Source organism: Coenobita brevimanus, chromosome 108 (genome assembly GCF_032717465.1).
Source record: "Coenobita brevimanus isolate Jiangsu-jjx chromosome 108, ASM3271746v2, whole genome shotgun sequence".
In the NCBI taxonomy this organism is placed as follows: domain Eukaryota; kingdom Metazoa; phylum Arthropoda; class Malacostraca; order Decapoda; family Coenobitidae; genus Coenobita; species Coenobita brevimanus.
Genome location: NC_137061.1, coordinates 13,083,722 through 13,227,900, shown reverse-complemented (window position 1 = coordinate 13,227,900; position 144,179 = coordinate 13,083,722). Strand labels below are relative to the sequence as shown.

General features: G+C 45.6%; 1 protein-coding gene across 1 annotated transcript; it reads right to left on the bottom strand.

Moving 5' to 3' along the window:
• Positions 1-72,937: 72,937 nt before the first annotated feature.
• Positions 72,938-134,738, bottom strand: Sf3a1 (splicing factor 3a subunit 1). The gene is made up of 6 exons (XM_080285827.1): positions 134,560-134,738; positions 116,091-116,258; positions 115,671-115,849; positions 93,553-93,780; positions 82,323-82,563; positions 72,938-75,147 (listed from the first exon to the last, which is right to left on the bottom strand). The coding sequence occupies exons 1-6, from the start codon at positions 134,636-134,638 to the stop codon at positions 73,598-73,600; spliced, it is 2,445 nt and encodes an 814-aa protein (XP_080141953.1). The 5' UTR covers positions 134,639-134,738; the 3' UTR covers positions 72,938-73,597.
• Between the last annotated feature and the right edge of the window lie 9,441 nt (positions 134,739-144,179).

Sequence of the window (144,179 nt, the reverse complement as noted above, 5' to 3'; positions counted from 1 at the left end):
TGTATATGGATGGAGTTATAAAAGAGATACAAAGTAGGGCAGTGGGTGTTGGAGCGACCCTAATAAAACAGGGTAGTGTGTGGAAACTCCCTGTACTGTTGTTTGCAGATGATACTGTGTTGTTAAGTGAAGACGAAGGGGAACTACAAGGCTTGGTGAATGAGTCTGGGAATGTGTGTAAGAAACGGAATCTAAAGATGAATGTAGGGATGAGTAAAGTTATGGTCTTCGAGAGAAGTGAAGCCACTGAATGTACTGTAGAGTGAGGTTGGATAAGTAAGAAATGGAAAATGTGAGTGCGTTTAAGTACCCGCGTAGTGTGATAAGTAAGGACGGAAGTTTGGAGGACGAAGTGTTCTAAAGGGTACAACAAGGAAGAAAGGTTGCTGGTTCTTTGAGAGGAGTGATAAGAAATAGGGAAGTGAGCATGGAAGTAAAAAATTCGCTGCATGAAGCAGTGAAAATTAGCTATTTGAAAGGAGCAAGCGGAGTCACACGGTGAGACAGACTGACAAATGAGGAAGAGAAGGAGCATTGTGGTGTGGATGTGGATGTGATAGAAAACGCTAAAAGTACACTGAGGTGGTTTGGCCATATAGAGAGGATGGAGAGTGAGAGACTGATTAGGAGAGTGTATGTGAATGAAGTGGAGGGGGGGAGAGGGAGGGGAAGGTCAAGGATGAAATGGAGGGATGGAGTGGAGAGGTATACGAGAGAAGGGGGTGTGAGCTGGGAGCAGGGCAGTGAAATGGTTGGTGACGGCGTCATGGAGGCTATTTGTTTGTGGCCACCCCTTACGAAATTAAGGCGTCTGGCTATATCTGGAGAGAGAGGGAGAAACTGTAGCACTATACCCCATTTCGCTAAGTCTGGCACCTTAACACCTATAACATTGATAAAGGTCCTCAGTACTGGATAGACCTTTTTGTATTGCCTTTTGCATTGGTTATCAAGGTACTAAATAGAGGTTCACTTGTTGCAGAGGATTTACATCAACACCACAGGCGCTGACGACTTAACTGATGTTGCCAAACTTAACGAAATGGAGTATAGTCGAGCAGGGCGGTACTCCCAAGGTGGATTGAAAGCTGATGACAGGGAGAGCTGGAGCTCCCGTTTCATCAGCCCTCGGGACTAGCTCTTGGCCATCCTCCCTTTGCTGAACTTTTTCAGAGTTTCAGTAACACAGTTAGTAGGCTAGCATGCTATCTGATACAAGTTCCTCCAACTGTCAACACCAGCCTATATGCCCATCATACACTACTCTTCCTATTCCAGAATTCAAACAAAAAAACATGACATCTCAATACATTGCTTCGGAGTCCCCAGAGAGGGATGGGGGACCATCAAAGCCCCCATCATCCGCCCCTCTCCCGGTGACAACCCAACTAGATGCCTGGAACCACTGTCTGACTAACTTTTTTTTCATTCCTGCAACATTCGCGTCTTTCCTCTAACTTTCTCTCTGTTGAGCACCACATCTCCTGTAAACCTCATCTTCTCCTCCGAATTGAGACTCAGCTGTCTGGGGCAACTGATAGCAAACCCTCCTCTGTATCCTTCTACTTTCTCTATACTCATTTCAAAGCCAGAGTTGGCTTTTGTGTATAAGTGCGCAATGACATTTCTTGCTCTCGTGTTCCTGAACTTGAGTCTTCTAAATTCTCTGTTCTCTGGCTTTGACTTACCTGTCATTCTCTGACTAAATATATCTGCGCTGCTTACTTATCCCCTAATTCCATGAAAAATTCTTTGACTATCTTGCTACTAAGATGGAACACATCCTATCCATTTCCATTTTCTCTGAAATCTCTAGTACAGGATATTTCAATGTTCTCCACCATCTTTAGCTCTCCTCTTCTTTCACTGATCCACCTGGTGAACAAGTCTATGTCTTTTCTATCCTTATTGACCTAGAGTAGCTTGTACAGCACCCTACCCGTATCCCTGACCGCCTTGGAGAGAGTTCCAACGTACTTGACCTCTTCCTTACAACTAATTCTTCTGCTTATACTATTAACCTTTCCTCTATGTTGGGCTCCTCCAATCGCAGTCTTATCACCTTAACCTGTCCCAATACTCCAGTAAGGCCTGTGGACCCTCCAAAAAAGTATTGGTTGTGGCACTTTGGAGCTGCTGACAGGGAGGTCTTTGGACAGTACTTCTTTGATATTCCCTGGAAAGCTTATTGCTTCCATGGCCGAGAGCCATCGGTGTGTGTCATGCACATTACGGAGGCTATTATCTCGGGCATGGAAGCATTCATTCCTTTCTCATATCCTTCGAATACAAGAATGCCTTGGTTTAATCACGCTTCTTCTAATGCCGTCCACAACAAGGAGAGGGTCTACAAAAGGTAACGAAGCAAACCCACTCCTGAATCTCATCTCTTATATGTTTCTGCCCAGAATCGTGCTAAGTCTGTTCTTCGCTCTGCTAAAAATAAAATCATTCATACTAAATGCTCTCAACTCTCTAACTCGAATTCTTCCAGTTCCTTCTGGCACCTTGCCAAAAACCTTTCTAACACCTTTACCTCATCATCCCTCCTTCCCTTTTTCCAGTCTAATGGCTCTGTAGCTATTTCTTCTATAGATAAAGCAGAACTCTTTGCTCATACTTTCTCCTCCAATTCCACCTTAGACGATTCCAGTGCTGTTCCTCCATCACTTCCCAATTCTGACTTCCTCATGCCTGACATTAAAATTTCTTCAGTTGAATTTTCTGCCATATTTGGCCTCAGTACTAACAAGGCATATGGGCCTGATAGGGTCCCTCCTTTTGTCCTCAAGAACAGTGCTTGTGTGTTTACACCCTGTCTAGGCACACTCTTTCGCCACTATCTGTCAACTTGTACCTTACCTTCTTGTTAGAATTTTACCCTCACTCACCCTGTCCCAAAGAAGGGTGACCATTCGCAACCCTCTATGTCCCAGTTCCTTTAACCTCCTGTGTTTCAGAAGTTTTCGAGTTTATTACTGACAAAAAAAGTAAAACATCTTTCCTATCACAACCTTCTTTCTGATCGTCGGTATGGGTTCCGCCAGGGACGGTCCACTGGCAATCTTCTCACCTACCTTTCAGACTCCTGGTCATCCTCTTTTTGGGACTTTGGCGAAAGTTTTGCCATTGCACTTGACATCTCAAAGTGTTTCGATCGAGTCTGGCATAAATCTTTAATTTCCAAACTGCCCTTTTACGGTTTCTATCCTTCTAATGTATTTGTGCCGTCATCTATAGCGTCCTTTCTGGTAGTTCTGTAGTTGCTGTTGTAGACGGCCACTGTTCTCCTAAATATATATATCAATAGCGATGTTCCTCAGGGCTCTGTCTTATCGCCAACTCTCTTTCTTTTATTCATCAGCGACCTTCTAAGCTGTACATAATAATCCAATCCACTAATGATGACTCCACCCTTCACCTTTCCATTTGCTTCCTGCAGTGTCCATCTCACCAGTTACTTCAGCAAACAAGGGATGGGGCTATGGCACATCATTCTAATGTCTGACTTGCTTCATATCGCTGGTTGAAGTAAAAATAATTATGTTTTTAATGCATTAAAGACTCAGTTCTTACATCTATCGACCCGAGAAAATCTTCCACAGGAGTACCCTCTAATTTTTAACAATGTTCGGGTCAATCCTGCATCATCTTTAACTATACTGTACTTTGGGTTTCATTCTCTTGGGACCTATCTTGTAAAGAACATATTACCCCACTTGTAAAATCCACTTGCAAGAGATTGGGTGTGCTAAGCAGACTCCGTGCCTTCCTTCACCCTGCACAGTTGTTGGTTTGAAACACGGGTTTTATTCGCCCCTGTGTAGCATACAACTCTCACGTGTGGGGAGGCTCCACACATGCAGCTCTTCTCAACAAAGTGGAGTCAAAGGCTTTTCGTCTCATTAACTCTCCTCCGCCTCCTACTGGCTCCTTTCAACTGCTGTCTCTTTGCTGGACTGTTGCATCTTTATCTCTTTTCTATCGCCACTTCAATGGTCACTGTTCCTCTAAACTGATAGCTTGCATCCCTCCACCACTACGTCGGGCGCATAACACTCGTCTACCTACAAACTCTCATCCTTTTTCTGTCCAAATATTTAATGCAAGAGTTAACTGTTACTCTCAGTCCTTCATGTATGTAACAGGTCAACTCTATAACTATCTCCCTCTTTCCGTATTTCCTAGTGCCTATTATCTCCAGTCTTTCAAACTTAGTGTGTCCAGGCATTTTGAAATGAACGGATCTTGAATTTAGCTCTCTGTTATCTTGTCTCTATTTTTTTTTCTTTCCTTGAAGGGAACAGTTTGCGGGCTCCTGACCTTTGGTTCCTAATGGACTTCAGTCTACCGGCATTTGCTTTTATCGGACTCGAGGAGCCGACCGGAATATATTCTTATATATATCGGGATAATTAAGTCCGATAAAGCCAGAAGCCGTCCGGTCTGCCTCTTCGAATGAACAAACGGAGGAGGAGGTACCATAACATCAGTCCCTCCTCTCTCTCTCTCTCTCTCTCTCTCTCTCTCTCTCTCTCTCTCTCTCTCTCTCTCTCTCTCTCTCTCTCTCTCCTCTCTCTCTCTCTCTCTCTCTCTCTCTCTCTCTCTCTCTCTCTCTCTTCCTCCTTTCCTTCCCTTCCTTCTCCCCCCTCTCTCTCTCTCTCCTCCTCCATTCCTTCCCTCCCTCCCCCTCTCTTTCCAGGGAGAGAGAGAGAGAGAGAGAGGTGGAGGTGAAATTGAAGGTGAAGGTGAAACTGAAACTGAAAGTAACAATGAAAGCGAGTGTAAGGGTGTAGGTGAAGGTGAAAGTGAGCGTGGAAGTGACATAAAAGTGAATATGAATGTCAAAATGAATGGAGAGAGAGAGAGTATACAGGAATGACAAGTGGTGTCCCCTTAGCATAAACAACCGAGGAAGATAGGCATAACCTCGGTCCCTCCTCTCTCTTTCTCCTTTTATATTCCCTCCCCCCCCTACCTCCTCTCTCTCAGAGAGAAAGAGGGGGGGTGAAAGCGAAGGTTAAAGTGAATATGAAAATGAAGGTGAGTGAAGGTGAAAGTGAAGATGAAGAGGAATGTGAAAGTAAAAGAAAGGATGGTGAAAGTGAAGATGAAGGTGAAAGTGAAGGTGAAGCTGAAAGTGAAGATGAAGGTGAAGGTGAAAGCAAAGGTGAAAGTGAAGGTGAGAGTGAAGGGGAAGGTGAAAGTGAAGATTAAGGGGAATGTGAAAGTAAAAGAAGGGAAGGCAAAAGTGAAGATGAGAAAGTAATAGTAAAGGTAAAAGTGAAAGTGAGAAAGTAAAGATGCAAGTGAAGGTGAAGATGAAATTGAAATTCAAAATTAAAGTAACAGTGAAAGTGAGTGTAAAGGCGATGGTGAATGTGAAAGTGAAAGTGAGCATGGCAGTGAATATGAAAGTGAATGTGAATGTCAAAGTGAGCTGAAAGCAGAGGTAAAAATGAAGGGGAGAGTGAAGGTGAAGATCATGACGAAGACAGAAATATGTGAAGTAAAATGGAAAAGCCCAGTGCAGAGAGAGAGAGAGAGAGAGAGAGAATAAATACATGAATGACATGCGTGCCTCTGTGCCTCTTCGAATAAACAAATGGAGGAGGAAGTCCAGGGGGAAGTCCAGATGTCGCTTGCATCAGACTTTCTCTTTCTCGGACTGGCTTAGGCCCCAATAAGTCCATTATAGTGAGGTTTTACTTACAGACATATATATATATATATATATATTGTAATGCTAGGTGTTTTAGGTCCGGCTTCCCGTCCCGTAAATGCCTAGTGTGTAGCGGGGCTCTGTAGACCGGAGCTTAGAGAAATAGGAGAGAGGTAGGACACAAAAACTCAAGGCAGCAACCTTACACGTGTATTACTAAGTTGGACAGGGGAAAGAGTAGATGTCACTGATACAGATACACTGGACAATTACAACTCTTACGTCTAGATATGGGTTATCACTATCACGCAGGATACTGCTCGGATCACAGTGAATAGCACTTGAGGCACAGTATTTTTAATTATGGGAAGTTCAGGTTTTCTATATTTATGGAGTCACTAATATTATTCCTTGCTGGTAAGTGTTTCTTTGGCACTGGGGTCTGGATATGGTCTTAGTATCAGGAGGTATTTTCTGGTGGTAGTGTGTTCACTCTGATAGACCCGAATCTCACTTGGTGGCCGTATTTGTGGTTACACTGTACCGTTACTCACTCAACCACTTTGGTATTATCACTGACTTCCATTAGAGGATTAGTTCACTGTTCTGCCTATATGGTACTAGGTCACAGACACTGTACTATCACTGTCACTCCTTTCTGGTTCGGGTGTTGTGGCGGTCAGGTACAAGAGCAGTGGAGGTGTCGCAGCTCCGCTACTGACGGGGCTGAGTTCCACCGGGGGCCTCTATATCCAGAGGTCATGGGATCACGAGCAGGGGCGTCCTCTCTCGTCCAGGGCTGTGGGTGGCGAAGGGCCCTGCACTCTCGGGGCTGAGGGCGAGAGTACAGCCCTCAGGGCTGGGGCCGAATAACTGCCTGAACCTTTCATTCAGGCTCCTGATGGAGGACAAAGATCTCCGGTGTCGGAGTGTGGGGAGTTCCCGCCCGAGAGTCCTGGGGGCAGTCTGGTGTTCCCAACGGCTGCGGTCCCCAGGGCTTGGCGGCGCCATTAGGAAGGGGCTGCAGCACTGGTCTGCGTCAGGGTCCGTCAGGTGGGTCTCCTCCAGATCCGGTTGTAGGGAGCAGAGGCTGGGGGAGACCAAGGGGCCTCTCCAGTACTCCTCTAGGCCTGAGACTTCCTCTGGGTCGTGGGTCGGGGAACAGGCATCAGCTTCAGAGAGAGGAGTGGCTACAGGCCGTCTCCTGCTGTAGGGCACGGTTACTGGCCATGGCCTTCTGGGGGCATGGCTACCAGCCGTCGCCAAGGCCCGGCTACTGGCCGTGGCCTGAGGGAGTGAGCAGCTACCAGCAGACCCAAAGGCACCTTCGGAGCAGCTACAGGCCGTCTCCTGACGAAGACGAGAATGGCTGCAAGCCATCTCCTGATTCCCCTCAGAGCGGCTACAGGCCGTCTCCTTCAGGAGGGTTGAGTGGCTACAGGCCGTCTCCTTCAGGAGGGTTGAGTGGCTACAGGCCGTCTCGAGAAGGACACCTACAGAGCAGCTACAGGCCATCTCCTTATTACCCTCAGAGCAGCTACAGGCTGTCTCCTTATCGAGGGGTGAGCAGCTATAGGCCGTCTCAAGAAAGACACCTTCAGAGCGGCTACAGGCCGTCTCCTGATGAAGGTGGGAGCAGCTACAGGCCGTCTCCTTATTGCCCTCAGAGCGGCTACAGGCTGCCTCCTTCAGGAGGGTTGAGTGGCTACAGGCCGTCTCGAGAAGGACACCTTCAGAGCGACTACAGGCCATCTCCTGACGAAGGCAGGAGCAGCTACAGGCCGTCTCCTTATTACCCTCAGAGCGGCTACGGGCTGTCTCCTTATTGAGGGGTGAGAGGCTACAGGCTGTCTCAAGCAAGACACCTTCAGAGCAGCTACAGGCCGTCTCCTGACAAAGGCGGGAGCGGCTACAGGCCGTCTCTTTATTGCCCTCAGAGTGGCTACAGGCTGTCTCCTTAATGAGGGGTGAGCGGTTACAGGCCATCTCAGGGGTGCTGGCAGGAGCTGGAGAAACAGCTCCACCCTGAAGCTGGTTGGGAAAGGCTCGCCCGGAAGGTAGTCTAGTATTCCTGCTATGGTGGCGGCGGGCGAGTTCTGGGTCGCAGGGGCGCACAGCCCGGGCGGACTTATGCCATTGTCACTCCGAGTCCCGCCGCACTGTCGTTGCTCCTCTGTGGGCTCCTTGTGGGGGTGTCTGGGTGCCTCCGGGGGCACTATACTGCATTTTATATATATTATACAAATAAAATATATACACAGTAACCCCTCATTTATCTAGACATAATAGAACCAAAGGCATGTCTGGCAATGGCAACATCCAGATAATGAACACTCCCCCTTCCATACCCAGACCCTACCTATACCCAACCTCTAACCTATACCTAACCTACTTTACAGTACCTATGCTTGATTTGGCAGTGTTTTTCGGTCATTCAGGCATATTTAGACATCAAAACACACATAGGAATATAGGAATATCCCAAGTAGACCTAATGCTAAACACCAAGAAATCATTAAAAAAAAAAACATTGAAAACCCAAAACACCCTACCTGTTCACTACTGCATGTACAGTACAGTACCCCTCCTAATTCTGGCACTCTTTTCCAGTCACATAGGATTATCCACATGAATGCTAAACATCAAGAAAACAATTCACAAACAACAAAAACCCACAAAAAAGCTGAAGACGGTTTGAAAATCAGTTATCTGTGATGAGAGATTGCTCCTGGGGCTCAAAAAAAAAAAAAAAAATCCATGGCCAAAATTTGTGCCAATTGAAATTGGTTATATTGGTATAAATGTATATCATCATCTTCACTGGTCTTGATATTATAAGATAAGCTAATAAAAACACAAAAAAGTGATAAAAGTACGGAAATGCAGTGAGAATAGACCGTTCAGAGTAAAACTTACCTTCACATAAGGTCCCACCATCCTAGTGCAAAATTTTGCCAGAATCTTTCAGGAGTTAAGCATATGTCTAGATGCAGAATTTGATGAGCTTTCTCGTGGATTTTGCGGAATTTCGATACAACAAATAGTGGTAGAAAAAATACCAAAAAAAATAAAAATTCATGAGTCAGCATTATCACCATGGAGGAGGGTAGGGATTGAGGGGGTGAAGGGGTGCTGGGAGGGTATGGAAGAGGGGCAGGAGGGGAGGAGAAGTGAGGCTGTGAGTATGATTCTCCCCCTCCTGCCATGATGCAAACGGGTGCTTTTACTGTACATTTACTCATGGCTTGTGGTCTGTTAGATGCTGAGTGGCCATGCAGAACCACAACTCACGGTGACTGGGGGACTTTCGACATTCAGTTGAGAGGTGGATGGCCGCTGTCACTGAACATGTGCTCATGGCTTGCTGTCTGTGTTACAATCTCAGGGGCAGTTAGGAAAGACTTAGCCCAGTGGCCATGCAATTTTAGATATTGGGTGGGGATGCGCATGGATGTTTTGACACCGCTTGTGGCTTACAGTCAGGTGCTGGAGGTTCATTGGGAGTGATCAGATGAGCATGCAATTTTAACCATTCAGTACAGGGGCGGACAGATATTTCAGCTCTGGTTGTGGGTTACAACCTCCTTCCCAATCAAGGCTCAAGCCCAGCGGCCATAAAAATGAATGTTTGAACATATTGGCTGGCTGGCCAAAGTTCTTGGGGACTTTTACGTCCAGATAGTAGCACGTAAATTCGGATAATAGTTTAATAGAGCCAAGGCCCAGCATCCAGATAATGAACACGTCTGGATACTGCACGTCTGGATAAGTGAGGGACTACTGCATATATATATATATATATATATAGTGCTACCCAATAGTTCGAGTAATTTGAATATTGTAGGAAAATAATTAAAGTTACCTTATCTCCTAGTTCTCACTGTCACCTTCAAAGTAGTCCCCTTGGGCATGTATACAGTGGTCCCAGCGCATTTTCCACGAGTCCATGCATCCCTGGAAGGCTTCAGGTGTGATGGTCTTGAGCATCTCCTGCAATTCTGTCTGGATCTCCTCATTCGAGTCAAATAGACGCCCTTTCAGTCATTATTTCAGCTTGGGAAACAGGAAAAAGTCACAGGGGGCAAGGTCAGGCAAATAGGGTGGGTGGGGAATGCCTACTGTGTCAGTGAAAGCCAGGAACTGCCGGACAACAATTGATGTGTGGGCAGGGGCGTTGTCATGATGCAGGACCCAGTCCTTGTTATTCCACTGTTCTGGACGTTTGCGGCGGATGTTCACCCTCAGACGCTGCAAAACTTCACAGTAAAACTTTCCACTGATAGATTGACTGGGTGGGACAAATTCCTTGTGAACAATCCCTTGGATATTGAAGAAAACGATCAACATCGACTTGACATTGCTGCAAACTTGACGCACTTTTTTCATCCGAGGTGAATTGGGAGACTTCCATTGCAATGACTGCTGCTTTGTCTCCGGGTGATAACCATAAACCCCATGATTCATCACCAGTTATGATCTTGGAGATGAATGTGGAATCATCTCTGACCTGATTCTTGAGTTCCCTGCAAACTGCAATGCAATGTGAAGTCTGCTCATCACTCAGCAGTCTTGGCACAAATTTTGCAGAGATACATCTCATGCCCAATATGTCCGACAAAATGCATTGCATGCTCCCATACGACAGCCCAACGATATCACATATATCATGGATAGTTTGTCTATGATCTGCAAGGATAGCTTGATGAACATTTCTGATGTATTCTGGTGTTGTTGCCATTGATGGTCGTCCAGAACTGTCATCGTCTTCGACAGACATTCATTCTTCCTTGAACTGCTTGTACCAGAAAAATGTTCTGCTTTGAGACATGACATTGTCACCAAAGGCTTCCTGAAGCGACCGGTGAGTTTCTGCAGCCGTCTCGTTGATCCTGAAGCAGAACTTGATGCAGGTTCTATGTTCCGTGAGGTCTGCCATTGTAAAACCACCAAAGCACCTACACACCACGTTACAATAGTAAACGTACCTCAACAACACGTCCGCTCACAGACACGACCGAGGCCACACTGATGCACGAGGGGTGCTGCTGACTCCTCCTAGTGGCAAAAGGCAAAACTGCAAACGGTTGGCTACCTCTGTTCAAAACTGGAACTTTTGGGTAGCACCTCGTATATATATATATATATATATATATATATATATATATATATATATATATATATTGTTGCATAGCCTATGATTTCATCATCCTTTGTGTAAATCTAACGTACAGTATGCTGCATGTTTGATCACAAGTGTGTTCTACCTCTCTCCCCCCTTCTACCCTTATAGTAGAGTAAGTGGTTCTTTCTGTTCTTCAGAGCAAGATTGTCAACTCTTTGTCCCCTATGGCTTCATTTGCGCGTCCTTCTTACAAGTTGTATCAAGCTCTGCCGGCCCCTATATAATGAGCTCAGTCTCTGCATTAATTGCGACTTATATCTACTCCTCATTTTGTTCACATCTCTGTCCTCCCCTGTACAGTTGTTATTATTGTGAGTGCTCAGGAAGTCTCCAACCATCTAGCAGCTGTGTAATTTGAGTTTAAGTGTTACTGCATTTTTTCTTGTGCTGTATAGCATGGGGTGTTAATTCGTAGGCCTAGTGAGGTTTTTTGTGATCCATGTGTTTTTATGTCAGTCATTTTTAATAATATTTTGTATCAATAATAATATATCTTCCATTCACCGAGTATTATCCGGTTTTCGCATTTTATCAGGGCTGACTTAGATAAATTTACACTTGCTATTTCGTGTTAATAGAGGCAATTGCAGTTATCCATATATTTAACCTATTTTTTGCCATTACATTATCTTTATGAGTCCTGAATGTTTAGTTGTTAGTTTGAGCATTAAACTTTAACTTGTAATTTTACCTAACTCTTTTGTTTTCAACCTGGAACTTTACGGGACAGTAGTGATTTTTAGTATTCTCACTTAAAGTGTACATTATCTTTCTCTGTTCCGTAACATAAATTTGACGACCTCTTATCAGGATATTCAGGATATTATCATAAGGATATTGCTTGATATTTTGTGCCTGTGATTTATTCATGATGTCTACTATTACTACACTTGATGAAGCCAAAGATTTTTGGTCAAATGTGCAAACAGTGTGTGATGTAGAAAACAGAACAAAGAATGAACTTAAGCTTGTTGCTCAACAAATGGGAATTGCTGTTCCCTCTCATCATTCTAAAGATCAAATTGTTGACATGATTAATGAAAGCTTGTTTAAAGTAACTCCTCCAAATGAGCAAACGCAGATTGAAATAGCTAAGTCACAGCTAGCTCTGCAGGAGGCTCGTGTTAAGGAGGCTGAGTTTCAGGCACGTGCTAAGGAGGCTGAGTCTCAGGCACGTATTCAGGAGGCACAAATTGAACTTGCTAGGATTCAGGCAGACCATGAGTATCGCATGAAACAAGGTGGAACTGGATCATCTAGCTCTGATGATTTTCATGTGGCTAAAAATGTTAAACTTGTCCCTCCTTTTAATGAATCTGATTTAACAAAGTATTTTCAGTTGTTTGAGAGGGTAGCTACAGGTTTTAATTGGCCAAAAAAGTATTGGCCAGTACTCCTTCAAACTGTTCTCACCGGTAAAGCTCAAGTAACTTATGCATCTTTGCCTCAGGATCAATGTGATAATTAAGATGTAGTTAAGAGCTTGATTCTTAAGGCCTATGAACTTGTTCCTGAAGCCTATAGAGTAAAATTTAGGACAACTTATAAGCAAGATAAGCAATCCCATGTTGAGTATGCAAAAATCAAAGAAGATCTGTTAGAGCAGTGGTTAATTTCTAAGAATGTGGATTCTCATTTTGACAAATTTAAGCAGATGATTTTGCTGGAGGACTTCAAAAGGTGTATTAATAATGATGTAAGCCTATATCTTGATGAGAAAAGAATAGATAATTTGTCTGATGCTGCAGTTTTAGCTGATGAATATGTTCTCACTCACAAGAGATATTCTAGAGAAAAAAGGAAAGCTGAGAGTAAGTACGTTGCCTCTACTCAGAGTACAGGTGACAGGAAAGAGAATAAAGATGATGTTTCTCAGGAAGTAAATACCAGCTTCACCCCTAGGTTTCAGAAAAGTAAATGTAGTTATTGTAGTAAGCTTGGTCATACTACGGAGAAATGTTTCAGGAGACAGCGTGATGTGAACAAAAAGGAGTCTTTAAATATTCAGTCAATTGGTCTCGTGTCCACCCTTGAGAGTTCCCAGAATTCCTTAACTGAGTTAACTGAACCTGCTTTGAGGGGTAACTTAAATTCTCATGATGAAGCTCCTCTTTTGAGCAGTAACGTGGACGATACTCTCAAGAGTTCATGTGCTAATTTCCTGTCTGATGGTTTTGTCAGTCCTCTGGACAGTAATAACAGGAAATCAGTTAAAATATATTGTGATACAGGTGCTTGCCAATCCCTTATGCTGACCAGTGTTCTAGGCTCTAATGTTAATTCCTCTGATGAAACTGTAATCTTACAAGGTGTAGGGAATAAATACTTCTCTGTCCCTCTGTGCAGAGTGAATTTAGAGTCTGGTTTTGTTAATGGTTCCGTTATGGTTGGGTTGGTTGAGACACTCCCAATGTCAGGTGTAACTTTCTTACTTGGAAATGATATTGGTGGAAGTCAAGCGTGTCCAGCTCCTCAGTTGTCTAGTGAGCCAGTGGCTGCGACCCAGGATTGTGATGTCCCTGATGTGTTCTCTGCATGTGCTGTCACTAGGGCTAAGTCTAAAGTTACTGGTGACTTAGAGGATAATGATGATGATGTTATCCTAGCTGACACTTTTCTTGCTAATTTGGACCACTCACCAGATGAGGCAGTACCCTGTAGTGTTGATAATTTGTCTCGTCAAGAGTTGGTTGAGTTGCAGGTTGCTGACCCTGAGTTGAAAGGTCTAGCTAACTCTGCTTGCAGTGAGGAAGAGTCAACTGGTGCTTCTACTTGTTATTATATAAAGTCAGGAGTACTTATGAGAAAGTGGAGACCCCCAACAGCATCAGCCGACTGTGAATGGGAGGTTGTACATCAAGTTGTCATCCCTCGTGTTTGTAGGCAGGATATCATTAGAGTGGCTCATGATTCCAGTTTGGCAGGACCCCTTGGAGTGAGGAAGACTGTGGCACGCATTTTAAAACACTTCTACAGGCCAGGTATCTTCAGGGATGTTTCCTGGTATTGTAAGTCTTGTCACACCTGTCAAGTTGTGGGGAAGTGTAATCAGACCGAAAAGGTTGCACCTCTAGTTCCCATTCCTCCTTTTGAGGCGCCATTCACCCATGTGTTGGCGGATATTGTGGGCCCCTCTTCCTAAGACTTCTTCAGGATTTTCTTATGTGTTGACCCTGATTGATATGGCTACTCGTTATCCTGAAGCCATTCCACTTAGAAATATCTCAGCAAAGAACGTGGTTAAGGAAATGCTAGGGTTCTTCACAAAGTTTGGTCTGCCCAAGGAGGTACAGTCAGACCGGGGAAGTAATTTCATGTCAAATGTTTTCAAGCAGTCTCTGAAAGAGTTGGGCATCACCCAGATCACGTCTTAAGCTTACCATCCCCAGACCCAAGGAGCGTTGGAGAGATATCATCAAACACTCAAATCGATGCTCAAGAAATACTGTTTGGAACATCAGAAAGACTGGGATAAAGGTCTTCCATTCGTTGTATTTGCCGCAAGAGAATCTCCAAATGAATCACTGGGCTTCTCACCCTTTGAACTACTGTTTGGCCATGAAGTAAGAGGACCCCTTAAGCTACTCAAGGAATGCTGGCTGTCGGAGGAAGATGACATCAACCTGCTGAAGTATGTGATGAAGTTCAAAGAACGGCTGTCCACTGCTTTACAGCTGGCGTGAGAGAATTTAGGAGCTGCTCAGGAGAAGATGAAGACTTGGTATGATAAGAAGTCCAGGTTACGCCACTTTCAGCCAGGAGATCAGGTTTTGAGTCTGCTACCGGTGCATGGGCAACTTCTTCAAGCCAAGTTTAGTGGTCCTTATTTCGTGGAGAAGAAACTCAGTGATGTCAACTATGTCATCGCCACACCAGATCGTAGAAAGAACAAGCAACTTTGTCAAATCAACATGCTAACGTTATATCACAGGCGGGACGAAAATAACCCAGTCTGCACTGTAACTGTTTCACCCGAGTCTGCAAGTGAAGTTCTCCCATGCAGCATGAGCCTGAGTGATAGTTTGGGGAAGAATCCTGATATCATGAATGATCTCCAAACTAAGCTTTATCATCTAGCTCCCAAGGAAAGGCAGGAGTTTTCGGCATTACTGCAGGAGTACCCGCAAGTGTTCCGTGCCACTCCAGGAAGAACCACTGTGTTGATGCATGATGTCGATGTTGGAGACGCAAAGCCAATTAAACTGCCTCCTTACCGTGTGAACCCAGTGAAAGTTCCTCTCATCCAGAAGGAGCTTGGCTACCTGTTGGACCACAAGATGATTGAGCCCTGTCAGAGCGAGTGGAGTTCTCCTGTCACTCTGGTCCCTAAGCCAGGTGGGTCACAGCGGCTTTGCATCGACTACAGACGTGTTAATCAGATAACCAAAACAGACACTTACCCTTTCCCTCGTGTGGAAGATTGCATAGACAAGCTCGGAAAGGCTAGGTACATAAGTAAGTTTGATCTGTTAAAGGGATACTGGCAAGTACCTATGACTGAACGTGCTAGGGAGATCTCATGTTTTGTAACACTAGGAAAGACTTTTGCATGTTCTGTAATGCCATATGGTATGAAGAATGCACCAGCCACATTTCAGAAGCTCATGAATGTTGTAACAGAGGGTTTGGCAGGGTGTGTTGTTTATATTGATGATGTATTAATCTTCAGTGACAACTGGAAAGATCACCTATGCCATGTCAGTAAATTTCTTGAGCGTTTGGTTCAGGCTAATCTTGTAGCTAATTTATCAAAGTGTGAGTTTGGTCAAGCTAAAGTTCAGTACCTTGGGTATGTAATTGGTGATGGACATGTTGCACCACCAGGAGCTAAGGTTCAGGTTATAAGTGATCTTCCCAGACCTAAAAGTAGGAAAGAGCTACAAAGATTTTTGGGAATGGTAGGTTATTACAGGAGATTTGTTCTTAACTTTTCAATTCTTGTATCACCACTTACAGACCTGCTGAAAAAGGAAGTTAAATTTGTCTGGACCGATAACTGTGAATCCTCTTTCAGTAAACTTAAAGCTATCCTATTAAGTCAGCTAGTGCTCGCTACTCCAAATTTTGCTAAGCCTTTTAAGATGGCTGTTGACGCAAGTGATACAGGAGCTGGGGCTGCTTTGCTGCAAGAGGATGATCAGGGTATTGAACACCCTGTATCTTATTACAGTAAGAAGTTCACTCCACCTCAAAAGAACTACTCAACTATTGAGAAAGAGCTTTTGGCCTTGATTCTGGGTTTACAGCATTTTTCATTTTATTTGTGTTCTGGTTTTGACCCCATAGTCATTTATACCGATCATAACCCACTGAAATTCCTTAGTAAGTTTAAAGATAAAAATCAGAGATTGACAAGATGGAGTCTACTTCTTCAGGAGTATTCATTAGACATACAACATGTCAAGGGGAAAGAAAATGTTATTGCAGATTGCTTATCTAGACTTTAGACAGATTGTTTTAGAGTAATAAGAAATTTCCTTTGTAAATTTCTTTTTTCTTTGTTGGGAGGTGTTACATAGCCTATGATTTCATCATCCCTTGTGTAATTCTAACGTACAGTATGCTGCATGTTTGATCACGAGCGTGTTCTACCTCACTCCCCCCTTCTACCCTTATAGTAGAGTAAGTGGTTCTTTCTGTTCTTCAGAGCAGGATTGTCAACTCTTTGTCCCCTATGGCTTCATTTGCGCGTCCTTCTTACAAGTTGTATCAAGCTCTGCCGGCCCCTATATAATGAGCTCAGTCTCTGCATTAATTGCGACTTATATCTACTCCTCATTTTGTTCACATCTCTGTCCTCCCCTGTACAGTTGTTATTATTGTGAGTGCTCAGGAAGTCTCCAACCATCTAGCAGCTGTGTAATTTGAGTTTAAGTGTTACTGCATTTTTTCTTGTGCTGTATAGCATGGGGTGTTAATTCGTAGTCCTAGTGAAGTTTTTTGTGATCCATGTGTTTTTATGTCAGTCATTTTTTATAATATTTTGTATCAATAATAATATATCTTGCATTCACTGAGTATTATCCGGTTTTCGCATTTTATCAGGGCTGACTTAGATAAATTTACACTTGCTAATTTCGTGTTAATAGAGGCTATTGCAGTTAACCATATATTTAACCTATTTTTTGCCATTACATTATCCTTATGAGTCCTGAATGTTTAGTTGTTAGTTTGAGCATTAAACTTTAACTTGTAATTTTACCTAACTCTTTCGTTTTCAACCTGGAACTTTGCGGGACAGTAGTGATTTTTAGTATTCTCACTTAAAGTGTACATTATCTTTCTCTGTTCCGTAACTATATTTATATATATATATATATATATATATATATATATATATATATATATATATATATATATATATATATATATATATACAGGTATACCCCAGTTTAACGGTGTAATGGTTTAGTAAAACCCCATTGTTAGGTGGGGTATCGTATATTGGGATACTTTTAACATGTAAAGTAATGGGCAGCATTTATCAGCCCTAAGTTTCCCCCCCAGCCAAGTCTAAAACCCACCCAGATGAGTCCCAGAACAAGTTTAAAGCTAATCTAAATGGCCTAACGGCTGTAAAGGAAGCTAACCTAACCCTAACACCTGTAAGTATCTCACTAAAACCAACGTATATAATCTGGAAATCATAAAAAATAGGTTAGAAAATATCAAACACCTCTCATCACTTACTTCTTGCAAGTCCATGTCCGGTTCTAGCCATCATCTTGGCTATCCCCCCCCCCCAATGCTAGGGGACATGTGGTGCTCCCTAGCACTCATCCTCCTCAAATCCCTCAAACCCCATCTCTGTGGGATGGTCGGGGAGGGGGGGAAGGATGCACTGGCTCTGCTGGTGGCCATGGAGTGCAATGCAATGACTCAGGCAATGGTGATGAGGTGCGATGCAATGGCTCAGGTAGTGGTGATGAGGTGCAATGCGATTGCTCTGGGGGTGGCAATAGAGTGTGATGTGATGACAGAGGAGCTGATGAGGGAGACAGTTGTGATGACTGGTGAGGGGGCAAGGGAGACTGCTGCAATGAATGATGAGGTAGCAATGGAGTCAGATGTGGTGTCTCGTGTTGTGGCGAGGGAGACAGAGACAGCGGCCGAGATGATGAGGGAGATGGAGGCTGAGGCAAGGAAGGCAATGATCGCGTGGCACGGGAGACTGGGATCGGCTGGAGGTTAGGTCCAGCACTAGGGGCCGAGCACATCCTCGACAGGAGGAGACCCTGGGTGTTTCTCTGCTGGTCGATGGCAAGGAAGATGCTCTACTGGTTGAAGGTTGGGAAGATGCTCTGCTCGTCGAGGGCTTGGGAGATCCTTTGTGGCTTGCTGATGTGGTGGGGGCCTGTTTGAAGCAGGCAGTGATTGTAGTCTGCCTGGCCTCCTACTTCTTTTCTTCCAGCATCGTCCTATACATCTGCATCCCCTCCTCCAGCCGACTAGCTATGTTCCTGCTTCGTCCTGGGAGAGGGTCGTGTGTGTGCATCATCGCATGGCCATCGTCTAACAGGGTATGGTGTTATTTGTACCCCCATGGCTAAACCAAGGTATCGCATCTAGGGGTATCATATACTGGGATATATATATATATATATATATATATATATATATATATATATATATATATATATATATATATATATATATATATATATATATATATATCATCTCATCTCATCAGCCGTTTGTGTGTCCACTGCAGGACCGGCCTATCCCGACCGAAGTAGGGACGATACAGCCAATGTATCTCTACCAAGTGGCTTAGGCTGTCTGGTAGAGATTGTATATAGGATGAGAAGTGCTTGTAAGTTTACTTGTTGTGTTGGAATGTCTTTGGATGTGTGTGTAGTCTGTGAACCAAGTGTAATCGGCCCGTGCAAGCCGACTGGGTGCAAGCATACTTTATAGTATGCGACACTGGTTCAACCACAGCACCCCTTGTGTCCGCCAATGCAGTATGTGGCCTGAAGAACACTCCCAATGTTTATTACCCTGGCGAGGCGTGAACCCTCGCTCTTCAGTGTACGAAAACGCACACTTTATCACTGTACCACAGAGGCTCCTATATATCCCCAGATGCCCGCCATAGCTGCCAGACCCCCGGTGAAGGCAGCCACAGCACATCCATGATGGCCGCCCCTGTTGGACCAGGCCACGGAACCGTACAGGCGCCGCCCGACCTGCAGCTGACCCTCAGCCTAGGCCTATTTCTGTCTGCCCCCAGGATCCTGACCACTACGAAGGGCCAGCGGCGTGCCTCCTGGCCCTATTCAGCCCCAGTCCCAAGAGCCATATCTCACCCAGGGCCCCTCCAGGTAGAGGGCCTCCTACCACACCACTCACTAGTTCTTGTAGGACCCACGGTGAACCAGATGATGACCTACACCCCAAGGATAACCTGACGGCCTGCCCTCAATGCCCGGCCGCTGCCTGCTGCTACCAGTGTAAGTGCCTCGTCCCCGGCGCGCTCCAGTGCCCCCTCTCCGAGGCCGTGAGTAGAAAGACCCTGAGGTTGTTACTTTGTCCCCCTAGTAATGTAAAGACATGTCCCTAAGTGAAACGATCCCTCCCCAGCGTCCTAGTGTTGTCCTTCCCCCACCCCTCCCCTTGGTGAGCCGGTGAACTTACTACTCATAGTGACGCGAGACGAGAGGCCCCGGGCCGTCCTCCAGTGTGAACTCTCCCAGTGTGGTACACGCCAAACTCTCCCCCTAAATATCAATGCTGTGTCCCCTGTCCCCGTGGTCGCCACATGTCCCCTCTCCCCTCCTTCCCCCCCATTAGTCTGATATGGTATACGCGAGTGCATAAACTTAGAATATACTCACAGTGGCTGACTCAAGCAGGAATACTGAGTAACAATAATTCTCCCGTCTCTGTCACACGAGTAGATAACAAGTGATATATTTTCCTGTTCCCTGTCACTCAAGAGTAACATAAGGTAGCCTGAATATCGTCTATGTCACGCGAATGAGTATTGGAATGAGAATATACTGTCGTCCATGTCATGCGGATATATACAACTAGCATAAGGCACCGTCCATGTCACGCGAATGTGTATGGGAATGAGAATATACGGCCGTCCATGTCATGAGCCGTGCCTACTGTAATAGAGTGTATTGGGAGTATTATTAGTACAAGAACAGAACACATCTGATATATTGTATGAGATATAAATGTACTTCCGTGTGGGAATTATTCTGTATAAGTGAAGACATTGCTGTGTGTATGGTCAAACTTTATTTGAACTAGGTGGAGATATTTAGTGTAAGGCATATTCTTCTGTGCTATATGAATATTCTGTATTATCCAGGTTTCGTCACAGATTGTAGCATGTAATTGGTTATTGTTCATAGATACGTGTGCCTTTGACCAGTCATTTTGGACTTTCCTTCCTTGTCTGTTTACTCTGACCTGGTTGAGAACAAAGAACCCAAGGCTGCACCGGGCCTGGACCCGAGAAGTCGGGGCCCAGACTATGCTGCATAACAATATAAAAACAGTGAACCCTCAATATAATGAACTAACTGGGGGGAGGGGTGGGTCGCTATATACGAAATATCGCTATATAAGAGGAGTTCAGTATTTCCGAGGGATTACTGAACTCAGTTCGCAATATAAGGAGAGTTGTTTGGTTCTACATGCTCAGATATAACTTAAACTAATTCAATGAAGTTTTACATGTACAATTCAATGGTTTATGAAGTTGTACATGTAAATACGATATTGAATGAAGTTGTTTGTATAAATACAATTCCTATAATAAAAATACACTATAATGTAGTACTGTTACAGTACACTTACTGTGCCAGGAAGGAATGCTGTGGTCACCATGGGCAGATTCGCAAACTTCCCCCGCATTTAGTAACCTTTGTTTGCAAAACCCAGGGGAAGTTCGGTCACGAATTGGCTGTTTGCTATGTCCAAAATTCGCAATACCGGGGTTTGTTTTATCGAGGGTATATATATATATATATATATATATATATATAGAGAGAGAGAGAGAGAGAGAGAGAGAGAGAGAGAGAGAGAGAGAGAGATACAGATATATATATATATATATATATATGTATATATATAAGTATATATATAAGTATATATATACATATATATGTATGTATGTATATATATATATATATATATATATATATATATATATATATATATATATATATATATGTATGTATATATATATATATATATATATATATATATATATATATATATATATATATATATATATATACCGACTCTGGCAACCGAGCACCACCGGGACATGATGACACCCCCCCAGGAGCCCCAGGAGGAGACCACAGAGGGGATCTGAGGGAGCATGCATTGCCAAGGCAGTATGGACCTATGTCCCCGACTACGTTGCGCCCTTATTCCCCAGAATGAACTCAGCGGGAATGTCGCAGTCCGAGTACATTACCCTTCAACCAGACCAGCCCTCAACCACACACACCACAAAGCCAGCCAAGAGACAGGACGTGTGTGCTATTCAATCCCCAGGTCCTGTCCTACCCCCTTACTGATTTTTAACCAGCCCATACCCCACTGACCGGGCTAATGTATGGCCCAGCCTGCACTATAGGTGCAGGGAATCTTTAAACGAACGAACGAACGAGCCCTCAACAGGTTCGGGGTGGGGCTGAATACTCAGTCCCTAGCAGCACCCCTGTGACAGCCTCTAGCCACACATATAACGTGATGGCCTGTAGCTGCACGAAACAAGTGACGACCTTTAGCCGCACAGACAATGTGACAGCCTGTAGCTGCACAAGCCAAGTGACGGCCTCTAGCTGCACAAGAATGGAGATGGCCTCTAGCCGCTCAATTGCTGCCAACCCTCCCCCCTTTCCTGCAGAAACCAGTGATGGCCTTTAGCTGCACTCGGGGAGAAAAAGTAATGCCCCTTCTCCTTCTGCAGCTGCCTCCGGGAGTAGGACACCGGTGATGGCCTCCAGCCGCACCCGCAGGCAGGTGACAGCCTCCGCCCACACCTCAACTGCACGTCACTCCCCATGCAGGACACCGGCGATGGCCTCTAGCTGCACCTGTGGTAAGGTTATGGCCTTCAGCCGCACCTCGCTCACAGTCCTGCCAGGAAGTCGGGCCCCAGTGACAGCCTCCAGCCGCACCAACAGGAAAGGAACAGCCTCCAGCCGCCCTCCTCCTGTTGCCCATGGGACCTCAGTGACGGCTTTTAGCCACCCCAGGGAGAGATATGCCAACCAAAGTCTCTCATCCCATGAGACTTCTGCGAAGGACAACCTTTGCTTGACTCATCCCTCCTGTAACCAAGCGGGACGCTCCTCCATTTCTCCCCACAGAAGCAGCCCCCAGGAGGAGCCTTCCTGCCTGGAAGAAGTGTGGCGAGGCCCTGTGCTGTCCCCAAGAGTGTGTGCAGACCAGCCAGCACCCGTGAGAGAGGACCAGCTGACGGACTCCCGCCGGAAGTGATGCCTCAGCCCAACCCTGACGGCAGCCCAACGGGAGGGAGACCACAGACGCCGGACTCCCAGGGCGTGACCTCCCCAGCCCTAGACGACGGCGACCTCCTTCCCTGGGTGGGCTCAGACAAGCACGCCTACTCACACTGTTTGGGCCGAGCCCAGAGAACCAGACTACCCTGCAAGGCTCCATGAGTGGAGGGTTTCTCATCACACCCAGCCGCAGCCCACAGAAGACGACGTCACCCGTGAGGGTCGTCCCGTGGCCTTTACGAGAAGAGACACAAGATGGGACCCCTCCAACACCTGGCCGACACCTGGGGGCCACCCAACTCCTGCAGTCCAGCCTGAGCCCTCCGGCCTGCTCAGTGGAACAGTGACTGACTAGTGCATATGGTTATACTAGTACTCACGTTATATACAGAGCCTAGCTACAGTAGTGCTCTGGTGACTGATTAGTATGCTGTGTGTTTGGACATGTGGAGAGAATGGAGAATGAAAGACTGACTAAGAGGGTGTATGTGGGTGAGGTGGGAGGAGGGAGAGGGAGAGGTAGACCAATGATGAGGTGGAGGGATGGAGTTGAGAGGTATATGAGGGAGGGGGGGGTGAGTTGGGGGGAGGGTAGTCAAATGGTGGGTGACAGAGCGACTTGGAGGCGTTTTGTCAGCGGCCACCCTTTGCGGGATTAGGGCGTCGGGCTATAGATAGATAGTGTTTTCTATATTCATATTGTGTACTGTGTCCAACTAGTGCCTATACCATTGCATAGTACATGACATGATACTTACATTCATATTGTGTATTCGAGCCCAAATAACATACTGTGTGTGACGTACCACCACCTGGTGTAGTGTCCGTCTAGTGCCCTTAAGACTGGATAGTATCCTGTGTGATACTGATACCACACCATCCAGTCAGAGCCCTCTAGTCTGCCTAGTGCATAGGATACTGAATAGTGCATTGTGTGTAACTTATACATTCATTTTGTATACTGGGAGTTGTAATTAAGCTAATACACATGTTAGGTTGTTGTCCAGAGTTTTTATGCCCTGCTCTTCTCGTTGAGTGTTCCAGCTCCGGTCTTGAAAGAGGACCCCAGCTCTATAGCTAGTGTTTCTAGGACGAGGAGTCTGCCTAAAAACACCTAGCTTAACACTGGTGGCCATTGGTGGTTCTTGACCCAGGCAGAATACAGGGAGGAGCAAATCAAGGACAACAGCAAAATGGCAACAAAACCTCACGTGCAATTACCTGAATTCGCCCATGAACAATATGACATGCACACATACCTATCCATAATCAAACTGCGTCTAGACATAGGGTTCGAGGATGACAAACAGAAAATAGCAGTCACCCTACCTCTCCTGGGCAAAACAGTGGCCAGTATCACACCCAAGATCGTCCTGGAGCTGACATGGGCAAATTTTACCCAAATAGTGATCCAGGCCATCAAGCCATCACTGGGGAGAGTTGTGACACTATCACAACTCGACAACTAAACCTATGACAGAAACCTGGATGACACACTCATCCAGGGCAGGCAACTCATCACCACTGCATGCCCGGAAACTGATGTAGCAACCCGGGAACAACACACATTCAACACACTTCTAAGGGTACTCCCCAGTGTTATCAAAGAACATTTTACAATATACGACCCTATGTGAGACCAAAATAAAGATATCCAGCTCTTACGATGCCTCCTAACCTCCCACTCCACCCCGCAGCAGATTAACGTCGTTGGCAAAATACCCACCCAAAGACCAGCACCACACTGCAAACCACGGCTGCCCTCAGCCCACACCAGTCCCACTCCAACACCCAACCTACCCAGAGTGCACCCCACCAACAAGCGCCCCAACCCCAAGGAGAACCAGAATTTGATTTCCATTAACCCGTGGGAATTCTCCACCTGCAATCACAGATGTCCACTCCACGACATCAGAGAACAACTTAAGGCTGCCCAGCGTAGACCACTCACCCAGGGGTGACGGAAAGTGACCTCCATAGATAACAAGGACCCCAAGGATGACGCCATACCAACTGGGGACACCGACCCCGGGGGAAACGGAGCCGGAGGAAGATCCTGCAACACCTGGATTTTTAGGCCTGCCCCCGCAGCTTCTCACAGTGGCGCGGGCCACCTCTCAGAAATACCGCCCCCCAGTCTGACAGGATGAGACTGAATGGGGTAAAAGTGAGGTTACTGGTCGACACAGAAGCGGACGGATCCTGCCTCTACAGCCATTTTTACTCCTGTCATAAGTCGGCTTTTGGCCCGCTTTTCCCAACATCAGCTCATCTCGTGGATGCGGGGATGGCCCCCTGCCCATCCATGGGGAAACCCTGGCCCTACGCACCGACACCCACCAACAAGTCCCTACTCAGCACAAGTTCATTGTATTTGACTCAACTTGTTGTGCGTATGATAATTACCTGGGACTGGACCTCCTGCAGAAGTCATGCACGAACATCAGTTGTCACAAGCAAAGGATCCAGTTCCAGAAGCTCCCTGACCCCCCCACCCCCCGGCCCCTGTGCACATGCAGACCCCTCCTCCCCCCCTTTTCCCCCCCAGCTCTTCCTCCAACCCACCCCCCACACCCCACCTTCCCAGCAACTATTGCCTCTGCCCTAACGATCCCCCCCAGCATGAGGCTTGGCTACATCTGAACAGGCCTACTGACGCCTCCGTCCTGTTCTCCCCCGACCTACCACCCAGGACCCTCTCGGCCTGTCTGCTGTCCCCCACTTTCCTCCCCCTTCCACATCGTAGCATTCAAAATAGCCAACATCTCCACCACCACCCTCATGCTACCTAAGGGATTAGTGGTAGGAGAGATGAAGGAGGCCAAGCCCTGTGCCATCCCCATTTCCCCCTTGCCACCCTACCCCCCCATACCTGAACATCTCTCACCTCACCAGGTGTACAGTCTCTGCCACCTTCTGAACTTCCAAGACCTCTTCGTGTCAGGCCTTACCAACATCGGCTACACCACCTACCTGACACATGAAATACACACCACAGGCCCATCCATTTGCCAACCGTCCTGGCAAAAAAAAAAAAAACAGCGGGCTGAGGAAGACCGGCAGGTCCAGGAAATGCTCGATGCCGGTGTTGTATCACCCTCCACCAGCCCTTGGTCCTACCCCGTCGTCCTCATCAAGAAGAAAGACAGCACCATAAATTTTTGCGTGGACTACCGCTGATTGAACGACGTGACCACCAAGGACACCACACCCCTTCCCATGATAGATGACTCCCTCAACTCCCTATATGGAGCCTCTTGGTTCTCCACCTTAGACCTCCAATCAGGATACTGGCAAGTCCCCATACACCCCAAAGACAGGGGAAAAACTGCGTTTTCCACTAGCAAAGGGAAACACTACGAGTTCAACGTCCTACCATTTGGACTCTGCAATGCCCAGGCCACCTTTTCCAGATTAATGGAGTCTGTTCTGAACGGCCTCACGTGGGAAATCTGTGTGGCATACCTCGACAATGTAATCATTTTCAACCAAACATGGGCCGACCACCTCCAACACCTCAGGAAAATCTTTTTACACATCCGCCAGGCCAGCCTCAAGCTCAGGCCCTTCAAATGTGTCCTGGCCTCACGAACCGTCGCCTTCCTGGGGCACATCATCTCTAAGGACAAGATATCACCTGACCCCGACAAGCTGCATGCCATCGCCAACCTCCCCCTGCCCTGAGACGTTCACAAAGTCTGCGCCTTCCTGGGCCTTATGTCGTACTATCAGTGCTTTGTGAAAGGGTTTGCAAACATCCCCAAGCCCCTCCATGTTTTAACCAAAAAGGGTGAGCCTTGTACCTGGACCGACGAATGGAGAGCCGCTTTCCATGAACTAAAGAGCAAACTCATCACCACCCCAGACATCGCCTTCCCCAGCTGCACCCTGCCTTTCCGTCAATATACCAACATATCGTTAATAGCAATCAGCGCTGTCCTCGCCCAGGTACAGGAAGGGCGAGACCACATCATTGCCTGTGCCAGCTGCACCGTCAACCAAGCCAAAAGGAACTATGCCGCCACCAGACAAGAGTGCCTGGCCATCATTTGGGTGGTAGAACACTTCCAGGCCTACCTGTTGGGTACGAACATCACCGTCATCACTGACCACCAATCACTCCAATGGCTATGGCAATCTAATACATACAACGTCCAACTTAATAGTTGGAGGGAAACTCTTGAGGAGTTCAACTACGAGATTTCCTACTGCCCCCGCAAGCTACACACCAATGCCGACGTTCTATCTCGACTGCCAAACAACTCAATCCACAGCGTATCGGAACTCCTACAACAGTGGCGCAACAAAGATCACCCCCACTGGATGCTGCCACACCTGTTCTCTAAACTCCACCAGCAGGGCAACCACCTATTCACCCACTCGGGACATATAGTGCTCGACCCCAAAACCGCCCTAGACACCATGATGCACCTCCCCTCTGACAACGGAATTCACCTGGGCATCAAGAAACTGTTGCAAGTGTTCAACGATGCCTATTGGACCCCTAACCCCTCCAACCTGGCCAAACAAGTTACCCAGTCTTGCCAGGCCTGTGAGCTAGGCAAGGATACCACCCACACACCAGGCCCGTCGGGAATTACTATCCGTGGATGTAGTGGGCCCCCTACCACACAAATCCGACTACAGATATATCATCACCTTCGTAGACACCTATTCTAAATTTCTCATCACCTGCCCGGCCAAGGAACACCACGCAATCTCCGTGGCTGACGCCATCATCCGCCACGTCTTCCCTTATTTTGGGATCCCCCAAGCCCTGCACACAGACTATGTCCCCAAGTTCACCAGCACCATATGGCAAGAACTCGGTAACATCTTTGGCTACCACATCTCACAGTTCTCCCCATACTGGCCCCAAAGGAAAGGGATATATGAAAGAAGCAAGTGCACCCTCATGAACCAGGTGCAGGCCCAAATAGAGGAAACCAAAAATGAAGACTGGCCGGCCCATGTCAAAATTGTTCAGTGGGGAATAAACTCCGGCCCCCGAGACGAAGGTATATCTCCCCACGAAAGGGTATTCGGGGAGGCCCCCCACCTCCTACCTCTACGACAGCACCTGCAGCCCCCCACCACGTCCCCCACGTCCGACTCTCTACACCACCTCAAGAGGCGATTGCACCACCTACAGAAAAATCTAGACCCACAGCCGGACACCACTTCCTCCAGCCCCTACAAGCCAGGCCACTTGGTAGTGATAGCAAAGCTACCCACAGCCAACAAAGTCTCCCCACGCTTTATGGGTCCATACACCATCACTCATGTTCCAAGCCCCTACCAGGTCACCACAGACTAGCACAACACAACATGCACATCAGAATCGCCATGTGCACCCGTTCCCGACCACCACCGTCCCATGTCATGACCCTACTCCCCCTATCACCCCGCACCATCTCACAACCACCCGCCACTCCAGACCCCCCATCAGACTCATACAGTTGCTATATCACACCCTCCTCCTCCCAACCCTCCTCCTCCACTCCTTCCCCTCCAGTTCACTCCCCCGCTGCACCTCACACCTCCTCACCCGCCACCTCACCACCACTGCAAATCCAACCACCTGACCCAGGGACCCCAAGTCCACGCCCCCCCTGTAGCACACCCACAGCCTTGCACGCCACCTGCTGCTGCCTCCACCCCCACACCATCTCCCTCACCCCCTACACCTCGCTCTCCACCCACAACCCACCCCACATCTCAAACACAGTCCGCCACCACTACCCACACCACCCTGCCACCAAACACCCAGATATCATGCTCAACCCCAACACCACGAGGCCACACACCCCCCTCATCACCCACACCAACCCTCAAGACCACCATCACCCACTCCAGCCGTCTGTCATGCGCACCAGCCAGATACTCCACCACACCATCCCTTACTTCCCCACCTCGCCTACACCACCAGGTCAAACCACCCCTACCTCCCACACCCCCAACACAACCCGCATGACACTCATGCTACACCAAGACCAGTGGAAACATCCACACCAGGGAAAACAGCTGCACCTATCCTCACGACTGCATAAAACCTCCACCACCTCACCTGTCACCAGCATTCAGCTGAAATACTCTGAACGCCGACCACCATCAGCCAAGAAGGTACGGCATGTCACCTGGGCCCCAACCTATGGAAGGAAGCAACACATCCATGGGCCCCACCACCTCCCTCGACTCCTCAGACAACACATCAAGTCTCCACCCTCTACATCACATACGTCCCTCACCAGGACCCGAATCTAACCACCTCACACTGGACCACCCTCCTCCAACATCTGACACTGGCCCACAGCACCACCACCACAGAGACCTACTACCTCCAGCCACAGGGACGTGACTTTTCCTCCCAAGACAGAGGTGAAATACTGACTGTGGCAACCGAGCACCACTGGGAAATGACGACACCCCCCCAGGAGGAGACCAAGGAGGGGCTCTGAGGGTGCGGCATTGCCAAGGCAATATGGACCTATGTCCCTGACTACCTTGTGCCCTTATTCCCTGGAACGAACCCAGCGGGAATGTCACAGTCCGAGTACATTACCCTTCAACCGGACGAGCCCTTGACAGGTTTGGGGTGGGGCTGAATACTCAGTCCCTAGCAGCACCCCTGTGACAGCCTGTAGCCACACATATAACTTGATGGCCTGGAGCCACACGAAACAAGTGACGGCCTCTAGCTGCACATATAACGTGACGGCCTGTAGCTGCATGAGGCAAGTGATGGCCTCTAGCCGCACAAGAATAGAGACGGCCTCTAGCTGCTCAATTGCTGCCAACCCCCTCCTCTCCTGCAGAAACCAGTGACGGTCTCCAGCTGCTCTTGGGGAGAGAAGGTAACGTCCCCTCTCCTTCTGCAGCTGCCTCCAGGAGTAGGACATTGGTGACGGCCTCCAGCTGCAACCGCAGGCAGGTGACGGCCTCCACCCGCATCTCGACTGCACATCACTCCCCGTGCAAGACACCAGTTATGGCCTCTAGTAGCACCCATGGTCAGGTGACAGCCTCCAGCCGCACCTCGCTCACAGTCCTGCCAGGAAGTCGGGCCCCAATGACAGCCTCCAACCTCACTGACAAGAAAGGGACGGCCTCCAGCCGCCCTCCTCCTGGTACCCATGGGACCTCAGCGACGGCCTCTATCTGCACCAGGGAGAGACACATCAACCAAAGTCTCTCATCCCCTGAATCTTCCCCTACAGAGGACGACCCTTGCTTGGCTCACCCATCCTGTAGCTAAGCAGGATGTTCCTCCATTTCTCCCCACAGAGGCAGCCCCAGGAGGAGCCTCCCTGCCTGGAAGAAGTGTGGCGAGGCCACGTGCTGTCTCCAGGAGTGTGCAGACCAGCCGGCGCCCATGGAAGATGACCAGCTGATGCACTCACGCCGGAGGCGACGCCGCAGCCCAACCCTGACAGTGGCCCGACTGGAAGGAGACCTCAGATGCTGGACTCCCCGAGGCGCCCCTGTAACCATGGGGCGTGACCTCCCCACCCCTAGACGACGGCAACCTCCTCCCCAGGGTGGGCACAGACAAGCATGCCTACTCATGCTGTTTGGCCTGAGCCCCAAGGACTAGACTACTCAGCAAGGCCCCTCGAGCGGTGGGCCTCTCATCACGCCCAGCCGCAACCCACAGAAGACGACATCACCCTTGAGGGTCGTCCCGTGGCCTTTACGAGAAGGGACACCGGATGGAACCACTCCAACACCTGGCCGACACCTGGGGACCACCCGACTCCTGCAGTCCAGCCAGAGCCCTCCAGCCTGCCCAGTGGAACAGTGACCGACTAGTGCATATGGTGATATTAATACTCATGTTACATACGGTGCCTAATTACAGTTGTGGCTGAATAGTATACAGTACTGTGTGTTTTCTATATTCATAATGTGTACTATGTCCAACTAGTGCCCCTACCACCGCACAGTACCAGACATGAAACTTCTATCTGTATTGTGTATTCGAGCCCAAATAATATACTGTGTGAGACGTACCCCCACCTGGTGTAGTGTCCGTCTAGTGCCCTTACGACTGGATAGTATCCTGTGTGATACTGATACCACATCATCCAGCCAAAGTCCTCTAGTCTGCCTAGTGCACTGGACACTGAACAGTGCATTGTGTGTAACTTATACATTCATTTTGTATACTGGGAGTTGTAATTAAGCTAATACACATGTAAGGTTGTTGTCCAGAGTTTTTATACCCTGCTCTTCTCGTTGAGTGTTCCAGCTCCGGTCTTGAAAGAGGACCCCAGCTCTATAGTTAGTGTTTCTAGGACGAGGAGCTGGCCTAAAAACACCTAGCATAACATATATATATATATATATATATATATATATATATATATATATATATATATATATATGTGTGTGTGTGTGTGTGTGTGTGTGTGTTCTTACCTAATTGTTCTTACCTAATTGTATCTTTACAGGAATGAGTCAAGCTCGTACTGTCCCGTGTCTTAAACCATATTTATCGTACATATCCTTAAATTTGTGAATTGTTTTGGCACACACTATTTCATTCGGTAGTGCATTCCATTGATCAATTGCTCTGTTTGGGAAACTGAATTTCCTTACGTCTTTATCACCTCTCTTCTTATGCAGTTTTTTGCAGTGTCTTCTTGCTGATGCTTCTCCATATGTTAAGTAATCATTTATGTCTATTTTCTCCTTCCCTGATATATATATAGCATTATCATGTCACCTCTTTTCCTTCCCTCCTGTAGTGTTGGTAGATTCAGTTTATTTAGTCTTTCTTCGTAGCTTAGGTCCCTGCTTGGTATCCATCTTGTAGCGGCCCTTTGAACTTTTTCAATCTTGTCTATGTGCTTTTTGAGATGAGGACTCCAGACTACTGATGCATATTCCAGGGTTGGTCTAGTGAATGATGTTATTAGCCTTCTTAGCATGTCTTCATTTATGTATGTATTTATGTATGTATGTATTTATGTATTCTCATATTTGCAAGCAGTGTATACATGTTCCGTACCTTCTCGCTGATGTGGTCAGCCGGAGATAGCCTGTTATTGATGATCACACCTAGGTCTTTCTCTCTTTCTGATGTGTATAGTGTTTTATTCCTAACTTATAATCCCAGTCAGGTCTTTTTCCACTTTTACCAAACTTGATTACATGACACTTGTCCACATTGAATTCCATTTGCCATGTACTACTCCATTCATGAAGTTTATTTAATTCTTCTTGTAGCTCTTTACAAGAGTCTGTGTTAGTAATTCTCCTGTGTATTTTTGCATCATCTGCAAACATATTCAGATAGCTCTCATTTCCAGTGTTACTGTTTATATCATTTATATACACTAAAAACATGATTGGTGCCAGCACTGAACCCTGTGGTACTCCACTAGTCACTTCTTTCCATGATGAGTAGTTTCCTCTTAGTACTGTTCTCATTTCTCTTTTTATGAGAAAGTCTTGCATCCAACAAAACAGTTTGCCTCGAATTCCTCCTTGATGGTACAGTTTCCATAAAGGTCTTTGGTGTGGTTCTGTGTCAAAAGCTTTCTTGAAATCTAAATAGATACTGTCCACCCATCCTTCCCTTTCCTGTATTGTGTTTGTTACTCTGTCATAGTAGCTCAACAGATTAGTAACACATGATTTTCCTTTTCTGAAGCCAAACTGTCTTTCTGTTATCATACTGTGTTCTTCTAGATGATTTACCCAAGCTTTTCTTATAAGCTTTTCTAATACCTTGCTTACAACACTGGTCAGTGATACTGGTCGGTAGTTGAGTGGATTTTGTCTATTTCCTTTCTTGAATAAGGGGACAATATTTGCTTTTTTCCAAATATCAGGTAGTTTACCTTGACTCAAGGATTTCTTGAAAATTAAAAATAATGGTTTACTTAACTCCTTTGCACATTCTCGTAGTACCCAACATGAAATTTCATCAGGACCACATGCTTTTCCTCTGTCTAATCTACTTAACTTCTCCTGTATTACTTTTTCTGCTATTTGTATATCTGGTAGTATGTGTGGACATGAATGTTCCACATAGTCCCTCTCAAAATTTTCTTCTTCTGTAAAAACTAATTGGAAATTCATATTTAGTGCTTCACAAATATCTTTCTCTTGTGTATAAGTGATTCCCTCGTCTGTAATTGATTGTATTATATCTTTTACTTTGGTTTTGCTTCTGATATAGCTGAAAAACAGGTTTGGTTGATCACTACTTTTATTTATTATATCCTCCTCAAACTGTTTTTGGGCTTCCCTCCTTATTCTTGTATAATCGTTTCTTGCCTGTTTGTAATTATTATACGCCCTTTTACTATTATGTCTTCTGTATCTATTCCACAACAAATCTCTTCTTTCTTTTGATTTTTTACATTCTGTATTGAACCATTTCTGTATTTTCTTATCTGCTTCTTTGTGCTGTGGGATGTACTTCTGGACTCCTATTTCATAAAATTCACAGAATTTTTTTATATACAGCATTTAAATCTTGTCCTCTAAGCTCATTTTCCCAATCAACTTCTAAGAAATACTTCTTTAGGTCTTGGTAATTTCCCTCTTTATAGTTAAGGCTCTTTTTGTAACTGTCATTGCTGTTTACTATGTCAAATGCGATCTTGAAGTTATAATTTAGTACTGCATGATCGCTTTTGCCGAGTGGAGGGTGATATATTAAACTGTCAATATCATTCTCTTGCCTAGTAAATATTAGATCTAGCACTGAAGGTACATCAAGTCCTCTTTTTCTGGTGGTTTCCCTCACATATTGCGTTAGGAAGAACTCTTGTACGAGATCCAGGAGCTTTTGGTCCCAACAGCTTTCTTGGCTAATTATATCTAGAGTATTCCAATTTATATTTGTATTGAAATCCCCAGTTAGTATAATTCTTTCTTATTTCTCTTCCATTTTATGTAGTAATGATCTTAAACTCTGAATTGTACTCTCTGCCAGGTCCTCATATTCATCTCTTTCCCATGTGTTTGATCTGGGTGGCATGTACAAATTGGCTACAATTACTTTACCTTCAGATGTGTTGATCTCTACTGCAATCAGTTCTACTTGTGATGGTATATCTAGTTTTATTTCATTGACTTTTAGATTTTTCCTAGTTAATATTATAATTCCTCCTCCTTTTTTTAAATTTCTGTCTCTTCTCCATATATTGTATTCCTCTAAGTTTAGTATGTCATTGGATATCCTTGGTGTTAATTTTGTTTCAGTTAGGCATATTATTTGTGGTTCATTTTCTCTGACATAATCATTCATCTCTAGTAATTTAGATACCATTCCATCCACATTTGAGTACATCAACTTTATCATCTTGTTTATATACTTGTCATGACATGGTTCTACTACCTTCCTCCTTTTTATTCCATCCTGTTTGTGTACCACTTTCGTACCTGCAATCCTATTACTTTGTAAAAAAAATTTCTTCTTCTCCTCTTCTGATCTTCCATCATTTTTTGTTTTTGCTTCTTCCCTTTTCTCTTTCAGTAATTCCAGTTCCTCTTGTGTTAGGCATCTTTTTATCCATACATTTTTGAACTCCTCTTTTTCCATAAGATTCTTTGCATTTTTTAGTATCTCTTCCACAGTGTTTATACTCTGGAAAGTCACCTTTAGAGGTCTTGTCTTGCTTTTCTCATATTTCCCTAACTTTTTGTGTTCCTCTATGTCTTTACTTCAGATTTCCTCTGATACTTCTTTCAGTAAGCTCATTACATTTGCCATCTCCTTTTTGTCTCTTGTGATCTTGTTTTTTACTTCTTCCTCTTCTATACCAGTGATTACTATAGATTTGTTTATATCTACTGAATCTCTGACTAACTTTGGATTGTTTTGGATTATTCTTTTCACTTCCTTTTTAATGCTTTTTTCCTCCACCCTTGTTTCTAAGTCTTTCTTTACTTTCACCATTTCAGCACACGTGGTTTCCACATCATTTTTGTAGCTTTGCACAGCTTCATTCACTTGTGTTATCTTCTCCTCAATATCACTGCTCTGGTCTATAAGACTACTTACTTGCCTAATTGTCTCTGTGTCATTTTTGAACTCTTCCATAACACTCTCATGATTGACTACTGTACTTGCCATTTCACTCATTTTCTTCCTAAGTGTACTCAATTCCACTGTTAGTTCACTGATGGTTGTGTCTTTCTTATTGGCCTCCCTTCCTAGTTTTTCTATTTCTTCCCTTTGCAAGTGCATCTACTTCTTTATTTCATCAATTTCATTTTTGAAAGCCATTTCTAGTTTGTTTACACGTTCAACCAGTCTATTGTGAGTCTCCACTTCAACCAGTTCTAGGTAGAAATCATCATTTTGCTTTTTACCTTTATCCCATTTCTTTTCCAAATTTGCTTTACTAAAGTATGTATCCATTTTGCAATACTAAAAGTGCAGAGTATGTGCTTACAATCCCCGTGTTGTTGTAGTCTAAACAAACCTCAGATGACTCAGCGTATTTTTCGTCTTGGTTCTCTTTCCTGCTTGAACAAGTCTTGTTTAAACTTGTTATTTTTTCCTTTTAATAATGAAAAATCATTTAGTTTAACCTGGTACAGAGCTTGACTCATACAAAGATACTAATTTAGGTAATGCCACTGGCCGTGTTGGTTCGGTGCGGAGCGCCGATGTCGCACGTCCGCCTCGGTTGAATCCCTCTGTGTGTGTGTGTGTGTGTCTGTAATTCACCGGGTCGGTCAGGATCACCTGATGGTCGTGATCGTCAGCTTTTACCCTCCCAGAAGGGAGCTGAGAGCTCATATAGTCCGATCTAAGGGCAAGGCTGTGACCTTCACACACGCACACACCCGTCCCCTTGCTCAAGGGGGAGAGTAACCACCCACTTTGTCAGTGAAACTTTTTCGAAACCTGAGCGAGGCGCAAACTCCCGTCTACCAGATGGCAAGTGAGAACGTTACCACTGCACCAGCGAGCGGTGTGTGTGTGTGTGTGTGTGTGTGCGTGTGTGTGTGGTGTGGTGTGGCAAGAGTAACAACTAAGAAGATAGGTACGGCATGGTGGGATGAGGAGGTTAAGAGAGCAATGGAGGAAAAGTGGAAGAAGTGGCTAAAGTGGTTACGGGATAGGGGTTCAGTTGAAATAAGAACTGAATATACTGAGAGCAGGAAGCACGCAAAGAAATTAGTGAGGAGGAAAAAGATGGAGGTAAATGATGATCTGGAAAGAAAAATGAATGCGAACTACTCAGAAAATAGAAAGTTATTCTGGAAACAGGTGCAGAAATGTACAAGTGAAAGCGGAAAGAAATGTGATGCTGTGAAGGATGTAGGTGGTAGACTACTAACTCATGGAGATGAAGTAAGGACAAGATGGAAAGAATATTTTGAAAGTCTGGTGAGTAGGAATAGAGAAAGCAGACCAGCTGTAAACATGATTGGTTTGGGGTGTGTGCAGAGAAGGAATGCAGTACCAGGAGACGTAACACTCGCACAGGTGAAGAATGCTGTGAAGTGGCTGAAAAAATGGAAAGCAGCTGGGGTTCATGAGGTGTATGCAGAGATGTTTAAGTGTAGTGGAAAGAGTGGAATGAAATGCTTGTTGGAGAAATGTAAGAAGGCATGGATGAGTGAAACTGTGCCTGCAGAGTGGAAAAAGGTTGTGATTGTACTCCTGTACAAAAATAAGGGTGAGCGAAGTGAGTGCAACAATTATCGTGACATAAGTTTACTGAGTGCGGTAGGGAAGGAATATGGAAGAATTATTATAGAGAAAGTAAGAGAGATATCATCAGTCCTAGTGAGCGATGAACAGGGTGGTTTTAGGAGTGGCAGAAGATGTGTGGATCAAATATCCACAGTGAGACAGATAACAGAGAAGACTTGTGAGAAGGACCCTAAGGTGTTTATGGCATTCATGGATCTGGAAAAAGCATATGACAAGTGGACAGAGAAGGATTGTGGAAAGTCTTGCTCAAGAATGGTGTAGATGGTAAGCTGCTACGTGCCGTCAGGAGTTTCCATGATGGTAGTGAAGCATATGTAAGGGTTAATGGGCATCGAAGTGAACGGTTCAGGATAGGTTTGGGCATGCGACAAGGTTGTGTGATGTCCCTATGGTTGTTCAATAAATATATATATGGATGGGGTGATGAGAGAAGTAAAAACACAAGTAATGGAGAGAGGGATGGCGTTGTAGCGAATGGTGATAGATGGAATATCTCAAATTTGTTATATGCTGATGATGCAGTATTGTTTGCAAGTACCGGACAAGAACTTGGCAGGCTAGTGCAGAGTTTTGCTGATGCCTGTGAACGTCGTGCCTTGAAAGTAAATGGAGAAAAGAGTAAAGTGATTGTTATTGAGAGAGAAAATGACTCCCAGTGCGATGTTGCAGTGAATGGAGAGAGACTGGAATTGGTGAGAGAGTTCAAATACCTGGGTACTGTGACATAAAAGAGAGGAAAAAATGCAAAAGAGGTCAAAAGTAGAGTGACACAAGGAAGAAAAGTAGCTGGTGCAATGAAGGCCTTGATAAGAAACAGAGGTTTGAGTGTTGCAGCTGGACGAGGTTTACATGAAGGAGTGTTAGTGCCAACCTTGACATATGGATGTAAGACTATGGTGTGGAATGAAAATGAAAAGTCAAGAGTAAGAGCAGTGGAGATGGGACTGCTGAGGAATGTACATGTAGAGTACAGAGGGTGCATAGGATACGAAATAATGTGATTCGTGAAAGATGTGGAGTGAGGAAGTCGGTGGACACCAGAACCAAGGAGAGTGTAGTTAGCTGGTATGGTCATGTGCAGAGAATGGATAACAATAGAGTGGTGAAAAAGGCATATCTGAGCGAATGTGAAGGAGGGAGGAGGCGAGGTAGGCCAAGAAGAAGGTGGAGAGATATGGTGGATGAGTGTGTGAGGAAGAGAGATTTGGAAGTCGGTGAGGCTAGGGAACGGACAAGAGATCGAGCTGGCTGGATGAATGTTGTGAGGAGAAGTGTATGAGCAGGGATTTGGCACCCCTTTTTAACGTGGCAGAGTCAGGACTGACTCAATCGGATACGTTTATGTGAAGCTACAGAACGTTGTGAATGTTTTTTGGCTTATCCGATAGAGCCAGGATTCAAGAGGCTTGAATGATAAGTGAATGGAAGCGTGGCCCATTGAATTAAGCAAATTTGGGCTGTCTGGACATTGCTACTCCTCACTCTGCCCTAAGGTTGGAAAGGAGATCTGGATGATGATGATGATGAAGATATATATATATATATATATATATATATATATATATATATAGGAATGTTATGCTAGGTGTTTTTAGGTCGACCTCTCATCCCAGAAACACTAGCTGTGAGCAGGGGTTCTCTTTCGAGACCGGAGCTAGAGTATACTACGAGAGGAACAGGGCATAAAATCTCTGGGCAACAATCTTATACGTGTATTATCTTAATTTACACCACTTTATACAATACAAAAACAACACAGTACGCTATTTAGTCACAAAGGCACTAGGTAGACTAGAGGGCTCTGACTGGGCTGCTGAGGTCTTAAGTTCTACAGGTGTTGGCCAGGTGTAGGAGAGATCCCGTCACGTGTTCCTTCTCTTAAGGGACACAGGACACTCTCAGGGGCAACGTCGTCTTCTGTGGGCTGCTGGGCGGCGTGGTGAGTGGCCCTTCTCTCGTGGGGCCTCGATGAGGGGTCTGGTCCTTGGGACTAGGGCCAAACAAGGAGAGTAGGTGCGCTTGCCTGTGCCCACCCTGGGGAGGAGGGCGTCGTCATCTGGGACTGGGGAGGTCTTACCCCGGGGTCACTGGGGCACCTCTGGGAGTCCAGCAGCTGCGGGCTCCCTCCTGTTGGGCTGCTGTCAGGGGTAGTCTGCGGCGTTGCCTCTGGCGGGAGTCCATCAGCTGGTTGTCTCACCCAGGCACCAGCTGGACTGAACACACTCCCGGGGTTACTAAGGGGCCTCGCCAAACCTCCTTCAGACATGGAAGTTCCTCCTGGGGGCTATGTCTGTGGGGAGAAACAGAGGGGCTTCCCACTTGGCCACAGGAGGGTTGGGCTAAGCAATGGACGTCCTCCATAGGGGAAGTCACAGGGGTTGAGAGAGGATTGGAGTGTCACTCCCTGGTGTGGTTGATGGCCATCGACAAGGTCCCGTGGGCAGCAGGAGGAGGGTGGCTGATGGCCGTCCCTTTCCTGTAGGTGCAGCTGATATCCATCACTGGGGCCCAACTTCCAGACAGGACCATGGGCGAGTTGCAGCTGATGGCCATCACCTATCCACAGGTGCAGCTGATGGCCATCACCTATCCACAGGTGCAGCTGATGGTCATCACAGGTGTCCTGTGAGGGGAGTGGATGGCAGTTGAGGTGCAGCTGATGGCCGTCACCGGAGTCCAGCTCACGTAGGCAGCTGCAGGAGAGGGGGCAGTACCATCTCTCCCTGAGTGTGGCTGATGGCCATCACCGGTTTCTGCAGAGGAGGAGGGGGTTGCAGCTGTTGAGTTGCCGATGGTCGTCTCGGGATTTGTGCGGTTGATGGCCATCACGAGTTTTCTGTGGCTGATGGCCATCACTGGTTTTGTGAGGCTGATGGCCATAACTTGGGTGCTGCTTGGGACTGAAGAATCAGCCCCATCCCGAACCTGGTGAGGACTGGTCCGACTGGAGGGTAATGCACCCGGACTGTATAGTCCTCACTGGGTCTGTTCCGGGGAATAAGGGCGCAAGGTAGTAGGGGACATAGGCCCGTACTGCCTGGGTAACGCATGCACCCTCAGAGCCCCTCTATGGTCTCCTCCTGGGGGGGTGTCACCATGCCCCGGTGGTGCTCTGCTGCTACAGTGGGTATTTCACCACCGTCTTGGGGGGAAATGTCATGCTCCTGTGGCTGGAGGTAGTAGGTCTCTGTGGTGGTGGTGCTGTGGGTTGGTGTTAGGTGATGGAGGAGGGTGGTCCAGTTTGGGGTGGCAAGGTCTGGGTCCTGGTGACGGGCATAGGTGACGTATAGGATTGAGGCCTGAGGTGTTTCCTGGAGGAGTCGCAGGAGGTGATGTGTCCCACAGATGTGTCATTTTCTTCCTTAGGCTGGGGCCCAGTTGACATGCCGTACCTTCATGGCTGTGGTGGTTGGTGTTTGGTGTCTCCTAGCTGAATGCTGGCGACCAATGAGGTGGTGTGGGTTTTATGCGGCTGCCGAGGATAGGTACAGCTCTTTTCCTTGGGGATGGAGGCTGGTGGAAGTTTCCACTGGGGCTGGTGTTTTGTTAATATTATGGGGGACGTGTTGGGTGTGTGGGAGGTAGGGGAGGTTTGTTCTGGTGGTGTAGGTGGCGTGGGGGGGCTGGGTGATGGTGTGGTGGAGTATCTTGCCGGTGGATGTGAAAGACTGCCGAAGCGGGTGGTGGTGGTTTTGAGGGAGGATGTGGGTGGTGAAGGGGGGGGAGTGCGGCCCCATGGTGTCGTGGTTGGGCGTGTTGTCCGGGTGTTGGTTGTGGGATGGCATGGGTGGTGGTAGGGGGCTGTGCTCATGGTGTGGGGTGGGTGATGGGTATGGAACAAGGTGGAAGGGATGGGGGGGATGGTGTGTGTGTGGAGGTGGCGGTGGGTGGTGTGCAGTGCTGGAAATGTGGTGGAGTGGTCGGGAGCAGGCTTGGGGCCCCTGGTTCAGATGGTTGGACTTGCGGTGGTGGTGAGGTGGTGGGGAATGAGGTGTGAGGTGTGGTGGGGGAGCAGGTTGCAGGGGAAGGAGTGGGGGAGGATGGTAGGGAGGAGGATGGTGTGATATAGCAAGAGTATGAGTCTGATAGGAGGTCCGGAGTGGCGGATGGTGGTGAGGTGGTGTGGGTGACAGAGGGAGAGAGGTCGTGGCGACTGGTGGTGTTGGCCAGGAATAGGAGTACATGGTGATTCCAATAGGTGTGTGGGGTGTTGTGGTAATGTATGGTAACCTGGTAAGGGTTTGTGACGTGAGTGATGATATAGGATTCCATAAACCATGGGGAGACTTTGTTGGGTGTGGGTAGTTTTGCCACTACTATCGAGTCGCCTTGTTTGTAGGGGTTAGAGGGAGCGAAGTCTGGCTGTAGGTCTAGATTTTTCTGCAGGTGGTGCAATCGCCTCTTGAGGTGGCGTAGGGGGTCGGACGTGGAGGATGTGGAGGGGGATTGGAGGTGTTGGCACAAAGGTAGGAGGAGGGGGGCCTCCCCGAATACCCTTTCATGGGGGGAAAACACCATCGTCTCGCGGGCAGCCCTGCTGTACGATCTTGACGTGGGCTGGCCAGTCCTCATTCTTGGTCTCTTCTATTCGGGCCCGCACCTGGTTTAGGAGGGTGCGATGGCTTCTCTTGCATATTCCGTTCCCTTGGGGCCAGTAGGGGGAGGAGTGCAAGATGTGGTGGACGAAGATTGTAGTGAGTTCTTGCCATATGGCTCTGGTGAACTCTGGAGTGTGGTCTGAGTGCAGGGCTTGGGAAGCCCCGAAGTACAGGAAGACATGGCAGATGAGGGTGTCAGCCACTGTGATGGCGTGGTGTTCCTTGGCTGGGCAGGCGACGAGGAATTTTGAGTACAGCCGATGAGGAATTTTGAGTACTTGTTTACAAAGGTGATAATATACTTATAGCCAGCTTTGGGTGGTATGAGGCCTACTACGTCCACGGACAACAAATGCCAAGACTTGTGGGTGGTGATGCTCCTTGACAGGCCAGGTGTGCTGGTGGTGTCCTTACCTAGCACGCAGGCCTGGCAGGATTGGGTGACTTGTTTGGCCAGGTTGGAGGGGTTAGGGATCCAATAGGCTTCGTTGGACACTTGTAAAAGTTTCTTAATGCCTAAGTTAATCCTGTTGTCAGAATGGAGGTGAGTCATGGTGTCTAGGGTGGTTTTGGGGTCGAGCACTATATGCCCCAACTGGGTGAATAGGTGGCCGCCCTGCTGGTGGAGCTTGGAGAATAAGTGTGGCGGTATCCAGTGGGGGTGATCCTTGTTACGCTATTGTTGTAAGAGGTTTGGCTCAATGTGGACTGAGCTAATTGGTAGTCTGGATAGTGCATTGGCATTGGTGTGTAGCTTGCCAGGGCAATAGGAAATTTCTTAGTTGAATTCCTCGAGAGTTTCCCTCCACCTAATGAGTAGGGTGTTGTGCGTGTTGGATTGCCGTAACCATTGGAGTGACTGATGGTCGGTGACGATGGTGACTTTCGTACCTGACAGGTAGGCTCAGAAGTGTTCCAGTGCCCATACAATGCCTAGGCACTCTCCCTTGGTGGTGACATAGTTCCTCTCGGCTTGGTTGAGGGTAAGGCTGCAGCAGGTGATTATGTGCTCTTGCCCTTCCTGTACCTGGGCGAGGACAATGTCAATTGCTACCAGGGACACGTCGGTATATAGATGGAACGGCAGAGTGTAGTCGGGGAATGCGACGGTCGAGGTGGTGACAAGTTTGTCCTTCAGGTCGCAGAATGCTGCTCTTCATTCGTCGGTCCAGATAAAAGGCTCACCCTTTATGGTCATGTCATGGAGGGGCTTGGCGAAGTCGGCAAACCCCTTCATGAAGCGCCGATAGTAAGAAGTAAGTCCTAGGAAGCCACAGACTTCGTGGACATCTCAGGGTAGGAGGAGATCTGCAGTGGCACACAGCTTGTCAGGGTCAGATGATATTCCTTCCTTGGAGATAATGTGCCCCAGGAATGCAACGGTTCCTGCAGCCAGAATGCATTTTGAGGGTCTGAGCTTGAGGCCTGCTTGGCGAATGCGCAGGACGACCTTCCTGAGGAGTTAGAAGTGGTAGGCCCATGTCTGGCTGAAAATAATTACATTTTCCATGTATGCCACGCAGATTTCCCAGGTAAGGCCGCTCAGGACAGACTCCATTAACCTGGAAAGGGTGGTTGGGGCGTTACAGACTTCGAATGGTAGGACGTTGAACTCATAGAGTTTTCCATTACTGGTGGAAAAAGCTGTCTTCCCTTTGTCCTCGGGGTGTACAGGGACTTGCCAGTATCCCGATTGAAGGTCCACGGTGGAGAAGCAGGAGGCTCCATATAGGGAATCGAGGGAGTTGTCTATCCTGGGAAGGGGGGGTGGCATCCTTGGCAGCTACGTCATTTAGTCAACGGTAATCCACGCAAAAGCACATGGTGCCTCTTTCTTTTTGACCAGGATGACGAGGGAGGACCACGGGCTGGTGAAGGGTGATACAACACCGGCATCGGGCATTTCCTGGACCTGCCGGTCCTCCTCAGCTCGTTATTTGGGGTTCTTCCGCCATGATGGTTGGCAAATGGGTGGTCCTGTGGTGTGTATGTCATGCATCAGGTACGTGGTGTGGCCGATGTCGGTAGGGCCTGACGCAAAGAGATCTTGGAAGTTCAGGAGAAGTCAGTGGAGGCTGTCCGCTTGGTGAGGTGAGAGGTGTTCAGGTAGTGGAGGTAGGGCAGCAGGGGTGGAATGGGGAAGTGCACAGGGCTCTGCCACTTCCATCTTTCCCACCATTAATCCTTTATGTAGCGTGAGGGGATGGTGGAGACGTTTGCTACTCGGACTGCTGCAATGTGGGGGTGGAGGAAGATGGGGGACAGAAGACAGGCCGAGAGGGTTCCAGGTGGTAGGCTGGGGGAGAATAGGATGGAGGCTCCAGTAGGCCTGTTCAGATGTAGCCAGGCCTCGTGCTGGGGGGGAATTGTTAGGGCTGAGGATATGGTTGCTGGAAAGGTGGGGTGTGGAGGTGGGGTGGGGGAATGAGGGGGGGGAGCTGAGGAGAGGGTGGGACTGCATGTGCAGAGTGGCTGAGGGAAGAGGTCCGGGGGCTTCTGGAACTGGAGGCATCACCTGTGACAATTGATGTTCATATGTAGCTTCTGCAGGAGGTCAAGTCCCAGGTAACCATTATATGGACAGCAGGTTGAGTCAAACATGATGAATTTGTGTTAGGCAGAGACTTGTTGGTGGGTGTCGGCACGCAGGGCCTGGGTTTCCCCACGTATGGGCAGGGGGCCATCCCCTGCATCCACAAGATGAGCTGACGTAGGGGAAAGTGGGCCAAAGGCCGACTTGTGGCGGGAGTAAAAATGGCTGTAGAGGCAGGATCTGGCCTCTCCCATGTCGACCAGTAGCCTCGCTTTCACCCCATTCAGTCTTATCTTGTTGAAGAGTGGGGGCGGTATTTCTGAGAGGTAGCCCCCACCACCATGGGGAGGTGCGGGGGCAGGCCTAAAAATCCAACTGCTGTGGGATCATGTTTTCCTCCGGCTCCGTTTCCCAGGGGTTGGTGCCCTCGGCTGGTAAGGCATCGTCCTCAGTTCCCTCATTATCTAGGAAGGACACTTTCCATCGTCCCTGGGTGACTAGTCTGCCCCAGGCAGCTTTTAGTTGTTCTCGGATGTCGTGGAGTGGACATCTGTGGCTGTGGGCAAAGAATTCCCACAGGTTGATGGAAATCAAGTTCGTGTTTTCTTAGGGGGTTGGGCGTTTGTTGATAGGGTGTATCCTGGGTAGCTTGGGTGTTGATGGGGGGTTGGTGTGGGCAGAGTGCGTCCATGGTTTTTAATGTGGTGCTGGTCTTTGAGTGAGGAATTTGCTTACAACGTTGATCTGCTGCAGGGTGGAGCAGGAGGCTAGGAGACGCCGTATCAGTTGAATGTCTATATCTAGGTCTCCTGTTGGGTCGTGTATCGTAAAATGTTCCATGATAACACTGGGGAGGACCCTAAAAAGTGTGCTGAATGTATGTTGTTCCCGGGTTGCTGCATTGGTCTCCGAGTATGCGGCAGTGATGAGTCGCCTGCCCTGGATGAGTGTATCATCTAGGCTTCCATTGTAGGTAAAATTGTCGAGCTGTGACAGTGCCACAATTCTTCCCAATGATGGCATGATGGCCTGAATCACTATTTGGGTAAAATTTGTCCATGTTCTCCAGGACGATTTTGGGTGCGATACTGTCTACTGCTTTGCCCAGGGGAGGCAGGTTGACTGCTATTTTCTGTTTGTCATCTTCAAAACCTATGTCAAGGAGTGGTTTGATCATGGATAGGTATGTGTGCATACCATATTGTTCTGGGTCGAATATAGGTAATTGCATGTGGGGTTTGGCTGCCATTTTGCTGATGTCCCTGTTTGCTCCTCCCTGTATTGTGCCCGGGTCAAGAACCACCGCTGGCCACCAGTGATATGCCAGGTGTTTTAAGGTCAACTTCTCATCCTAGAAACACTAGCTATGAGCCAGGGTTCTCTTTCGAGACTGGAGCTAGAGTACACTACGAGAGGAACAGGGAATAAAAACTCTGGGCAACAACCTTACACATGTATTATCTTAATTTACACCACTGTATACAATACAAAAACAACACAGTACACTATTCAGTCACAAAGGGACTAGGTAGACTAGAGGGCTCTGACTGGGCTGCTGAGATCTTAAGCTCTACAGGTGTCAGCCAGGTGTAGGAGGGGTCCTGTCAGGTGTTCCTTCACTCAAGGGACACGGGACACCTTCAGGGGCGACGTCATCTTCTGTGGGCTGCTGGGCGGCGTGGTGAGAGGCCCTCCTCTTGTGGAGCCTCAATGAGGGGTCTGGTCCTTGGAACTAGGGCCAAACAAGCAGAGTAGACGTGCTTGCCTGCGCCCACCCTGAGGAGGAGGTCGTCGTCATCTGGCACTGGGGAGGTCGTGCCTCAGGGTCACATTGGCGCCTCTGGGAATCTGGTAGCTGCCGTCCCCCTCCCGTCAGGCAACCGTCAGGGGTAGTCTGCGGCGTCGCCTCCAGGGGGAGTCCGTCAGCTGATCGTCTCGCCCTGGCACCAGCTGGACTGCACACACTCCCGGGGTTACTACGGGGCCTCGCCAAACCTCCTTCAGACAGGGGGCTGTCTCTATGGGGAGGAACAGTGGGGTATCCCGCTCAGCCACAGGAGGGTTGAACTAAGCAAGGGACGTCCTCCAAAGGGGAAGTCACAGGGGATGAGAGAGGATTGGTGGAGTGTCTCTCCCTGGCGCAGCTGATGGCCATCCCCAAGGTCCCGTGGGCAACAGAAGGAGGGTGGCTGATGGCCGTCCCTTTCCTGTAGGTGCAGCTGATGGCCATCACTGGGGCCCGACTTCCAGACAGGACCGTGGGTGAGTTGCAGCTGATGGCCGTCACCTATCCACAGGTGCAGCTGATGGCCGTCACCTATCCACAGGTGCTGCTGATGGCCGTCATCTATCCACAGGTGCTGCTGATGGCCATCACCTATCTACAGGTGCTGCTGATGGCCGTCACCTATCCACAGGTGCAGCTGATGGCCGTCATCTATCCACAGGTGCAGCTGATGGCCGTCACCTATCCACAGGTGCTGCTGATGGCCGTCACCTATCCACAGGTGCTGCTGATGGCCGTCACCTATCCACAGGTGCTGCTGATGGCCGTCACCTATCCACAGGTGCTGCTGATGGCCGTCACCTATCCACAGGTGCTGCTGATGGCCGACACCTGTGTCCTGTGAGGGGAGTGGATGGCAGTTCAGGTGCGGCTGATGGCCATCACCTATGGGCTGGTGCGGCTGATGGTCATAACCGGAGTCCAGTTCCCGGAGGCAGCTGCAGAAGAAGGGGGCGGTACTGTCTCTCCCCAAATGCGACTGATGGCCATCACCAGTTTCTGCAGAGGAGGAGGGAGTTGCAGCAGTTGAGCAGCTGATGGCTGTCTCTGGGTTTGTGCAGCTGATGGCCATCATGGGTTTTGTGTGGCTGATGGCTGTCATGGGTTTTGTGCAGCTGATGGTCATCACTTGGGTGCTGCTTGGGACTGAAGAATCAGCCCCACCCCGAACCAGGCGAGGCCAGGGGCTGGTCCAGCTGCATGGTAATGCACCCAGACTGCATAGTCCTCACTAGGTCTGTTCCGGGGAATAAGGGCGCAAGGTAGTAGGGGACATAGGCCTGCACTGCCTGGGTAACGTGCACACCCTCAGAGCCCGTCCATGGTGTCCTCCTGGGAGGGGGTGTTGCCATGCCCTGATGGTGCTCTGCTGCTATGGTGGGTATTTCAATATATAGATAGATAGATAGATAGATATAGATATATATGTATAGATAGACAGACAGATAGATATATATATATATATATATATATATATATATATATATATATATATATATATATATATATATATATATATATATATATATATAATCCCTTGATTATCCGACTGAATAGAGCCAAAGGCATGTCTGGATAGTGGATCCATCTCCATAATGGACTTCTCCCCTGGCCCCCTCTCGCACATACAATTACTATGAAAACAATTGTAAAAGGCCACTACAATAAATCATACAACACTTATTCCTGGTGTTTTACACTTCTTTATCTGGTCAAGCAGACCTACAAATCACAGCCAAGCACTTACCATGGTCAAGCAGACCCATCAACCACAGACAAGCAGTCACCATTGCTGGGCCATTCCCTTCAGTGACATGAACAAAACATTAATAAAACGACCCTCCCGGGCATTGCCCAGTCATAATTTCCATCCTGACACATCCGTTTTGTCCCGGTAAAATGGAAAAATGTATGAATAATGGTTTCAAACAGCCAGATCACAGCATCTGGATAATGGATTGTTCAGATAATGGATGTCGAAATAACCGACGGACTACTATATACAGTATATATATATATATATATATATATATATATATATATATATATATATAAAACCTCATCAGCCATTTGAGTGTCCACTGCAGGACCGGCCTATCCCGACCGAAGTGGAGACGATACAGCCAATGTATCTCTACCAAGTGGCTTAGGCTGTCTGGTAGAGTTCGTATGTAGGGTGAGAAGAGCTTGTAAGTGTAATTGTAGTGTTGAAGTGGCTTTGGATGTGTGTGTAGTCTGTGAACCAAGTGTAATCGGCCCGCACAGGCTGACTGGGTGCAAGCATACTTTATAGTGTGTGACACTGGTTATACCACAGCACTCCTTATGTCCGCCAATGCAGTATATGGCCAGAAGAACGCTCCCAAAGTTTATTACCCTGGCGGGGCGCGAACCCTCGTTCTTCTGTGTATGAAAACCGCACAGTTTACCACTGTACCACAGAGGTTTTATATATATATATATATATATATATATATATATATATATATATATATATATATCCATCCATCAGCCAATCTTACGTTGCCCCATGAGGAGCGTAGAAGCCCGGGGCTAGGCAGTTGGTCCTGACATTTAAGATGAGAGTGGCCAGCCTCACTCATCCCTGAGTGGCATTACATGAGCAATAAACCCCAATCACCCCTTGGATATAAACCTTCACCAGTTCAATCCGATTGGAGTGCAATAATTACCCACTAAATCACCAGGCGCCAAAATTTGGTTATATGGTTACCACCCAGCGTAGTAAATTGTTTCCTGGTGTACAGGAAACTATTTGGCTTGTCACTCAGTGTAAAGTCACCCGCAGGCAGAAGGAAGAGGAAAGAATGAAGGAAAAAAAGACAGAAGAAGATGGAAGGAAACAAGGATGGAGGAGAGGACAGGGCAGACACCCGAGAGCAGCACTACATTGAGTGTGTGGATGGTGGGCGCCCCCACCTACCACATTATATATATATATATATATATATATATATATATATATATATATATATATATATATATAGGTGAGGATGAAAGTAGGTATACAAGCATGGGCGATTGTATGTGTGTATGCTCCAACAGAGGATCGAGTGGCAAGAGTGAAAGATGAGTTTTGGGCGAGAGTAGAAGCATGTATGGACAAGTTTGAGAGGAGTGAGAGAGTGCTGTTGATTGGAGACATGAATGGCAAAGTCGGGAATGTACGAGTGGATGGAGTGGTTGGTCAGTGGGGTGTGCCAGCAGAAGTAGATGGGAATGGTAGTGCTTTGGTGGACATCTGTGCTGGTAAGGGGTTGGCAATAGCCAACACCTACTTTCGTCATAAGATGATCCACCGGTATACATGGAGAGTAATGAGGAGGATGGATGGTGAACTTGTTGAACGAAAGGCAATGATAGACTACGTGTGTGTGGATGAGCGAATGAGAAGACAAGTGTTGGATGCAAGGGTGTGGAGAGGGTGGGGGAATGGAGTCTCGGACCATCACTTAGTGATGGCCAAGGTAGAGCTGCAAAGAAAGTGGTTGAGGAGGCGAAGGGAAGACAGGAGGAAACAGCTCCTGTGAGAAGAGTGGAGAAATTGCAAGATAGTGAGAAGAGGACAGAGTATAAGAGCATAGTGGAAGAAAGATTGGGAAGGTATGAGCTAGAGCAGATGGAAGGGGTGGAAGACGTATGTAAGATATTCACGGAAGAGATAAGCGCAGCGTGTGAGGTGGTTTGTGGAGTGAGGAGGAGATGCAAGGGTGTGCAAGGGACAGCATGGTGGAATGATGAGGTGAAACGAGCTGTGGAACAAAAGAATAAGGCATATGGTGAATGGTTGGCGAGTAGAGGTAGGGAGAAGATGAGAGAGAGAAGAGAGAGGTATATGTGAGCAGGAGAAGGGAGGTTAAGAGACTGGTGAAGGAGAGTAAGAAGAAAGTGGATGAAGAGTTTGGGAGGAATCTGAGTGTGAAATGGAGGGAGAGTAAGAAATTGTTTTGGAAGGAGGTAAAGAAAGTAAGGATGTGTGAAAGGGGGAAATAGTAGGGGAGTGAAAGATACGAATAATAGATTGTTGGTAGAGAAGAGAGAAATTGAGGAGATGGAAGGAGCACTTTGAGGATTTGTTGAATGTAGAGAGTGAGAGCAGTGTGAGTATAAGTGGTTGGGGAATGGCTGGGAGAAGAAGAGATGAGAGGAGGGAGGAAGAGATCAGTAGGTCGGAAGTAGTGGAAGCGATGAAGAAGATTAAGCTGGGAAAGGCCCAGGAATTGATGGAGTATGTGGTGAAATGCTTAGGTATGGGGGTGAGATTGTTGTGGAGTGGATATGGAAGTTGTGTAGATTGGCTTGGGAAGAGGGAAGGGTTCCAGAGGACTGGAAATCAGGTATAATTGTTCCTCTGTACAAAGGAAAAGGGAGAGAGAAGTATGTGGTAACCATAGGGGTATTTGCCTTCTTAGTGTGACTGGTAAAATATATGGTAGAATACTCATTGATAGGGTTAGGCATATGACAGAGGAGCTAGTTGGAGAAGAACAAGGGGGATTTAGGAAGGGAAAAGGGTGTGTAGATCAGATATTTGTTCTAAGATGTTTAGTGGAGAAGTATCTAGAGAAGGGAAGGAAAGTGTACGCTGCCTTCATGGACTTGGAGAAAGCTTATGACAGAATAGATAGGAAAGGTATGTGGAAGGTATTAAGAATATATGGAGTGGAGGGGAAATTGTTGAGTGCTGTGAAGAGTATGTACGAGGGAGCTAGGGCTACGGTGCGAGTGGATGGTGAGCTGAGTGAGTTCTTTGATCTCAATGTGGTACTGAAACGGGTGTGTAATGTCTCCATGGCTGTTTAATATATATATGGATGGGGTCGTAAAGGAGGTACAAGGTAGGGCAGTGGATGTGGGGTGGCCCTAACGAATGAGGGTGAGATTTGGAAGCTTCCGGTGTTGCTGTTTGCTGATGATACAGTATTGTTGAGTGAAGATGAATGGGAGTTGCAAGGTTTGGTGAATGAATTTGGGACAGTGTGTAGGAGGAGGAAGCTGAAAGTTAATGTAAACAAAAGTAAAGTTATGGTGTTTGAGAGGAATGAAGTCACAGAGTGTGCAGTGAGGTTGGATGGTGAGGATATGGAGAATGTGAGTGCATTCAAGTACTTGGGTAGTGTGATGAGTAAGGATGGAACTTTGGGGGATGAAGTGCGTGAAAGGGTACAGCAGGGAAGGAAGGTTGTAGGCATGCTGAAAGCAGTGATGAGAAATAGGGAAGTGAGTATGGAAGTTAAGAAGTCTCTGCATGATGGTATTGTGATCCCTACCCTGACGTATGGAAGCGAGGCGTGGACCTTGCAAGAGGGGAACAAGTCAAGAGTGAGAGCAGTGGAAATGAGTTACTTGAGAGGAGCATGTGGAGTGACATGGAGGGACAGGTTGACGAATGAAGAAGTGAAGGAACGTTGTGGGGTAGATGTGGATGTGGTTGAAAAGATTAGGAGAAATACACTGAGGTGGTTTGGACATGTGGAGAGGATGGAGAGTGAAAGACTGACTAAGAGGGTGTATGTGGGTGAGGTGGAGGGAGGGAGAGGGAGGGGCAGACCGAGGATGAGGTGGAGGGATGGAGTTGAGAGGTATATGTGGGAGGGGGGTGAGTTGGGGGGAGGGGAGTCAAATGGTGGGTGACAGAGTGACTTGGAGGCGTTTTGTCTGCGGCCACCCTTTGCGGGATTCGGGCGTCGGGCTATAGATAGATAGATAGATAGATATATATATATATATAGCCCGACGCCCTAATCCCACAAAGGGTGGCTTCAGACAAAACGTCTCCAAGTCGTTCTGTCACCCACAATTTGACTACCCTCTCCCCAACTCACTTCCCCCACCCTCATATACCTCTCAACTCAATTCCTCCACATCATCCTCGGTCTTCCCCTCCCTCACCCTTCCTCCACCTCACCTACTGTACATACACCCTCTTAATCAGTCTTTCATTCTCCATTCTCTCCACATGTCCAAACCACCTCAGTGTACTTCTCCTAATCTTCTCAACCACATCCACATCCACCCCACAACGTTCCTTCACTTCTTCATTCGTCAACCTGTCCCTCCATGTTACTCCACATGCTCCTCTCAAGTATATAACTCATTTCCACTGCTCTCACTCTTGACTTGTTCCCCCCTAGCAAGGTCCACGCCTCGCTTCCATACATCAGGGTAGGGATCACAATACTAGGCCCTATCATGCAGTGACTTCTTACCTTCCATACTCACCTCCCTATTTCTCATCACTGCTTTCAGTGAACCAACAACCTTCCTTTCCTGCTGTACCCTTTCACGCACTTCATCCCCAAAAGTTCTATCTTTACTCATCACACTACCCAAGTACTTGAATGCACTCACATTCTCCATATCCTCACCATCCAACCTCACTGTGCATTCTGTGACTTCATTTCCCTCAAACACCATAACTTTACTCTTGTTTACATTAACTTTCAGATTCCTCTTCCTACACACTGTCCCAAATTCATTCACCAAATCTTGCAACTCCCATTCATCTTCACTCAACAGTACTGTATCATCAGCAAACAGCAACACCGGAATCTTCCACATCTCGCCCTCATTCATTAGAGCCACCCCCACATCCACTGCCCTACCCTGCACCTCCTTTACAGACCCATCCATGTATATATTAAACAGCCATGGAGACATCACACAACCCTGTTTCAGTCCCATCAAAGAACTCACTCAGCTCACCATCCACTCGCACCGTAGCCCTAGCTCCCTCGTACATACTCTTCACAGCACTCAACAATTTGCCCTCCACTCCATATATTCTTAATACCTTCCACATACCTTGCCTATCTATTCTGTCATAAGCTTTTCCAAGTCCATGAAGGCAGCAAACACTCTCTTTCCCTTCTCTAGATACTTCTCCTCTAAACATCTTAGAACATATATCTGATCTACACACCCTTTTCCTTCCTAAATCCTCCTTGTTCTTCTCCAACTATCTCCTCTGTTATATGCCTAACCCTATCAATGAGTATTCTACCATATATTTTTCAAGTCACACTAAGAAGGCAAATACCCCTATGGTTACCACATACTTCTCTCTCCCCTTTTCTTTTGTATAATGGAACAATTATACCTGATTTCCAGTCCTCCGGAACCCTTCCCTCTTCCCAGGCCAATCTACACAACTTCCATATCCACTCTATCCACTCCACTACAACCTCACCCCCATACATCAGCATTTCACCACACACTCCATCAATTCCTGAAGCCTTTCCCAACTTGATCTTCTTCATTGCTTCCACTACTTCTGCCCTACTGATCTCTTCCTCCGTCTTCTCATCTCTTCTTCTCCCAGCCATTCCCCAACTACTTATACTCGCACTGCTCTCACTCTCTACAGTACATTCAACAAATTCTCAAAGTGCTCCTTCCATCTCCTCAGTTTCTCTCTCTTCTCCACCAACAATCTATTATTCCTATCTTTCACTCCCCTACTATTACCCTTTTCACACTGCCTTACTTTCCTTACCTCCTTCCAAAACAATTTCTTACTCTCTCTCCATTTCACACTCAGATTCCTCCCAAACTCTTCATCCACTTTCTTCTTACACTCCTTCACCAATCTCATCACCTCCCTTCTCCTGCTCACATATACCTCCCTCCTCTCTCCCTCATCTTCTCCCCTGCCTCTACTCGCTAGCCATTCAGTATATGCCTTCTTCTCTTGTTCCACAGCTAGTTTCTCCTCATCATTCCACCATGCTGTCCCTTGCACAGCCCTGCACCTCCTCCTCACTCCACAAATCACCTCACACGCTGCGCCTATCTCTTCCGTGAATATCTTACATACGTCTTCCACCCCTTCCATCTGCTCTAACTCATACCTTCCCAATCTTTTTTCCACTGTGCTCTTATGCTCTGCCATTTTCTCACTATCTTGCAGCTTCTCCACTCTTCTCACAGGAGTTGTTTCCTCCTGTCATCCCCTTCGTCTCTTCAACCATTTTCATTCCAGCTTTACCTTGGCCATCACTAAGTGATCGTTCGAGACTCCATTCCCCCACCCTCTCCACACTCTTGCATCCAACACTTGTCTTCTCATTCGCTCATCCACACACACGTAATCAATCAATGCCTCTCGCTCAACAATTTCACCATCCATCCTCCTCATGACTCTCCATGTATACCTGTGGATCACCTTATGCCGAAAGTAGGTGTTGGCTATTGCCAACCCCTTACCTGCACAGATGTCCACCAAAGCACTATCATTCCCATCTACTTCAACTGGCACACCCCACTGACCAACCACTCCGTCCACTCGTACATTCCCAACTTTGCCATTCATGTTTCCAATCAAAAACACTCTCTCCCTCCTCTCAAACTTGTCCATACATGCTTATATATATATATATATATATATATATATATATATATATATATATATATATATATATATATATATATATATATATATATATATATATATTAAGCCAGGTACCCCTTTTTTGGATAAGGGCTAAGGCGTTGCCCCTGGGTAGAGGACTTTTGGTTTGGAGCGTGTAGCATTTTATGACCGGACGCCCTTCCTGATGTCTACCAATGACCCTTGGGTGGATTCGATCCTCCGGCCCTTCGGTCAGAGCGGAGCGCTCTAACCCATTGAGCCACGGCTGTTATATATATATATATATATATATATATATATATATATATATATATATATAGATATATATATATATATATATATATATATATATATATATCATCTCATCAGCCGTTTGAATGTCCACTGCAGGACCGGCCTATCCCTACCAAAGTGGAAACGATACAACCAATGTATCTCTACCAAGTGGCTTAGGCTGTCTGGTAGAGATTGTATGTAGGGTGAGAAGTGCTTGTAAGAGTAATTGTAGTGTTGGAGTGGCTTTGGATGTGTGTGTAGTCTGTGAAACAAGTGTAATTGGCCCGCAGAAGCCGACTGGGTGCAAGCATACTTTATAGAATGCGACACTGGTTCAAACACAGCACCCTTTGTGTCCGCCAATGCAGTAAGTGGCCTGAAGAAAGCCCCCAAAGTTTATTATCCTGGCGGGGCGCGAACCTTCCTTCAGTGTACGAAAACGCATACTGTACCACAGAGGCTTCATAGAGAGTGAGAGAGAGAGAGAGAGAGAGAGAGAGAGAGATAAATAGATAGATAGATAGATATATGTATGTATGTATTTTCCAAGTATAGGAAGCTCAGTAAAGCAAGCTACATTCCTTCCAGCCTAACATTGGCCTAGCTTAACATGTTTCTGCAGCTTTTTTCCATAGCTCTGTGGCAGAATAAAATACTGTAATACTAAAGCTCTACATCATTTCCATGGCACTTCATTACTACCAGCATATTCTAATGTTAAGCTATTGTTAAAAATATAACTTCAAAACAGAGGGATGGCAATTTCATACCATGCTGAGGCAAAAAAAAAAAAAAAAAAAGTATATTGTAGTAACTGTTCAGTTTTCTCTGAATAAGGTCGTCCAGTCACAACTGTTAATCTCCCCAATATCATATCACTAACAGCATCAGTATCTTGCCTCTATTTCCCACCCAAAGATGGGGCAGGGTAAGTTCAGAAAGCAAGAATAACAGAAAAAACATGACAGAGGAAGAACTAGTCAAGGGCATGCCAAATGAAATTGGCCACACCCATAACTTACCATTCAAGCCCCCAGAATCCTGACTGCACCACAAATGCATAACCATCCATAAATAAGGATATACAGCAATTCTTTCAATGCATTCCGTCACTATTACTTCCACGCCGTGTCACAAACATAGCCGTGCAACCACTGCCCAATTTTACAAACTGAAATACCAGCTGTAGCAACCAGCCCCAGGAGGCAACTATACATAGGGGTTTCTAGGGCATGCGTGCAGTCCGTGCGATATGGGCATATGTCCCATATGGCCGCACGCCCCTATTCCACGGAGCGTACCCGGCGCAAACATCTCAGTCCGGGTGCATTACCCTCTGGCCGAGCCAGTCCTCGCCAAGATCGGGGTGGAGCTGAAAAATCAGCTCCTGGCAGCACCCCAGTGATGGCCTGTAGCCGCTCAGATACAGCTACGGCCTGTAGCTGTGCAGATACAGTGATGGCCTGTAACTGCACAATAAACCAATGGCCTGTAGCCACACCTAAAAAGAGATGGCCTGTAGCTGCTCCAAGTGCTGCCCACCTCCCCTGCAGAACCAGTGACGGCCTGCAGCCACACTTGGGAAGAGAACAGTACGCCCCCTATCCTTCTGCAGTTCCCTCGAGGGGCACGACACCGGTGACAGCCGGTAGCCGCACCAGTAGATTGGAACACATTAAAAGAGACGGCCTGTAGCCGTGGCAACTGGGAGTACCACAACACCCCCAGGAGGTGACTACAGAGGGGTTTCTAGGGCACGTGCGTAGTCCGTGCAATATGGGCATGTCCCTGAAGTTCTTGCACAGTGGGGTGAACCAGACACCACCACCCCAGGAGGAGAGTAAAAGGGGGTGATACCCATCCCACCAGGAGATGACAAGGAGGCTGGCTTGCCTGACATACCTTCCAGGCAAGAGCGACTTATCTCCCTCACGACCCGATGCCCCTCTTCCCCGCAGCCAGACCTCCAGGCAGTGTAGATGAAAAGTACACTACACTCCAGCGGAGGGAACACTCACCAGAATCAGGGTGGGTCTTGCAGTGACAAGATCCCAAGTAAACCCTCGGACTACAAGTCCCCTCGATCGGCCTCCTAATTAGCAGAGGACTCAGGAGGAATGTTGCTATTTCCCCAAGGGAACTATTTCCCCAAGGGAATGTTGCTATTTCCCCAAGGGTTGCTATTACCCGTAGGGTATACTGTGGGTGGAAGGACCATCGGTTAGCCATCCTCTTCCAACCACCTTCGAGAGCCAGCACGTCGGCACATCCACCTAGACGACCTTCGCCAGCACTTCCAAGGAGGAAGGCGGGCCCTGGGGTATGCTCTGTCAGAGGTACCACGCAGGATGAAGCGCGGTACCTCTGACAGAGTGTACCCCATCTCCCCACCTAAGCCCACCTCGTAGACACGGGGGACAGCCCCCTGCCTGTCCAGGGGGAGACATGGGCCCTCTGTGTCCAGACACATAAGAGAGCAACTGCCCAGCATCAGTTCATTATATCTGACTCCACTTGCCGTGCCTATGACGGTTTCCTGGGGTTTAATCCATTGCTAAAACTCAGGGCCAACATCAACTGCCATGGAAGGCGGTTGCACTTTAACAAGCCAACCGATCTGCCCCCTCAACCTCTCTGCACGTGCCACACCACGACCCCCCCCCTCACTGAACACCCCTGCCCATCCCCCCTTTCCCCCTTTTGCCCCCTCCCCTCTCCCCACCTGGACCCATCCCCATCCCTTCCGCCCCTCCCCCCACCTTTCCTTCTATGTTCTCCTCCATCATCACCATTCCTTCCCACCACAAGGCCTGGCTCCCCTTGCACCGGTCCGCCAGCACCCACGTAGTGTTCTCCCCAACTTCACCGGCGGATGCCACTGCCTCCTGCCTTCTCTCTCCCACCTTCCTTCCTCCCCACCTTGCCACGGCCCACATGGCTGATCTATCCACTTCACCCCTCACCCTCCCTAAGGGTCTAGTAGTGGGTGAGATAGAGGAAGCCGAGCCCTGCACAACCCCCCCCCCCACTTCTCTAGCTTTGCCTCCACTCCCCAACCATCTCTCCCACAACAAACGACCGATCTGCCACACCTCCTCCTGGACTTTCAGGACGTCTTCTCGTCAGGACCCACGGACATCGGCCACACCACCATCCTGTCCCACGAGATACACGTGACGGGCCCCCCCATCTGGCAACGTGCACGCCGGAAGAACCCCATGTAATGGGCGGAAGAAGGCCGGCAGGTCTAGGACATGTTAGATGCTGGCGTTATATCCCCATCAACCAACCCATGGTCCTCCCCAGTCGCCCTCATCAAGAAGAAAGACGGGACACTGAGGCTTTGTGTGGACTACCGTCACCTTAAAGATGTCACCACCAAAGATGCCACTCCCCTACCAAGAATATACGACTCCCTGGACTCCCTGTACGGGGCATCCTGGTTCTCCATCCTGGATCTACAGTTAGGATACTGGCAGGTCCCCATCCATCCGGAGGATCGAGAAAAGACTGCTTTCTCCACCAGCAACGGGAAGCACTACGAATTTAACGTGCTCCCCTTCGGCCTCTGCAATGCCCCTGCCACATTTTCCCTCCTGATGGAGTCCGTACTCAGCGGCCTCACTTGGGAGATTTGCCTCGCCTACCTCGATGACATCATCATCTTTAGCAGGACCTGGGCCAACCACCTCCACTGCCTACGCCAGGTCTTCTCCAGGATATGCCAAGCTGGGCTCAAGCTCCACCCATCCAAGTGTGTCTTGGCTCAAAGATCAGTCTCCTTCCTGGAGCACATCATATCTGAGGAAGGCATCGCTCCTGACCATGAGAAACTCAAAACTATAGCTGAACTCCCCCTGCCATGAACATGCATGAGATCCGCGCATTCATAGGCCTCATCTCCTACTACCGACACTTTGTGAAAGGGTTCACGACCATCGCCAAGCGCTGCACGACCTCACTAAGAAGGGGGAGCCTTTCACATGGACAGAAGATCGCCTCCAAGCCTCCGGACCCTCAAAGACATGCTCATCACAGCCCCCATAGTGGCATTCCCCGATTACACCCTACCCTTCCGCCCGTACACCAACGTCTCACTGGTGGCTATCGGTGTTGTACTAACTCAAGTACAAGATGGCAAGGAACATATCATCACCTGTGCCAGCCACACCCTCAACCAGGCAGAACACAACTATGCAGCCACAAAACAGGAGTGCCTCGGTATCATCTGGGCACTCAAATACTTCCATGCTTACCTGGCGGGTACTCACGTTACCATCATCATGGATCATCAATCCCTCCAATGGCTCCGCCAGTCCAACACCAAAAATGCGCAGATGATCCACTGGAGGCAAACCTTAGAAGAATTCAATTTTGATATATCATACAGACCCAGCAAACTCCACACGAATGCCGATGCCCTCTCTAGACTCCCTGTAAACGCCATCCAGGCTGCATCCACCCCCATGCAATGCTGGCAGGCCCGGGATCGCCTTGATTGGATGCAAGCCCATCTCTTTTCCAAGTTAGAATAGCACAGCCACATCGCAGTCAACCCTCACGCCACCCTGGACACCCTCACCCACTTCCATGCTCACAACGGGATACATCTCGGTGCAAAGAAATTACTCCAGATCTTCAGTGACACCTTCTGGTCCCCACATCCCTCTACACTCATGCAACAAGTCGTGTAAGCCTGCCGAGCGTGCGCCCTCGGAAAAGACGCCACTCGCACACCGGGCCCCTCTGGCCACCTTGTGGCCAGCAAACTGGGGCAGCTGCTACTTGTTGATGTCGTCGGCCCCCTCCCACCTAAATCGGGCTACTGATACCTCATTACTATTGTGGACACATACTCTAAGTTTCTAATAGCGTGCCCAGCAAAAGAACACCGTGCCCTCGCCGTTGCTGATGTCCTGACTCGCCATGTGTTCCCGTACTTGGGCATTCCCCAGGCCCTCCACTTTGATAATACACCTGACTTTACAGGAAAAATCTGGACAGAACTGTCCACCCTTTTTGGATATAATATTTCCCACTCCTCCCCATGCTGCCCACAAGCGAACGGCATCTGCAAGCGCAGCCACCGCACTTTGCTCAATCAAGTGCGGACCAGGATTCAAGCCACACAAAGCGACGATTGGCCAGCACACGTCAAAATAATACAATGGGGCATGAACACCTGCCCACGTGAGGATGGCATCATGCCGCACGAGCAGGTATTCGATGAACCGCCCCTACTGCTTCCCTCCAACGTCACCTACAAGCCCCCGCAAACCCACCTCGTCCGACCCCCTGCATCACCTCAAACAGAAGCTCCAACATCTGCATGCCACACAGGTCCTAGCCCCTAATACTGCACATACCAGCCCATACAAACCGGGCGATTTCGTCATGGTCGCCACCCTACCCACACCACACAAGCTTGCCTCCTGCTATACCGGCCCCTACAAGATAGTAAGTGTCCCCAACCCCTACCAATTCACACTCAAATACCACCACACCACCCGCACCTACAGAAACCGACACGTGCATCGCTCCCCGGCGCCAAACACACCACCCTCTCAGCCACACAGCCCACCGGCCCCACCTCCCGCCACCCCTCCAGCACCGGAAAATTCCTACATCTGCTACCTTTCCCTTCCTTCTTCTCCACCAACACCCAAACCACGTCCAACAGCCCCACTCTGGCCACCACCCCACTGTCGCTCACACCTGGCCCCCTGAAATCCTCCCCTTCTCCACCTTCCACCCCCACCCCACTCCCACGCTTGGGCCCCACCCCTCTCGCACCCCTCCCACCACATCTTCACCACCCTCATCCCCTCTGACATCCATCACCCACCACCCTCCAAACCCCGCCCCCACAACCACCCACACGTCACCTCACCACCCCCACCCCACTCCCACGCTTGGGCCCCACCCCTCTTGCACCCCTCCCGCCACATCTTCACCACCCTCATCCCCTCTGACCACCATCACCCGCCACCCTCCAAACCCCGCCCCCACAACCACCCACACGTCACCTCACCACCCCCCATCATCATAGCCACCCTCTATGCCACCTCTGCCCTCCAAACCGCCCACATGCCCGTCCCCCACCAACCTCTCCCCACCCACACCCAATCTCACCACCACCCGCACTATGGCCACCTATCCCACCCACCTGCCTGCTACACCCACATGCCCTCCCCACCTTCCACCCCCATCCCTAACACCGTCCCCCTCATCCCTAAATCACGGCCCACCCCACTAAGCTGATTTGCCTGAGACTCACTCAAAAAAGCACGACAACGTCCACCCTCTCCAGTCTCCAGCCAGGCCTCATCCAGCACGCCCCATCACTACCACCAGAAATGAAAATCACATCTATGATCTGGACCCCGCACCAGGGTCGCAGGCACTGTATCCAGGGTACCAACCAGCTCCTCCGCCTCCTTTGGCATACACCTGACTCATCATCTCTCATCATCCACAATCCGTATCACCAGCCCAACCCACGGACCAGCTACTGGGCTAACTTCCTCCACCACCTCACACTCTCGCACCACACCGCGCCGCCAACTCCGACACGTTCCAACTCCAGTCACGGGGACGTGACTTTTAACCCCACCACGGTGGTGAAATACCCGCACTGTGGGATGAACCAAACACCACCACCCCAAGAGGAAGGTACAAGGGGATGATACCCACCCCACCAGGAGATGACAGGGAGGCTGGCTTACCTGACATACCTTCCAAGCAAGAGCGACTTATCTCCCTCACGACCCGACGTCCCACTTCCCCGCAGCCAGACCACCCGGCAGTGTAGAGGAAAAGTACACTACACTCCAGCAGAGGGAACACTCACCAGAATCAGGGTGAGACTTGCAGTGGCAAGATCCCAAGCAAACCCTCAGACGCCGAGTCCCCTGGATCGGCCTCCTATTTAGCAGAGGACTCAGGAGGAGCCTCAAGTGTTGCTGTTTCCCCAAGGGAGCAGTGGCACAGTATTACCCATCGGGTATACTGTGGGTGGAAGGACCGTCGGTTAGCCACCCTCTGCCAACTACCTTCGGAAGCCGGCACGTCAGCACGTCCACCAGATGACCTACGCTGGCACTTCCAAGGAGGAAGATGGGCCCTGGGGTACGTTCTGTCAGAGGTACCATGCGGGACAAAGCATCGCCGTCCCCCAGTGCTGTCTCCGGGACAGGAGTCCCAGACCCTACAGCTGGAGTGCAGTCTCCGCTGGAGCTGTGGCAGTAGCCAGGAGTGCCCATCAGGCCCTTTCTCCCCACCTCCAGGGTCTGTAGTGCCAAGAGGAGCCTCCCCCAACTCCTCATGCACCCCTGTCCCTCGTAGGAGCCCAGGCAGTGCCCAACGGGGCTGCCTGATGGAGGAAAAGTCCCCCGGACCTCCCCTGCACACCCCGGACCAGAGTTTTGGCAGGGCCTCACCGTCCCGCCAAGTAGGAGAGCCGGCCCTCAGCCACTATCCCTCCTTCAGTCCCCAGGCTCCTGCAGAAGAGGTTGCCTCTTGCACAGCAAACCCCTCCCATGGCAGAACGAGGCGCCCCTCTCCCCATCTATCTCCTCGAGAGGGTGGTTTCTGCTCCCTTTCAGGAACTCCACCAGAGACCAGATCAGGCACGACATCCCCGAGGCCAGGTGTCCTGTCACTGCAGCCCCGCCCTCCCCAGGTGCAGTCGGACTCCTCCAGGATAAGAGGCCACAGCCCTGCCCTGCCAGTCTCCTCCAGCCAATGAAACCACAGCCCCCAGAGTAAGCGGTCCTCCTCCAATGCCTGCTGGAGTAGCCGCACCTCCCCCACCAACAGTGGCTGCAGGCCCTCCCTGATGGCAGCCCTTGCAGGGCGGGACAGCAGCTCAGTCTGGACGCCGCCCTCTTGTCACGAATTCGTGCGAGCATATTTATAAATTCGTGACATTTTTCATCAGTGGGAAAACCACGAATTCTGGTGGAATCCCGCTGCGTATCGCTAAGTTCAACCATCCTCGCATTCACTCGCTTGGGGCAGTTTTCAGAACATTTTTCACTGTTTCATAAGTGATCATTCTTGCGCACGACATTAGCGCCTTTGCTGAGTGATTTATTGTGGGGGTGTATTGCTCACTTTCTTTCCGCTGACCGTTGAAGCATGCACGGCCATCCCTCGCCCCCTTTCATAATTCGAAGTCAGTCAGGTTTTGATCATCGTGAGAGCAGGTTCGCCCAGCATGGAGTAGCGCCATCACAGCGAGTTCCTGAAATCTCCACCTAGACGGTGAAGCGGCAAAGAGGTTTAGCGTGTTTGCAGCATCCGTCCTACATATCAGCGCCCAGTCATTCTGCTTAGCCCCCTCTACTGACCAGTAATTCTTTTCGTTTTTCCTAGATTTAAGTTTAGCTTTTGAGTGAGTGAGTGAGTGTATTCTTCTTGTTATTTTGAATTCACTTTGAGACTTATGTAACGTAAATTTATTTTATTGTAATTAATAAATTTATAGTTCTTTTCTTTGAGCTTAATGTAATTAAAATCGTGTTTTATATCCACATTAAGCTTATTCTAGTTGCCGCTCCTAGTTCGCACAAACGCTTTACATTATTTATAACTGGTACTTAGGCCAGTCCTTTTGTATTAAGCTTAAATCCATTGTGCCAGTCAGGAGTTAATGCACCGGCAAGAACCTGTTTATCATTAATAACATTAGTTATTGATTGTCAGGGATGGAGTCACTTTCTCGTGAGGCTAACAGTACTAACAAACAGCACTCGTGAGTAATTAGTTTCTGCTGTGTACTGTTGAGAAAGTTTATAAATTCTCGTCCTTAGAGAATCGGCGAAGTAAGCCGGAATTAAGTAAAACTTACTGCTTGATTTCACAAGTCAATTCTTTGTCTCTATTTTCAAGCAAAACATATAACCTTTATTCAATTTTCAAATTCTCAAAACCCCGTGACATCTGGCGACCTCATTCCAGGATATTAACTCCTAGCTCTAAAGTTATTAACGAGATAATACTCACTCACTCATACTTAGGTATTTATCATTAAAGTCTATAGGCACTATCTTACTGTTGATTATTAATTCAATTCTATTAATTTTACGTAATAGTTTCACAGTCAGTTGTTTTTTAATTTTCTTTCTTTACCAGTTTAACTGGATAAAACTGGTCACCACTAACCTGTGCCCATATTCTTTACTCTTGATTATTGGCATTTCTCTGCAATATAGCAGTCTTAGTCTTTAGTTCACTCAGACTGAGTTAGCATCATGTCTACCAACGTCTATGTACAGGAAGCTAAAGATATGTGGCTTAGCGATCCCGAAAAAGTCAGAGTATGTACTCTCTCGGTTTAGTTACGAGCAGCAACGTGAAAATGATGCTCGTGAAGAGCGTAGAATCCAACGCGAACACGAGCGAGAACAACGCGAATACGAGCAAAAACAACGCAAATACGAGCAAAAACAACGCAAATACGAGCAAAAAACAACGCAAATACGAGCAAAAACAACGCGAACTCGAGTTAAAACAACGTGAGAAAGAACGTGAATACGAGCGAGAACAACGAGAGAGAACGTCAACACGAGTTAGAACAACGAGAGAGAGAACGTCAACATGAGTTTGAACAACGCGAGAGAGAACGTGAATACGAGCAAGAACAACGAGAACACGAACGTGCCGAGCGTTGAGGCACGTGAAAAACATGAACTTCAGATGCTAAGGCTCAAGCGAGACTCCTTGGCTTCAGACACATCTGGTGCAGCTAACCCAAGCTCCACGAGCGCTCTCCCTGCACATGTTTTGGCGACCCCACACATCAAGCTTCCTCCATACAAGGAAGGTGAGCGAATCGAGCCATTCATAGCTCGTTTCGAAGACATGGCTCAGCTGTACCAGCAGGATGAGGCAACTAAGCGGCTTCAGTTTCTTAGCCTGTTTGTGGGCCCTGCCCTCGATATTCTCCACAGAATTCGTGGAGACAATCTCACGTATGAGATGATGAAGGACGCACTCGTCAAAGCGTACGGTCTCACAGTTGACGACGCCAAGAGTCAGTTTATGAGGGAGCGTTTGCAAGAAAAAGAGACCGCCATTCAGTTTCTTGATCGGCTTACTGCTTACTTAGATGAGTGGATGGAGAAAGATGAAACTCCTTCCATGCGTGAAGGGATAATCGACCTTTTGCTGCGCACGCAGCTAGAAAAGTCGTGGCCTGCTGAGCTTATGGCTCGGCTTAACATCTGCCAGGTAAGGGATGCCAGCCAAATGGTGAACAAGGCTGATGCATTCTTCACTGCATACGGGTATCAAACTCGTAAGCAGCACACCTGGAACACGAAAGCTGACAAATCTGAGAAACCGTCTCAGACTGAACCCCAGCAACAAGGCCGTTCTCAGAATGATGGCCAAGGTCCAAACAAACCGCAGAAGAAGGACCAGGGGCAAAACACTCAGCAACCTGTCTGGAAGAGGTACAAGTACCCTAACCAGCAGCAGTATCAGCCACGCAATCAACAATCGGAACTATTCTCTTCAGCACCAGCTCAAGTGAATCGGAGGCAGGAGGCGAACGCAGCCTTCATTCCTCAGCAGCAGCACGGTGGTGTCGTCCCTAGCAGTACGGGTACTTCCCCACAGTTCTCTAGTCCCCCAGCAACAGTGAACACTCCGCCACAGGAGGTCAACGCTCAATCTCCCCACATAGTAAGTACGACCCCTCAGGTATCTAGTTCTCTGGGCACCATGTTTGCTGCATCATTTATTCAGCAGCCTCATCAGTGGCTGGCTGCTTCCTCCACAGGCCCTCCCACAGGTGAAAGTGCCTTCCTTGTTCAGCCAGGGTTTGTGGGAGGCATTCCTGTGAAGGTCCTGAGAGACAACGGTTCCTCAGGTTGCTCTGTCAGGCAGAGTCTAGTTCGGCCTGAGAAATACACAGGTCGACAGATCCAAGCTCAGTTTATTGATGGATCAGTGAGATTGTTCCCTGAGGCACGTATCCAGGTGGCATCTCCACTTTACACTGGTATGACAGTCGCAGTTGTCATGCCAGAACCTTTGTTTGACCTAATCATAGGCAATATTTCAGGTGCCAAGTATAGTTGCACTAAAGATGATGCTACTCAGACTTCGGTTGCAGAAACACGAGCCATCCCCGAGGCTCCGAACTGTCACCCCAGTGACCATTGCATCGCCGCAAGATCTGATGTGTAGCCAAGTTGTTGTTCAAGAACAACATTCTGACCCGACACTTGCTGCCGTGCGGAAGAAACAAAAGGGTAGAGTGATTAAGTATTCATGGGGAGGTCAAGCCAAGTTCCTTCGTAAACAAGGATGGCTGTACCGTGAGTCACGAACACCCCAAGGCGAGGTTCGACTGCAGGTTGTCGTTCCCGCCAAGTATCGCCAAGCAGTGTTAGAATGAGGTCATTGTTCAGCCTCAGGAGGTCACATGGGCAAAAGGAAAACCCAGGGCCGTATCCGTGCTGACTTTTTCTGGCCAGGAATGGGACCGGAAATAAATAGTCACATGGGCAAAAGGAAAACCCAGGGCCGTATCCGTGCTGACTTTTTCTGGCAAGGAATGGGACCGGAAATAAATAGTTTTGTGCATTCCTGCAATGTGTGTCAACGTGCCACCAATGCAGGGACATGGCCTTCCTATGCCATTTGAATCCACACCCATAATCTCAGTCAGTTGAGACAGGGCAGTGGCAAAGTGGGTGCAGACCTGATGTCTCGCCCATTGGCCCTACAGGACACATCATGTCCAGGGCCTGTACATACATATGTACCGTAGGTTAAGGGGGAAGTTCGAGAACCCCGCAGAGACAATCCGAGGCTGAGTATGAATTACCTTGCGGAACGTCTTGAGCTGTGGGCCTCTCAGAGGATTCCCGGAGAATGCACATTATCCACATGAATGTTCACACCCACGTTGGATGTTAAAATGTGACCTGCCCGGGAGTGCGTAGGGATTCTCAGCTTGCCAATGTTAATCGTAAGTGTAGAGCAGGGTTTAACCAGTAAACTGGGTCCTAGCCAATTTGCAGCATTTGATGTCCTGCACAGGCACCCAATCTTTTCGCTCATTGACAACGTTTCTTGGTTAATAATAACGTAGGTTTAGAGTTTATCCAGTAAACTGGGTCCTAGCAAATTGCAGCGTTTGATGTCCTGCACAGATGCCCAGTCTTTTCACTTAGTTTGACCACGTTTTCTGGTTAATGATAATGTAGGTTTAGAGTTTAACCAGTAAACTGGGCCCCTTTGGCTTAGCGAATTGCAGCGTTTGATCTCTTGCACAGACACCCAGTCTTTTCACTCAGATCCCTGTCCTGGGACTACGTTTCCTGGTTAATAATGTATCCATTAACAAAATAATGGTGTACTTTTGTAACATGAGTACTGATTGCTAGGCAGAGAGAGAGAGAAATGACACTTTTGATGCTCCACCTTGATTGCTTTCACAGGTGCAGCTGGCGAGTGCGCCATTGTCGTGCAGATCAGCTGATTGTCGTCGCATGTGCCGCCTCTTCTCTTCTCCCTCGTCATCTTTATTTACTATTGATTTGTATCACATAATTTTACACGTAGGCACAGTTACACCACAACTGTCACACCTACACCGTGTATTACATACATCATGCTACATAACAATTAGTTGTTAATGTAAATGTAGCGAACTTTTCGCTCAGTTTGACCTGAGTACAGGATTTTTCACCGTCGTCACGGAGTTTTTTCCTCAAAGCTTGCTTCTATTAACGTAAATACAAGGTTTTTACGCTCATGGGCGATTGTGATTTTCTCCTGTAACAGGGTAGTACACACACCATAGTGTGAATCTTGTGTGACTGACTTAGGATTTATATATATGTATATCGAATTTTTTCTCTCTCTCTGAAGAAAAAAATTTTGATTTTGATGGGGCGTAATGTCACGAATTCGCGCGAGCATATTTATAAATTCGTGACATTTTTCATCAGTGGGAAAACCACGAATTCTGGTGGAGTCCCACTGCGTATCGCTCAGTTCAACCGTCCTTGCGTTCACTCAGTTGGGGCGGTTTCAGAACATTTTTCACTGTTTCATAAGTGATCATCTTTGAGAACGACATTAGCGCCTTCGCTGAGTGATTTATTGTGGGCGTGTATCGTTCACTTTCTTTCCGTTGACCGTTGAAGCAAGCACGGCCATCCCTCGCCCCCTTGCATAATTCGAAGTCAGTCAGGTTTTGATCGTCGTGAGAGCAGGTTCGCCCAGCATGGAGAAACGCCCCCACAGCGAGTTCCTGAAATCTCCACCTAGACGGTGAAGCGGCAAAGAGGTTTAGCGTGTTTGCAGCGTCCGTCCTACATATCGGCGCCCAGTCATTCTGCTTAGCCCCCTCTACTGACCAGTATTTCTTTTCGTTTTTCCTAGATTTAAGTTTAGCTTTTGAGTGAGCGAATGAGTGTATTCTCCTTGTTATTTTGAATTCACTTTGAGACTCATGTAACGTAAATTTATTTCATTGTAATTAATAAATTTATAGTTATTTTCTTTGAGCTTAATGTAATTAAAATCGTGTTTTATTTCTCCACATTAAGCTTATTCTAGTTGCTGCTCCTAGTTCGCACAAACGCTTTACATTATTCATAACTGGTACTTAGGCCAGTCCTTTTGTATTAAGCTTAAATCCGTTGTGCCAGCCAGGAGTTAATGCACCGGCTAGAACCTGTTTATCATTAATAACATTAGCTATTGATTGTCAGGGGTGGAGTCACTTTCTCGTGAGGCTAACAGTACTAACAAACAGCACTCGTGAGTAATTAGTTTCTGCTGTGTACTGTTGAGAAAGTTTATACATTCTCGTCCTTACAGAATCGGCGAAGTAAGCCGGCATAAAGTAACACTTACTGCTTGATTTCACAAGTCAATTCTTTGTCTCTATTTTCAAGCAAAACATATAACCCTTATTCAATTTTCAAATTCTCAAAACCCCATGACACCTCCCCACAGTTGACCCCAGGCCCAGGCCGCCCCGGGTTTGCCCACAGGACCCTGATGACTACCAAGAGCCAGCACCGAGCAGGGCACCTCCTGGCCCTCTTCAGTCCTAGCCCGGAGAGCCCTGCCTCCTGCCGGGCTATTGTGGCTAGGGAGCCACCCAGCACACCACCCGCCCACTCCTCCAGGACTTGTGACCCTACGGACCACCCTCACCTGAACTACACACCGGACGACCCACCCCCCACGCCCAGCCGCTGCCTGAGGTTCCCGGCGTAGGCCCTCCTGCCACCCGTAATCCGTACCCTCCACTATGCCAGTACCGTGAGTACGAATCTCTAAGGTTGTGCCCTCCCCAGTGCTGGTGAACCCCACCCAGCGAATTAGCCCCTGCCCCTCCCCTCTGTCCCATTGTGCTCCCCCCAGTGTTGACCAGCCCTACCCCAGTGAACCAGTCCCTCCCCTCTCCTGGTGGACCCAGTGATCCCCCTCCCCCCGTGTGCCATAATGAACTCTAACTCTCTCAATCATATGCGCGGAGAGTGCTACACCCACTCACGGTTCGGTCCCCAGATGTGAAACCCTCCCCCAGTGTCACCCACGGAACATTTTACGCCAGTGCAACACTCGCCAGTGCAGCCCCCCCAGGCCCCAAAGCCCCACCCCGAGTAATACCTCTCACCCCAGACTTACTATTACCCCCCCCCTCTCTCTCTCTCTCTCCCCCCATTCCCCTCTCCCTCCCCTCCGCACAGACAGATACTAGGTATTATATCCTCTCGTCCTATGTAACACACACATAGTATAAGGCTAGCTAGGGTATCGTCTGTGTCACGTGACCACCTATGCTTAAGGGCTGAGTATACGAGTATATTGCTGTCTATGTTACGCGTCTGACATACTGGATATACTGCAATTTTGTCTGTGTATACTGAGCACAATGTACCTGGTGTATCTGCGAGACTTGTCTGTGACACTGTGTGGACATAACTTTATATCAGGGAAAGTATAATACCGTGTAAAGGTCAAACACTCTGAACTAGGTGGAAAGTGATTGTTATAAACACTATTTTGAGTCATTGTATGCTTCTCAGTTTGTTCACAGAATGTGTGTATATTTGTCTCTTGATAATATATAAGTGTGCCTTTTGACCAGTGGTGTTTGTACTTTCCCTCTTTGTCAGTACTGACCCGGTCGGGAACAAAGAACCCAGGACTGCCCCGTGTCTGTGACCGAGAAGTCAGGACTCAGAATACGCTGCATAACAGTCCCATATGGCCGCCTGCCTACACGTCGTCCCTCATATGGGACCTTGGCGACGGCCTGTAGCCACGCCTGTGGACAAGTGACGGCCAGTAGCCGAACTTCGCCCAGGGTCCCATCAGGAAGTCAGGCCCCGGTGACAGCTGGTAGCCGCACCGACAGGAAAGGGACGGCCTGTAGCTGCCCTCCTCCTGTTGGCCATGGGACCTCGTCAACAGCCTGTAGCCACACCAGGGAGAGGCGCCTCAAAAGTCTCTCACCCCCTGTAACTTCGCAACCTGAGGACCACCCTTGCTCAGCCCGCCCCTCCAGTGGCAGAGTGGGTCGCACCTCTATCTTCCCAGCCTGAGGCAGCCCCCAGAAGGAGAACCTCTGCCTAGAGGACTGGTGGAGAGGCCCCGTACTGTCTGCGGGGGTATACGCCATTGAGCCGGTGCTAGAGAGCAGAACCTGACGAACTCCTGCTGGAGGCGATGCCGCAGTCCAACCCTGACGGCAGCACAACGGGAGAGAGACCACAGCCAACAGACCCTCGACGGCATCCCCAGTACCCTGGGGTGTGACCCTCCCAGTCCCAGGCGACAGTGACGCCCTTCCCATACCAGGTGCAAACAGGAGCGCCTACAGTTGTTCGGCCCCAGCCCAAGGGGCCAGACTCCTATACCCAGCCCCACCAGCAAGGGGTCTTTTACTACACCCAATCCCAGTCCACAATGGGCGACGACACCCCTGCGGGTAGTCCCGTGGCCTCTGGCAGAGAGGTCACCAGAGGGGACCCCACCAATGCCTGGCCAACACCTGCCAGTTCTCGGGCCTCCTCTGCCCGGCCCGAGCCCTCGACGATCTCCCACTAAACAGCGACTGTGCCAGAAAAACTGAACATAATGCCCGTGTAATGAACAGTGAAAATAGTAACAAAGACAGTGTTCATATCACAAGTACTTGGACCATGCATACCTGTCTACTTATATCGGAAATAATACTCACCATTACTTAGTGCAGAACGGGACACTAACACCTACTGCATACTGTGAGATATAAGCAGCCCTAGACTCAAACTGTGTACGACCTGAACCTAAGTGTTTTACTGTGTCTGTCCTATATCCTCGTGACTGCGAGTATCCTGCGAGATATATATAATATACCTGCCAGTCCGAGTCCTGTCTAATACCCCCTGGCATTGTATAGAGTACTGTGTGTTTTTGTACGTATTGTACGGAAGAATAATATACGTATAGGATAGTTGCCCCGAGTTTTTACGCCCTATTCTTCTTCTGGTGTATCCTAGCTCCGGTCTAGATAGAGAACCCGGCTACATCATAGCTGTTCCTAGGACAGGAAGCCGACCTAAAAACACCTAGCATAACACAACCTCTCTCAACTCCCCTCGTTCCCAAAGGATGGCAAACTGCAGAATGGCAACTAAAGCCTGAAATTCACTGCATTCATATTTCAGATGAAACTGGACCCTGGGGCCACCACAAAAATTGTCAGAGTACTGTGATAACAAAACACATTTCTTCCTTAACCATTTATTTAGCCCATAAAATATGCAATACAGCAAATATCATTTTTGCATCAACATGGTTTGGTGCTGGATGCCTTCATGCAGGGCACTGACACACTTGTGTGGATCTACCATCCAGTTTTATAACTGTCCCTCAATTGCCACCCTGTCCCTACAAAGGAGGGTTGAATTTTGAGGGGGGGGGGGGCAATTTCTGCCTGCAGCCTACCGGTTCACATTTAGATAAGCCTCCAGAGCAACACCACCAAAATGTGTCCTACTGTAAGATGATGTGTTCCAAAATAGTATTGTATGTTTGGGAGACTGGTGAATCAGCTTTACAGGCAACACTGGAGCTTAAATAAGCAATGTTTCTATAACTTACTGGACTTGGCAGCAAAAAATGGAGTGTCATGAAAATGTATGATATAACAAGGAGCTTCTGCATCTTCATGTACAGTACATAATGTATATATCAATTAACACTGACACAGTTCACACAAACATCATACATGAGAGCTCTCACTTTATATACAGAAATAAACAGATTTGGAGAGGCTATTTGCAAGCCTATTAGGGTGATGAGAATACAGCCATAAAAAGCCTTGCTATGCATCTCATCACCTCGTGTCAACTGAAGGTTAAAGGGAAAAAAAATCTGAGAATGGGACATATTCTAAGTAGCAGAGGCAACTTCATATTACCTTTTCCAGAGTGATTTATCTTACACATAAACATTGTTGTGTGTTATCTATACTGTTTTAATATCAACATGATGTTGGAAAGGTGCCTTCACATGGCAGCACTAATAGCCAGGCAATGGACCTGTCCAGTTATACAAATGCCCCTCAATTTGCCCCCATATCTCCTGAAAGAATAGTGAACTGTGTGAAATGGACAACTCTGGCCTACAGTCCACCAGGCTCATGTCCAGATGAGTCTGAAGTCCCAACAACACAACTAATGTCAATATGCTTTTAATCAATAAAATATATGAGGATACTGAGGTGTAGTATGGAGAATAAACTGGCAAGAAAGTGTTACAATATCTCCATTGCCACTTAAATACAATCCAATATAATGAAGGTGTGGGTACATATATACATAAACAACAAACAAGCTATATCCAATCCCAAATTACCACTTTGGGCATGTATGGGCTCAAGGCTAGGCTACTGTAGGCTGTAGTTAGAATATAAACTCTTCTAACCTCATGTATAAGACTGCTTGTATACATGTTTCTCTACACTCAGAAAGCTACCAAACACCTCAAAATCAAACCAGAGCAACTATAAAATCCCACTTAAAGGTGGAGTGAGATCAGTTAAAAAGAGCATGGAAAAGCCTCACAGAAGGAGAACTAACAAAAGCCTGTCCACTTAAATGGGCCACACTCCCATTCACTCATCGTTCGTGTCCCTGAACGTGGGACAGGGAAGGGGGAGTTGTAATAAATGACTCATAAAAGACATTTTTCCTATAAACTAGTTGCACTCCTTTATAAATATAAGCCTGGAACACTCAAGGATAGGTGACCGACTCACACCCATAGTGACGATAGATCTATGTATCTATCTATTGCCAGACGCCATAATCCCATAAGGGGTGGCCACTTGACTTTGAGTTACCTATTTTACAGGGAGGGGCACTAACCCTCCACCAACCCACTTGTTGACACGTAGGGAGCACGTATGGGTTGGTTATATGGTAACCACCCAGTGTTGTAAATGGTTTCTTGGCTTACAGGAAACCATTTGGCTTGTCACTCAATGTAAAGCCACCTGTGAAGGAGAGAAAAGCAATAAGAATTGACAGGAAAGATGGGAGAAATAGGGAGAGAGGAGGACAGACACAGAAAAAGAATGATAAAGGCTAAGGAAGAGGTAGGTAGCACTACATCAAGTGAGTGGATGATGGTCGCAACCACCTACCAGATAGGTGATACATAAAAAAAAAAATGCACATGGCCATCATTCCACCTGGCACACTTCAACCACTAGTTATACCTCCAGCCCTCAGTTATTTATACATTACATTTCCATCCACCACAATATTTAAGATGAAGCTGAATGACAGTCCCATGACCATCAGGCTGCCATCTCTCCAACCCACCTCTCTCTCCCATCTCTCCACCTCAGTAACATAAATGCTTGAAGTCACTCTCTCATTCTCCATTTTCTCCACACAGCCAAACCATCTCAGGGCACTTCTAACACTTTCCAACACACCTACATTCACACCACAATGCTCCTTAACCCGAGGCGTCCCGATAACGTACGGATACATTGCCACATTGTGTCACAGTGACACCCGACACCGTATCCATACGTTTTGCAGTTGCAAGGTCTGTCATTTGCACATTTTTCAAGTTTCACGGGTGATTTTTGGTAGGCATATGTGGGAGACCTTCCTCTACCCAACGCCAGGTGGGGATAATGCCTGGCCCCACCTGACTCCCCTCCCCCCCGCATGCCATTTTCTCGGCAACTCACCTGTCAGCATTGACCTGGCCAGTAAAGACATGTCGCACCACGGTCTCACAAATGACGAAATTCAAGACAAAAGTGATTCTTGAGGTGGAGGACAAAGGAAGAAATAAGCCAGAGGAAGAAACAAGCAGAAATGATGAGGCGGTACTTTTGTAAAAGGTGCCATTTGTTGATGTGTTGGTATGTGAACAATGCTTATATCGTTTATATTATTGTCTGAAAACCAGTATACTCTTTTACTACAAATAAATTTGTACCAAATAATTAAATATCTAACCAACTATGAATGGTTCGGAATAGTTACCCCTCCCATAGAAAACATTTTCTCTAGAGCTTGGCCTGATAAAACACGGTACCTAGGTGAAGGTACTGTTAGCTGTACCGTATTTCTAAACTCGATTGAGCACTTTCTTGCTGAATTTTCTATGTTTCTCATAAAAAGCGGAGGTTTTAGCACAAAAAAGAAAAAAAAAAAATCTGCCGGGATTGGGGGGAGGGGGGGTCATTGGTGAAAAAGTTGCCAGGATGTGGCGGATTAACTTCCTCATCATCTGTCTCACTCTCCATATACCTTCAAATTACTTTTAATTGTACATCCACCACACCTTTTATGCTGAAGCTATAAGCCTGTTCCATGGCCATCATGCTGCGCTCCCTCCAAGTCACATCACCGTCACTCATACACCAGTCCAACAAATGTCTCCACCTCTCTTCCATACACCCTCTTACTCCATTCTCTCCACACAGCCATATCATTACTTTTTCCTTCCACCACGCTCTTTAAGCTGTAGTTGTATGACTGTACCATGACCCACATTGTAGAAGGCCAGAGACTGGGAGTCCTTAAAGAACAGTCCATCCCTAGCCAGCTTCTGTTTGCCTGGGGGAAGTCCTGTTTGGTCATGGAGTTTGGCCTTTACAACAGATACGGGATCGGTAAGAGGCAACGAAAGAGTTAATGTCTGGCCGGAGAGACGCCACTCGGGTTTATCTTGTACCACAGGAACCACAACTTGGAATTTGACTGGGCCATTGAACCTGCGAGCCCAGTCTTGCTCTGGTACAAGGGACTCTTCAGTACGGGCTCTTTTGGCAGCAGGACCATCGTCGTCATCCTTATCTCCACCCACTGGTCCTCCCATGGGGCCATTCATGCTCCCTGGAGGTCCACTGGTAGGTGCTGGCTGGGGCTGGGAGGGCATAAACCCAACCTGTGGTGGAGCTGGGGGCATGAAACCCCCAGGTCTGGGTGCCATCATAACTGGAGGACGTGGCACCACCATGACTCCACCCCCTGGAGGCACCATGGGGGTCATGGGTGGGGGAAGAGGGGCCCCTATGTTCACAGTCATCATGGACTGAGATGGGGTGACAACAGGTTTCGGGGGAGGGGGGGCTGGGGTGGACTTTGGTGGGGGCGGTGGTGGAGGTGGTTGTGGTTTTGGTGGGGGCTGTTGTGGTTTAGGGGGAGGAGGGGGTGGTTGGGGCTGTCTATTCTGGGGAGGATTGGCTGTTGATGATGGTAGCTTTGGTTGTGGACCAATTTTTTCCTTCTCCTGGTCTGGCAGAAGACCTTTTACCTTGTGAATCTGATGAATCTGTTCATTAATGGAAATATTTGCTCTGGCTGCTCTTGTTGCTGCCTCCATAGATCCTGTATGCCCATCCCAGGTTACCTTTTCCTCTCGCTTCTCCTCCTCTCCGATCTTCTTACCAATGATTGTCTCCTCATCTCCGGCACCAAAAATATCAGTACGACGCTCAGCCAACTGCTTGAGAGATGAACGGATGGAGTCACCAGTTGCAAAGACAGTGTCCTGGTTAGATCGCTCTGCTAGTTGCCTGTCTCTATCCTCTAGCCAGCGGGGATCCAGCATATTAATACGCAAATGCTGTCCCACCTTATCCGGGGCAATTCTTTCTCCAGTGATTGGTGACACAAGGAACTGGTCTGAGTCTGTGCCTGTTCGTTGGGTCCGTGGGGCTTGACGTGGGTTGTAGTCCTTTACAACGACTTGCCCTGCAATAGGGGGCACTGGGGCAGGCTGTGGGGGCTCCCGGGGCAAGGGTGGGGGCTGTGGGGTGGCTGGCTGTGGAGCCTTCGCCTCTGTCTGTGGTTGCACTGGTGGCGGGGGTGGTGGTGGTGGAGGAAGAGCTGCTGGTTCCTCATCTGATTCCTCTTCTTCATCCTCATCCTCACTGCTGCTCTCTTCATCCATATCCTGAACTTGCGTGTCATCATGATCTCCAGGAGCTCCTTGTTCTTCTTCTTGCTCTTCTTCATCATCACTTCCTAACACCATATCTGTAAAAGGCAGTAAGGGTTACACTTGCCAAGACACTTTGTGAAATACACTTTTATGTAAAATGAGGCTTAGTAAGCATGGATGTGTATGCCTGTGACAAGGAATCAGGATCCCAAAGGCTTGAATGTTGAGTGAATGACAATATAGCTCATTTAACTGGGCAGACTTTGACTAGTTTCTCCAACCTTCCCCCCCCTCGCTGGATTCTACTTCATCCAACTATGGGAAAAGATGTATGGTAGATGACAACGATGACAATGATGATGATGATGAAAGCAAACATCATACCATAAGAAAAATAATATCCAACCATCATGCAATATACACCCTTATGGGTCACATTCAGTTCGTGCACCTATTTCAAATGGATACTATGTTATAAGTATGTATACTGTACAAATACATTACAGTAAAAGTCCTATTATTCGGCAGCTGATTGTTCGGTAGATCCGACATTTCGGCAGTTTTGAGAAATAGTCCCATTTACGAAAATCATTGATTGTTCGGCAGATGTCCGGAATCATCTCGGCAGTCTAGGAAGTGTTATCTGTGACTTGTAGGCCTAATGTTTCATTACACTTCTGTATGTTCACTAATTTCTATATTTTTATTCAGATTCAGATACACTGTAGTACTGTACTGATTACAATATTGCACAGTATCATACACTACAGTAACCACCCCCACCAAATTAGTAAGGGTTACGTTCCAAGCCCCCACGCTAATTCTTGAAATTCTTTTTCTTGATGCCTTCCTGAAAATGACACTTACCGGTAATTGAGTAGCCCATGAACCACTGACACTGTAATGCATTACCCATAAATAAATGTTGCTTGTTAAATCAGTTTCCCCGTTGTTTTTAGCTGTACGGCTGTGACAGCTCTAGTATTTTTATTCCTCAACATAATGGTGGAAGGGACTGTCCTGTTTAACTGAACCTAACCTAACCGAGTTTAACTGTACCTTATAATTTAACCAAACCTAACCTAACCTAAAGTCAGAAAAATACTTAAAAATAAAGTGGAGGAATATGAATTGCTAAGGTCTCTCTGATGAAAGTTAAACGTACATTTAGTGCTCATTCTTTTGTTTGTTTTTGTGCTTAACATGAAAGAGAGAGCATTGATGCAAACAGTAATATATCCCATTAACCCCTTAATAACCTCCGGCACTGAACAACCTTTTACAGTACCGATGTCAGTGATGTTAAGTTAGTGTGAGCTATAAAGAAAACTGAACAAGTATGGGGAGGGAACGAAGGTCTCTTCAATTCTGGTGTCCACCGACCTCCTCACTCGCATCTTTCACAAATTACATTATTTCGTATCCTATCCACTCTATGTACTCCACATACATTCCTCAGCAGTCCCATCTCCACTGCTCTTACTCTTGACTTTTCATTTTCATGCCACACCATAGTCTCACATCCATATGTTAAAGTTGGCACTAACACTCCTTCATGTAAGCCTCGTGCAGCTGCAACACTCATGCCTCTGTTTCTTATCAAGGCCTTCATTGCACCAGCTACTTTACTTCCTTGTGTCACTCTACTTTCAACTTCTTTTGCACATTTTCCTCTCTTTTCTATCACTGTACCCAGGTATTTGAACTCTCTCACCAATTCCAGTCTCTCTCCATTCACTGTTACATTGCACTGAGAGTCACCTTCTCTCTCAATAACCATCACTTTACTCTTTTCTACATTTACTCTCAAGGAACGACGCTTACAGACATCAGCAAAACTGCACTAGCCTACCAAGTTCTTGTCCAGTACTTGCAAGCAGTACTGCATCATCAGCATAGAACAAATTTGAGATATTCCATCCATCACCATTCATTACCAATGCCATCCCTCTCTCCATTACCCGTGTTTTCACTTCTCTCATCACCCCATCCATATATACATATACACACACACACATACAGCCACTGCAAAAAAAAAATTGATACTCTCCCATATTTAGCTAGAAAACTTCAACATGGCATAACGCTGATAGGCAAAAACATCACTTTAAAGTGACGTTTTAGCCTATCATAGTTAATATTTTTGACTTCTCTACAACACTCAAGTACTTTCCAGGCATCTTGAAATATATCAGGAGAATATACAGTATAATGCTAGGAAGACATAGGGAAGAAACTGAGAATTTATGCAGCAAGAGCATCAACAGCATACATCCTCCCCTGACGAAATCTCAGTGAGCACCGGCAAGTTTCGCGCATCAGCAAGTCTGGGAGTGTCCAGGGTGTTGCCAGATGTACAGTTGCAAGTAGATGACTCAAGGCCACCTAGTCCACCAACATGTTGGTGTTTCAGCTGGCAACAGTGGTAGCTGTGAACTTGACCGAGATTCAGTCAGCTGTTCGGGCGAAACAAACCCAGTGATAATTTGTCAATGGGCTGTTCTAACTGGTCTCCAATCAACATCATGCAAGTAAACGTATTATACTGATAATGATTAACGTGTCATACACGTGGTAGATATATTTAAAACCATAGTATTACAACACAGGCATCCAAATAGTGATGTGTTCATTCATGTGAGACACACGGGTATCAGTAGTGATTTATTTTGTTTGACTATCGTCGTGAACCAAACAACCTTTACCAGTTTTCAAGAGATATGCCGTAGGGTTATCAGCTTCCCCGCAACCTAGCGTTATTATCACAAAAAAACACAATCATGCAAGTCATCCCTCACTGTTCTCACTTTCGTCGATCGCTGACTCCAAAGCAGGTGGGAGAGTTAATGGCTCACACCACCATAGGCGGAACAAGGGGAGGGGGGTGTGGGAGTTATATGGAGGGTGGTGGATGAGGAAGGGCGTGATGAGGTGGGACGTGTGATGGGAGGGGGGTGAGGGGGCAAGTGGTTGGCTGCGGTATTTAACGTATATGAGATTAGAGGTTGTAATAGGTTTGTTTTGACGGAGAAAAACCAATGTTTCTTTAATATTCGAGTGATAAAGTTGAATGATTACCTCTATCAATGTTTATCATCATGAATGGGTCAACTAGTTCCACCCCCCATACGTGACGTCACGTGGTGCCTATAATAGATATATAAATCTGGTTCAAACCATGTAAAACTAACAATGATATATAGATTACGGTTATTTCTGCATTTTTTTGCACGGCAAAGTGAAAGGAGAAAGAAGCACAAATTTTTTTTTTATTCTTGGCTGCATATTCACTTTGCAATCTTTTTATTTGACTGGTCTGTGTAAATACACTTTTTACAACAGGATGCTGGTTGTGGTGTTATTTTGAAGCTAAATAATTGTACTTTATTGCAGTATGCTCAAAAGAGGAAAACCGAGAAAATAAAAATGGCAAGTTGAAATTAGGCAAAAACAAAAAATGTTATACCTTGCCACACAAAAATATTTGGGAAAAAAATAATGACGATATATATACATATACAGTTACCTCTCAACTAACAAGAGTTTAAAAAACGCATTTTTGTTTTAACACGAGCAAATATTTAAGGAGATATGTTTAACTAACAAGGGTTTCTCTATTTAATGTGATTTTACACGTACGTGATGGTTTCAAATTAGCCGCACGCGCCTTGGACAGTCCCGAGCTGATAGACCGTGTGTGGCAGTTTATGCATAAATACAATCTTTTATTTGTCTGTTGCATAAACTGGTTTTATTCGAACTATAATATTCGAAAATTAAATTTGGCCCCATTCTGAGCAATTTGGCTCATTTTCGGACAAAATTTGGCCAGGAAAGTGATGGTAGATCTAAATTGTTACAACCTGATGCTGCAGAACAGAAAAAGGAAAACTACTCAGACCAAGATAGAGCAGTTCTTTATGAAGAAGACAGAAAACTTAAGGGAGTTATCTTCATCACCAGTAGCACGGGAGTCAGAGGAAGAGGAAGGACGGCAGAGCGAGGAGGGACAACAAATTTAGGGTGGGGAGCGGCGGGAGGTGGGGTAGAGGGGTAAGGAGGGACAGCAGCAGACGACAAGGGATGCACAGATGAAGTGAGGCCATGTGTGTTGTTATTGTTTGTGTCCTACTTACTGTAATGAGAATGTTGCTTTTACTGTAGTGTTTTTATGACCTACTAATGCATAAATAAAGTTGAGGAACTTTCACAATGCCGTGAATGAAGCAGAATTGAAAGAGAATCCACGTAAAAAACGAAAACAGTATGTATTTGGGGAGAAGTAAACAATGCTTTGGCCCAACTAGGGCTCAAATGTTGTTTATTTCTCCCCAGATAGACTGTTTTTGTTTTTTACGTGGATTTTCCTTCAAATTAATATTGTTACTTTTAAGTTTAGAGTAGCATAACTCTCCAAATGGGTAGAAATTCCCAGAGTCCAGGAACGTAACCCCCAACATTACCATTGTTTCTTATGGGAAAATTATGTTTCAAAAACGCGTTTTTAACTAACGCGACCTCTCCAGGAACCTAACCCTCATGTTATTTAAGAGGTTACTGTATCTGGTTTCAACCACGCAAAACTACGATAAATTAACTTTATATGATATATAGTTTATGGCAATTTATGCAAGTTACTGCACAGTAATGCGAAAGAAAAAAGACGCATATTTTTGCTTGATTCTCGGCCGCATATTCACTTAGCAATCTTTTTCCTTACTCAGTCTGTGTAAACAGTTTTCATGACAGAATGCTGGTTTTGGTGCCATTTTAATGCTGAATAGTTGTACTTCATCATACTATGTTCCAAAAAGGAAAACAAAGAAAAAAGTCAAAATATTAAGTTGAAGTTAGGCAAAAACCAAATATTTTATACCTTGCAGTAGAAAAATATTTTCCAAGACTAAAGTAAAAAAGAGACAAAGCCATAAGTCACACCAGCCATACAGTACCCGCCACGCGTAGAGCAACCATTCCGCGGCGTCATGCTCGAGTCTCTTTATTATGACACGTAAATGCGATTTATGGTGTATATTTTACAAAAAGCCCTATGCTCCTCTGGGGCAACACTGGATTAGATGATGAATGAATGAATGAATCTTAAAACGATGCATAAACGCATCATCAGAATCTCTGAGGTTGGATTTGAAATGACACAAAAACGTGCCATCGGAATCTCAATGGGTTATGTAAAAACAGATTATAAGAATGTATGTGAGTGGGACACTCACCATCCACTCACTCAATGTAGTGCTGCTCTCGGGTGTCTGCCCTTTCCTCTCCTCCATACCTCTCTTCTTCCATCCTCTTCTGTCTTTCTTTCTTTCACTCTTTCCTTGTCCTTCTGCCTACAGGTGACTTTAGACTCGCTCTTCTGTCTTACTTTCCTTCACTCTTTCCTATTCCTTCTGCCTGTGGGTGACTCTACACTGAGTGATGAGCCAAATGGTTCCCTGTACACCAGGAAACCATTTACTGTGCTTGGTGGTAACCGTATAACCAAATTTTAGGGGCTGGTGGTTTAGTGGGTAATTACGACACTCCAATTGGACTGAGCCAGTAAAGATTTATATCCAAGGGGTGGTTGGGGTTTATTGCTCACATAATGCCACTCAGGGAAGAGTGAGGCTAGTCACTCTCATCTTAAATGTCAGGACCAACTTGCCTAGCCCCTGGCTCCTCTGCTCTTCATGGGACAACGTAGGATTGGATGATAAATGAATGTACGAGGTGCTACCCAAAAGTTCCAGTAATCTGAACAGAGGGAGCCAACAGTTTGCAGTTTTGCTTTTTGCCACTAGGAGGTGTCAGCAGCACCCCTTGTGCATCAGTGTGGCCCTGGCCGTGTCTGTGAGTGGACGTGTTGTTGAGCTACGCTTACTATTGTAACGTGGTGTGTAGGTGGTTTAGCAGTTTTGCAATGGTGGACCTCACGGAACAAAGAACCTGCATCAAGTTCTGCTTCAAGATCAACAAGACAGCTGCAGAAACTCACCGGTCGCTTCAGCAAGCCTTTGGTGACAATGTCATGTCCCAAAGCAGAACATTTTTCTGGTACAAGAAGTTCAAGGAAGGACGAACATCCGTCGAAGACAACGACCATTCTGGACAACTGTCAACGGCAACACCACCAGAAAAAGTCAGAAATGTTCGTCAGGCTATCCTTGCAGATCATAGACAAACCATCCATGATGTTTGTGATATCACTGGACTGTCGTATGGGAGTGTGCAACGCATTCTGTCGGACATGTTGTGCATTAGACGCATCGCTGCAAAATTTGTGCCAAGACTGCTGAGTGACGAGCAGAAGGCACATCACGTTGCAGTTTGCAGGGAGCTCAGAATCAGGTCAGAGATGACGCCAACTTCATCTCCAAGGTCATAACTGGTGATGAATCATGGGGTTTATGGTTATGACCCGGAGACAGCAGCAGTCATCGCAATGGAAGTCTCCCAATTCACCTCGACCAAAAAAAGCATATCAAGTTCACAGCAATGTCAAGTTAATGTTCATTGTTTTCTTCGATATCCAAGGGATTGTAAACAAGGAATTCATCCCACCCAGTCAATCTGTCAGCGGAAAGTTTTACAGCGTCTGTGAGAGAACATCCACTGCAAACGTCCAAAACAGTGGAAGAACAAGGATTGGGTCCTACATCATGACAACGTCCCTGCCAACACATCAATTGTTGTCCGGCAGTTCCTGGCTTCGACTAACACAGTAGGCATTCCCCTATTTGCCTGACCTTGCCCCCTGTGACTTTTTCCTGTTTCCCAAGCTGAAATTATGACTGAAAGGATGTCTATTTGACTCAAATGAGGAGATCCAGACAGAATTGCAGGAGGTACTCAAGACCATCACACCTGAAGCCTTCCGGGGATGCATGGACTCGTGGAGAAAACACTGGGACCACCGTATACATGCCCAAGGGGACTACTCTGAAGGCGACAGTGAGAACTAGGAGGTAAGGTAACTTATTTACCTACAATATTCAAATTACTGGAACTTTTGGGTAGCACCTCGTATGTGAGTGAGGAAGACATGGAGAGCAAGGATGAGATGAAGTCAAAATATATGAATGAGGGTTGTGATGATTTCTTTATTAAAAATAAGCAATGTATTTATATCAGGTGACTGACTAATGGGAGAGTGTATGTAAGATGAAGGGGAAATGGGAGAGGAGGAGACTGAAAGAGAGATGACAAAGTATATGAATGAAGATGGTATGAGATGGAGGGATGGCAGCCTGCTGGCAGAAGACATGAGTACCTGTATCTGGTGTAACTCCTTCATCTATGCGTTCCTGGAGCAAAACCCTCCGTCCGACTTCCGCAGGAGTGGTAGGAGGAGGGAATGAGCCCACCTCCCACGGCTGATAGTCTATTGTTTCAACCACAGTGAAATCGTGCCAATCAATTGCAGCATATTCAAGGCGTTCCCTTTCAGCATCTTCCTCTTCCTTTTTCCTCACAGCTGCTTGATGTCTCTCCCATTCCACACGCTGGTTAACCTGTAAACAGCATTCAAATATCATCATCATCACCATCTCAGCCCCACTGTTCTTACCAAGGGATGGGGCAAGGTATGATTCATAAAGCAAGGAAAGAGTGAGTATTTATACTCTATTCACTCATGCATCTCTCCATACTGAATGCAGAGCTATAAACATATTCATGCCATAAAATTGTGGTATACTGTCTTCCTTTCATTGCCATAAATTATCATCTCTCCAACTTGAATGCTGAGTTGTTCTGACAGATTAACACTAGAATTTAATACTGGCTGGGAATGCAAAGGATGTACAGCCAAAGCACCAGGATTTCCTGCAACTGAACTGCAGTAGGTGAAATATGCCACAAAACAGCAAAAATCTTCATCCTTATCTCCATCACTATAAGCATCAATGCTGCATAATAAAGGTAACAGACAGGATGGCTAACACTGACCCTGGGAGGTAATACCACAAGAGAGAAGTGTGGCTGCAAACTTGGTAAATACCCAAACAATCATCACTCTCAGGCAGGAAACATTTGCCACAAATAAAGTCCAAAATGAGACTCAATATGTTACAAATCTGATTACAGATCACAGATCTCCTTTTCCCCAGCTGCTGGTTTAGATACACTGTTTAGCTTCCAGTCCATAGAAACATAAAACTATCACAGTCAAACCCAATACAGGGATTCCTTATTGAGGAGAAAGTATGGTGTCAATTATAAGCAAGTTCAGTAACCATATTCAATGCATTCCTTTTTTGTGTCTTTGTTCTTCTCCTTCTTCACAGCCTCCTGATCTCTCTCCCACTCTGCATGCTGGTTTACCTGGGCACAGCATTATCTCATTACATTCCAGCATTATCCACACTGGTATCGCTCCATGTATATGTACATACATACAAGCAGTAGGTGATGGTGACCATCATCCACTCACTTGAAGCAGTACTGACTACTTTTTTCTTCACTTTTACCATTCTATTTCTGTGTCTGTTCTCCCATTCCTTCTCAAGTCTCTTCATTCCTGGGACTTTTTATACCATTCTTTCCACTTCTTGTGGCTCTACATTAGGTCAACTGGTTTCCTGTAACCTAGGAAACCATTTACAATGCTGGCCAGTAACCATATAACCAGATCATGGGGTGAAGTGGAGACCTATTCTGGTACCACTGTTAACTGAGTGACAAAGCAATTGCAGTATCCACCCAAGAACCAAACTTCCACAGTTTTCCCCACGCCTCACAATGGAAAGGTGCTGTCATCCACATGGGAACACCAGTTCACTTCACATGAAGGCCCTGCAGGGGCAGTAGCTTGCCTATGGTTGATAAGTCTGTTAAGCAAGACAAACTAGGACTGATCAACAACAACACGCATAAAAATGAAGTTTCACTAACAGAATCCTCGTTGCGAGGTTCGTCGTGATAATGTTGATGTTTTCCATGGGCTGGATGACATGCTGTTTTATTTATTTACTTTTTTTTATGCAAGAAAGAAGGAACCAAAGGCTGCAAGCCTGGACGATTATTCTCTCCATTGTTCCCTCCAATCGAAAAAGTCAAATTCATCATCATTATCCGGACCTCCTTTCCCACCCAAGGGCAGGGTGAGGAGTAGCAATGTTCAGACAGCCCAAATTTGCCAAATTCAATGGGCCATGCTTCCATTCACTCATCATTCAAGCCCCCAGAATCCTGGCTCTATCGGATAAGCCAAAAACATCCACCACGTGCTGTAGTTTCACATAAATGTATCCGATAGTCAATCCAGACGCTGCAACATTAAAATAGGGTGCCAAAATCCCTGATCAAGCACTTCTCCTCACAACATTCATCCAGCTAGCTCAATCTCTTGTCAGTTCCCTAGCCTCACCGACTTCCAAACCTCTCTTCCTCACACACTCATCCACTAGAAATCATGCAAAAGCTGTATTAAATCTATCTAAATCAGACTTTCTTCAACAGCAAGCATCAAAACTACTTAACAACCCTAATGACAATAGAATATTCAGGTCATCTCTTAATTCTTTCAATAATAACTTTAACACGTCATCTTCCATTCCCCCACTAAAATCTTCAGATGGCAACATTACAAATGACCCATGTGGGAAAGCAGATATCTTTGCCAGTACCTTTGCCAGAAACTCTACCATAGACGATACCAGCCAGAATGTACCAGTACTGGAACATGATTCTCCCGAAATTGCCCCACTTAAAATACAGACAAGATACGTAAAATCCATCCTAGACAATTTACCTACCAACAAAGCTCCAGGCCCAGATGGAATTCTGCCAATTGTTTTGAAAAAGTGTTCTCCTGAAATTGCCTCTGTCCTAGCTAAATTATTCAGACTATGCATACGTACTTCTGTATTCCCAAATTCATGGAAAGAAGCCAATATCCACCCAGATTCGAAGAAAGGAAGTTCGTCTGACCCCTCCAATTACAGACCAATAGCTGTCACATCTTCTCTTGGTAAGTATTTGAAACTTTAATTAATAAGCACATTGTTAAACATCTTGAATCCAACAACTTAATTAGTGATAGACAGTATGGTTTTCGCTACGAGAGATCCACCATTGACATACTCAATCTCTTAACTCATACCATCCATCAATCAGCTGGTCTTTTTGGAGAAACTCATGCAGTAGCTCTTGATATCTCTAAAGCTTTCGACAGAGTATGGCACCGTTCCCTGCTGTCCAAACTCCCTTGCTATGGACTAACGTCTTTTGTTCCTTTGATTTCTTCATATCTTAGTGACAGGAAAATAAGAGTAAAAGTAGATGATGTATATTCCAATTTCCACTCAATTAACACCGGCGTGCCGCAGGGATCAGTTCTGGTGCCAACCCTATTTCTGGTTCATAGTAATGATCTCTTATCTGTCACTCACAATCCCATTCACTCATATGCAGATGACTCAACACCACATAGTTCATTCACACTCAGACATCCAATTACAAAGTCTAATCTCCACCTCTCAACTCATTACAGCCATCTCCATAAATCAAGAACTATCTACAATTAGTGAATGGGGACAAAACAACCTTGTCTCTTTTAATGTTAGTAAAACTAAATACATACAGTTTACAAACAGACAGATATTGCCAGATTCGTACATTACCTTCAGTGCTACTAATATTCCCATCTCCAAAAGTATCGAAATTCTTGGCGTCTCACTTAACAGTGCCCTCAGCTGGACCTCTCATGTCAGATCACTTGCTAAAACTGCCTCAAAGAAACTTGGATTATTGTACAGAGTCCGTAACTTCTTCGCCGATGAGCAGTTAGCTATAATTTATAAGAGTCATGTGCGCTCTACGCGTGAATATTGCTCACCCTTGTGGAATGGTTGTGGAGAGGTTGCATTAAGACAACTACAAAAAAATTCAGAACAAACCTGTTAGAATCCTTAACAACCCTGCCATTACATATAAACTACCTCCCCTGCAAGTAAGAAGGAATGTTGCCTCTCTTGCATTATTTTACAGATATTTTTTTGGCAGATGCTCAGACGAAGTTGCGTCCATGGTGCCACCTCTCCATGCCTTCCCTCGTGCTACACGGGCATCTGGTAGTGCTCATGACTGGAATGTCATTTAGCCATATTGCAGAACTTCTATCTATCTATCTATCTATCTATTGCCAGACGCCTCAATCCCGTTTGGGGTGGCCACAAACAAATTGCCTCCAAGTCGCCCTGTCCCCCGCCATTTCACTGCCCTGCTCCCAACTCACACCCTCCTCTCTCATATACCTCTCCACCCCATCCCTCCATCTCATCCTCGGCCTCCCCCTCCCTCTTCCCCCCTCCACCTCACTCACATACACTCTCTTCGTCAGTCTTTCACCCTCCATCCTCTCCACATGGCCAAACCACCTCAGTGTGTTCCTCATAACGCTTCCTATCACATCCACATCCACACCACACCGCTCCTTTATATCCTCATTCGCCAGCCTGTCTCTCCACGTGACTCCACAGGCTCCTCTTAAATAACTCATTTCCACTGCTCTCACTCTTGACTTGTGTCCTTCCAACAATGTCCAAGCTTCACTTCCGTACGTTAGAGTTGGTATCACAATACTCTCATGTAGTAACTTTTTCACTTCCATGCTCACTTCCCTGTTTCTTATCACTGCTTTCAAAAAACCAGCAACCTTTCTTCCCTGCTGTACCCTTTCAAGCACTTCACCCTCCAAACCTCCATCCTTACTCATCACACTACCCAAATATTTAAACGTACTCACATTTTCCAATTCCTCACCATCCAACCTCACTGTACATTCACTAACTTCACCTCTCTCAAAGACCATTACTTTACTCTTCCCTACATTCACCTTTAGGTTCCGTTTCTTACACACTCTCTCAAACTCATCCACCAAGCCTTGCAGCTCCCCTTCGTCTTCACTCAACAACACAGTATCATCTGCAAACAACAGTACAGGGAGTTTCCAAACACTATCCTCTCTCACCAGGGCCACTCCAACATCCACTACCCTACCTTGTACCTCTTTTATTACCCCATCCATGTACAGATTGAACAACCATGGAGACATGACACATCCCTGTTTCAAACCAACTTTCAAAGAGAAAAATTCACTTAGTTCACCATCCACACGCACTGCAGCCTTCGCACCATCGTACATACTCTTCACAGCATTCAACAACTTCCCATCTACTCCATATATTCTTAACACTTTCCACAATCCTTGTCTATCCACCCTGTCATATGCTTTCTCCAAATCCATGAAAGCCGCATACAACTTCTTTCCCTTCTCTAGAAACTTTTCCACTAAAGATCTAAGAATGAATATCTGATCTACACAACCTCTTCCCTTCCTAAAGCCTCCCTGTTCTTCTCCAACTAATTTCTCTGTTCTTACTCTAACTCTGTCTAAAAGTATCCTACCATACACTTTTCCTATTATACTAAGAAGACAAATGCCCCTATGATTACCACACACTTCTTTTTCCCCTTTTCCTTTGTACAAGGGAATAATTATACCTGACTTCCAATCCTCCGGGACTCTACCTTCCTCCCAGGCCAATCTGCACATCTTCCACATCCATTCTACTACAATCTCTCCCCCATGCTTCAGAATTTCACCACACACTCCACTCCCATGCTTCAGCATTTCACCACACACTCCATCAATTCCTGGGGCTTTCCCCGATTTAACTTTCTTCATTGCTTCCACAACTTCTATCCTACTGATTTCTTCCTGTCTTCTCACCTCCCTCCTTCTCCCAGCCATTCCCCAGCCACTTATACGCGCATTACTTCCATCCTCTACGTTCAACAATTCCTTAAAGTGTTCTCTCCATCTGCTCACTTTTTCTCTCTTCTCCACTAGTAATCTATCATTTTTATCTTTCACTTCCCTGCTAACTTCACTTCCACCCTGTCTTACTCTTTTCACTTCTCTCCAGAACATTTTCTTACAGTCCCTCCACTTTACACTCAAATTCCTTCCAAATTCCTCATCCACTCTCTTCTTACTCTCTCTTACTAATCTTTTCACCTCTCTCTTCCTTTCCACATATAGCTCTCTCTTCCGCCTCTCAACTTCTTCCACGCCCCTATTTCTCATCCATTCATTGTATGCTTTCTTCTTTTGTGCCACAGCCTGTTTCACCTCTTCAGTCCACCACGCTGTTCCTTGCACCCCCCTCCGTCTTCTCTTCCTTCCACACACCACATCACATGCTGCACATATTTCTTCTGTAAATATCTTACACACACCTTCCACGTCTCCCATCTGCTCCAATTCATATTTGCCCAATCATTCCTCCACTTCTCTCTTATACTCTGCCTTTTTCTCATCCTCTTGTAACCTTTCCACTCTCCTTGCAACTACTCCTTCCTCTCGTCTTTCCCTTCTTCTATTCCTCCATCTTACTTGCATCCTAATTCTGGCCATCACCAAGTAGTGGTCAGAAAGTCCACTCCCCCAACCTCTATACACTCTTGCATCCTTTACACATCTTCGCATCCTTTCATCCACACACACATAATCAATCATTGCCTTCCTTTCATTCAGTTCACCACCCACCCTTCTCATCACTCGCCATATATACCTGTGGATCATTTTATACCTGAAGAGGGTATTGGCTATCACCAACCCCCTCCCAGCACAAATGTCCACTAACGCACTCCCATTCTCATCTATCTCAGCAGGCACACCCCACTCACCAACTATTCCATCCACCTTCACATTACCAACTTTACCATTCATATCACCAATCAAAAACACTCTCTCATTCCTTCCAAACTTTTCCATGCACACTTCCACATTTGTCCAGAACTCTTCTCTCACTCTTCTAGCACAATCTTGCGTTGGCGCATACACACACACAATCGCCCACATTTGTATTCAAACTTTAAACTTTACCCACACAATCCTTGACCCAACTGATCCATACTGTCTTATGCTCTTCTTCCATCTTTTACTCACAACTATACACACTCCTTCCTTTGCCCTCTCATTCTCATCTACTCCTGCACATATACCCCATCCATACTCCCATTCTCTCACACTTTCTCCTCTCCATTTTGTTTCAGTTATTCCACATACATCCACTTTCGCACCCTCAAGCACCTGGACAATCTCTCTCTCTTTCACCTCATTATTCGCTCCTCTTACATTCCATGTACTCATTACCAAGTCCTTTGTCCGGTCCTGGGTCGTCATCATTTGGTCAGTCCTTGTCCGAGGCTTCTTGTTTGTTTTTTTAGTTAGTTATTTTCCGGGGAGGGGCACTAACCCTCCGCCAACCCTTTTAGTCGCCTTTTACGACAAGCAGGGATACTGGGGGAGTATTCTTGAAAACCCCCCTACCCCCCAGGGGTGGAACTTCTGCCTATCAGAAATCTTTCATTCCCCGAACTGCATCTCTCTGGAACTCGCTTCCCCAGAGTTGTTTCCCTCCAAATTTCAACCTACAACTGTTCAAGTCTAACTGTTACAGATATTTTATGAACAGAGGACACCAGTAATCTGGTGTATGGATTTTTTTTTTTTCTTTAACTCATTTGTTTTTCCTTCCTCTGTTCTGTTATTTATTAAAAACAAAAAAATATATATATATATATCTCCACCTTCTCCTTGGGCTACCTCGCCTCCTCCCTCCTTCAAATTCACTCAGATATACCTTTTTCACCACTCTATTGTTATCCATTCTCTCCACATGACCATATCATCTCAGTAAACTCTCTTCAATTCTAGTGTCCACCAACTTCCTCACTCCACATCTTTCACAAATCACATTATTTTGTATCCTATCTACCCTCTGTACTCCACATACATTCCTCAGCAGTCCCATCTCCACTGCTCTTACTCTTGACTTTTCATTTTCATGCCACAATAACTCAAAGTCAAATGGCCACCCCTTACGGGATTATGGCGTCTGGCAGTAGACAGATAGATAGACCATAGTCTTACATTCATATGTTAATGATGGCACTAACACTCCCTCATGTAAGCCTTGTGCAGCTGCAACACTCAAGCCTCTGTTTCTTATCAAGGCTTTCATTGCACCAGCTACTTTTCTTCCTTGTGTCACTCTACTTTCAACTCTTTTTGGACATTTTCCTCTCATTTCTATCACTGTACCCAGGTATTTGAACTCACTCACCAATTCCAGTGTCTCTCCATTCACTGTAACATCACACTGGGAGTCACCATCTCTCTCAGTAACCATCACCTTATTCTTCTCCACATTTACTCTCAAGGCACAATGCTTACACACATCAGCAAAACTCTGCCCTAGCCTACCAAGTTCTTGTCCAGTACTTGCAAGCAATACTGCATCATCAACACACAACAAATTTGAGATATTCCATCCATCACCATTCATGACCAACACCATCCCTCTCTCCATTATTCATGTTTTTACTTCTCTCTTCACCCCATCCACATAGATACTGAACAACCGTGGGGACATCACACGGCCTTGTCACATGCCCACACCGATCGTGAACCATTCACTTAGATGCCCATTAACCCTTACATATGCTTCGCTACCATCATAAAAACTCCTAACAGCACCTAGCAGCTTACCATCTATACCGTATATGCACAAAACTTTTCACGATCCCTCCCTATCTACTTTGTCGTATGCTTTTTCCAGATCCATGAATGCCATAAACACCTTACGGTCCTTCTCACAAGCCTTCACTGCTATCTGTCTCACTGCAAATATTTGATCCACACATCGTCTGCCACTTCTAAAGCCACCCTGTTCATCACTCATTAGGACTTCTGATATCTCTCTTACTTTCTCTATAATAATTCTTCCATATACTGTCCCTAACACACTCAATAAACTTATGCCACAATAATTCTTGCACTCACTTTGCTCACCTTTATTTTTGTACAGGGGTACAATCACAGCCTTCACTCTGCAGGCACAGTTTCACTCATCCATGCCTTCTTACATCAATCACAGCCTTTTTCCACTCTGCAGGCACAGTTTCACTCATCCATGCCTTCTTACATCTCCCACAAGAACTTCATTCCATTCTCTCCATTACACTTAAGCATCTCTGCATACACCTCATCAACCCCAGCTGCTTTCCCATTTTTCAGCCGCTTCAAAGCACTCTTCACCTGTGCAAGTGTCACGCCTCTTGGCACTGCATTCCTTCTCTGCACACCCCCAAAACCAATCATAATTTACAGCCGCTCTGCTCTCTCTATTCCCATTCATCAGGCTTTGAAAATATTCTTTCCATCTGGTCCTTACTTCATCCCCATGGGTTAATAATCTACCACCTACATCCTTCACACCATCACACTTCTTTCTGCTTTCACTTCTACATTTCCACACCTCTTTCCAGAATAACTTCCTATTTTCAGGGTAGTACACATTCATTTTTCTTCCTACATCATCATATACCTCCTTCTTTTTCCTCTTCACTAGTCTCTTTACGTGCTTCTTGTTCTCAATATACTTAGTTCTTATTTCAACTGAGCCCCTATCCTGTAATCACTTTAGCCACTTCTTCCTCTTTTCCTCCACCGCTCTCTTAACCTCCCCATCCCACCACGCCGTACCTATCTTCTTCGTTGTCACTCTTACCACACCACACACCAAATCAAATTCAAGATCCGTTTATTTCAAGATGCCTAGACGCTTTGCATTTAAAAGATTGGAGGTCACAGAAGAAAGAAAATACAGACAGAAGAAGGCAGTTCTGGATGTGACCAGTTGCGTAAGTAAAGGACTGGAAATATCAGTTAATGTTTGCATCAGAGAGAAGGATGGAAAATATGGAAAAAGGATGAAAATCTACAACCAGATGGGTGCTATGCAACCATCATAATGAAAGAGGGATGCAAGCAGTCAGTTTAGAGGACCAGTGACATTGAAGTTATGACAGAATCAAGATAAAGATGCAGCAGTGCCATGAAAAAAACAGAGGTTGAAGGAAGTCAGCAAGAGGAGGAGATTAACGAGACAAAAAGCTTTTGATTCCATACTGCTGAGATAAGCTAAATGTGGAGAGCCTCCCCATACATGAGTTGTACTCAAAACAAAGGCAAATACAACCCTGTATAAAGTCAACAGGCATATGGGGTAAAGATACGAGTAAAGGAGACACAGAGTCAGCTTAGCACACCTTGTCTCTTGGAAGTAGATTTTGCAACAGAGGTAATATGATCTTTCCATGATAAATCCCAAAAGAAGGAACTTCCAACCAGTAGTTGAAAAATTCATCTGCAAATAGCACTCAAATATCATCATTATCATCACCATTATCATCATCATCATCATCATCATCATCATCATCATCATCATCATCATAATCAACCTTACCTCCTTTTCCCAGCCAAAGATGGGATGTCAGTATCCACAAAGTAAGCAAAAAACTGATATAGAGAAACTATAATTCTTGCACTTATACCTCGGCCCTAAACCCTCAGCCTTCCATCTTGAATAATCATAAAAACAAACTGACTAGAATATGATGCTAGTAACAAAGAAGTGCTAATGGAGGGATGCAGAAACACAGCACTGTCTTTTACTGCTACAGAGCTCCGTGAAACAAGCTAAAAGAGGACAAAAATCATTAATATCAATACTAGCATCACTGTAGCATATTCAAATCATTCCCTTTTCAGCATCTTCATCTTCCTTTTCCATCTTGGTGTCTCTCCCATTACAAATAATGATTCAACTGGAAACAGTATTCAACTAGAAAGCATTCAGAGTGCAAACTTCTGCCAATGCCACTGCCATCAAAGAGTATGCAGATCTGAATCCAGATCCAGATCCATTCCAAAATTTAATCAATTCTTTCTTGGCCCTTGGCCCACCCTTCCACAAAATTTCATTTAAATTCATTGAGAACTTTTGGAGATATTGTGTGGGATATGACACATCCGGATCCACCAAAAAATTTAACCTCTTCTTGGTCCATGGATCTGTCCCAAAATTCTTTCTTGGCCCTTGGCCCACCCTTCCCCAAAATTTTACTGAAATTCACTGACAAATTTTGAGATATATTTTGCGGGATATTCCAGATCTGGATCCATGCCAAAATTTAATCACTTCTTCCTTGGCCCATGGCCCACCCTTCCATAAAAATTTCATTGAAATTCATTAACGTTTGGAGATCTCGTCTGAACTAACAGACAGACAGACAGACAGACAGACAAACAAACACAGGTGAATCCATATTACATAACCTCCTCCAACTTCGTTGGCGGAGGTAAATATCAGAAATCCTCTCTCTCTCTCACAGCTGAGATATCTGCTTCATGACTGCATGCATATTGTGAATTGTTACATGAGCAACCAATTACATACCCAAATAGCAACATGTAAGAAATAGCCTCCAACTCCCCCTAAAATATGAACACTACATGCTTCGTGAGAGATGCTCCCTGTGAGTTTAATTCTTGATGATGCTTTATGTAAGAGCCCAGCTGCTTTCCCCTGAGTAGCATTATGTAAGAAACATCCTCTAACCAGCCCTCAGATTTAAACCCTAATTACCTGTTTCATGACGGCATGGACGCTCTGAGCTTCTTCCTTGAGGCGCTTCATAAGATCCTTTGGAGGTATCAGCACTTTAGTATATTGCTCCAGCAACCGGGTGAAGTACTGGAAGAGGGAGTGCTGGGGACGCAGAAAGTCAAACTGATTGTTGCGCTGTTCACGGTTCATTAGTGTTGTGAGGAACTGCCGACCATTACGGGCTACAAACTGGGCCGTCAGTCGTACCTGGAAATAATGCACATACCATAAGGTGGGGCTATTCAACTCACCTGGGGCAATTAGACTCAATAAGGGATAATGAGACTCAGGTGGTCCAGACAGTGAATAGGCGTATATTTGACTTTTCCATAAGGTACTATATTTCAAAATCACTAATTTATATTTTACATGAAATTTAGGGTTAGCATGCTGAAGGTACGTGAACTGTGATCAGTTTTTTATTCCTGTTATTTTCAGATTCTTTTGCGCTGTGATTTACAACAATAAAGACAAGATTAATTTTATTTTCCTCCACTATTCCTTGCATAAATAATACAAGCTAAGTGTCATTAATGTTTGTCCACCTACCAAAGTAAGTTGACTGCTTTCATTTACAAAATATAACTATCTTAGACTAATGAGACAATTTGACTTGGCCCCTTGGGGCAATTTATAAGCTGCAACTTCATCATGTACTATCTGGACAGTTGTAGACAGTACATCGTGGATTTCAAGGATAATCTCCCAGGCGGTGGCTGAATCGGTAGAGAGGCGGTGGCTGAATCGGTAGAGAGGCGGCCTGCAGTCCTGATGGACCCAGGTTCGAATCCCGGCTGGGGCAGGGAACGGTTTAAGGATTTGAATTTCATAAAAGCATACTTTCCTGATCTACCAGATAACCCGCCGACATGTCATAAAAGTACCCCCGCTAATACCAATACACCAGTCCTGTATGAGACAGCCCTAGCATGTATTCAATATGGACGGTGGGTGTTAGCGCCGAAGTGGTGACATGTAGAGAGGTGTATGGTATGTAGGAAGACTACTGGGCCTTGAGAGCAGGCTGTGAAGCCTATGCCCAGAAGTTGGACACACACAAAAAAAAAAAAAAAAAAAAAAAAGGTACAGACTGGGTACATGGCTTCCTAAAGAGATATAAAGTCCTGCTGTCCTCCAGGATATGCCAAAATGTTTCGAGGAAGCAGGCTGTTGTCTCTGAAGAGGTCATAGTGGCCTACTTTAAAAAGCTAGAAGACAGCCTTAGGGGAGTACCTCCTGCAAACATCATTAACTATGACAATACCAACAAAACGGATGATCCTAAGGAAAAACTCCAGATATTCTGGTGTGGTATAAAACATGCACAGTATATCATGAATACGACAAAGAGTTCAACATCCATCATGTTCTCCATCACTCCCAGTGGAATGCACCTTAGTCCACATATTGTTTACAAGGCTGAATGCCTGCAGTAGTCATGGATTGACAGAGGACCAATCGACGTACAGTATATAACTGAACTTCTTCTGGCTAGTTCGATTCAAACTGAAGCATGGAGAATGGAGAGGCAGGTCTCCTGATGGCACACAACCAAAGTACAATACTGGGCAAGAAGACATTGAAAATCAGAGCACTTCAAATGACAACTTCGCATGTTTCACTGAAAGTCCACTAATTCCAACTGCCCCACATCAGGTGTTGATAAACATTATCATCATTTTTCATACATGTCTTTCCTGTGTTTTTTCTATGTTAAAATCCATTTTCACGTTTGAAGTTGGATCATTTGTGTTTCATTACCCGTAAAACTTTTTAAGCGCCCTAAATGTTGCACTACAAACCTTAATACAAAGAAAAATAGCCAAAAGTGAGTCAAATAGTCCCATCTTACAGTAAGTAAGGGTGGTGAGTTGGAGGGAGGGTAGCCTGATGGCCAGCGCTGGGCGGGTGCGCAAACACTTGTGCAAAGCGCAATTGCGCACCATTGCACTCCGGTGAATATCGTTTGTGCATTGCGCACTGTACAAGACCATGTGCAATATTGCACTTGCGCACCTGCCTTGCACACCTGTCCTGTGGATTGTGCACTGCGCAATCCAAGGGACACATGGTCTCGGGAGCTTCCCGTATGTCTGGACAAGGGATGGGGGAGGCTCGGGCAGGTCGCGAGGGTTGCTGGGGGGAGGCACGAGGGACAGAGGGTAGTAGCATTTCTTTAAATGCTTCAACAGAGATAATGTATTTTATTTTTTAAATTTAAGCAACGTTGGGTCTGGTTAGTACTTGGATGGGTGACCGCCTGGGAACACCAGATGCTGTTGGCATCCCTACGTGTCAAGTGGGGTTGGTGGAGGATTAGTGCCCCTCCCTGTAAAACAATTAACTCTAAGCCCTTGACCACCCCGTTTGGGATGCATGGCGTCTGGCAATGGATGGATGGATGGATGGACTAGTAAATAATAATAAATTAAAAATACATTATTTATTAAGAGTATCATATGCAAGTCAAGAGTGAGAGCAGTGGAAATGAGTTACTTAAGAGAAGCCTGTGGAGTCACATGGAGAGACAGGTTGACAAATGAGGATATAAAGGAGCGTTGTGGTGTGGCTGTGGATGTGATAGGAAGTGTTAGGAGAAATACACTGAGGTGGTTTGGCCATGTGGATAGGATGGAGGGTGAAAGACTGACGAAGAGAGTGTATGTGAGTGAGGTGGAGGGAGGGAGAGGGAGGGGGAGGTGGAGGGAGGGAGAGGGAGGGGGAGGCCGAGGATGAGATGGGGGGATGGGGTGGAGAGGTATATAAGAGAGGGGGGTGTGAGTTGGGAGCAGGGCAGTGAAATGGCGGGGGACAGGGCGACATGGAGGCGGTTTGTTTGTGGCCACCCTGAATGGGACTGAGGCGTCTGGCAATAGATAGATAGATAAAAATATCCACAGCCGAATAATTTATTAGGCTGTGGATATATGATTTAAATACTATGTTTTAAAGATTTTTGTAAGGAATTACACAAGCTATTGTATATCTATACTGAATTATTAAATAAAATGTCTTGCGAAAATGCAGATAAAACTTGCAACATCACAGCTTTTGTTTCCCTGTCCCTCTGATTCACAGCCCATGGTGGGTTAGTGCCCCACCCCGTAAAAAGAACTAACTAAAAAAGCAAATAAAGCGCCTCGGACCCGGACGGACCATACGTTGACGACTAAGGAACGGACAAAGGACATTCTGAGGATGGGAACATGGAATGTGAGAGGAGTGAATGATGAAGTGAAAGAGAGAGAGAGATTGTCCAGGTGCTTGAGGATGCAAAAGTGGATATATGTGGATTGACTGAAACTAAATGGAAAGGTGAAAGGATGAGAGAATGGGAATATGGTGTAGGTATATGTGCGGGAGTCAGTGAGAATGAGAGGGCAAGAGAGGGAGTATGTCTGATGATAAGCAAGAAGTGGAAGGAGAATATAAGAGAGTATGGAACAGTGGGTGCAAGGATTGTATGGGTGAGGATGAAAGTAGGTATACAAGCATGGGCGATTGTATGTGTGTATGCTCCAACAGAGGATCGAGTGGCAAGAGTGAAAGATGAGTTTTGGGCGGGAGTAGAAGCATGTATGGACAAGTTTGAGAGGAGCGAGAGAGTGCTGTTGATTGGAGACATGAATGGCAAAGTTGGGAATGTACGAGTGGATGGAGTGGTTGGTCAGTGGGGTGTGCCAGCTGAAGTACATGGGAATGGTAGTGCTTTGGTGGACATCTGTGCTGGTAAGGGGTTGGCAATAGCCAAAACCTACTTTCGTCATAAGATGATCCACCGGTGTACATGGAGAGTAATGAGAAGGATGGATGGTGAACTTGTTGAACGAAAGGCAATGATAGACTACCTGTGTGTGGATGAGCGAATGAGAAGACAAGTGTTGGATGCAAGAGTGTGGAGAGGGTGGGGGAATGGAGTCTCGGACCATCACTTAGTGATGGCCAAGGTAGAGCTGCAAAGAAAGTGGTTGAGGAGACGAAGGGGAAGACAGGAGGAAGCAGCTCCTGTGAGAAGAGTGGAGAAATTGCAAGATAGTGAGAAAAGGACAGAGTATAAGAGCATAGTGGAAGAAAGATTGGGAAGGTATGAGCTAGAGCAGATGGAAGGGATGGAAGACGTATGTAAGATATTCACGGAAGAGATAGGCGCAGCGTGTGAGGCGGTTTGTGGAGTGAGGAGGAGATGCAAGGGTGTGCAAGGGACAGCATGGTGGAATGATGAGGTGAAACGAGCTGTGGAACAAAAGAAGAAGGCATATGGTGAATGGTTGGCGAGTAGAGGTAGGGGAGAAGATGAGAGAGAGAAGAGAGAGGTATATGTGAGCAGGAGAAGGGAGGTTAAGAGACTGGTGAAAGAGAGTAAGAAGAAAGTGGATGAAGAGTTTGGGAGGAATCTGAGTGTGAAATGGAGGGAGAGTAAGAAATTGTTTTGGAAGGAGGTAAAGAAAGTAAGGCAGTGTGAAAGGGGAAATAGTAGGGGAGTGAAAGATAGGAATAATAGATTGTTGGTGGAGAAGAGAGAGAAATTGAGATGGAAGGAGCACTTTGAGGATTTGTTGAATGTAGAGAGTGAGAGCAGTGTGAGTATAAGTGGTTGGGGAATGGCTGGGAGAAGAAGAGATGAGAGGAGGGAGGAAGAGATCAGTAGGTCGGAAGTAGTGGAAGCGATGAAGAAGATTAAGCTGGGAAAGGCCCCAGGAATTGATGGAGTGTGTGGTGAAATGCTTAGGTATGGGGGTGAGATTGTTGTGGAGTGGATATGGAAGTTGTGTAGATTGGCTTGGGAAGAGGGAAGGGTTCCAGAGGACTGGAAATCAGGTATAATTGTTCCTCTGTACAAAGGAAAAGGGGAGAGAGAAGTATGTGGTAACCATAGGGGTATTTGCCTTCTTAGTGTGACTGGTAAAATATATGGTAGCATACTCATTGATAGGGTTAGGCATATGACAGAGAAGCTAGCTGGAGAAGAACAAGGGGGATTTAGGAAGGGAAACGGGTGTGTAGATCAGATATTTGTTCTAAGATGTTTAGTGGAGAAGTATCTAGAGAAGGGAAGGAAAGTGTATGCTGCCTTCATGGACTTGGAGAAAGCTTATAACAGAATAGATAGGCAAGGTATGTGGAAGGTATTAAGAATATATGGAGTGGAGGGGAAATTGTTGAGTGCTGTGAAGAGTATGTACGAGGGAGCTAGGGCTACGGTGCGAGTGGATGGTGAGTTGAGTGAGTTCTTTGATCTCAATGTGGGATTGAAACAGGGGTGTGTGATGTCTCCATGGCTGTTTAATATATATATGGATGGGGTTGTAAAGGAGGTGCAAGGTAGGGCAGTGGATGTGGGGGTGGCCCTAATGAATGAGGGTGAGATTTGGAAACTTCCAGTGTTGCTGTTTGCTGATGATACAGTATTGTTGAGTGAAGATGAATGGGAGTTGCAAGGTTTGGTGAATGAATTTGGGACAGTGTGTAGGAGGAGGAAGCTGAAAGTTAATGTAAACAAAAGTAAAGTTATGGTGTTTGAGAGGAATGAAGTCACAAAGTGTGTAGTGAGGTTGGATGGTGAGGATATGGAGAATGAGAGTGCTTTCAAGTACTTGGGTAGTGTGATGAGTAAGGATGGAACTTTGGGGGATGAAGTACATGAAAGGGTACAGCAGGGAAGAAAGGTTGTTGGTACACTGAAAGCAGTTATGAGAAATAGGGAGGTGAGTATGGAAGTTAAGAAGTCACTGCATGATGGTATTGTGATCCCTACCCTGACGTATGGAAGCGAGGCGTGGACCTTGCAAGAGGGGAACAAGTCAAGAGTGAGAGCAGTGGAAATGAGTTACTTGAGAGGAGCATGTGGAGTGACGTGGAGGGACAGGTTGACGAATGAAGAAGTAAAGGAACGTTGTGGGGTAGATGTGGATGTGGTTGAAAAGATTAGGAGAAATACACTGAGGTGGTTTGGACATGTGAAGAGAATGGAGAATGAAAGACTGACTAAGAGGGTGTATGTAGGTGAGGTGGAGGGAGGGAGAGGGAGGGGTAGACCGAGGATGAGGTGGAGGGATGGAGTTGAGAGGTATATGAGGGAGGGGGGGGTGAGTTGGGGGGAGGGTAGTCGAATGGTGGGTGACAGAGTGACTTGGAGGCGTTTTGTCTGCGGCCACCCTTTGCGGGATTAGGGCGTCGGGCTATAGATAGATAGATAGATAGACGAGTGAAAAACTTATTACATGACAGTATTGTGATACCAACTCTAATGTATGAAAGTGAAGCTTTGACCTTGTTGGAGGGACAGAAGTCAAAAGTGACAGCTGTGGAAATAAATGAGTTATTTGAGAGGAGCATGTGGAGTTACACGGAGAGACAGACTGACAAATGAGGAAGTGAAGGATCGTTGTGGTGTGGATGTGGATGTGATAGGAAGCGTTAGGAGAAACACATAGAGGTGGTTTGGTCATATGGAGAAGCTGGAGAGTGAGAGACTAATGAGGAGAGTGTATCTGAGTGAGGTGGAGGGGGGAGAGGGAAGGCGAGGCCAAGGATGAGATGTAGGGATGGACTGGAGAAGTATATGAGAGAAGGGGGTGTGAGCTGGGAGCGGGGCAGTGAAATGGCAGGGGACAGGGTGACATGGAGGCAATTTGTTGCCTGTTTGTGGCCGCAGTGGCCACCCCATACGGGATTAAGGCGTTTGGCAATAGCTAGACAGAATAATAATAAATAAAAGTAAGTAAGCATGCTAATTTACTTCAGTATCTCCATATTTTACAGTAATTCCCACAAATATATGCAAATGGTTTGCGCTAGCGCTTAGTGACATTGTGCAAGCTAAATATTAGATTGCGCACTTGCACAAATTACAAATAATAGAAAATAATAATAAATAAAAGTAGTAAGTATGCTATTTTATCTAAATATCTCAATGTTTTACAGCATTTCCCACAAATATAGGCAAATGGTTTGCACTTGCACTTTGTGACATTACACAAGCTAAATATTTGTCACATTGCGCACTTGCGCTTGCGCAAGATAGTGAACTGTGCATTGCGCATTGCACTTGTGCAAGGTCCTTCTTCGTTTGTGCTGCCCACCACTGCTGATGGCAGAGGATAAAGTGACAGATATTTCTTTGTGGCAACTATTAAGCAGCAAGTATAAGGTTGGAGAATGGATGACAGAAGAGAAGAAAGTGGGGAGGAGTAGATCAATGTAGTAGATGTATTAGAAACTATGAAGAAAGTCAAAACAGGGAAAACCCTTCACAAGAACTCATGGAGTGTGGGGTGAAAGGGTGTAATACAAAGGAGAGTTAGTGACAGAATGGATATGGAATGTGCAGACTGGCCTGGGATGATGGTAGGGTCTCACAGGACTTAAAGCATAGAAATTTGATCCCATGCATAACTGTCACTGGGTCCAAATTTTCTACACACCAAACTGACACACCAATTAAAAGTTGCCCCTAAATGTAAATACAAAAGTGTATGCCAAACCTGAAGTTCAGTTGGGATAGGTCATAGCATGCTTGTTCTCGTCTGACAAAGATGCAAACTCCTTATTCAGCTCAATTGATGGTCAAATTGTAGTTGGACGGGGGGACATATTTGATAGGCAAACAAGGAGACTCATTCGTATCTCATGCTAAGGCTCAATGAATTTCACGCCACCACAATTCAGCATCTGGACTGTGGTGGCCCAGTTCCCTCAGATAAAAAGAAGCTGATGAAAGGTAGGGCACTTTTCCACAGGAATTAATATTTTATCTAAATTACCCTTTCTGGATCATCATCATCATCATCATCCCAACCTCCTCTTCTGACTAAGAGATGGGATGAGGCAGAATTCAGAAAGCAAGGAAAGAAAAAATATATACAGGCAGAGTTCATCATAATAATAAAATTTTAATAACCTAAAATCATCATCACCACTATTCTCCCTCTCTTTCTTTCTTTCATACTCCACCTCCTCTTCCTTCTCTCTCACCAGTAAACTGCCCCAATCTCTTCTAACACACTACATCTTAAAACAATGTTTAACCCTTTGAGAATCTAAGGACTCTTTTTGGTGTCATTTCAAATCCAACCTCAGAGATTGCGAAGATGAAGTTATTTGTCATTTTAAGATACTAGAAAACAGTATTAGTTTTCCCTAGCCCCAGGCTCCCACGCTCCTCATGGGACAATGTAGGATTGGATGATGGATGGATGGAGTTTAAGATACTTTTGTAAAATATTCACCATAAATTGTGGTTAAGCATAACAACAAGAGACTCGGGCATGATATCGCAAAATGCTTGCTCTGTACATGGTGGCCAGTGCGCGCTTCTTATGATTAAAGGTTTTGTCAATATAAATATATAATTGTAATCTATATCATTGTAATATATTCATCATTCATTCATTGCCAGACGCCATGTATCCCAGACGGGGTGGCCAATGGCTTAAAGTTAATTGTTTTACAGGGAGGGGCACTAATCCTCCACCAACCCCACTTGACACGTAGGGATGCCAACAGCATCTGGTGTTCCCAGGCGGTCACCCATCCAAGTACTAACCAGACCCACCGTAATATCACTATGAACATGGTTTATTGTAGTTACCATGGTTTAAAACAAATTTATATACTTTTTCTTTTTTCAGAATATTTTTCAACAGCAAGGTATAAAATTTTTTATTTTTGCCTAACTTCAAATTGTCATTTTCACTTTTTATTTTCTTTCTTTTCCTTTTTTTAATATTTTCACTTTTTATTTTCTTTCTTTTCCTTTTTTTAAAATACAGTAAAAGTCCTATTATTCGGCAGCTGATTATTCGGTAGATCCAACATTTCGGCAGTTTTGAGAAATAGTCCCATTTACGAAAATCATTGATTGTTCGGCAGATGTCCGGAATCATCTCGGCAGTCTAGGAAGTGTTATCTGTGGCCTGTAGGCCTAATGTTTCATTACATTTCTGTATGTTCACTAATTTTTATATTTTTATTCAGATTCAGGTATAGTACTGTATTGATTACAATATTGCACAGTATCATACACTACAGTAACCACCCCCACCAAATTAGCGAGGGTTACGTTCCAAGCCCCCACACTAATTCTTGAAATTCTTTCATTCTTGATGCCTTCCTGAAAATGACATTTACCAGTAATTGCGTAGCCCATGAACCACTGATACTGTAATGCATTACCCATAAATAAATGTTGCTTGTTAAATCAGTTTCCCCGTTGTTTTTAGCTGTACGGCTGTGACAGCTCCAGTGTTTTTATTCCTCAACATAATGGTGGGACTGTCCTGTTTAACTAAACCTAACATAACCGAGTTTAACTGTACCTAATAATTGAACCAAACCTAACCTAACCTAACCTAAAGTCAGAAAAATACTTAAAAATAAACTGGAGGAATATGAATTGCTAAGGTCTCTCTGATGAAAGTTAAACATACATTTAGTGCTCATTCTTTTGTTTGTTTTTGTGCTTAACATGAAAGAGAGAGCATTGATGCAAACAGTAATATATCCCATTAACCCCTTAATAATCTCCGGCACTGAACAACCTTTTACAGTACCGATGTCAGTGATGTTAAGTTAGTGTGAGCTATAAAGAAAACTGAACAATTATGGGAAGGGAACGAAGGTCACTGGTATGTTTACATGACTACGCTATGATTCCAAGCAGTCAGGCTGTCGGTTAATCTCAGATGTTTTTGCCCATTTGGTAAATACACCGTAACTTTATCAATTTTTCCGTGACTCATAGCGAATCATAGCATGGCTTTAGGAAGCTAAATAACACATTGCTAGGTGAGCCAGACGATTATCTTCCCATTTTTAAGAAAAATAAATTCATTTCAGAAGAATGGAAGAACTTTACGTACTCAGAGAGGGATTTAATTTCTTCCATTTTCTTATAAGATGTGAGGATTATCATCTGGTGCACCTAGAAATGTATTATTTAGCTTCCTAAACCCATGCTATGATTCGCTATGATTGGAGAATTGATAAAGTTACGGTGCATTTACCAAATGGGCGAAAACATCTGAGATTAACTGACTCCCTGACTGCTTGGAATCATAGCGTAGAGTCGTGTAAACATACCAGTGACCTTCGTTCCATTCCCATAATTGTTCACAGTTTTTCCATAGCTCACTAACTCGACATCGGTACTGTAAAGGGTTGTTCAATGTCGGAGGTTATTAAGGGTTTCATGGAATACATTACTGTTTCCATCAGTACTCTCTTTTCACATGTAAACAAAAAAATGAACAAAAGAGTGAGTGCTAAATGTAAGTTATAACTTTCATCAGAAAGACCTTACCAATTCATATTCCTTTACTTTATTTTATGCAATTTTCCGACTATTTTATTTTGTTTGGAAAAAGTACTGTATACAGCACTCACTCCAAACATATTTGTAATAATATAAGTAGTGATGAGTTCACCAATACAAGTGATGTACTGAGCTGGTAGGTAATATTCCGTATCATTTCAGCCATCCAGGAAGTGTTATCTGACTTGTAGGCCTACTGTGTCATTACCCTTGTATATGTTCACTAATTTATATATATATATATATATTTCAGATTCAGGTATAGTACTGTACTGATTGCAGTATTGTACAGTATACAGTACTCTCTCCAAACACAGTTGTAATACCATACCATAAGTGGTGATGAGTGTTCACCAATATATTTAAGGTACTGAGTGGGTAGGTTTTTGATTATTTGGCAAATCTAATTTCTCAGCATCATCCTGGTCCCACAGATGCCGAATAATGGGACTTGTACTGTACTACAATAAAGTACAACTATCACCACCATCATCCTTATCATCTAGACTTCCTTTTCCACCTTAGGGCAAGGTGAGGAGTAACAACATCAAGACAGCCCAGGTTTGCCCAATCCAATGAGCCAAGCTTCCATTCACTCATCATTCAAGCCCCCAGAATCCTGTCTCTATCTGATACACCAAAAACATTCACCATATTCTGTAGATTCAAATAAACATCTCCGATACAGTCAATTCAGATACTGTCACGTTAAAAAGGGGTGCCAAATCCCTGATCATGAGCTTCTCACAGCATTCATCCAGCCAGCTCAACCTCTTGTCAGTCCCCTGGCCTCACCAACATCCTTATCTCTCTTCCTCACACACTCATCCACCATATCCTTCCACCTACCTCGCCTCCTCCCTCCTTCAAATTCATTCAGATATACCTTTTTCACCGCTCTATTGTTATCCATTCTCTCCACATGACTATACCATCTCAGTACACTCTTCGATTCTGGTATCCACAGATTTCCTAACTCTGCATCTTTCATGAATCACATTATTTCAAATCCTATCCACTCTCTGTACTCCACATACATTCCTCAGCAGTCCCATCTCCACTGCTCTCACTCTTGACTCTTCCTTTTCATGCCACACCATAGTCTCACATCCATATGTTAAAGTTGGCACTAACACTCCTTCATGTAAGCCTCGTGCAGCTGCATCACTCGAGCCTCTGTTTCTTATCAAGGCCTTCATTGCACCAGCCACTTTACTTCCTTGTGTCACTCTACTTTCCACTTCTGCACATTTTCCTCCATTTTCTATCACTGTACCCAGGTATTTGAACTCTCTCATCAATTCCAGTCTCTCTCCATTCACTGTAACATCACACTGGGAGTCACATTCTTTCTCAATAACCATCACTTTACACTTTTCTACATTTCCTCTCAATGCACAGTGCTCACAGACATCAGCAAAACTCTGCACCAGTCTACCAAGTTCTTGTCCAGCATTTGCAAGTAGTTCTGCATCATCTGCATACAACAAATTTGAGACAACAAATTTTAGTGAGTGATGGACAGGGTGGTTATAGGAGTGGCAGAGGATGTGGGGATCAAATATCTGCAGTGAGACAGATAGTGGAGAAGGCTTGTAAGAAGGACTATAAGGTGATTATGGCATTCATGGATCTGGAAAAAGCATACAACAAAGTAGACAGACAAGGATTGTGGAAGGTTCTGCACATGTACGGTGTAGATGGTAAGATCCTAGGTGCCGTCAAGAGTTTTTATGATGCTTGTGAAGCATGTGCAAGGGTAAATGGGTATCTAAGTGAATGGTTCACGATTGATGTGGGCACATGACAAGGCTGTGTGCTGTCCCCATGGTTGTTCAATATATATATGGAAGGGGTGACGAGATAAGTAAAAACACGAATAATGGAGAGGGGGAAGCCATTGATAATGAATCGTGATGGATGGAATATCTCAAATTTGTTGTACGCAGATGATGCATACCGGACAAGAACTTGGCAAACTTGTGCAGAGTTTTGCTGATGTCTGTGACCATCGTGCCTTGAGAGTAAACGCAGAAAAGTGTAATAATATTGATGATGATGATAATCACGTTATTAGGCACGATACAGAGAGGGACAAACACTGAAACAGCACGTGCTGATGCAATGCAGTATCTGTATGCCATGACAGAAGGTTGGGTTGCTGTCAAACATTCATTTAGTCAGGATTACTACAGCCCTACCATTACAGCATATTATGGCGCTGCTTGGCTTCACATGTCAGAAGCTGTGTTCACGTGTTTTATCAGGGAGATTATGATATTTGTCCACCTCTGTATCGTGCCTAATAACATGTGATCACTACTACTATTTACTACTATTATTATTATTATTATTATATTATCGCTATAACTATGATGACACCTACAAAGCAGGATGGCAACAGTTTTGTCAGGTCGTCATATACCGATGCGAGACATTCGGCCTCTGTCTGTCTATGTCCAGTCATTTGTTTGTCCACTAACTCCTCCTAGGCTATTTGATGGATGTAAGTGAAACATCACAGGTGTATTTTAGTGGGCTGTAGGCATGTTGTGCAGTAGGTTATTTTTCCCAAACAGCTGTAGCGATCCCACAAAGGACTACAATGGGTTGTATTACCATGGCGAAATGATATATGGAAGGTCCAGTGGTGATGATAAGAACGGAATGTGGTCAATTATGTGGTTAATATATCAGTGCTCCGTAATATGAGCACTTTTGGCTCTGCAGTTTTTATATGTAATGTTAGGAATACTACACATCAATGCTGTTGTTGTTCCTATTATAATTATTAGTAGTAACCCGCCGCGTCTCAGCAGATTTTTCACCACTGACCCCCCCCCAATCCCGGCAGATTTTCGAAAAAAAATTTTCTAGCTAAAACCTCCGCTTTTATGTGAAATATTGGAAATTCAGAGAGAAAGTGCTCAGTTGAGTTTAGAAATACGGTAGAAGTAACAGTACCTTTACCATGTTCTCTCAGGCTAGGCTCTAGAGAAAACGTTTTCTATGGGAGAGGTAGCTATTCCAAACCATTCATAACTGGTTAGATATTTATTTATCTGGTATGAATTTATATGTAGTACAAGAGTATATTGGTTTTCAGACAATAATATAGGTGATATAAGCATTGTTCACTTACCAAACACATCAACATATGGCACCTTCTTTTACAACGTTACCGCCTCATAATTTCTGCTTGTTTCTTCCTCTGGCTTCTTTCTTCCTTTGTCCTCCACCTCAAGAATCACTTTTGCCTTGAATTTCGTCGTTGGAGAGACCGTGGTGAGACATGTCTTTACTGGCCACGTCACTGCTAACAGGTGAGTTGCCAAGAAAATGGTGTGCGGGGGGAGGAGAGGAAGGGTCAGGTGGGGCCACGCATTATCCCCACCTGGCGTTGGGTAGAGGAAGTCTCCCACGTGTCTACCAAAAATCACCCGTGAAACTTGAAAAATGTGCAAATGACGGACCTCGCAACTGCACAACACATGGATATGTCGTCGGGTGTCACCGTGACAAAATGTGGTGACGTATCTATACATCGTCAGGACGCCTCGGGTTAACACATATGACATATATTCACCGGTAAAGGGTGGACAACAGGCCTGGTGACCTAGGGGTAGAGTGGTGTTGGAGTGGGGGAGGAGTAGGGTTGATGGTGGCTGGAAGTGAGGGGGATGCAACTGGGGCAGTAGTGGGGGATAAGTGACAAGTTGTTGATGGTGGTGCAGGGAAAATGTGGTTGGCAGATACACAGACACAAGGACAGTCATATGTGTTATTATATAGATTTATAGTGGATTTGCTGTAGGAATAGCAGTAGTAGTATTGTGAGGGAAATCAGACACAGTCAGTAGGAAATGGGGGTTAGTAGTGGTAATCCCGTATAATGGTAGTAACAGATTCAGCAGTCTTGTGCTAACATTGTTTGTGTGGGAGTGATGATGTGACGAATAATGTAGTACAGTAGGTATTATAGGACCGGAAGACTAGTAACCCCCTAAAAAATATGACAGTATGCAGTAAGAGGATACTGGTAAGTAAGAGTAACAGAAGAGGCAGAGACTGAAGGAAAATAATGCATATATGGTGAAGCAATTGTTAAGGCCTGGATAACAAAGCGTAGCAGGATACCACTGCTGTATCTTCGTTGTCTCATAACGTTTTGTGTTGTTTACTTCTAATTTCATCTCGTTATAGTTAATTATTGGTGAATGCTCTCCGCTGCCGATCACAATGTGGTTTATTCGTCCACATAATTTCAACATTTATAACCATTCGCACAGCTACTGTGGGAGTCAGCATTAAACCCACAATCATTCTATATTATAGCTGTAGATAATCCAGGAATAACATTCACAAAAATTATCACTGCACTGATAATGACCAGTCGCAGCTAATATACAACTGGCTCAGTGCTTTATTTGTATCATGAGGATCCAAAACAGATGGGTCATGTCTGGACCAGTTTCACAGTACCCCATGATAACATAGTAGTCTATGTTATCATATGTGCTGTGTATGTTATGAATGCATATTTTGCAGGTGAATAGCATGGAAATGTTTCATTTCCATTTTCATTAAGTTTCACACCATTCGCCTCATAGCTCCGTACCAAACTACCAACCACCCACGGTTGTTCGTTTGCCAGTCCCCTCTCTAACCCTGACTTCCATTTCCTTCCACCGAGGGGGGTACAGAAACCCAAAAATGGCCAAAAAACATAAAAAAGCAAAAAAAAAAAAATCTGACACTTTTTCAACCATACTTTGAACTTGGTGCGCAGCACTGAACAGCTGTGTTTCCGCGTGAAGTCAAGCGGCCCCCTTGTTTCCTCCCTTCCCAGGTCCCGCCTACCTACCGTCGTGACTATACGCTTGTCGCAATGGCTGTCGCATGTGCTCGTTTTGTGAATAAACAGTGAATACACTGCAATACCTCACCACTAGACCACATGGGAATTTACAGTGTTGTGCAGTGTTAAGAAATTAGATTTCAGAGTACAAAGGAATAAGTGCAGAGTGCAAACTGGTGTGCTGCAACTAGCATGGCGCAAGTAAGAACAGAATGTGCAGTGTTAAACAGTTATAATTCACAGTGCAAAGGATGAAGTGCAGAACAACACTAGATTACTGTATGCATTTCATGAGCATTTTCGCCATTGCCAGGGCCTTAGAGGAGGCAGGTTACTCTTTGTAGCACCCATGGACGTGTTGTAAAAACCCTGTATAAAGCTTTCAGATCAGATAATGAAGGTAATGGAGAGACTTCTAGATGGCATGATTAGAGAAAGAGTGAATATTGATGAGATGCAGATTGGGTTTATGCCTGGCAGGGGGACCACTGATGACATATTCATTGCTCCACAGCTTCAGGAAAAATATACTGGGAAGAAAAGGGATCTGTATTTTGTTTTTGTTGATTTGGAAAAGGCCTTTGACAGATTCCCTAGAGAGGTGGTGAAGTGGGCAATGAGAAAGCTTGGCTTGGAGGAGTGGCTGGTTAGGGTGGTCATGGCTATGTGTGTGTGGGTGATCGCACCCAGGTAACAGTGAATGGAGATTTGAGTGATGAGTTTTCCGTGAATGTTGGTGTGCATCAGGGGTCAGTCTTGAGTCCCATGTTGTTTATCATGGTACTTAAAGCCCTCTCGTGTGACTTCAGAAACGGAGTCCCGTGGGAGATGTTCTATACTGATGATTTGGTGTTGATTGCAGAGAACGAGAGGGAGGCAGGGGAAAGATTTAGGAAGTGGAGAGATGGTATGGGGCACAAGGGCTTAAACGTAAATGCAGATAAAACAAAAGTGATGATATCTAGGGTTGGTGGCGGTACTGTCAAAAACGAGGGAGAGTGGCCATGTGCAGTTTGCCACAAGGCTGTGGGAAGTAATTCCATCTTGTGCAGTGTTTGTGATAAATGGGTGCACAAGAGATGTAGTGGTATCAGAGGTAGACTGCGAGATAATGCTGATTTTATGTGTACAGCATGTCGGGGAGAGCATGTGGAGATTGTCAGGCGTGAAAGGATTGAACTTGCTGGTGAATCTCTTGAGTGTGTGGAAGAGTTTTGTTATTTGGGAGACATGTTGTGTGCTGGAGGTGGGGCTAGCTCTGTGGCTAGGGTGAGAAGTGGTTGGAAGAAGTTCAGGGAGCTCTTGCCTTTCCTGACATTGAGAGGACTCTCTCTACATGCTAAGGGGTCTTTGTATACTGCATGTGTTAGGAGTCTAATGCTGTATGGTAGTGAGACCTGGCCAATAAAGGAGGAGGATATTCGTCAGCTCAGACGTACAGAAATGACAATGTTTAGGTGGATGTGTAGTGCATCCCTGTGTGCAAGGTCTGGGGGGGCTGGGCATACAATGGAAGAGTTGAGAGGTAGAGTGGGACTGGAGTGTATTGGTGTTGTGATGAGGAGAGGTAGATTGAGATGGTCTGGACATGTGGAGAGGATGGGGGATGATAATTGGGTGAGGAAGGTGAGGAGTGTTAATATTGGGGGTGGGGTTGTGAGAGGTGGTGTCACGGGGTTTTTGTGAATATGCAATATTAAAGAATAATATTCAATTATACTTGAGAACAGGGACAAAGAATTGGCTTGTGAAAATCAAGCAATGATTACTTTATGCCAGCTTACTTCGCCAATTCTCTAAGGACGAGAATTTATAAACTTTCTCAACAGTACACAGCAGAGACTAATTACTCACACATGCCGTTTAATGGTACTGTTAGCCTCTGGAGAAAGTGACTCCACCCCTGACAATCAATATCTAATGCTATTAATGATAAACAGGTTCTTGCAGGTGCATTAACTCCAAGTCAGCACAACGGATTTAAGTTTGATGCAAAAGGACTGGCCTAAGTATATTGCAAAGCGTTATACAAACTAGGAGCGGTAACAAAAATAAGCTTAATGTGGAGAAATAAAACACGAGTTTACATTACATTAAGCTCAAGAGAAAAGAACTGTGAATTTATTAATTACAATGAAACAAATTTTACGTTACATGAGTCTCAAATGAATTCAAAATAAGGAGGACACACTCACTCTCTCACTCAAAAGCTAAACTCTTAAGCCTAGGCAAAACAAAAGGAAAAATACTTGTCAGAAAAGAGGGCTGAGCGGAATGAACTGGACGTCGTTACTTAGGAAGGACACTGCCACACACGCTGAACCTCTATGCCAAATCATTAAGGAGATTCAGGAACTCGCTGGACAACGGCAGCACTGCTTCACACTGGGCCCAAACAAACCTGCACTCACGGCGCTTCAATCCTAACTGAATTCAAATTGATAGAGGGGCGAGTGTCGGCCGCGCTCTTGCTAACAGCTAACGGAATTAATGCGAGCGATACATGCCCATAAGAAATCACTCAGCGAAAGCGCCAATATCGCGCACAAGGATGATCACTTATGAAACAGTGAAAAATATTCTGAAAACACTCCCGATCGGGTGAATACGGGGACGGCTGACTGAGTGATACTTATTGGGAATTCAATAGAATTCGCGGTTTCCCAAGAAAGTTCAATGGCACGAGTTTATTTAGATAGAGAATAGAGCCAATTCGTGACAAGTAGACCGAGAAAGACATGGGATGAGGTCATTAAGTGTGACCTCAGGATTAAGGGAATGAACAGGGAGGCTGCAATGGATCATGCATCATGGAGAGCCGCCATTAGGTGACCAAGGCCGACGCATGTAAGCACGTTGAAGCCTTTAAAAACTAAATGAAATGAAACGATTAAGAATTGACTCAAACACTTTTGAGATACAGAATGTTAAAGCAATTGGACGATAGTTAGAGGGTTGGGAATGATCACCCTTCTTTGGAACTGGCTGAATGAGAGCAAAGGTAAAAATTGATAGACAAAAGGCGAAAGAGTTTGCCTATGCTGGGTGTAAGCACATTTCTTGAGAACAACAGGAGGGACTCCATCAGGCCCATATGCCTTGTTAGTATTGACGCCTGTGATGGCAGAAAATACATCAGCTGAAGAAATTTTAATGTCAGGCATGAGGAAGTCAGAAGGAGGAAGTGACAGAGGAACAGCACCGGAATCATCTAAGATGGAATTTGAGGACTGCCGAGATGATTTTGAATATCTGCCAAACAATCAAAGACTTTCGTAAATGGGACTATGTCTTAAAAAGTTTAAAAAACTGCCAAAATATTGGATCTACTGAATAATCAGCTGCAAAATAATAGGACTTTACTCGTATTTTCATTATTTTTTTTTTTCTATGGTATTATAACTGATAATACATTTATTTTATTAAGGGCATGTTGAATGAATAAGAATGATGTAACCTAAAAATATATGCCAAATTATTCATTACCTGTGCAACTTCCAAAAACTTTGAAGAAAATTATAAAAATTTTACTTTCATTAAAAAAACAAAAACACATACAAAAATAAAACACAAAAGGGACATACGGTGGATTAGCTATGCGTGCCGTGTCCTGGGCAACACATGTCCAAAATTTAACAATTGTAACTTTGTGCAGAAGTAGGTGAGAATGAGAGGGCAAAAGAAGGAGTGTGTATAGTTGTGAGAAAAAGATGGAAGAAGAGCATAAGACAGTATGGATCAGTTGGGTCAAGGATTGTGTGGGTAAGATTGAAAGTTGGAATACAAATGTGGGTGATTGTGTGTGTCTATGCGCCAACGCAAGATCATGCAAGCAGAGTGAGAGAAGAGTTCTGGACAAATGTGGAAGTGTGCATGGAAAAGTTTGGAAGGAATGAGAGAGTGTTTTTGCTCGGTGATATGAATGGTAAAGTAGGGGATGTGAAGGTGGATGAAATAGTTGGTGAGTGGCGTGTGCCTGCTGCGATAGATGAGAATGGCAGTGCATTAGTGGACATTTGTGCTGGGAGGAGGTTGGTGATAGCCAATACCCTCTTCAGGAACAAAATGATCCACAGGTATACATGGCAAGTGATGAGAAGGGTGGGTGGTCAACTGAATGAAAGGAAGGCAATGCTTGATTATGTGTGTGTGGATGAAAGGATGCGAAAATGTGTAATGGATGCAAGAGCTTATAGAAGTTGGGGGAGTGGACTTTCTGACCACTACTTGGTGGTGGCCAGAATCAAGGTCCAATTAGGATCGAGAAATAGAAGAAGGGAAGGACAGGAAGAAGGAGTATTTGTAAGGAGAGTGGAAAGGTTACAAGAAGATGAGAAAAAGGCAGAGTATAAGAGAGAAGTGGAGGAACGATTGGGCAAATATGAATTGGAGCAGATGGGGGACGTGGAAGGTGTGTGCAGGATATTTACAGAAGAAATATGTGCAGCATGTGATGCGGTGTGTGGGATGAAGAGAAGACGGAGGGGGGTGCAAGGAACAGCATGGTGGAATGAAGAGGTGAGACAGGCTGTGGCACAAAAGAAGAAAGCATACAGTGAATGGATGAGAAATAGGGGCGTGGAAGAAGTTGAGAGGTGGAAGAGAGAGTTATACGTAGAAAGAGAGAGGTGAAAAGATTAGTAAGAGAGAGTAAGAAGAAAGCAGATGAGGAATTTGGAAGGAACTTGAGTATAAAGAGGAGGGACTGTAAGAAAATGTTCTGGAAAGAGGTGAAAAGAGTAAGACAGAGTGGAAGTGAAGTTAGCAGGGGAGTGAAGGATAAAAATGGTAGATTACTAATGGAGAAGGGAGAAATAGTGAGCAGATGGAGAGAACACTTTAAGGAATTGTTGAACATACAGGATGGAAGTAATGCGAGTATAAGTGGCTGGGGAATGGCTGGGAAAAAGAGGGAGGTGAGAAGACAGGAAGAAATCAGTAGGATAGAAGTTGTGGAAGCAATGAAGAAAGTTAAATTGGGGAAAGTCCCAGGAATTGATGCAGTGTGTGGTGAAATGCTGAAGTATGGGGGAAGAGATAGTAGTAGAATGGATATGGAAAATGTGCAGATTGGCCTGGGAGGAAAGTAGAGTCCCGGAGGATTGGAAGTCGGGTATAATTATTCCCTTGTACAAAGGAAAAGGGGGAAAAAGAAGTGTGTGGAAATCATTGGGGCATCTGTCTTCTTAGTATAATAGGAAAAGTGTATGGTAGGATACTTATTGACAGAGTTAGAGAAAGAACAGAGGAATTAGTTGGAGAAGAACAGGGAGGCTTTAGGAAGGGAAGAAGTTGTGTAGATCAGATATTCATTCTTAGATCTTTAGTGGAAAAGTTTCTAGAGAAGGGAAAGAAGTTGTATGCGGCTTTCATGGATTTGGAGAAAGCATAGGGCAGGGTGGATAAACAAGGATTGAGGAAAGTATTAAGAATATATAGAGTAGATGGGAAGTTCTTGAATGCTGTGAAGAGTATGTATGATGGTGCTAAGGCTGCAGTGCATGTGGATGGTGAACTGAGTGAATTTTTCTCTTTGAAGGTTGGGCTGAAACAGGGATGTGTCATGTCTCCATGGTTGTTCAATCTGTACATGGATGGGGTAATATAAGAGGTACAAGGTAGGGTAGTGGATGTTGCAGGCCCTGGTGAGAGAGGGTAGTGTTTGGAAACTCCCTGTACTGTTGTTTGCAGATGATACTGTGTTGTTGAGTGAAGACAAAGGAGAGCTGCAAGGCTTGGTGGATGAGTTTGGGAGAGTGTGTACGAAACGGAATCTAAAGGTGAATGTAGGGAAGAGTAAAGTGATGGTCTTCGAGAGAGGTGAAGTCAGTGAATGTACAGCGAGGTTGGATGGTGAGGAATTGGAAAATGTGAGTACGTTTAAGTACTAGGGTAGTGTGATGAGTAAGGATGGAGGTTTGGAGGGTGAAGTGCTTGAAAGGGTACAGCAGGGAAGAAAGGTTGCTGGTTCCTTGAGAGCAGTGATAAGAAGCAGGGAGGTGAACATGGAAGTGAAAAAGTTACTACATGACAGTATTGTGATACCAACTCTAACGTATGGAAGTGAAGCTTGGACGTTGCTGGAAGGACACAAGTCAAGATTGAGAGCAGTGGAAATGAGTTATTTAAGAGGAGACTGTGGAGTCACATGAAGAGACAGGTTGACAAATGAGGATATAAAGGAGCGTTGTGGTGTGGATGTGGATGTGATAGGAAGCGTTAGGAGGAATACACTGAGGTGGTTTGGCCATGTGGAGAGGATGGAGGGTGAAAGACTGACGAAGAAAATGTATGCGAGTGAGGTGGAGGGGGGAAGAGGGAGGGGGAGGCCGAGGATGAGATGGAGGGATGGGATGGAGAGGTATATGAGAGAGGGGGGTGAGAGTTGGGAGAGGGGCAGTGAAATGGCAGGGGACAAGGCGACATGGAGACGATTTGTTTGTGGCCACCCCGAACAGGATTGAGGCGTCTGGCGATAGATAGATAGTAACTTTGTGCATATGGTAGAAATCCAAAAATTAAGTTGTCTTTCAAGACCCCACATGGCATTCCAGGTTACGTTTTTTCACCTGGCATATAAAGGGTTAATATCTCTTCATCCCATCCCTGCAACACATCTTTGGCTTTCTCCTACCACTCTCTCTCTCATTCATTCACCTCTCCACCCTATCCCTCCACCTCATCCTCAGTTTCTCCTTCCAGCTCACTTACACATACTCTCTTAAGTCACTCTCAATGTTCATTCCCTCCACATTGCCAAACCATCTCAAGGTACTTCCAACATATTCCAGCACATCCACATCAACACCACAGTGCTCATTAACTTACCACAGCCAAATCAAATGCAGAAATAGACAAAGTCAGTAATGAATTCATACTCTAGTGAAAGTTTTTTCAGGTGGTACTACTACTACAAGAATAACTTACCACATCCAAATCAAATGCAGAAATGGATGGTGGATCAGCAATAAATTCATAGTCAGGTGGTGGCTCCTTGGGTGCAGTTGCCTCCAGCACTGCCGAGCGCAACAACTCCTGCTGCTTCTGCTGCTGAACTTGTGATACCGTTTGTTGCGGCAACCGACCCGCAGGCAAATCTTTATCTCCTGTGGATAATAATGAATGATAATCATAATGATAATAACAAAAGAAAATCAACAAGCATTTCTCCCCTGAATTGGTACGGAGCATTTGTTTTTGTCTGACCTGACGTGACTTATTTTCTTTGATTTACTGAACACTCTAACAAAGGACTCAATATGTAATACCTTCTCCTAGGCAACCTCTCCATGTCTAGTCACTCCAAAATAAAAAATGAATGGCACAGTGAAATAACAAATAGCTGACCTGGTTTTCCTGTGCGACATTCATTGACCTTGTGCTGGTAGTATGCATGGTATGGGTCGCCAGGGTTGAGGAAGTTAAACTTAGGGTTGTTCTGCTCATGCTGACGGATCCGAGCCTCAAATTCTGGACCATTTCGTGCCACGAAGTTTGCAGTCTTGTCAACAATGTCTGTGGCTGAATGAAGGAAAAATGCGAGTACAAGTGTAATACTGTACAGGATTTTTTGCTGCTGCTGTTGTGGCCTCAGGCTCATTTTGATCATGAACCTGCTCTACTGCAAACTGATGCTGCCCTTTACCTGCAGTTTGCACCATACAACCTCCACACTGTCCACCACACAACCTCCACACTTTGCACCACACAATACTGTGCACCACACAACCTCCACACTTTGCACCACACAATACTGTTCACCATACAACCTCCACACTTTGCACAACACAATACTGTGCACCACACAACCTCCACACTTTGCACCACACAATACTGTGCACCACACAACCTCCACACTTTGCACCACACAATACTGTGCACCACACAACCTCCACACTTTGCACCACACAAAACTGTGCACCACACAACCTCCACACTTTGCACCACACAATACTGTGCACCACACAACCTCCACACTTTGCACCACACAATACTGTGCACCACACAACCTCCACACTTTGCACCACACAATACTGTGCACCACACAACCTCCACACATTGCACCGAGCAATACTGTGCACCAAACAACCTCCACACTTTGCACCCTGCACGAAAACGTGACCCCAGCACAATGCTAAAAACCACAAAATGATGCTATGAGGGTCGACACTGCTGGACCCAATCAGACGAAGCAGAATAAACTATGAAGCCATGCTACATGACAGCCACAGAGGCGGATTTCAATCACCAAAAAACAGAGGCGCTGCTACCCAATTGCAGATGACACAGCCTTTGTGAACACAGAATCAAGATTTGGTTTGGGCAGCAGGAGAGGCATCCCCTGTGGCACTCAGTCTATGCCTCACCCTGACAGACACACCACGATGCCACACTGGACCTGACCCTGACAAAGTCTCCCTCATGCCGTCACTAGCCAAGCCATGAACACACACACACACGTGTTATCACTTAACGCACCTATAACTACCCACATTCACTGACTCCTAAAAAATATTTCTTTCTCCATTAAGTATGGAAGAAGGGTAGTAGCAAAAAGGAATATTTGGCTGCCAAGCGTAGGGCTACAAGAGAGGTATACAGGGCAAAGTCTGAGTCACAGAGACTATTACTTGATAACCTAAATCATGGGGAAAGGAAAAATATACTTAGGGTGGCAGGTCAAGTGAAGAGGGATAATCGGGATATTATAGGTGAGCAATGTGTGAAGAATGATGAAGGAAGGGTAGTGGTGAACAGTGAGGATATTAAAGATGCATGGAGAGAGCATTATAACCGGTTGTTGAATGAGGAGTTTCACTGGGACAGGGAAGGTTTGGAGCCAGCAGATCCAGTGTCTGGCCCTTGGCCTTTGATTGATACTGCTACTGTGAGTGAGGCAATAGGCAGGATGAGGGTGGGGAAGGCAGCAGGTGTGTCTGGGTTGACTGCCGAAATGTTGAAGGCCTCAGGCGATATAGGGGTGAGTTTAGTCACTGACCTGATTAACAGGATTATTTAAGAGTGTGTTGTCCCAGATGATTGGCTGAAAAGTGTAAATGTAAATGTATATAAAGGGAAGGGTGATGCCCTGGAAAGAGGAAATTATAGAGGTATAAAGCTTTTGGATCAGATAATGAAGGTAATGGAGAGAGTTTTAGAAGGTATGATTAGAGAAAGAGTGAATATTGATGAGATGCAGTTTGGGTTTATGCCAGGTAGGGGGACCACTGATGCTATATTCATTGTTCGACATCTTCAGGAAAAATATATTGGTAGGAGAAGGGATCTTTATTTTGTTTTTGTTGATTTGGAAAAGGCCTTTGACAGAGTCCCTAGAGAGGTGGTGAAGTGGGCAATGAGAAAGCTTGGCTTGGAGGAGTGGCTGGTTAGGGTGGTTATGGCTATGTATGTGGGTGCTCACACCCAGGTAAGAGTGAATGGAGATTTGAATGATGAGTTTTCCGTGAATGTTGGTGTGCATCAGGGGTCAGTCTTGAGTCCCATGTTGTTTATCATGGTACTTGAAGCCCTTTCACATGACTTTAGAAACGGACTCCCGTGGGAGTTGTTGTATGCTGATGATTTGGTGTTGATTGCAGAGAACAAAAGGGAGGCGGAGGAAAGGTTTAGGAAGTGGAGATGGTATGGGGCACAAGGGTTTAAGGGTAAATGCAGATAAAGCAAAAGTGATGATATCTAGGGCTGGTGGCGGTACTGTCAAAGACGAGGGAGAGTGGCCATGTGCAGTTTGCCACAAGGGCGTGGGAAGTAATTCCATCTTGTGCGGTGTGTGTGATAAATGGGTGCGTAAGAGATGTAGTGGTATAAGAGGTAGACCGCGAGATAATGCTGATTTTATGTGTACGGTGTGTCGGGGTGAGCAGGTGGCGATTGTCAGCAATGAAAGGATTGAACTTGCTGGTGAATCTCTTGAGTGTGTGGAAGAGTTTTGTTACTTGGGAGACATGTTGTGTGCTGGAGGTGGGGCTTGAGCTAGCTCTGTGGCTAGGGTGAGAAGTGGTTGGAAGAAGTTCAGGGAGCTCTTGCCTCTCCTGACATTGAGAGGACTCTCCCTACGTGCTAAGGGGTCTTTGTCTGTGGCATGTGTTAGGAGTGTAATGCTGTATGGTAGTGAGACCTGGGCAGTGAAGGAGGAGGATATTCGCCGGCTCAGACGTACAGAAATGACAATGATTAGGTGGATGTGCAGTGCGTCCCTGCGTCCAAGGCCTGGAGGGGCTGGGTGTACGATGGAAGAGTTGAGAGGTAGGATGGGACTGGAGTGTATTGGTGCTGTGATGAGAGGTAGACTGAGATGGTTTGGACATGTGGAGAGAATGGGGGATGATAATTGGGTGAGGAAGGTGAGAAGTGTTAATATTGGGGGTGGGGTTATGAGGGGTAGACCGAGAAAGACATGGGACAAGGTCATTAAGTGTGACCTCAGGGTTAAGGGACTGAACAGGGAGGCTGCAATGGATCGTGCAGCGTGGACAGCCGTCATTAGGTGACCAAGGCCGACACATGCAAGCATGTTGGAGCCTTTAAAAACGGAAATGAAAACGTGGTACCGTAACTTGTTGGAAAACAAGTATTCTGTAATTTTCCCTTGTGAACTAATCATGAGTGTCTTGGATACAGTGTTGGTGATGTGTTAACATATCTTAATAATATACTCCTCACTCTCCCAGATAGAGTTTGCTATTATCCCCATTGTGAGTACCAAACATTTATAAAGGCAGCAAACCTAACATACTACAGCATTATACTTTAGCAAAACAGCTCCTGCATAACCTGAACACTAAACAGGCAAGTCACCACATACCTGACGTGCCACACACTGGCAACCTCCGCTCAAAAATCGCTACAAGTCCATCATCCTCTTTTGGAGGGATTAGAAGTGAACTGAACAATATTTGTTTAACAAGCAGTGGAACCATCTAGTCATATCAGCACCACTGTGCGAAGGCCACCCTCTCCACCACCAGAATACAGGAATACAAAAGAAGTACAGGCAGTGCTCTCATATCACACTGGGGCTGGGGCTTTATTTATTTATTTTTCTTTGGTAGGAGGGGGCACTCACCATCCACTCACTCAATGTAGTGCTGCTCTCGAGTGTCTGTCCTTTCCTTTCCTTCCTTCCTCTTCTGTCATTCTTTACTCCATTCTTTCCTCGTCTTTCTGCCTAGGGATGACTTTACAGTCCCTCTTCTATCTATCTTTCCTTCATTCTTTCCTCTTTCCTCTGCCTATAGGTGACTCTACACTGAGTGACAAGCCAAATGGTTTCCTGTACACCAGGAAACCATTTACTGCACTGGGTGGTAACCATATAACCAAATTATGGCACCTGGTGGTTTAGAGGGTAATTACAGCACTCCAATCGGATGGAGCTGGTGAAGGTTTATATCCACGGGGTTGTTGGGGTGTATTGCTCACGTAATGCCACTCCGGGATGAGTGAGGCTGGTCACTCTCATCTTAAATGTCAGGATCAACTTGCCTAGTCCCAGGCTCCTACGCTCCTCATGGGGCAACGTAGAATTGGATGACGGATGGATTTTTTTTTTTTTTTTTTTTTTTTTTTCCAGATGCCATAATCCCATCAGGGATGGACACAAACAAATCACCACCATGGCATCCTATCCTCTGCCATTTGGTTGCCTTTCCCCCAACTCACACCATCCTCTATCATATAATACTCTCTCCACTCCACTCCATCCCTCCAATTCATTCTAGGTCTCCCCCTCCACCTCACTCTCATACACTGTCAGTCTCATTCTCCATCCTCTCCACAATCCACATAGCCAAACCTTCTCAGAGTATCTCTTAACACATTCAATCACATCCATAAGCTCACACCCTCCTTTATTATATACCCAGAACAGTAGGGCCCCGCAACTAACGTTTTTTTGACTAGCGATTTCAAGTCTAGCAATAGGATAGAAACTGTCTTCAGCTTCATAACTAGTGACAAAAACCTCAAAACTAGCAACTCCATGCCAATCGTCGTCTAGTGAGCGAGCCGCACCTACCAAGCGAGTCACATGGCATGTTTCAATTCACTGTTGTCCTGCCCATTGCTACGCTAGTGTGACCTTGCCCTTTTTTTATACCTGGCTACCCCCAGTGTTCACTGTTTTTGCTAGCCTCATGGCTTCTGTGGCTGGTGGTGGAAATGGTGGTGAACCTAACGACTATGAAGGGTTTGAAAGTGATGATGAGATACTACATGAGATACAGAGAAACGCTGGTGCTTGACAGGGTAGCAATGGTGGAGAGGAGGGTGGCGATGGTGGTGGCGGTGCTTTCTCCCAGTAAGTATGTGCACTCCCAATTTTTTCTTTCAATAAACAGCATTCTGAGCATGTAACGGTGACTTTTTATTGCTCTGTCCTATTAATTATAGTAAGTACATAAAAATGTGACTATTTAGTGGATAAAAGTAGACAAAAGGGGAAAATAGTTGAACTTTGTAAATGTTCCAGTCTATTTTTATTTTTTGCTATATAAAGCTTGCCTCCAAACTAGCAGTTTCACAACTAGCGAGGTTTCATCAGTCTCTTAAGATCACTAGTTGCAAGGCCTTACTGTAATCCCTCTCCACTCCAAGCCTCCAGTTCATCCTAGGTCTCCCCCTCCACCTCACTCCCATAAACTGTTCAAGTCAGTCTTTCATTCTCCAGCTTCTCCACAATCCACATGGCCAAACCTCTGAGTATCTCAACATTTTTCAGCCACATCCACACCAATACCACAACATTCCTTTACTTCCTCATTTGTCTGCCCATCTATTTCATTCAGTTTTGGAAAGACTCCTCAAACTGAACTGTTTAAATATAGCTACCATTGCTTTCCTACCTACAAACATTTGAGTATGGCTACTATGCACACCATGTTTGAGAATCATTTACAGGCACTGTGCTATCAGAGGTTGAAGTTCTCACTAAACACTGAATCATCCTAAAAACTACTGTATAAACTCTCATTCCGAATATCCAATTTCCAAAAACCTCCACATTCCATATGCTTCTAAGTGATACTAACACTTTCAATTACATCCATAAGCTAACACCCTCTACCATATACTGTATACAGTATACTCTGTCTTCACAGTCAATACCTAACTGAAGACAAAGTTTAGCTGTGAACAAGTAACATATAGGTTAACAACAAATGATATATTACTAATATATGGTTAACATTATTATTATTCCATCATCATCATCGGGACCTCCTTTCCCACCCTAGGGCAGGGTGAGGAGTAGCAATGTCCAGACAGCCAAAACTTGCCCAATCCAATGGGCCAAACTTCCATGCAGTCACCATTCAAGCCCCCAGAATCCTGGCTTTATCTGATACGCCAAAAAACATTCACCACGTACTGTAGCTTCACATAAACGTATCCAATAGAGTTAATCCAGACACTATCACGTTAAAAAGGGGTGCCAAATCCCTGATCATACGCTTCTCCCCACAACATTCTTCCAGCCAGCTCGATCTCTACTCAATCCCATAGCCTCACCGACTTCCAAACCTCTCTTCCTCACACATGCATCCACCATATCTCTCCGCCTTCTCCTTGGCCTACCTCGCCTCCTCCCTCCTTCAAATTTTCTCTGATATACCTTTTTCACCACTCTATCATTAGCTATCCATTCTCTCCACATGACCATACCATATCAGTACACTCTCTTCGATTCTGGTGTCCACAGACTTCCCACTCCACATCTTTCATGAACAACATTATTTCGTATCCTATCCGCTCTCTGTACTCCACATACATTCCTTAGCAGTCCCATCTTCACTGCTATCACTCTTGACTTTACATTTTAATGCCACACCAGAGTCTCACATCCATATGTTAAAGTTGGCACTAACACTCCTCACATAAGCCTCGTGCAGCTGCAACACTCAAGCCTCTGTTTCTTATCAAGGCCTTCATTGCACAGCTACTTTCCTTCCTTGTATCGCTCTACTTTCACATTCTTTTGTACATTTTCCTCTCTTTTCTATCACTGTACCCAGGTATTTGAATTCTATCACCAATTCAAGTCTCTCTCTCCATTCACTGTAACATCACACTGGGAGTCACCTTCTCTCTCAATAACCATCACTTTATTTTCTACATTTACTCTCGAGGCACAAGGCTCACAAACATCGGCAAACGCTACACTAATCTACACAGTTCTTGTCTAGTATTTGCAAGTAGTACTGCATAACTTCCAAAACACAGTATAGTACATCCCCACAATACAGTAGTTTCGAGTACGTGATCCCCCTTGCACGCGAGGATGTATTTTTTTTTTTTTTTAGTGTATTTTTTATTAGTAGGCGAACTGAACTCCTTGTAAGCAAGACGAGCAGTGAAGAGTGGCCCAAATCCGGGGTTACTCCAAGTACGCGACATTACCCCCCCAAGAAGCAATAATGGTTACTTACGCTCCGCCCACCTTATGACGTCGATGCTGCTCACTCGTCACGTGATGCTCATATGCGCCGCTTGGAAGGTGGTGAGGAGAGAGTCCCAGCAGAGGAAACACACGCGCACAGAGGGTACACTTGCTGTTCCAGGTACGTCCCCGTGTACTCTACGGCTATTTTTTTTTTGTGAGCCAGGATGTCTGCCCCCTCCTCCAGGAAGAAGTGCATCACCCATTCCATGAAGATGCAAGTCATTAGGAAGAAGGAGAGTGGGAAGAGTAACACGGCCATTGACAAGGAACTTGGCTTGGCAGAATTGTCCGTGCGAACTATATGGGGTAACAGGGAGGCCATAAGGAAGACTGTGAAGACATATGGGATGGTGGCATTGGACGGGAGAAGCAGGCTGACCAACCAGGCTATAATTCTTATGGAGCGGTACCTGGCTACATTTATCCTGAGGAAGGAGAAGGAAGAAATTCCACTGAATGGTCACTACATCAGGGACCAGGCCAAGATTTTCTACAAAGCTGCAGCTCTGAAGCTTGCTGTAAAGAAACCATTTAAAGCCTCCATGGGATGGCTTTGCTGCTTTCTGAAGAGGAAGGAGCTATGTCACATTCGCCTCACGGAGGAGAGTGCATCAGCGGATGAAATGGCAACCACGGATTATCCAGCCATCCTAAAGGGGATAATCAACGAGGTCGGCTACAGCAGGGACAAAATTTACAACACTGATGAAACAACCCTATACTACAAGGCTAAGCCGAAGTGTACTTATATTAGTAAGCACCAGCGCCAGGCCTGGGGCAGAAAAATCAACAAGAGCAGGATAACAGTCATGTTCGTCTTGAACTTACCAGGCTCACACAAGATGGGTCCTGTTGTGGTGCATACCGCAGCACACCCCAGAAGTTACAAGAATCTGCGCTGCATGGATGACAGCGGAGTATACTGGTACAGCAACTCCAATGGTTGGATGAGGAGTAGCATCATTTCATCCCTGATACCGTTGCAAAATCCCGGGAACTTGGCATCCCCTTCAAGGTGCTTCTCATCCTCGACAATGCCTCAAGTCATCCAACCTGGCTAGCAGACCTCAGCAAGGAATGCAAGATCGATTTTCTGCCCCCAAGAACGACCTCTCCCATCCAACCGCTAGACCAGGAGTTGATTCCAACGCCTCTACGATCACCTCCGCAGCAAGACCGACAGCTGTGAGGAACTGCAGGCAATTCTTGACTTGAACACAGTCGGGAGTGATGTCATGGACGCCTAGGATGGCTTGGACTTGCCACCACTTTCATCCTCACCAAGCACAGCACCCACACAACCAACTTCAACTCCTGAGAAGACTATTATGGCTTTTTGGCGGTCATTCAACCTCAAGGATGCCATCACTCTCTTGTTGTCCTCTTGGACAGATATAACCACTGCAACATTTAACCATGCTTGGCGCCTCCTTGTACTGCACCTGTGTGAAATCGCATCGGGAAGCGGCTTTCAGTCCCTGGCCGCTGCCGAGTCAGCCACTCTCACAAGCGCACAAGCTGTGCCAGGGTTTCAGGCCGTCTCGCTGGAGGAGATCAGGGGTTTACATTTGGCAGCAGCAGAGCAGGATCCCCAGGAAATCATGCAGCTAGTGGATGAGGCTGACGCAGAGCAGGAGATCACAGCAGAGAAGGCAGTAATACCAGTGATGGAGAGTGAAGATTTGTCCATGATGGAGATCAGCCGGGTACTGTGTGCCCTTGATAAATTCAAGGAAGAATTCAAGGACATCGAAAGCTCTCAGTTGCGAGTCTAGGAGGTGATGTCTTCACTGGAGAAAACCTTCCGCTACTACACAGACAAGTAAAACCAGGAAGTAAACAGACGGAAGCAAACACTCCCATTACCTTCAAAACAAAATGAGGAATCACTCCCTTCAACATCAGAGTCATTTCCGGAGGAGGATCAAGAGACTGATTCGATGTCTAAGGTGTCAGAAATAGACTTTGAAGGGTTTATGAACGAAGTGAGTGCATTAGCTAGTGAACGTGTCGAAAGTGCTGCTGACGAGAGTGGTGAGGAATGTGGTGTGTCGGGTGATGCAGTTGATGCACGCTGGGTGCCTCATCCAGCCTCGGATCCTCTTCTTACCTCCATCAAGCCTGTTGTCCTCTTGGGTAAAGGTGAGCAGCCATATTCTTGTTGGTTTAGTTAAACCATATCCTTGTTGATTTAACTAGTAAAGCCATTATCCTGTTGGTTTACTTTATCTCAGGTAATATGTCTTACATAGTTTCCCTGTATAGTACAATACTTAGGTCTGAATGGCGTCTCAAGGGTTGCCCATGAAGGGGGGTGGTGCCCATATATAATTTTTCCCATGAGTTTAGGCTACGTATTCACAGTATGCGAATTCCTATTACGCGACATCCTCTGCTGTCCATATACTTGCGTACTAGGGGGATGTACTGTATTCCATTTTCCATCAGGTATTTGGAACCAAGCAGTTCCAAATTGAGAGTTAGTACCATATTATGTATAGTGAATGGATGAATTTATTGTGAGAAAAGCTAGCACCAAGCCTAGGGATGCTATGTGGCACTAAGGTAGCAAAAAAAGGATGGACTATTAAATTAGATGCAAAATGTACAGAGCAGAAAGAAAGTAATATCAGAAACAGAAAATGTAGGAGAGATACCAGGGAAATTAGTAAGCAATGGGGGCAGGGTAATAATGAGAGGAAGGAAAAATCAGAGCTACAGAAGTGGAGCAAGAATGGCAGTCAAAAAAAAAAAAGTTACAGCGTGAACAAAGTGGCAGGGGTCGCCACTCATTAGCTGACCGTGAGTGAGGCGGATGTGACCCAAGCAAAGACGAGCAATGACAGTTATGTTTATTGAAAAATGTTTCTGGTGTGGGTTATGTTCCTATAAATTTCCTTCTCAAACCATTAACCTGCCCCATCCCGACGTTTTCTGGGCAGTGGTACGCCCCAGTCCCGACATTTTTTGACTTTTTTTTTTTTAGGCTCAAACATTCGCTTTTGGTGAGAAACATCGAAAATTCATAGAGAAATCACTCACCTGAGGTTTAAAATACTCGATCCAGGTACTAGTACCTCCTTACCTGACTGGGTTTTCTAACAAGCTGGCACCAAAGAAAATGAGTTCTATGGGAGGGTAACTATTTTATCCACTCATAAACAGTATTTATTTATTTACTTGGTACGAATTTATATGTAGTACAAGAGTATATTGGTTTTCAAACAGTAATATAGGCATTATAAGCATTGTTTCACTCACTAACTCATCACCATTCATGACCTTTTTTTCCCACATTACCTGATCATCATTTCTGACTGTTTCTTCCTCTAATGCTATGTAAACTTTGTCCTCCACATTGTCATCGATTGGGGAATCACTCTGGCCCTGAATGTCTTTATTGGCCAGGTCACTGGTAACAGGTGAATTGCCGAGACAATGGCGTGCAGGGGGGGGGAGAGGTTATGCGGTGTAAGGCACTGTCCCTGCTTGGCATCTTGTAGAGGAATAGAGGAAGGTGTCCCGTGTATACATGCCAAAAATCACTCGCGAAATCACTCGCGAAAATTGAAAATTGTGCAAATTAGGGACCTTGCAATGTTCCCGCGTTAATTTACGTCTCCGGGATATGAGTGCACATCATGTGAGGACGTGAATTCACGTCTCCGGGACGGGGCGGGTTAACAAAGATGGGTGGTAACTATATAACCAACCTGTACATGTTCCCTGTGTGTTAACAAGTGGATTGGTGGAGGGTTAGTGCCCCTCCTCGTACAACAACCAACTCAAAGACAAACGGTCACCCCCTACAGGACTGTGGCATCTGGCTATTACTAGACAAACAGATATAGTATGGTATGCAATCAAATTCAAGGCTGCTGATAAGTGGTCATTTCTTGTTATTCATGGGTATTCGCAAACGGTCACACCCACAAATAATAAAAACTCATCAAGAGACCCCACTGTATTAATGTAACTATGCAATGTCATTAAGAAATAGACTGGTCACCAGAAATTTGTGGTTGGACAAAAATAACAAATTACCAGTACAAAATAAGAAAAAAAAAAAAGCTCAAAGTACAAAAGGTAAAACTCTATGACAGCTTCTGTAATACTGTACGGTACAGTAATCCCGCATATTTCGCGGTAGTTACGTTCTTGTAACCCCCGCGAAGTCAATTCCGCGAATACTCTATTAACAATTGAAAACTTGCACTTGTGTCCACCATGCTGCCCATCACACAGTCCATGTCCATACTGATTGCGAGACAATTCGCCGTCAGACAATTCCCCGTCAAAACATGGACGATTCCCCTTCAGAACAATTCGCACCCTGGACGATTCCCCGCCATTCTATAAATATACTAATCAGTACGTTCATCAATATACTTATTAATTAATCAATACTTTAATAACTATATTTCAGGGGGATCCAGCAGTCTATGTTCAGTAGCGTAGGTTCTGGATATTATTTATTAGTTGCACCTTTAGTCAATAATTTATTTGTTTCTTCCTCGCTGTAGTCGCCTTTGAATTATATTCTAGCGTCACCCATAGCTATCTTCATTAATGAAGGCGAATTGTTTTGTGTTTGTTGTGACTGCGAATTGTCCCGAAACCTCCATACTCAGCCCGAAATACCTTCTTACAAGATTGAAAGCACATACTCCATTATGAAGGAAAAACGTAAACACCGTACTGTAATACACAATTATCTACACATTTATTAACAAAAAGTACAAAATAAAAAGATGCATTAACTGGTGATAGCAAACACTCGCACGTTCGTTTCTTAGCTTGTCCAGTAACACAATTTTCTCTGCTAAGGTCATAACTTGATCGTTTTGTCACTTTGGAGTTCTTACTAATTGTATTATCAGCCTTTGGTGAGGCTGGCTTACGTCCTGGGGCCATGTGGAAAGCAAGTGGGAGGCAAGAGGCTCATATCATAGTGTGGTTACAAGCACACCAGCCACTTAAGGCAGTCAGGCGTGGACTGAAGAATGCGGGACAGAGAGCAGTGTTGCCATATCCAAACAACGAAATTATGCTAGGGCAATGAAAAAATTATGCTAGATTGAGCATATTTGTTCCAAGTAAAAAATGAATTATGCTAACTTGAAGCTAAATGATAAAATTCTATACATATTCGTGCAACATATTAATTATGTATTGTTTACTATGAAAATATTAAAATGAACCTACATACAGTAAGAGGATAAATATCGGTATCTACCCATACTGCTTTTTCCCACGAAACTTACGTTTTTCTGATGGATTTTGATGTGATTCGTTCGATTTTGAGCATCATTTCCGTCGGAAATAACCAGATTTTGAGATATGCCCCCCCCCATCCCCCTGAAATAATGAGGGATCTTTGGGGAATCGGGGGTTATAGGGAGGGGGGAAAACACAGAAAATGGTCATTTCCGACTGAAATGAAGCTGAAAATCGAATGAATCATACCAAAATCCATCGGAAAAACCTAGGTTTCATGGGTAAAGTACAAAGCTCAAACTTATCCTAACCTAACCGAACCAAACCGAACCGAACCTAAAACAACCTAACCTAACCTAACCTAATCCAACCCAACCAAGCCCAAACTGAAAGTAACCAATTATTCAAACATCTTACCTTATTCGTCTCTCTCTCTCTCTCTCTCTCTCTCTCTCTCTGATTTGTAGCTTTTATAAAATTATTCTAAAAATATTCCATTCCATTCTAAATTATGCTAGAATGATTCTAAAACTTCTAATATGCTAAAAAATATTCCAGACTCGAAAATTTGATCAAAATTATGCTAAAAGAATAAAATTATGCTAGATATGGTAACACTGGCAGAGGGGCCACGGGAAAGGGACAGAGGGTGGCGTGAGTTTACCGCGCTACAATTGGAAGCTGCGGGAATTTCAATTTTTTTTTTTTTTCTGTATATTCAAGGATATTTTTGTTGAACTTATTAATGCTAAGAAAATCCGCGAGAGGGCAAAACCGTAGACAAAAAATCCGCAAAAAATGCGGGATTACTGTACTATTATTTCTTTTCTTTGGTAAATTTGCCATGTTAATCATTCAAAGTTATTCTAATAATTTTTCAATCTAACCTAACCTTATCAAGCTAGTCAAACTAAGCTAATCTAACTTATCTAACCTAGGCAATCTAATAATACCTAATAAATTAACTAAGCTGAGCTAAATACTCTAATCTAACTTAACCTAACTAAACTAACCTGGGGGAACTGACTGTCCAAAATTTCATGAATCTCTTTTCCTTTACAAAATACTGTGCAGAATAATATAAATATCAAAGAAATAAACTTAAAATTTGTAGACATATACAATTTCAGATCAATGAACCTCATCAATATTTACATGCACTATCTCCTGAGGCTTCCCAAGCTCTATCACACTACGACTCTCTCAACAACAGCTTTCGTAACTACTTCAACACATGCAAATCAATCACGAAATGTCACTGATTAGAAAACTACAGGTCTCCTCAAAACCATTTCACCAGTACATCAGAAATAAGAAAGCAGGTGCAGCCTCAGTAGGCCCCATAAGATTGGACAATGGTGTGTTAACATCAGACTGTACTCAGAAGGCAGAAACTTTTGCTACACATTTTTGTACAGTTTACTCAACTCATGCTCCTTACGCTCCCTTCCCTCACCAAACTTTTGAGGGTATCCTCGACACAGTGACCCTATCCTTGCAAGAAGTGAGAAATAGACTCGCAGCACTGGACCCGAACACCAGTATGGGACCTGATAGCCTCCACCCCAGTCTTCTGAAATATTGCCCAGCCTTAGCCTTACCCTTGTTTTTGATATTTCAAAAGTCTGTCACCATTGGTAAATTGCCACAAGATTGGAAAAAATCCATTATCATTCCTATATTCAAGAAAGGCTCTCGACACAAACCTCTTAACTATAGGCCTATTAGCCTAACCTCTGTCTGCTAAAAAACCCTAGAAAGATTTATTACAGAGGTATTATACAATTACCTTGACACTAATGGAGTGCTGTCAAATGAGCAGTATGGATTCAGACAGGGTAGAACTGTAGATGACCAACTGTTACTCGTGTATAATGATGTTACGGCGTGGGTGGATGCTGGGTATGTTGTGAATGTTGTCTTGTTTGACTTTAGCAAAGCCTTTGACAGCATCAACCATTCGATACTCACTGACAAGCTGAGGCTACTTGGGGTCAGTGGTTCCTTGCTGACTTGAATCTTTGACTTCCTGTCAGGCCGCACCATGCAAGTGTCTGTGTCCGGCTGCGCCAGTTCCTCAAGGAATGTTCTCAGTGGTGTTCCCCAGGGATCTGTTCTAGGCCCCTTGCTCTTTCTGGTATATATAAACTTTCTACCCTCATACATACGCTCCAAATGTAAATTCTTTGCTGACGACATGAAGATTTACCTCAAGTTGCGCCAAAACACTTGTTCCACATTAGCTGCAGATATAAGTACATGCCAGAAGGACATTGATATGGTCTACAATGTCGCTGAGTTCTGGGGTTTACGTTTCAATCTTGACAAGTGTACTGTTCTGCGATGTCAGAGAGGCCCAGTAGACTGGAATTCTATTGGTGCACTTCAGTACTATCACATGAACAACACCAGCCTCTCCGTAGAAACTACACACAAAGACTTGGGTATCTTGGTTGACAGTCCACTGAAATTTCATTCCCACATAAGAAATACAGTACTGTAAAAAAGGCAGCAGGCCTGGCAAATAATTTACTGAAGTCCACCCTCTGTCGAGACCGAGATTTTACGTTGACTTTATTCAAATCCCACATCAGACCCATCATGGAGTTTGGCTCCACTGTATGGAACACAGGCTACCACAGAGACCAGAGGCTCCTGGAGTCTGTACAGTGCAGATGGACTGAGCAAATCAGTGGCCTGTCCGAACTCAGTTATGCTGACTGTCTGAAAAACCTGGGCCTGTATTCTGTAAAAGGGAGACTGATCAGAGCTGACCTCATTAAATGCTGGAAAATCTTCCATCGCCAGTCCCCAATTGCACCGCCTGAGCTTTTTTCTCTTCCTCGTTAACTCACACCAGGGGCCATAGATTCAAGGTGGCCAAGCCCCGCACTTCAGCCGAGTGTAGACGCAGGTTCTTCAGCATCAGATATATAGACCTCTGGAACTCTCTTTCAGATGATGCTGTTAGCGCTGACTCAGTTGCATCATTTAAAAAGTCCCTCCATTCACAACTAGGTCACATCCTGTTGGACTATATTGAATAACTATGATTCATAATTCGAAGTCCTTCAAGTATTGCAACTACCGTGCATATGGCACAAAACTCAGCCTCTAATCAATAGTCTATTGTGATGATGATGTATATAGGAAACGGGGCTGGTGTGCCAGCAGGTATGGGCTGCCCTACTTCTTGAAAAGCAGATTCCTACCGAGCCATACTGTTAATTGTAATAGGGTAGCCAACCAGGTGAGTACACTCAAACAGGAAAAGCAACATCTGGCTATCTGTCCTATCAGTGGTATTATATTACTTATTTGCACAGCAGGCACATGCAAGTTTCAAATCCCCCACAATATGTTATGCAACTAAGAGTCTACCGTGAACCGGGGTGACTTCGTACGATTTTGAAGGTTATTTCATCCTGACACAATTTATTTTGGCCAAAATACTGATGTTAAGTATTACATACGTACGTGAGCCAATAACCTGTAAGTATCTAACAGCCAGATAATCTCAGTATCTCCATCTAGACGTAGTAAAATATTTTATAGGTGTCCGAGGTCACCCCGGACTGGGGAGACTTCGGACTGCCTTGGGGTGACCCTGGACACTCATTAGAAATGCACTGAAATGGGCCCCTAGTAGCTCAGCTGAATGTTTGGACAGTTCTGGGGGGTCTTCGGACACTGCGCGACTTTTAAAAAAATTGCTGAAAAAAATACAAAAAAATACAGAAAAATTACAAGTAAATAGTAGTGATATATAGCAAAAATAGATGAAAAAATAAATTTTCCATTGACTTACAACCCCAGTTTAGTTGATTATACATATACATTATAGGGAGTACATTCTCACGCTATGCGCAGGTTAAAGGCACAATTGTGACTGACTGACCGGACGGTTTAAAGCGTGCCGGCTATTTAAATGCCTAATTAAAGGGAACTTGGAATGGAGGAACAGAAGATAGGGAAGGAAAGAGCTAAAGAGTGAAGGAGCTTGGGAAGGAATGAGAGAAGGAGCTTGGGAAGGAGAAACAGGAGTTAGGAATGAGGAACAAGAGGAGGGAGTGGAGACGAACTATAAGGATATCATACCGGTACCGTACCATATGGTAACTTAAATAATATGTGTTCTCACATCATATTTCTTAGCAGCAAAAACAAAGATAAGCATGCAGACTGTGTACATTGTACAAAATATGTTTTATTACATATAAAAAAAGCAAATTAGATATGCTGTCTGACCTCAACCCTTTAAATATCCATTGTCCGAAGTTACCCCTTTAAATCCCAAAAATGCGTAAACATTCACTCATGTCATGTTTACATACATTTAAAATGCAGATTTTAACCCTTTCTCTGTTCCAATCTTCAAGTTAGACGTTAAAGTAAACCTCTAAATGTGTATAAGCGTGCGGTTTGTTATGATTCGTTCACACCAGACCAAGTTTTCCCGTTTTCATTTTTTCACCAAAAAATAGCATTGTCTTTATTACAATATATTCACCAGTGGAAAATAATATTTTAAAAAGATAATTATACATAACATTTTACAAAACCTATGGAACATTATCCAGTTTAAAGATATGCGATATCTTTCTTCGTTTAGCAGCTGCGTAGCATTTAATCTTTTTATGCAAATTTCGTCCGAAGCCACCCCGTGTCCGAATTCACCCCGGTTCACGGTATATTCTTCCAAGTTCATCAAAGTACAAAACAATAAAATTCATTTACAAGCAATAAAAATAAAACAAGCTTACAAGGCCCAAAGTACAGGCTAGGTGATACAGCAGTGACATGATAACTGGCCATGACGTCAATGCTACCAGTGGACAGAAACTAACATCTCTGTCCTGATCCATAAACACACTATCATTGAGTACAAAAATATACGTTCCTTTTATGAATTCAGACTCTGATGATATTTCTACTTCCAATCATATCTAGAAATGTTGCAAGGGTAATTTATTACCAAACGGGCACGGTGATTCCACATACAGCATATTTTTAAAAATCTCACAATCTCACGATAAGTAAATCTGGTACACATGCAACACAAACAGTCAACTGTTCCACTGTGAGTGAGATTGGAAAAAGATCAAATTTTGAGGGTAGTTAACAAAGCAGCCAGGCTGCATCACTCAGACTGGCCGTGCCTGTGTATCCTGTGTTAAAGCAATGGCAAACTTCATGATTTAACCAAACCTAACCTAATCCAACCTAACCTCACTTGCATGTGGCAGCCAGCTTTCAAATAAAATATGCACGTTAGGAACGTTAAACATGGCCAGCTACTGGCGGATGTTGGCGGCACATTTAAGCATACTAAATTCTCATTTATAGCTTTCAAGAGTAAATTTATAAAAATGGCCAATAGTTGTGGTAAACCAGGGATAATAACAAGTAACCTGTGAAAAAGACTCATTTCAGCAGAAAATACGGAATGGCCGCACCTGTTTGCTAAAGAATCAATTGTTGCGGTATAACTTTAGAAGTAACCAATGTTACTGATTTTCATTATATTACGTCCCTGAACTATTCTAAGACTTACCTTTTAAGCCTAGTTTGAGTTGGGGGAACAAATTTTGTAGGGGTAGTCATATAGTGGCTTAGGTTAGGCTATCGCTCAGCAGCGGATGAATGTTGCGCCATATTGGCTGGTGCAGGTGTTTGCACTCAGTCTGTCAGGCCCTAGGTTTGGTTAGGTTAGGTTAGTTTGGGTTAGTTAAATGCAGAATAGTATGTTTTCAATTAATTTTGATCTTGATTTGGGGGGATAAACCCACTTTTGGAAATCTTACTCGAAATTACAAAAGGGGCATTTTCCCCCCAAAATGAAGGTCAAAACTAATTAAAACACAGTATTTTGCATTGGAAACTATAAAAATAATAACAAAAGAAAACGTTGGTTACTTCTAAAAATTTACCATTGTTGCAAGTACTGTACTTAGATGTCAATTATTATGTTGGCCTACGCTACAGCAACCTTTATTAAAATCTTAACTAGTGTCAATCGGAGCTCTCCTAGATTTTGTCCCTACAAAACAGGAACCATGTGTGGTACTGGTGTCAACATAACTACAGTCAACGCCCCTGCCATACTCAATATACTCAAATTAACCATGTAATAAAGGATACTCCTCACTTCAGGCGGGGGATAGATGAAGCCCACCACATTTTTCTTCTCTTCACTCGGCGGAGCCTCAACTGGCGGCATTGTAGTGGTATTTGGTCGACGCTTAAGCTTGCAGTAATCCTCGCCTGCTGGCAAGAGCTTCAGTGATGGCTAATGGCACAAACAAAATGACAATATAAACGTTGGCCTCCTTCCTCGGCCACGGCCATGACACTCAATACACGGCAGCCCCTCACTATTTTCAGGACTCCACCCCTACCAATTTTATTATTATTATTATTATTATTATTATTATTATTATTCCATCTTTTTTTATTACTCACTATTTACAGACGGTTTCAGCCAACTTTAAAGGAGATTTTTCCAGATGGATGGGCTAGATTTTCATTAAACCGTATTCCTCTGGAGTATTGTAATCATCTATTAATAATGATATTAATAAAAGTCACGTGACTGAAGGGAGTAAACTTTTTTTTTTTCATTTTTCTACTACCTAAAGGTGTTATTCACTTTTTGGAAGTGCTTATTTTTAGCGTTTTGCCTCCCTCACAATTTTCAGGATTCCATAGCCAGAATCCCGTAAGGAGTGGCCAAAAACAAATCACCACCATGTCACCCTGTCCCTTGCCATTTCGCTGCCCTTCCCCTAACTTACATCCCCCTCTCTTCTGTACCTCTCAACACCATCCCTCCATCCTTGGTCTCCCCCCCTCCACCTCACTCACATACATCGTCTCCACATTCGGCCCTATAGGGTCTCGACTCCACATGGCTGAACCACTTCGATGTATTTCTCCTAACGCTTTCTACCATATTCATATCGACACGACAACGCTCCTTCAATTTTCGGGTAAGTGCTGAAGAAGGTGTGTGGCAAGTCCCTCCATCTTCTTTTGTTGTATTATATACTCTGTATACCTTTACAACAATAGAATTTCAGTCAATCTAGTTTTCGCCTATTTCTTCATACCCTAAACACTGCCTCCCTCACGATTTTCGGGAGTCCGAATCCCGCAAGGAGAAGCCACAAACATGTCACCCTGTCCTCTGCCATTTTGTGCCCTGCCCCCAGCTTACATCCCTACTCTCTCATATACCTCTCTACTCCATCCTTTGTCTCCCCCTCCCTCTCCCCTCCTCCACTTCTCACGCTCCCAGTTTGTCCCTCACTCTCCATGCCCTCCACTCCATCTCTCCATCTCATCGTCAGTCTCCCCATCCCACTCCCCCCCCAACACCACATTCACATATGCTCCTGTAATGTCTCTCAGTCTCCATCCCCTCAACACACCCAAACCACCTCGAAGTATTTCTCTTAATGCTTTCCATTACATTTACATCCATGTCACAACAGAGCACTTCCTCATTTGTCAGTTTGTTTCTCCATGTACTGTAGCTCCATGTGCTCCTCTCCACTGCTGTCATTCCTGACTTGTTCTTCCAGTGAGGTCCAAGCTTTTCTTTCATACATTAGGGTGGGAATGGCATTGCTCTCATGCAGTGTGTTTTTTTGTTTCCATGCTCCTTTCCCTGCTTTTCCCTGCCTTCATTGAGCCAGTAACCCTTCTTCCCTGCTGTACCCTCTCAAGCACTTCATCCTCCAACTTCCATCCTTACTCATCAGATTGATCAAGTACTTCAATCATTTACATTTTCCATTTCCTCATATCCAACCCCATCATGCATTTAGTGGCTTCATTTCTCTTGAAGGCCACAACTTAACTCTTCCCTACACTCACCTTTAGACTCCTTCTTAAATACTTTCCCAAACACATTTACCAAGCCTTGCAGTTCCCCTTCATTTTGACTTAACAAAACAGTATCATCTGCAAAAACAGAACAGGAACAGGAAGTTTCCAAACAGTCATCCCTCAGTAGGGCCACTCCAACATCCACTGCCCTACCTTGTATCTCTTTAATAACCCCATCCATTTACAAATTGAACAGCCTGGGAGATATGACACATCCCTGTTTCAATCCAACATTCAGATGGAGAAATTCACTCACTTCACTATCTCGACACACTGAAGCCCTAGCACCCTCATATCAGGAGTAGACTGTAGCACCAGTCGAGCAGGGCAGTACTCCCAAGGCGGATGGAAAGCTGATGACAGGGAGTGCTGGAGCTCCTGTTTCATCAGCCCTCAGGACTAGTTCCTGACCAATCCCCTTTGCTGAACTTCAGTGTCTCAGTTACACAGAGAGTAGGCCAGCATGCTCTCCAGTACAAATTTCTCTAACTATCTACACCAAACTGCATGCACAGTACACACTACACTTCCTTTTCCAAAATTCAAAAAAATCATGGCGTCTCCACACTCAGCCTCGGAGTCCCCAGGGGAGGGACCATAAATGCCCCCACCTTCCGCCCCTCTCCCGGTGATGACTTGAGCTGTCTGGAACCACTGTCTGACTCACTTCTTCTTCATTTCTGCAACATTTGCAGCCTCTAACTTTCGTGCTGTTGAGCACCACCTCTCCTCCTCTAAACCTCACCTTCTCTTTCTGACTGAGACTCAGCCGTCTGAGGCAACTGACAGCAAACCCTTTTCTGTATCCTCCTACTTTCTCTTGGGGGGCGCGGTAGCACAGTGGTAGCGCGCTGGACTCGTAATCGGGGGATTGCGAGTTCGAGCCTCGCCCGGGCTGCCATGCCGGGAGTGGTAGCTCGCTCCTGTAACCCTAGCGGGGCTATATAGTCCAATACAGGGCTTAGCTCGGGGGAACTCCATTTCTCCCATTTCCTACTTTCTCTATACTCATTTCAAGCCAAATGTGGCTGTTGTGTATATATACGCAACGACTTATCTTGCTGTCGTGTTCCTGAACTCACTTCTTCTGAATTCTCTACGTTCTGGCTTCGGCTTTCCTGTCATTCTCTGACTAATTATATCTGTGTTGTTTACTTATCCCCTTGTTATGCTGGTGTTTTTAAGGCGACTTCTCGTCGTAAATACACTAGCTACTGAAGTGGGGTCCTCTTTCTAGACCGGAAGTAAAGCACCAGCAAGGGAACAGGACATAAAACCCAGGCAGTATACCTTAACACATCTATTACCTTAATTCTAACTGTAACAACACACGTAGAGTGATATTTGAGATACAGGGGAACAGAGACACAGAGTTAATATTCAGCACCACAAAATAGAGTTACACTTAGCACACACTACAATGTTCATACAGGGAGATCTTGAATTATCTATGGTATTGTTTATGTGTCATTTTTAGGCAGGATATATGTAGAATGGTTCACAAAGAGAATAAACAAGATTGGGAGTCTGTATGGGAAATATTACTATAAATGAGGTGGGGTGCGGATAGCGACACTTGACATCGTCACCTTGTCATGGCGACACTCACACTCAGGCTTTTGACGGGCCCGTGCACCCTTACCTCAGGTGTTCACAGAAAGTTCTCTTATATGGGGGGACATGGATAATTACAATAAAGTTCATTCTCTGCCCTGCCAACACTGAGTTCTTGTGGGCTACTATCAACTACACTGTTCTTCACTTAGTCACTGTTCACTGCTCTTTTTCCCGACTTGTTCTTGACACAGGGAGGGAGAGTCACTATTTTCCTATATCTCCTGGGTAACGTTCACTCTGGGTCACACTCGTAGATGGGGTGCAGGGAGGCTCTCCCGTCTGGGGGCCTCGACCTGATAGGCGGCCCTCGTGCTGGGGCCGCGTCGGTGTGGTGCAGGAGGGCCCTCTGGTCTGGGGGCCTCGACCTGATAGGTGGCCCTCGGGACTGGGACCAAACAGCCGGAGTAGTCGGTCCTGTCGTCTTTGGCTCCGGGGAGTGAGGGAGCCCGGATCGCCTTCGTTAGGAGCTGGAGAGTCTGGCCTGGGTGTCCTGGGACTGCGGGCACCAAGGGGAAGAGGCGCCGTCAGGACTGGACTGCGGCAGCGTCTCCTTTGGGGCTCGGGCAGGAACAAGGAACTCCTGGGCGTGGGCGGTAAGTCCGATATCGGGCCTTGCCACCACTCTAGCGTCTCCTCTGGGGCTTTATTCCTGGGTAGTGACGAAGGGCTTCCACAAGGGAAAGAGGCTGGAGAAGGACTCACGTCACTCGTGTCCTCTCTAGTACGTCCTGAGGCCGGAGCCTTGGGTCGCCTTACCCTGGTACGTACTCTGGCTGTAGCTGTGGACTTGCCCGGCGTACGAGGAACAACTGAAGGGCATACTAGGCCGTCCCTTCCCCGCCACGTATATAGACCGTCGGCATGGTGTTGCTCCCGTAGTAGGGAAGGGCTACACGTACGGTAGCAGGGGCTCTTTACCCTGGTCCGTACTCTGGCCGTAGCCGGAATCTGATCTGTCCGATCAGGAACAACTGACGGGCGTACTAGGCCGTCCCTTCCCCGCCACATATATAGAGCGTCGGTGCGGGGTTGCTCCTGAAGGGGAGAACAGCAAGAGAGGGATGCACTGGGGCAACTCTCTCTCTCTGGTGTACTAAGGCCGGAGCCTTGGGTCGCCTTACCCTTTGTATACTTTGTTAGGCCGTAGCCTTGGGCCTCCTGCCCTTGGGCCTCCTGCCCTAGAGGGTGTAACAAAGCCATCAATACGGTGTTACCTGGGACTGAATCTTGTTCAGTCCCACCCCTATTCTGACGACCATTGCTCTGCCCGCAATGTAGTTTCCTTTCCCTGGTCACCTGGGGTTGGAACAATTGCGGGGATCGTGATGTCCTGGTGACCCTCTTGATCGGGGTCACTAACCCCATCGTTGTGTCCTCCTGGGGTGGTGGTGCGGTGGCGTCCCGGTGGTGGGGTGGGGGGTGGTGAGGTGGAAGGTCCGGCGGCGGGCATGGCGGGCATTTTACCCCTAAGTCTACTGACTATCAAAAATTCTTCGACTATCTTACTTCTACGATGGAACACATCCTATCCATTTCTCCTTTCTCTGAAATCTCCATTTTAGGAGATTTCAATGTTCACCACCACCTTTGGCTCTCCTCTCCTTTCACTGATCCACCTGGTGAACAAACCTACATCTTTTCTATCCTTAATGACCTAGAGCAGCTTGTACAGCACCCTACCCATATCCCAGACCGCCTTGGAGAGAGCTCCAACATACTTGACCTCTTCCTTACAACTATTCCTTCTGCTTACACTGTTAATCTTTTCTCTCCGTTGGGCTCCTCCGATCACAACCTTATCACCATAACCTGTCCTATCACTCCGGTATGGCCTGTGGACTCTCCAGGGAAACGTCGTCTGTGGCATTTTGGAGCCGCAGATTGGGAGGCCCTCAGGCAGTACTTCTTTGATTTTCCCTGGAATGATTATTGCTTCCATGGCCGGGAGCCATCTGGGTGTGCCTTGCGCATTACAGAGGTTATTCTCTTGGGCATGGAAGCATACATTCCTTTCTCGTATCCTTTGTCTAATGCAAGAAAGCCTTGGTTTAATCACGCTTGTTCTAATGCTGTCCGCAACAAGGAGAGGGCCTACAAAAGGTACCGGAGCCAACCCACCCCTGAATCACATCATCTTTACATTTCTGCCCGGAATCGTGCTAAGTCTGTTCTTCGCTCTACTGAAAATAATTTCATCAATATTAAATGCTCTTAACACTCCAACTCGAATTCTTCGAGATCCTTCTGGCACCTTGCTAAAAGCCTTTCTAACAACTTTACCTCATCATCCTTCCCTCCTTTTTTCTACTCTGATGTTTCTGTAGCTATTTCTTCTACTGATAAAGCAGATCTCTTCACACAGACTTTCTCCTCCAATTCCACCTTAGACGATTCCGGCACTGTTCCTCCATCACTTCCCCCCTCTGACTTCCTCATGGCTGACATTAAAATTTCTTCAGTTGAAATATTTTCTGCCATCACTGGCCTCAATACTAACAAGGCATATGGGCCTGATGGAGTCTCTCCTGTTGTTCTCAAGAACTATGCTTCTGTGCTTACACCCTGCCTAAGCAAACTCTTTCGCCTGTGTCTGTCAACTTGTACGTTTCCTTCTTGCTGGAAGTTTGGTCTCATTCAGCCAGTCCCAAAGAAGGGTGACCACTCCCAACCCTCCAACTATCGTCCAATTGCTTTAACGTCCTGTATTTCAAAAGTTTTCCAGTCAATTCTCAATAGAAAAATTTTAAGGCATCTTTCCTATCACAACCTTCTTTCCGATCGTCAGTACGGGTTCCATCAGGGACGCTTCACTGGCGATCTTCTCACCTACCTTTCAGACTCCTGGTCATCCTCCTTTCGGGACTTTGGCGAAAGCTTTGCCATTCCACTTGACATTTCAAAGGCTTTCTATCGAGTCTGGTGTAAATCTTTAATTTCCAAACTGCCCTCTTACGGTTTCTATCCTTCTATCTGTGCCTTCATCACTAGCTTCCTTTCTGGTCATTCTATAGCCGCTGTTGTAGATGGCCATCGTTCTTCTCCTAGATCTATCAACAGTGGTGTTCCTCAGGGCTCTGTCCTATCACCAACTCTCTTCCTTTTATTCATCAATGACCTTCTAAGCTGTACATCTAACCCTATCCACTCATACGCTGATGACTCCACCCTTCACCTTTCCATTCGGTTCCCGCGATGCCCATCTCAGCAGTTACTTCAACAAACAAGGGATGAGGCTATGGCACACCTAATGTCTGACTTGGCTCGTATCTCTGACTGGGGTAAAAATAATCTGGTTGTTTTTAATGCATCTAAGACTCAGTTCTTACACCTATCAACCCGACAAAATCTTCCACAGGTATACCCACTAATGTTTAATAATATTCAGCTTAATCCTGCATCATCCTTAAACATGCTTGGGGTTTTATTTACTCAGAACTTATCTTGGAAAGATCATATTACATCGTTTCGTTCGTTTCGTTTTTAAAGGCTCCAACATGCTTGCATGTGTCGGCCTTGGTCACCTAATGGCGGCTCTCCACGCTGCACGATCCATTGCAGCCTCCCTGTTCAGTCCCTTAACCCTAAGGTCACACTTAATGACCTCGTCCCATGTCTTTCTCGGTCTACCCCTCCCAACCCCACCCCCAATATTAACACTTCTCACCTTCCTCACCCAATTATCATCCCCCATCTTCTCCACATGTCCAAACCACCTCAATCTACCTCTCCTCATCACAACACCAATACACTCCAGTCCCATCCTACCTCTCAACTCTTCCATTGTAAACCCAGCCCCTCCAGGCCTTGGACGCAGGGACGCACTGCACATCCACCTAATCATTGTCATTTCTGTACGTCTGAGCCGGCGAATGTCTTCCTCCTTCACTGCCCAGGTCTCACTGCCATACAGCATTACACTCCTAACACATGCTGCATACAAAGACCCCTTAGCACGTAGGGAGAGCCCTCTCAATGTCAGGAGAGGCAAGAGCTCCCTGAACTTCTTCCAACCACTTCTCACCCTAGCCACAGAGCTGGCTCCAGCCCCACCTCCAGCACACAACATGTCTCCCAAATAACAAAACTCTTCCACACACTCAAGAGATTCACCAGCAAGTTCAATCCTTTCACGTCTGACGATCTCCACCTGCTCACCCCGGCACGCCATACACATAAAATCAGCATTATCTCGCAGTCTACCTCTGATACCACTACATCTCTTATGCACCCATTTATCACACACACTGCACAAGATGGAATTACTTCCCACGCCCTTGTGGCAAACTGCACATGGCCACTCTCCCTCGTCTTTGACAGTACCGCCACCAACCTTAGATATCATCACTTTTGTTTTATCTGCATTTACCCTTAAACCCTTTTGCCCCATACCATCTCTCCATTTCCTAAACCTTTCCTCCGCCTCCCTTTCATTTTCTGCAATCAACACCAAATCATCAGCATACAACAACTCCCACGGGAGTCCGTTTCTAAAGTCACGTGAAAGGGCTTCAAGTACCATGATAAACAACATGGGACTCAAGACTGACCCCTGATGCACACCAACATTCACGGAAAACTCATCACTCAAATCTCCATTCACTCTCACCTGGGTGTGAGCACCCACATACATGGCCATAACCACCCTAACCAGCCACTCCTCCAAACCAAGCTTTCTCATTGCCCACTTCACCACCTCTCTAGGGACTCTGTCAAAGGCCTTTTCCAAATCAACAAAAACAAAATAAAGATCCCTTCTCCTACCAATATATTTTTCCTGAAGCTGTCGAACAATGAATATGGCATCAGTGGTCCCCCTACCTGGCATAAACCCAAACTGCATCTCATCAATATTCACTCTTTCTCTAATCATACCTTCTAAAACTCTCTCCATTACCTTCATTATCTGATCTAAAAAGCTTTATACCTCTATAATTTCCTCTTTCCAGGGCATCACCCTTCCCTTTATACACATTTACAATTATACTCTTCAGCCAATCATCTGGGACAACACACTCATAAATAATCCTGTTTATCAGGTCAGTGACTAAACTCACCCCTATATCTCCTGAGGCCTTCAACATTTCGGCAGTCAACCCAGACACACCTGCTGCCTTCCCCACCCTCATCCTGCCTATTGCCTCACTCACAGTAGCAGTATCAATCAAAGGCCAAGGGCCAGACACTGGATCTGCTGGCTCCAAACCTTCCCTGTCCCAGTCAAACTCCTCATTCAACAACCGGTTATGATGCCCTCTCCATGCATCTTTAATATCCTCACTGTTCACCACTACCCTTCCTTCATCATTCTTCACACACTGCTCACCTATGATATCCCGATTATCCCTCTTCACCTGACCTGCCACCCTAAATATATTTTTCCTTTCCCCATGATTTAGGTTATCAAGTAATTGTCTCTGTGACTCAGACTTTGCCCTGTATACCTCTCTTCTAGCCCTACGCTTGGCAGCCAAATATTCCTCTTTGCTACCACCCTTCTTCCATTCCCCGGAAAAGCCTTCTTTTCTCCTTAATTGCAGCTTCTACACCCTCATCCCACCACCAAGTTACTTTATGTCTTGGTGGTCCTCTTGTCCAGCCGCATGTTACATCAGTAACTCTCAAGAAATTGTTCTTGAGGGCTCTGTACTGTTCATTAATGCCTCTGTCTACAGCTCCCTGTTCAGCCACCACTCTCCTCAACTCGCTATAGAAGGCATCCCTTACTACTTGGTTTTTCAGCTTCCATATTTTCCTCCTAGGTACATAAGTCCTCTTTTTCATCACTTGTTCTTTAAGCACCATATCACAAATCAATAGTTTGTGCTGCTACACACACACTCCTCACTTCCTATAACTTTAACATCCCTCACTAACCTCCTATCGACCCTCCTAACCAGAAAATAATCTATCTGACTGCTATTTCCCCCAGACTCATACGTAATTAACCTACTGTCTCTTTTCCTAAAATATGTGTTGCACACAATCATGTCCGTTGCCTCCCCAAACTCGAGTATCCTTTCCCCTTCTGCATTCCTTAGACCATATGCACATCCCCCATGCATTCCTTCATAACCTTGTGCTGCCTCACCTACATGACCATTTAAGTCCCCTCCCAAAATCACTATCTCATCATCCCGCATACCACCCACTACACGTATTAAATCATCCCAAAATCTATCTTTCTCTGATTCATCCAATCCTGCCTGTGGAGCATATGCCGATATAATCACAGCTATCTTTCTTCCCAACAAAAT

Coding starts and splice junctions, on each gene's coding strand:
- Sf3a1 (XM_080285827.1), bottom strand. CDS start 134,638: ATGCCGCCAGTTGAGGCTCCGCCGAGTGAAGAGAAGAAAAATGTGGTG. Junction 116,259..134,559: donor TCCCCCGCCTGAAGTGAGGA/GTATCCTTTATT, acceptor ATTCAGCCACAG/ACATTGTTGACAAGACTGCA. Junction 82,564..93,552: donor TCCATGCCGTCATGAAACAG/GTAATTAGGGTT, acceptor TGCTGTTTACAG/GTTAACCAGCGTGTGGAATG.